This window comes from Haliotis cracherodii, unplaced genomic scaffold, assembly GCF_022045235.1.
Source record: "Haliotis cracherodii isolate W230 unplaced genomic scaffold, xgHalCrac1.p SCAF_17, whole genome shotgun sequence".
Lineage (NCBI taxonomy): Eukaryota > Metazoa > Mollusca > Gastropoda > Lepetellida > Haliotidae > Haliotis > Haliotis cracherodii.
In genome coordinates this window covers 8,067,508-8,211,686 of record NW_027266272.1, presented here as the reverse complement: position 1 = coordinate 8,211,686, position 144,179 = coordinate 8,067,508, and the positions used below count along the sequence as shown (strand labels likewise).

The 144,179-nt window shown below is 41.4% G+C and overlaps 1 protein-coding gene across 1 annotated transcript; it reads right to left on the bottom strand.

The window, feature by feature from the left end:
• Positions 1 to 37,667: 37,667 nt before the first annotated feature.
• Positions 37,668 to 121,402, bottom strand: LOC139464316 (uncharacterized). Its single transcript, XM_071245836.1, has 4 exons — positions 121,167 to 121,402; positions 42,521 to 42,682; positions 42,007 to 42,090; positions 37,668 to 37,805 (listed from the first exon to the last, which is right to left on the bottom strand). Exons 1-4 carry the CDS (start codon positions 121,252 to 121,254, stop codon positions 37,777 to 37,779), a joined length of 363 nt encoding a protein of 120 aa, XP_071101937.1. The 5' UTR covers positions 121,255 to 121,402; the 3' UTR covers positions 37,668 to 37,776.
• Positions 121,403 to 144,179: the final 22,777 nt, after the last annotated feature.

Sequence of the window (144,179 nt, the reverse complement as noted above, 5' to 3'; positions counted from 1 at the left end):
GTACGATTCCGACGATGTCACAAACATTGTGTTTATGAATCACTATACGTTAGTGATGACACCTGGTATTCGCGAAAATGTCCCATTCTTGACGGTAGGCCTGTTTGGAGCCTTGGCTAGATTGTTTGTCTTCCTGCAGTAGGAAACGTCTTCATTATTTTAGTACCGTAAACTTCCACATATAAGACAACTGCTATCTTAGTATTTAATAGTGTATTCCTGTAACTGCTTACTATTGTCAGGGTCCTACATGAACCGATGCAGATTAAGTCGCAGAGATCGCCGTAAACATATCTTCCCAGAGGTCAAATGTCATAGAATATGATATATTACATGCACGCTTTTCATACATTTCATAACTTTTCGTGGAGAAAAAGATGCGTTTCCCTGTATCTGCAATCGGTTCCTAAAATAAGGACTGCCATGTATATTATCGTCTATACAGCTGCGCCACTTGATAGACGCATGTCATCGTATCCCTATTGCGTAGGTCGATGCTCCGTATGTCAATCACCTGATTGTCTGGTCCTATTTACAGACTGTCGTTTTATAGCTGGAATATTGATGAGTGTGGCGTTAAACAACAAACATCGCTACGATGACAATTTACGTTTATTCAGTCAATCAGTCGTTTGGAGTTTAACGATCGCTTAAGATTAAATCTATTTCGCTGTGATTGATGTGATTGGTGAGCTACGATTAAAACGCTATTCCGGACACAGAAGCGGATGTTACACCAGTATCTGGTCTGTGGTAGTATATAGTTCTTTCATAAACAGTAGCCACTTTTTCTGTGTCAAAACCGTATTCGGTCAATAATCAGTCGTAAGTGGAGGATCACAGGATGTTATTTCTTATGCGCACATAAAATCACTATATATCTGCCAGTGCCTCCGCGGATTTTTAAACACAAGTCAAGCATCAGTCACATGCGTCAACGCGCAAACGAGTAAGTGAGTATGGTTTTACGCCGCTTTTAGCAATATTCCAGCAATATCACGGCGGGGGACACCAGAAATGGCGCGCGAACGAAATGTAAGCGCGATTACAAATATATTCTTTGGCACTTTCTATAAAAACTGTGAAATTTTATCATTTCGATTTTTAGTCTCTTGAAGAATGAAAGACTTTTTTCTATATTATTTATTACCAAATGTTAAGATATTTTCATGAATGAAATGAATTCTACAAATGTATTCGCAAGCCATTATTATACAAAGTAATACTACGTTTAAAACGAACACGCTTATAACGGACAGGCGGATATAACGAACTTATGTTTGGGTCCCGGCCATTTGCTGTATATTTGATGCACATATGCTTATAACGAACTACGGTTATAACGAAATAATTTTAGTGGACCCTTTGAGTTCGTTATAACCGTAGTTTGCCGTAATTAGCAAAGTAACATCTGTGATACCAAATAAAAAACAAGTAAAATATACAACCGACAGAGTTTCGCCGCTAATAAGAATGTGTCGTTTGTTTGCTACTTTTTGTGACATAAGTTACGAAAACACTGTTTAAACAAAGGCGAGAAAACCTCTTCCAAATTCAATAAACATCTCTTCCAAAAAGTCGATTGTACAATTCCGACTATATCATGAGCATGTGTTTATGAATCACATCACATAACGATGATATGATGATGCGATGACACCCGTCACAAACACATGCAAAGGCAAGTTCACCTGAAAAAAACCCCACAGGAACATATCATACAAGTCAAAATAGGGAAATGTCATTGATGCTTCAAATTTGGACATTTCTTCCACATATCTACCGTAAAATATTTTGAAAGGTTTTGAAACTGAGGTCTTGCATGTTTTAAACTTTATGTTAAGTGCCTTTTTACATAAAATGTGAGTTAGTGAGTGAGTTGGGATTAACGCCGCTTTTAACAGTATTCCAGTTATATCGCGGCGTGTCAGCTTAATGTGGGAGGAAAGCCCGAAGTGATGCAGGTCTCAGACGTTTACCACTTCGGTGAAACCCACGAGCACGGGTATGGTGCTGACAAACCTAGAAACATAATCGGGACGAACCGGTATTCGAACCCACAATTATAGGTTTCTGGCGTGCCCAAGGGACGCAACTGTGCACAGCGAATCGTGGCGCCTTAGATGACTGGGCCACCCGTGTCCCTACATATAAGGAATGCTATTTGTAATATTAAGTATATGCGAATAAACAACAATTGTATTTTCTTTCATAACAGGTACAATATATGGTAAAATAATATGACAGAGTTATACATACTTTGAAACGTTGTGATCCTAATAATAAAGAAGTTGACATTGTAGGCTACCACTTGTGAGGATGTCACTTTAGTTCTTTTATGAGAGCTTCATTTAAGTTCTCTACTTTCTTTGGTATGTCCTGGTTAAACATCCGGACATGCACGTGGATGTAAGCAGCATATGACATGAACTTGTGTAGGGTGTAAAGGGCCCATAAAATTTGTAAGTATTAACAAAATATATAAGGAACAACATGTATATCATAACTAGCAATGCTATAACAAATGTAAATGGTGTAAAAGGGTATATTGCATGTTGAAAAGGTTGAAGTGTATATCACAAATGTTTCGTTTAAAATCCGGAAAGTAATGTTGGTAATAACATGTAGTTACTACCTTAGTTACAAGTTGTAATATTTCACATTTGTTTTTATTATAGCTTGTACCTGTCAACAATAGGCTTTACAATTTAAGGGCCAGTAAACGAATTTGAAGGAAAGACATAATACAAAATATCAGCCACAATGTTTCAAGACTGAATCAAAAATGTATTCATCAACCTATGCTGAAGTTATAAGATAAACCATTCAAGACAGTGTACTGAATTATGTCAATGGTCAAAGTATATCACCTACGGGCATCCATACATTCTCTTCCTTATCTGTATCACTTCTAAATGCCATTCAAAAACTAGGTACAAGATATCTTGTCTTCCTTATTTGAAATTGCAAATACAATGAAGGTTGCTGATGTCAGTATTTAGACAAGGACCTGCTGGACTGTATCGCAGACAAAAAGCAGTTATTGGGCAATGTGGATCCACTTTAATATTTTGGGGGGTTTGGAGATTTTCTAGACTTTCTAAAAGTAACATTTCTTGTTTCGAGAATCAATGGTGCACATTCTTGTTTCGAGAATCCATGGTGCACATTCTTGTTTCGAGAATCCATGGTGCACATTCTTGTGTCGACAATCCGTATAGCACATTCTTGTGTCGACAATCCATATAGCACATTCTTGTTTCGACAATCCATATAGCACATTCTTGTGTCAACAATCCATATAGCACATTCTTGTTTCGACAATACATATAGCACATTCTTGTGTCGACAATCCATGTAGCACATTCTTGTTTCGACAATCCATATAGCACATTCTTGTTTCGACAATCCATATAGCACATTCTTGTTTCGACAATCCATATAGCACATTCTTGTGTCAACAATCCATATAGCACATTCTTGTTTCGACAATCCATATAGCACATTCTTGTGTCTACAAAATGATGGTTTTGTGAGTAAAGATGGAACTTGAATGTTACTTGCTCGAAAAAAACCTTGTTATCTTCGAATGATATTCGGAAACAAAGATTTGATATCAGGAGACACGTTAATGTAATAAGTGAGTGAATATAGTTTTATCAGCAATATCATGACTTCACATGTGAGGAATCGAACCCGGGTCTTAATCGTGACGAGCGAACGCTTCAACCACAAGGCTACCCCGCCGCCCCTTTAATGTGAATAAACGTTTAACATTGTGTACTTTCATAAAACTATATCACATATAACAATCACGACAGTATTCTGAGATTAAACTTTTATTATCTCAGCGAGTGAATGAGTGAGTTCGGTTTAACTTTGAACAGTGTTCCATTGATATGACTTCGTGTCAACTTAGTGTTTGAGGAAATCTCGAAGTGATGAAAGTCTAATATGTTTACCACTTTGGTGAAACCCTCGAGCACGTACATGTATGGTGCTGACAAACCTAGAAACATAATCGGCGAAGCGGGATTCGAACCCACGATCATTGGTAGCAAGGGACGCAACTCTGCGAGGCACAAATGCATTAGGTGGTCAGGTTGTTCGGCGACTTGGTTGAGCTGGTGTCACCGTACCTTGACGGCGTGGACATTGGTTTATCTGGTGGTCAAGATTTGAAAAAAAAAATGCCTGGCAAAAGAGAGTGTTTTTTTTTATCAAAACGTTACGAGGCTAAACACTGTCGCCGAAACACTGCAAACTTCAGGTCCAAAACACAACTATGATATTCGTATCAAGAACAAGAGCAACCCGTGAAGATCCGGGGTAGAATAGCTCTTCAGCAACCCATGCTAGCCGTAAAAAGGTGACTATGCTTGTCGTAAGAGGCTACTAACGGGATCGGGTGGTCAGGCTTGCTGACTTGGTTGATGTATGTTTCCCAATTGCGTGGTTCGATGCTTATGATACCAATCACTGGATTGTTTGGTCCAGACACGATTATTTACAGATTATCTATCTATGGTCATAAAGCTGGAATATTGTTGAGTGCAGTGTTACACAACATACAAGAGAGAGAGTGTAAGCAGATAGCCAGAGAGTATAATTGTCTCAATCTTCACCTCTCTGACAGCAAGGATCTAAAAAAACCAATGCTTTTAATAAATGTGTAATTGAATATGCATTTACACGTTTATATATATTGTAAATGGCGATATATTTCTTTACTCTTAACTTGTCATACAAAATGTACAATAGAATACTGCGCTCGTTCTTTAGGTTTAACCTATTTCAAATTAGAGAGGGGCGGTCGGGTAGCCTAGTGGTTAAAGCCTTCGCTCGTCAGACCCAGGTTTGATTCCCGACGTGGGTACAATGTGTGAAGCCAATTTCTGGTGTCCCCCGTCGTGATGTTGCTGGAATATTGCTAAAAGCGGCGTAAAATTAAACTCACTCGCACTCAAGTTAGAGAACTTGGAACCAAACCATTGATGCCCAATTGATGTTTGACGCTACAATTGATTGGTTCAACTGATCGTGGGTTTGAATCCCGGGTTATTTCCAATTGATAACTTTGTTAATCAAACCAATATTTGTTGGTATCTGTGGTAAATTACTACAACCTACGCCAAGTTCCTGACACATTAAACCGTGATATAAGTACTGCTTCAATAAAACCTACTTCACTTACCTACTCACGACACATACAATAAATCCGATCTTCCATTCTCATTTAAATGAGATCTTTCACGATTACCTCTCGTCAAGATCCGAAGACACACCTATAAAAGTCACGTACGTCACATTAACCATGATCATGAGCCACATGTGATCGCCCAATCATAATGAAGGAGGCCTGGGTCTTTAGCCAATCAGATATCAGCTTTCTCAAACTCTTCGGACTGATGTATCTACCGCATCTTTTTGGAAATTGACTCTTTAAAATTATCATAAAACTTCTCTAATAAAAGCCGAGTCAATTTTACCATTTCGACTGAGCCGTAAACAATTTGACGCATCAGTGACAGAAATATGCCCGATGCAATTCCATATTTTGACTTGTACCATATTGCCCGTTTTTTTCAGGTGAAAATGTGACTTGCCTTTGCATGTATTTGTGATGGGCGCCACCGGCATGGCAGGATACGCTCACCCTTTCGAGAACACCAGGCATCATTACTATTTGATAGTGATTCATGAACACATGCTCATGATATAATCGGAATATCGTACACTCTACTATGATCTATGCAGATTTCTTTTGAATATGGAAAGGGTTTTGTCGCTTTATTTATGATTCTTAATGAAATAGTGGTGGCACATGGTGTTCATCTGCTCTGCCGATGTCAACGATCACAACCAGAGCAAATGAACACTCAATGCCGTTTGGTGAGGTGAGGTGAGGTGAGGTGAGGTGAAATTGGGTTTAACGTCGCGTCCAAGATTATTGCACTTATATAGCGACGTGCATGCACGTGTGTGTTTGTGTGGCTGCTTGTACTAGTCCGGACTGATGCCGATTTATAGTGCTAGCCCACTGAGACTCAACTCTAAAAAGTACTAGAATTTAAACTTCATTAAGAAACTATTTTCCTCTATATAACATTTATTACAGATCAAATGTTACATTTTTCGTTTTAATGGAACTCATGGCCCTGTACACGTGGATTCATTGACTTAACGGCATGAACCGTTTCTATCTAATTGTAAAAAATAATATGTCATATGGGTTAGCACGGAACATAATAGGAGGCATAAAATTAGATAAACTGAACCATTCCGGATATTTCCAACAGCAGCGGCGCATGGTATCGCCAGACTCTCAGTCATCTCCTCAGCAGTGTAAAAACATTTAGCCTTTCTGATCGCATTGAACGTTTCCTTCAGTGAAGATGCGACGTAAAGACGCCATTGTATGGCCGCCCGGTAGCGTCGCCCCATTATCCGTACGTGGCTGTAATGGCCGACCTATTAACTCTGCGTTTAATGCACCTCGGAATTATTAGTACCCATTTTTCATCAAGTTATAATGTAGTTGTTGATGGTGTTATTGTTGAGGCTGCAGTAGTTGACGGTGTCGTGAGTGCAGAAGTTGTGTGTAGTTGATGGTGAGGTGTGCACGATGTTGTGTTTAGTTGACGGTGAGGTGTACACGATGTTGTGTGTAGTTGACGCTGAGGTGTACACGATGTTGTGTGTAGTTGATGGTGAGGTGTTCGCGATGTTGTGTGTAGTTGACGGTGAGGTGTACACGATGATGTGTGTAGTTGATGGTGAGGTGTACACGATGTTGTGTGTAGTTGATGGTGAGGTGTACACGATGTTGTGTGTAGTTGATGGTGAGGTGTGCATGATGTTGTGTGTCGTTGACGGTGAGGTGTACAGGATGTTGTGTGTAGTTGATGGTGAGGTGTACACGATGTTGTGTAGTTGACGGTGAGATGTACACGATGTTGTTTGTAGTTGACGGTGAGGTGTACACGATGACGTGTGTAGATGACGCGTGTGTGTGTGTGCGCGCGCCCGTGCGTGTAGGGCCGGGACTTGTTGACCATCAGCACTGACGAGAGGAATTCCGACGACGAGGGATGTGACAACTCCTCTTATGTCGTCCTTCACTGTTCCGTTGTGTAGTACGTGAGAAATAATGGTTATGCATTCTGGAGTGGGGAATATCCATTCTAGTGTTAGGAATACGTACAGTTACACATTGTAGGGCGGGGAATACAAGTTATCCATTGTCGAGTGGAAATACAGGTTGTCCATTGTAGGATAGGGAGCGTAGGCCATCGGAATAATCTCAGGACTAAGCCACAAGATTAACCTTCTATTTGAGAGTGAAGGGGAAGTCTGTTGCAGGCAGTTTGTGAGGGAGCCAGCAACAGTTCAACGTGTCACGGCCTGGTAATGTCGACACCTTCAGGTAGTGTGACAGATGACTCTCGTTACTGTTTTACGACCATGGCACACATTATTCGTTTGCCCAAAATAAACCAGTCATAAAGGAATTGATGATAAATGTATCAAATATCGGAGTGTTATTCCACATCGTATCTGCAACGTCCTCGTTATACGATTAAGCCTTCTCAAATAATGCAATGATGGTCTTTATTTAGTCTTCATGAACTTGATGATCGCGCACGTATTCTCCACCCCAAGTGTGAAATCTTGTTTGTTTGTTTGTTTGTTTGGTTCTTAACACAGTACTTAGCAATATTCAAGCTATATGATGGCGGTTTCTACAGAATCGAATCTGGACCAGGGATTGACATCTTGAGCATCGATCTAAACAATTGGGATACAATGACATGACATGACATGACCACCGGATCCCGCCAGGCTCCTCTACAGCAAGCATGGGTTGTTGAGGGCCAGTTGTAACCTGGGTTTCCATGGTATCTTGCAGTGAGTGAAAGAGTTGTGTTTACGCCGGGTATAGCATTATTCAAGCCACATACCGACGGGGAACACAGAGAAGAAAGATGGGGATTCGAATCCAGGCATTCCATGATGGCGAGCCGACGCTTGAACCTCAAATGATGAACCTCGGTGATCGAATGACAAAGGACACGATGACGGCCAACAGGAATACTGTCAAACTGATCGTCGAGTGAACCAGATGCGCCATGTACACAGTTTCCGATCTCATGGTGACATCTCCATAAGTTTACATCCCCAATTACCAGCTGGTTACTGACAAGAAAATGGGTGTCATACCGTGTTCAGACGGGGGGCGATGTATCTCGCCGGATAGCGTATCCTGTCTCACGTGATTAGCAGCAGTCAGAATCGCGGGAGATCGGAATATGGACTATATATTATGCTTCAGACTCGTCAACAACTCATTAAACCAAAGTGAATCTGGATACTGAGATCTGATCCATTGATAGAATTGTCAACGTTTTAGAATATCGACATATCTTATATATTGCCTGATGTATCAACACTATATCCACGGCAAAAATAGATCAAATGAGTGGAATGGAAGCGTACGAAGTTGGCTGACAAGAACACCACATTCAGGTTGTTTGAACTGGAGTCCGATCTTGTTCGCGACAATCGAACGCATAACCGCTGAGCCACCCGGATGAAAGAACTCGTCTTGCACTCCGACCAATTTGGAACCTTAATAGGAATATTTTCTTTGAATGATCGACCTTTGCGAGACCGTCCATATCATAAGTACCGCCATGGAACCAGCAATGGTTATTCCAAGTATTTCTGCTTGCAAGTTTCTCCAAGAACAATGTAACGACCTCCCTCGGTATATATCTGAAATATTGCCCTCACTCGCCCTGATCTCATTCTCAACCAGAGCAGCTGCATTCTTGCCAAATTGATGCATATTTTTGTCTTTATTATTGTAAAGAAGCAAAATCCGTTTTTGATATCATTAAATGAATGACAGTCTTTAAAATTAATTATAGATCGTCACGCACTTCTGTAAAATATTTCCAATATCATATTATCACAAGTTCTAAAAAACAGCATGTTATGTAAATTATTCATTAGATTTGCAAAACACAAAGAAATGTCCCTGTGGCTTACCTCATGGAGCTGATTCATTATTACCTCTGAGCATATGCCGAAGAAGTGAAGACAGTGCTTTGCTCTTGAAATATGGATAACAGTGATAATTTTGAATGTATGAAACGTAAGGATTTCGTCAAAAATATTGCTTTGAATAGAATTTACTTTAACCTTTGGTCCTGCTGCTGGTGAAGTTCGCGCCCACGCACAGTTTAAACAAGGCTGATTTAAATAATAAGAAGAGTTAGCAGCCTGAGATTGACGAGGGCGACAAAGCGACAATGTTCCTTTCATTATCAAAACTTACCATCCATAGCAGTATGAACGTTACCAACTTGATTGATTGCCATGTGTAGACGTACAACATTATGTAAACGGTTCATGTGGCACCTATGTTTCGTTGTCCTAGTAAGTTGACAATATGTGAAAACCGTGGAATTGTTCTAACACGTTGTACATTAAGCAACGTTGAGGATACAGCCATTATTGCAGAGTTGGCCATGATCTGTAAAACTTTCTTTGGCTTTTCTTCTGTTTCTTCTGGGTGAAGTTTTTCGTGTGGAATTAACTTAACACGCCAACTCGCCTGCACTCTCACCTAGAGACACTGCATAAGTCCCCAAGCACCCAACTGTATTCAATTTGCAAAAGTCCTAGCACCAAACAGCTTCCACATTGCATACGTCAAAGCACCCAACACTATTCAGCTTGCAAAGTCTAAGGAACCAACAGCTTCCATAAAGCATTAGTCTGAACAAGATCCCTATTGCATACATCTTAGTACCAAACGGTATCCGTAATGAATATCTTAGCAATGAACAGTACATGGCTAAATCGTAACATCCAACAGTGGCCCTATTACATATGATTAACACCTAACAGTGACCCTATTACATTAGATTAACATCTAACAGTGGCCCTATTACATAAGATTAACACTTAACAGTGACCCTATTACATAAGGGGTGGGGGTGTGTGTGGGGGGTGGGGGTGTGTGTGTGGGGGGTGGGTGGGTGGGTTTCAGTTTGTGAAGGATGGTTGTCAAATTATCACCAACCGCTCAGATCGGTCTCTGTTTTCGCCGACCATCTCTTCTGCCTCTCTTTGAGTGTTTTGTGTCAGTGAAGTTCAAATTTCTGATGTGACGCAACAAGTCAATTGTTTCCAACAGTTCTTGTAAGTGTATTAATAATACACCTCCCAACCAGGGCATTCAGCTGTTTTAGTGAGTGAGTGAGTATGGTTTTAGGCCGCTTTTAGCCGTATTCCAGCAATATCACGTCAGGGGACATCGGAAATGGGCTTCGCATATTGTACACATGTGGGGAATCGAACCCGGGTTTTCGGCGTGGCCAGCGAAAGCTTTAACCACTAGGCTACCCCTACCCTTCAGCTGTTTTAACTGTGATACAGTGAATTCTATGTAATCGGACACTGCTGAAACCGTTTTGTCGGAATGTCGGATTACACAGAGTCTACTACATATTGCTCGCTCTGGCACAGTTCACAGTGGAGACAAAGTCCCTCACTAACTGCTTGATGTTTAATTTGGCAAGAGTCACTGTCTCCTTCTGTTCCTTAATCCTGATGAAACATTCTGAAGAAATGAACATGTAGCTTGACTCTACAACGCAGGCCTCCATTACAGGACTTGTCGCTTGTCCGGGGCGAGAAGTACTTTACGACCCGCCGATTAGTGTTCTACCCTGTAAGGAGCTTTCCTATTCCATGGAGCGACTACATCGGGGATTAGCGCAATAATGGGGTGATTCAGAATTTATATTGATATTGACAACGTCAGTCAGCGAGATTATGAATAATGTCTGAAATAAGCCTGGTGTTGTCGTCTGCCTGCTGCACGTGTAGTGGTTGAGCCTGCGTCAAGCGAATCCTTTATGGCGAGATTTGTCGAGAATTTGCGGGATTTGCATCAGACGATCTCCACACTGCTTTTCTATCGGCCACCGGTTGGTTGTGTGATGTAATGTGGCCAGTTTCCGACTGAGCCGTGCAGATCTAGCTTACTGCTCCTGTTTTCGTTCAGCAAATACGTAACTCGGGGATAACTCTTTATACAACTAATCAACGTCTTCCACCCTGACTGCAAAAACATTCAGATGATATCGTCACATATGACATAATATCTTTTTTCTTATTAAAAATGTTAGGTTGAAATTATTTAACAAACTACGTCAATCAAATGTACAATTTATTTACGTTAGAGAACGAATAACATATATATATGATTGACCTTGAACCAATTTTCTAAAGTTTTCTTAATGAACAGAATTATATGTATAAGACCTCGACACAGAAAATATCCAGTCTCGGTTATCCGACAAGATAGGTTCCATTGGCCGTAAAGGGGTTAAAAATGATATGAATGGATCACTGAAAATCAATGATGACACCAGGTGTTCGCGATTGCAAGATCTTATATCAAGCCAACACCATGTTTGAGGTTACTGACGTCGACCTTTCAGATAACATTAACAGACACGACTTTTCATGTACATAAGTAGGTGTGTCGATCTGTTTGGTTGTAGAGGCCGCGGGTCAGAATAGGTCCCCAGGAATTGGTTAAATAGGTAGGGTAGGACTTGTTTGCACGTCATCGTATCCCAATTGTTTTGATCGATGCTCATGCGTCAATTGACTGTCCGGTCAATATTCGATTATTTACAGACCGCCGTCATTTAGCTGGAATACTTGGCGTAAAACAACAAACATACAAAGAAATAAAACATTACAATCGAACAAACATCCATTTATTTGGAGACAATTATTTTATTATTTTGGAGTGGAAAACTTAGTGTTAGTTTCTTGCGTACTCCTGACAGCGCCATGAGAAACACAACCTACTACTTAATATGACCTAATATTCCCGATATAAATCATTTGATGACACAATAATAACAATTATCACTATTTTTGTGTTGTGAAATATACGATAGCTACGCGATAAATCACAAAGAGCAATGCAGAACGACGTATGGGGTTATTTCACTATAAAACATTGCGCTATAATGACGTCATTTCTGGAGATTCGAACATGCGCTCGAAACTTGATGACGTCGTACGCATTTCTTAGAAGGGAGTGTCTAGTGAGTTGTTCCCCATAGATGTAGCTAGGCTACGCAGATAAATGCGATGGCCGAACGATCGTATCGAAAAGAAGGAGACATATGACATTCGGTCTTGGGAGAAGAGGTACAGGTATTTGACGTCAGGATTGTGAGAATATGCTGGAAACACCCACCTGTGCATTAAATGGACCTGTCCGACATTGCCGAGGTTGGATTCTATTGAGGGAGTTATCATTAAAATACGGGTAAATATGTTTAAGTCTTAAAGAGGCTGTACATAATGTTGATATCTCATATATAGCTTTAAAAATATTTACCCGTTTTTTAATAATGATGACTCCCTGTGTGATGACATCACAGTTTTCCCATATCGTGTTGTGACTGAGTGACTGAATTGGGTTTAACGCCGCTTTTAACATTATTACAGTCATATAATGTAACATTAATAATACATTAAAAAGTATCAACATTACCTTTTTTTTATCTTATCGCCACTCACGAAAGGAACTGTCGGGTAGCCTAGTGGTTAAAGCGTTCGCTCGTCACGCCGAAGACCCGGGTTCAATTCCCGACATGGGTACAATGTGTGAAGCCCATTTCTTGTGTCCCCCGCCGTGATATTGCTGGAGTATTGCTAGAAGCGGCATAAACTCATACTCACTCACTCACGAAAGATTGACACAAATGCACTTGAAAGGATAAATATGACGTTAACACAAGGAAACAGAAATATACTGCTGGGCAAAAGAAAGTATACACTTGAAAATTTGATTTCCCCCCAAAATAGAAACGTTATTAAAACCGAAACAGTCACCGAAACACTGTCCAAATCACAAATACCATACCCGTATCATATACATCACCATCGAATAATAATTTCTTGTCTGTTCTCATCAGACATTATATTAGTGAATGACTTCTTTTGCCCGGGAGTGTAGTTCATAAGTATCCTACGGATGTTTACAAATCTCATGTCAGGATTCATGTTCCAGTCTCACTCGGGGAATACAGAACATGAATGGCTCACACACTCATTAATATAGACTCTCTGTTATTTTTGTTATTATTGCACTTATCACCTTATTTTTGGGCGGTCGGGTAGCCTAGTGGTTAAAGCGTTCGCTCGTCACGTCGAAGACCTGGGTTCGAATGCCGACATGGGTACAATGTGTTCAGCCAATTTCTGGTGTTCCCCGACGTGGTATTGTTGGAATATTGCTAAAAGCGGCGTAAAACCATACTCACTCACTCACTATTACCTTATTTGTTATGGGTTTGAGGAAATTACAAGGGGGAATGGGCCATAGACATGAGTAATCGTTGGAGAGATGAAACCAAACTTTAAAAAGAAACTTTTACTTTGTCTCACATATAAATGATATGCGTACATACGAAATACATAAATAATTATGAAAATATTTTTTAAAACATTTCTAACTGTATATTATTACACTAAACATGATTATGTTATTCGGCAACAATCATAACAGGGAGCCAGTCAATCACACATCGGCGGTTTCGAGTGGGAAGTGACTGGTTCTTCTGTTTCACTGTTCAGGCCAGCCGACCTCATCCAAGCGAACGACTCTGCAGAGTTGCTGATCTTCTCAACACACTGCACATGAACTCGATGCAGTGGTCGTTCAGATAGCTTCCCTTGAAAAACTGAGTGTGGGCCGATTTGATAACTAAAGGCATTTCGCTTGGTTGACACTCGTTTCTGTAAAGTCCAGCAGTACAGAACCATCAACAAAATCAACACTGACATTGAGATTATGTCCCATACCTTGGCTCGTTTAAGAAAACTGTGGAACGCCTTGTTTTCATCATGAGTCGTGACATGCTTCACAAGAGAATCATCAGACAAAAAAACCCAATTCTATCACGAAGAGCCTCCACGTTAATGAAACCACGCCCTCCCATTATGATTGGTAAATATAAGCGATTGAGGGAAGAGCGAGGGTGGACAGATCTATTGTCTGACATGATACGTCGTTTGATGGTGTCAATACCCTGAATTTCTTGTTTTGTCCAATCGGGTAAAGCATAAGTTTTTATGGCTTTAACTTTATTGCGAGCGTTCAGCTCTGAACTCCAGATTTTCTTAAGTCTACATTTGTACTCTGCCCGAAGTTTTTCCTTGACATTGAGTTTGTCCCTAACCTGCATTCCCAAGTACCTATAGGCCTGATGATGATGATGATGATGATGATGATGTACAGATTAAAATAAAAAATGCAGCAAAGAGGATTGGGGTGATCCTGGCACTGTCAGGCTTGTTAGGTTCATCATCAGCTCAGGGGCCTTGGCCCCTCTACACGCAGCCCAGACAGCGAATGGGACTTCTCCAAGGAAGCGCTGCCTAGTCAAACACACCCATAACCTTTCGGAGAATGTGAAGACTCCCCAACACTGCAACCTTCTGCATTACCCAGATTGTCAGAACGGCTGTATTTCTGGTAGCAAATCCGGGTACTCTCCCAATGTCAGTTAACAGATTGGGAGGTCCCAAACCTAAGGCACCGAGAACAATGGGGAGTCGGACAATTTGGTACTTGGGATGCAAGCGTGACATTTCAAAAGCGAGGTCCGCATATTTGTCATGTTTTCCCCCTATCTTGTCAATCACGTTAGTGTCAAACGGGACAGAGAATTCAGTGATATAAATGATTTCATTGGATTTATCAAAAAGGACAAGGTCAGGTTTGTTGGCATGGATACGTCTGAGGCTGTAAATGGGCCTATTCCAAAGAATTTTGTATTTATCATTTTCCCTCTACATATTGTTATTGTTATTATTATAATTGTCATTATTATCACACTCAATTTGATCGGGTTGTGAAGTACGTCAGTCAGGTTTTGTGTCTGTCTGTGTGTCGATACGTTTATTACGTCATAACACTCTTAACATCTGGCAGGCTGTACAGCCAGACTAATTATGTGACTTTGGAGTTCGTCTCAGATTATTCAATTAAATCGGTTCTTGCTTCATATTAGAAATAAAAACACATCAAAGGAATGTCAGTAACATTGTCTATTTCCACTGACGTGTTACTGCAATCTTAGCCAAATCAGTGTGTGTCATCTGTGTTTCTGAAGATTACAGTAAAATCTTCGACTCATTAGGAGGACGAGGCGAGATACTTTGCCATTTGAATATTCATTGTACCTTTAGAGGCAATCACGATAACTAGCAGGTAAAAGGACCTTATTGCAGTATATTCCCGTGTTTCAATCCATTCCTACTTCGAATATGATGTGGAAATGTATACGTACTTTTAAACTCCGATAGAGGAATTAGGTTTACGATACTGATTGTATCACGTTTATTTCAATTATCATATTCGAATATGGGTTCCTTGATTGAAAGAAAATTGTTCTCCGTTACTGTAATGCAGTTATGCAGTAATGCAATCACCACCTGTTATCATGTTCTACGAGGTTCATTAATAGCGTGATAAATGGATTTGTTACTATATAGCTTGTCACACAATATAATCAAATATTACCCGTTCTTTTTATGGATCGAGTGTAAGAACTTTTCGATATTTCCACATGTACATTTTAGTCATCTTGAAGCCGATTCGTTCGCTGAGAAAAACATCGTTTCACTGAAAAGAAACTATACCCCTCAGTTGAATTTATCACATCGTTTAAATAGGGGCGGTCGGGTAGCCTAGTGGTTAAAGCGTTCGCTCGTCACGCCGAAGACCCAGGTTCGATCCTCGACATGGGTACAATGTGTGATGCCCATTTCTGGCGTAAAACCATACTCACTCACTCATCTTTTAAATATAATTTGATTGAAAAAAAATGAGTATAAAATAAATCATCTTTCTTTTGTGTATTTTATACATCTCATCTTTTAAAATTAATACATGTCCTGTTTTCAGCACAAATTTACAATATTTCAAGCACGGTGGGGGTCATGTGGTTGACAATGTATTTTTTACCCATTGAACCACTATATTTTAAAAATTATTTTACCCCTCATTTTGTGCTCATTCATATCATTCACGCCACTCCTGCATGTCATATACGTTCTATCACCTCACACAAAGGAGAATCACAATAACAAACAAAAGTATGAGTTCGACCAAGAAACCATAAATACACATCCATATTTATTAGGGTTTAACGTCGCGTCCAAGATTATTGAGGTAAGACTATTGCGATGTGCATGCAAACGTGTGTATGGCTGCGTGTACTAGTCTGGTCTATTGCCGAGTTATAGTGCTAGCTCACTGAGATACCATGCCGCAGTTTAACATGAATAGCCCACTCAAACACAGTATACTGACCCCCTAGCCGACAAGTCCTTGTTTTAGCCCCTGAATGCCGAGCACCAGCCAGGGTAACAACAAGTACCATCTTTTAACGTTCTTTTGGTATGAAGCGGCCGGGGATCGAATCCCAGACCTTCCGCTATCCGGGTGGATGCTCTACCACTAGACCGCAGAGGCGGTCTATATTTGTATAATATATTTAGTTTATGAAAGCTTCTCTACATGCGCTAGTTTGATTATAGTATACATGTGTCACTCAAGTGTATGGGTGAGCTACTGTACCTCCGATTCACTGTGTAAATTATGAACGTTTAGTTTACTAACTCAATTCTAAACTTATGTACAACTTGTGGAGGAAGTGGTTTTTTTTCATTTTGTCACAAACAATACAAGCTCCAAATTATGACTGTGAAATAGTTCTAATAATGCTATTTCTGATGATTTAAAAACGTCTGCGGTGTAAGATTTCAATATGTTTAGAAATGAATTGGTGATGTTAACTGTAAATGTTATCTAATAATATACTGAAGTATGTCTGGCAAGCATCTATTAGTCCCAGAATGGATATAGTTAGACCACTTGGGCGAAAGTCCGAGTGATATAAAATTCTAATAATTCGGGGTCTAACCTTCATCTAATAGACAACAGATGATGCCTTGGAATATTTTATTTCGATTCTACCATTGCGAGTATTGTCTTATAATTACTCTGTTAGACTTTAAATGTTAAGACTACCACATGTTAGTCGGTAATACCCGTCTTGTTATCAAATACATCAAGTTGAAAAACAAATTATATTCAATACATCAGTCAACAAAGGATTTATTTATTCAATTGTGACATAAACAACAAATTAACGATTCAGAAAACACGCAAATATGCAAAGGTTGAGAGCGGTAATGTTTACAGTGTGTCACGACGTGATCTTGTCCTTTACATCGAATTTAGAAGCATGGTTCCCGTACCAGCGAGCAGTATCCCAGGGCAGCAATTCGAGACCTTGATCGTCATGGGGGAGGTAGTGTCAGGGTGTGGGACGGTATCATAGATGACAAGCGAACTGTTTTTGGTTATTTTAAGCTGACCAGCGATGTGTTGACAGAACGCTGCGTCCCATAGTTGTTCCCTTCGCCAGAATTATCGGCAGCAATGGAACTACAAGATGACAACGCCGACCACATCTGGCCCAGATTGTCACCGATTATCCCTGACGAAAAGGCATACGGACATTGGAATTGCCAGAAATGTCCCCTGACACGCCCCCTACAGAGCATCTGTGGCATGTTCTCGGAAGGAGTGAGTGAGTGAGTATGGTTTTACGCCGCTTTTAGCAATATTCAAGCACTATCACGGCGGGGGACACCAGAAATGGGCTTCGCACATCGAACTTCGGCGTGACGAGCGAACGCTTTAACCCCTTGGCTACCCGACCCCCCTCGGAAGGAGAGTGTACGCCAGAGACCCAGCACCCGCTGTACGTGGCCCAGCTTTTAAGGCTCTTCGGGTGCCTCTTCATGGTGGGCTGTTACCAAGGGCCGCCATACTCGGACTCATCAACAGTATACCGTCAAGGTGTCGTGCATGTGTCTCCCAACAAGATGGACACACCTGATATTGTTCTATACGCCCGAAAATACTTTATTACACCTTCATGATCACTTTATTTCATCAGTTCCTTTTTTTTATGTCGGCATCACCCTTTACATCTTCTCAATCACATCATCTAACAAAAATCCTTGATGATATAAAAGGTCAAGGTCATATTGAATCCATGACCATATTTACAATGATTCATTCTGAAATGGCTAGAAGCGAGCTCAAAGGCGCCGCTCATCATCCAATAGACGTTTTTTTAGCGGTTCACAGTGTACAGGGTCATTATCGATACATAATGTCTTTCACTGATCACATCAAGTATCAAAGTTCTGTAATCTTCTACAAGGAGAGTGTCGTGGATTTAATGCCAGTGACACACGTAGCACTTGTCAACAGAGGCCGGCTACGGTTCAATATTCCGCGTCTCAACTATTATCAGTAACGCAGTGTTTCTGGCAGTGTCCAAGGTGTATGACACTCCTTGTTCGTGCCTACATGTGCTGCGTAATTTTACTATTTAAGGGGGGTGGGGGGCACGGGTGGCTCAGTCGTCTAAGGTGCCACGATTCGCTGTGCAGAGTTACGTCCCTTGGGCATGCCAGAAACCTATGATTGTGGGTTCGAATCCCGGTTCGCCCCAATTATTTTTCTAGGTTTGTCAGCACCATACCCGTGCTCGTGGGTTTCACCGAAGTGGTAAAGGTCTGAGACCTGCATCACTTCGGGCTTTCCTCCCACATTAAGCTGACACGCCGCGATATAACTGGAATACTGTTAAAAGCGGCGTTAAACCCAACTCCTTCACTCACTACTATTTAAGGCAGCCACATTACATTCCACTTTTTATTTCAGTATTATCAGTGCAATAGGTCATCAGGAACCGATGCTTGTCGTTAGAGGCGACTAACAGGATCGGGTGGTCAGGCTTGCTGACTTGGTTGATGCATGTCATCGTATCCCAATTGATGTCAATCACTGAATAGTCTTGTCCAGACTCGAATATTTACAGACTGTCGTCATATAGCTGGAATATAGGTATTATTTTTCGACCATCTACATTTGAATTTTAGTCCCAAACATTTGTAAACCAGCTAATAAAAAACAAATAGAGGATATTTCATTTGTCAATATTTCACTCGACATATTGAATATCCTATTTATTATATACTTTTTGTGTAGGTGTCTACCGGAAAAATAATTATTTCATTATAAATGTAAAACCTTGAAACGTAAATTTTCCCTACCTAACACACACCTTTGTATTCGCGGCTTAAAAAGTAGTTTCATGTTAAGTAAAAATGACGTCTACAGTTTGTGTAAGTGCCAGACACTTATGATAAAGGGAGACAATTTAAGGGGAGGTAAGTCTTGTATGAAAATAGTTCCGTCAAAGTGTTATGTTCCCAGCAGTGAAATATCAAATTTATGTTCATTGCAATGAAAATATCACTTTTCTCAACTTCAGAAAACTCAGTCTTTCACACTGAAGAATATAAAAAAGGCGTTATCACCACATGTTTTCTCTACTGATGCCCCAAAGGACTCGACCATCGTTTGTACTGCCTGGGCATTGGACTTCTTAATGTCATGTATATTCAAGCTTCATGATACCTCGTAGAATATACAGCTATTCCCTCAGCTTTAAGATGGGTAAAATGAATATGTCATGAAGGCTCAGATAACTGACTCCGTGGCAGCAGTTAAAACAATTTATTCAGGACCAATAAACCAGTCGGGTCTTGTGCGTGAAATAGTAAAGCTGGACACATGTTGGAATTCGAGTGTACTACGCGTGCTATTGCGGGGATCCAGCTCTGGGCTGCTCGGAAATGAAAATAAAAGAAAGCCTCTTTTCATAGGGATAAAGAATCCCTGTTTAAGTACAGTCGATTGTACGATTCTTGCAGACCAATTTATATAGTCCTGCTCATATATTCCCAAAGTATCAAACACCCACCCAAGTGATTTATTTGACTGTGGGAAGCTAAGGCATCTGGCAAACGCATGTTATTCAGCTGTTCCTGAAATCCATTTGTAAAATTCGTTGACGTAAGCAACGCTAGGAAGTTATATTTTACTCGATTTCGCCTAAGATACCGTAGGCACAATACTCCGAGAAGTATCATCGGTAAAGATATCTCTCATGTATGCACTCACTACAATGCAGCTCTTCCTCAGACAATAAAACACTATTTATAAGAATGACAAGCCATACTAACAGTATTAAGTGCAGTTTATGCGAGAGCAAGACACACTTTCACTTGTTAACCCTAAGACCCGGGTTCGATTCCCCACCTGGGTACAATGTGTGAAGCCTATTCCTGCGGTCCCCAGCCTGATATTGCCCACTGAGATGTGATGCCGCTGTTAAACATGAATACCTCACTCACACAGGGTGAACGGACTCAGAACCGACCGCCACACACACACATACACACCACACACAGATACACATACATACACTAGTACACACACAGACACGCGGACACAGACATACAGACACACACACGCATACACAGACACACACACACACAGACAGACACACACACATACACACCACACACAGATACACATACATACACAAGTACACACACAGACACGCGAACACAGACAGACACACACACACACGCATACACAGAGACAGACACACACACATACACACCACACACAGATACACATACATACACAAGTACACACACAGACACGCGGACACAGACAGACAGACACACACACGCATACACAGACACACACAGAGACAGACACACACACGCATACACAGACACACACAGAGACAGACACACACACATACACACCACACACAGATACACATACATACACAAGTACACACACAGACACGCGGACACAGACATACAGACACACACGCATACACAGACACACACACAGAGACAGACACACACACATACACACCACACACAGATACACAAACATACACAAGTACACACACAGACACGCGGACACAGACATACAGACACACACACGCATACACAGACACACATACACACACAGAGACAGACACACATACACACCACACACAGATACACATACATACACAAGTACACACACAGACACGCGGACACAGACATACAGACACACACACGCATACACAGACACACATGTACACACAGACACACACACACACACACCACACACAGATACACAAACATACACAAGTACACACACAGACACGCGAACACAGACAGACACACACACACACACGCATACACAGACACACACAGAGACAGACACACACACATACACACCACACACAGATACACATACATACACAAGTACACACACAGACACGCGGACACAGACATACAGACACACACACGCATACACAGACACACACACATACACAGACACACACACATACACATACATACACAAGTACACACACAGACACGCGGACACAGACAGACAGACACACACACGCATACACAGACACACACAGAGACAGACACACACACATACACACCACACACAGATACACAAACATACACAAGTACACACACAGACACGCGGACACAGACATACAGACACACACACGCATACACACCACACACACATACACATACATACACAAGTACACACACAGACACGCGGACACAGACATACAGACACACACACGCATACACAGACACACACAGAGACAGACACACACACATACACACCACACACACATACACATACATACACAAGTACACACACAGACACGCGGACACAGACATACAGACACACACACGCATACACAGACACACACAGAGACAGACACACACACATACACAGACACACACAGAGACAGACACACACACATACACACCACACACAGATACACAAACATACACAAGTACACACACAGACACGCGGACACAGACATACAGACAGACACACGCATACACAGACACACATGTACACACAGACAGACACACACACATACACACCACACACAGATACACATACATACACAAGTACACACACAGACACGCGGACACAGACATACAGACAGACACACGCATACACAGACACACACACACACACACCACACACAGATACACATACATACACAAGTACACACACAGACACGCGGACACAGACATACAGACACACACACGCATACACAGACACACACACACACAGACACACACACATACACACCACACACAGATACACAAACATACACAAGTACACACACAGACGCGCGAACACAGAAAGACACACACACACACGCATACACAGACACACACACACACACAGACACACACACATACACACCACACACAGATACACAAACATATACAGGTACACACACAGACACGCGGACACAGACATACAAACACACACACGCATACACAGACACACACAGAGACAGACACACACACATACACACCACACACAGATACACAAACATACACAAGTACACACACAGACACGCGGACACAGACATACAGACACACACACGCATACACAGACACACACAGAGACAGACACACACACATACACACCACACACAGATACACAAACATACACAAGTACACACACAGACACGCGGACACAGACATACAGACACACACACGCATACACAGACACACACAGAGACAGACACACACACATACACACCACACACAGATACACAAACATACACAAGTACACACACAGACACGCGGACACAGACATACAGACACACACACGCATACACAGACACACACAGAGACAGACACACACACATACACACCACACACAGATACACAAACATACACAAGTACACACACAGACACGCGGACACAGACATACAAACACACACACATATACACAGACACACACACACACACACACCACACACAGATACACAAACATACACAAGTACACACACAGACACGCGGACACAAACAGACAGACAGACACACGCATACACAGACACACATGTACACACAGACACACACACACATACACACCACACACAGATACACATACATACACAAGTACACACACAGACACGCGGACACAGACATACAGACACACACACATATACACAGACACACACCACACACAGATACACAAACATACACAAGTACACACACAGACACGTGGACACAGACAGACAGACAGACACACACACGCATACACAGACACACACAGAGACAGACACACACACGCATACACAGACACACACAGAAACAGACACACACACGCATACACAGACACACACACATACACACCTGCCGTGTATAGACCGCCGTCATATACCTGGATTACTGCCAAGTGCGACGTTAAACAACAAAGAAAGAAAGCGAAAAACATAAAATAGGGTAACAAAAATGTTTCAGAAACCTGCCCTGCCCAGTCTAAACTTGTTTTCAGATAACCATACAAATATAAGAATGTGACGTGAGGAATCAGCACATTGTACAATAACGCACGACCAGAACTTCAACTAAATTACCGATTAGCAGTCCTCACTGAATTTAGTGATGGCATTAACAAAATGAGACAAAAGCTCGCACGCACACAAACGCACACACATACGAGCATACACTGACACATACAAACACACACATACACACCATTACCTCACACATATGCAATTACCCATAGACACATACATACACATACACACACCACACACACGTAGACACACACAGATACACAAATACACACACACACAAAATACATACATACATACATACATACATACATACATACATACATACATACATACATACATACATACATACATACATACATACATACATACATACATACATACATACATACATACATACATACATACCACAGACACACACACATACACACACAACAGACACACACACCACACACACATGTGCGCACGAGAGACTCAAAGATGTAGTGCAGAGAATTCAGTGGCTGCGAGCTAATTTTCTCAATGGGGTGACAAAACTATTTCAGAAAATTCCCCTGTCCAGTCTGAACTGGTTATACAGACAATACTACAAATAATTTATAAGGAAGTATTATGAAGAATCAGCTCATTCACGACCACAAACTTTTACTAAATTACCGATTAAAGTACTGTCGGAAATACCTAAAAACTGCTTTTTGCCTGTTGAAAAAGGATATCATTTTTCACAGATTGTTGTTATTGAAATATCGAGTAGCCACCGATCGACCTACCTGTGGTTTGAAGTATTACAATGATGGCAGTCTGAAACGGACTATAGAAATATGCGCACGTGACTCCGTTATAATGATAATTATGCAGTTTTCATAAAACATCTAATCCACACACAAAACTCATTTTGAGAAAACTTTAGTTGTGCATCTTCTAATATGACAAAATGAAGCTGCGTTTGTTTTGTTAACATTGCTCCCATGATGCTCATTACATTACACTTGCATAGCCATAACCATAGTACACGATATTGAGCCTGTATTGGGAAATGCATACAAGTTCTTTACACTTTAGAGAGGAAGAGGGAAAACATTTATTAATTTAGATGGGGTGAATTACCGAACTGCCTAAACTATATGGTATTCAATTCATTCCATCAAGTCTACGGTATGAAAAATAAAACAAAACAGGTATAGGGGTGGTCTCAAAAACAAAACTGGGACGTAAAAGGATATTAGTCAGCTTTGATACAGGGTGATTAGGCGTATAGTGTACAAGCTTTATGAGCAGAAGGTAACCCTGACTTATTGTAGAATTTGGGAGGAATTAAAGATACTTTGAATGTTATTTGCACTAACTATTGCCCTCCAAGAGATGGGATTTCGATACGGCGATGACCGAGCACTTTTCAGGGGAAAATATTCCATCCTGTCTATGAGGTCACATCATCTTCGAACCATTCATAACTATCACAGTCAGGGCTTCCATATAATTTTCCTTGATGAATCATTTCACTGACTACATGTGGCTATCGGCAGATAGACAAATAGCACCCACAGACCATCAGGTAAAGGTAATTGTGTCATTGTTTTGCACGCTGCAACCCATGATATGGGGCTTATTGATGGATGTGTACTAGTATTCGAGGCCAAAAGAAAACTGGTGATTTTCATAAGGAAATTATAGGAGGTGATGTGTTCATAGACTGGTTGGAACTTCAGCTATTGCCCATTTTAAACAACGTCAGGGTCATTGTCATAGATACCGCCAGTTAATATAACGTCCGGGAATCAGATACTGTCGCCCAAACCATGAGTAGTCTGAAGGCGACCATACAGGAATATATGACATTGTCGACTACAGACCATATGAAACGAAAGTTCAACGCATGGAGAATATTCTACTGAATAAGAACCCTGTAAAGTACAGGACATATGTGCTGGTGGCACAACACGGTTACTTTGTCTTACGTACGCCAGTCTGACATTGTGAGCTCAACCCTGGTGTGCCCATCTTGGCTAAGTGTAAAGGGTTCGTGGCAAGACATAACCAACATTCAAAAGTACAGATTCATATACGTCATCAGCGGAGATAAAATGCTACCTAAAAAGTCATCTGTTGAACAACAAATACTTCTGGATTCCAATACCGCAACCTTCCAATACTCATCCCGTTTCACAGCTCTTAACTATTGCAGCATGTTTCCAAGCAAATGTAATGCAGTACATATCCTTAATTGCTACCTCATCAACGCACATGTCAATGAAGTACAATAACAGCAATATTTTGAGACCGCCCCCAACTCAACATTTGCACCTTTGAAAATGCACGGGACGGTGTGAGGTCATCACGTCGGGACAGGTGTTAGGTAGTTAATTACCTCAGGTTATAGACAACTTCATACATGCATAACAACACACAAATATTTTCTTAGTTGATTATCTTTTTAGCTGTAAAGGCACATTTTAAGGATAATCACAGTCTCAGTTAGGACAGACTGGATTGGGCAATTTGCGTTATTTACTTACTTACTTACTTTGGAGATTTAACGTGCGCTTTCCGACTGATGCGTATTTCACACAAGGTGCGTTATTTTGATACATGTTCTTTTTATAGTCCTATGACTCGTGTTTATTAAATGAAGACAGAAAAGCAGTTTTCTAGCATTTCCGACAGTACTTTAGCAGTTCAGTAGGAGACATCAGCACATATTTTGCAATGGCATGGCGAAACGTTTCTGAAGACAATAGCTGGGACATTTTTACATTTGTTTTCAAGGAGAAGTGCTGAAAATAATTTCTGTGATCTGAGCTATTATAGCATGTTTCGACAACAGCTTTTAGATCAGCTCCAGATAAGAACATTACTGATCTTGTTTTGAAAAGAAATGAAAGCCATATTAAATTCCAATGTGTTTATACCAGTTTATAGCCAAAGAAAACTGTGATATAGGCTTGATACAAATAACACGTGAATAGTTTTGTTTTCTAGTTCAGAAACATCTATTTTTATTGTCAAAACGTCAGATTACCTCTAAGTCGTCATACATGTACTTGATATACTGTTTGACATGTAGCATTGACTGTCTTGTCCAACTGGTAAAGCACTTTACGTGAACAATAAAAAGACATTATTGCTCTGTCAGCATCTGTAAAAAAGCGACAAAAATAACTTTCCATATAATTACAGGAAATATCTACTAAAACTCCAATTTTATGGCAAGGAATAGTCATTAGGTAAACGTGACCTTTAACTGATTTCCTTAATGTAGATTTCAAACAGAAAATTATAGATTTTTTTATCATTTGAAACAAGAATTATTTTTATTATTAAAAAAGGGACATCACGTTTCTGTGTTATTTAATATAAAACGTCAACGCCAGAGAATAAATAACAATCCTCGATCATCCACCGAATGAGATTCAATTGTGCGTAAAAGGGAAAATAACTGTGAAAAGTTGAAGAATGGATCACTGAAAATCAGCAATGACACCGTGTGTTCGTGGGAAGGGTAAGTCCTGCACGCGCAATCAACACAATTTGCACAAAAAAGTAAGCGTTACGTTGCCCCACCCCGTACCCCCCATAGCAGTACTCCAAACATAAGGTAAAAGCGACCCACATAAGATAAAAGCGACAACCATAAGATAAAAAGCGACAAACATAAGATAAAAGCGACAAACATAAGATAAAAGCGACAAACATAAGGTAAAAGCAACAAACATAAGATAAAAGCGACAAACATAAGATAAAAGCGACAAACATAAGGTAAAAGCGACAAACATAAGGTAAAAGCAACAAACATAAGATAAAAGCGACAAACGTAAGGTAAAAGCGACAAACATAAGGTAAAGCGACAAACATAAGGTAAAAGCGACCAACATAAGATAAAAGCGACAACCATAAGGTAAAAACGACAAACATAAGGTAAAAGCCACAAATATAAGGTAAAAGCGACAAACCCATTTCCATAATCATAAGACATTCTGTACGCAGCCGAAAGGTGATGACACCAGAAGTTCGGTGAAAGGTTAGGACATCCTGCTCCGCCGATGGCACCCGTCACAAACACATGTAAAAGCAAGCCAATTGTGGACATGAAAAAGCAACAACAGGGGACCATAATTCATTTTTGTCACTGGTGCTTCAAAGGTCAACCACATGTATACCATCAAAGCTTTACTCAGGCCTTGAATGTTGTAACCCTGATCAAACAACGTTTGAGCAAGAGTCGTATGGCGCTCTTTAAAAGTCTTTACAAGAGCATGCTTAGTTGTACCTCAAAAGTTATTAAATGTGGACATCTAAGACTAGAGCTGCTGGAATATTGCTCGACATAAAGGGGAGTTGAATATTGGAAGTTGAAGTCATCCCTCTTTCAGTCTTGTGGAGGTTTGACAATCTTTATGCATTAAACGTACCAGGTGTTTCAGATGCAACTATACCCAAACCTCTTTACACAATGTCATGTATTGACGCAGTCTGTAGAACACAATAAACTTGGTGTCATTATTTCATTCATTAACATTATCCATTCATTGGAATGATGTCAACGTGAAAGGGGACACCGGTGGCTCAGGCTAATGTGCCGTAATTCGCCGTGTAGAAACCAGAAACCTATGATCGTGGTTTCGAATGCTGGTTCGCCCCGATTATGTTTCTAGGATTCAGCACCATACCTGTGCTCGTGGGTTTCACCAAAGTTAGAGACTGAGTCCTGCACCACTTCGGGTTTTACTCCCACATTACACTGACACGCCGTAATATAAATGGAATAATGTTCAAAGCTGCGTTAAACCCAACTCACTCAAAACAAAACATGTATTTGTGAATGTAGTTCTCCTACTTGTCCCTTTACATTGGAGAAAATAGTACCAAACTTATTATAGAATCACTTTAGTTAAAAAGAACATTCTAAACGAAGCAAAAGAAGCAACAGGATCATTTAAACTGAGGGGCAAAAGAAAGTATACCGAGTTTGTTTTTTAATGTAATTGAAAACAGAAAGAACTGTTGTTAAATTTGATTGTGTCTAGTTAACCATCAGTCATTCAAGAAACAATTTGTAAAAGGTAATCTGTGGCTGGGCAATTTTGTGTAAGAATAGATTGGTTCAATGAAAACTTGAGTAAGAAACGAATTTGCAACCACATGACAATACGGTTGAAATGTTGTAAATTTGTGCCGAAAATTTGTTTTCAAAGATAAGTTGTCTAAGATACTTATCTGCAGTTTGTGTATTATGCGAAGTGGTTATTTTATCTTGCTAAAAGCATTAATGAAATTATATCTTTTTAAAAACCAAGTAGAAATATTCTTTGAGTGCGGACTAAGCGACATTGCAGTTAATTCGTTTGGATATTATATTGCTTAAGTTTTAATATTAATATTTCCAATTGGAAATGATAAATTCATGTGAGGGTATAGTTCCTTTGGCTCCTCAGTTTATTTCCCCTTCAGAGGTGAAAGGTAAACAGGTTATTTTCTGCAGTATAATTTCGAATAATCAAATTTTTATTGTGTTCATTGAAATTCCTGCATTCCGATGAACTGAATTGGTCAAGTGTTATTGCATTCATTTCCCAATGAATGCTTAACATTAAGCCACGCCCACGGAAGCGGACTACTTTTATTACTACGGAACGTGGAGGAATCAAATATTACAGTCGAGGGAATTCCCTTTCTGTCCACTTGTATCGTCATGCACAGGATATAGAGCGAAATTCATGCATGTTCGTTGTCCAAACCCCTTTTTGAGACCGAAGGCCGAGAAGGAATGAAACAGCAAACATGCAGGCTCGCTCGCCTGTTTTTGTCCTTTCATATTTGTTCCACACATTTCATGTCTTCGGGCTTCATATATGACCAAGATTTGTCCAACTTTGTCTTCCCTTCTCAGTGAACTAATGTGTGAATCTAGCCGTTACTGACCATGTCATTTGAAAACAGCCGCCTTCTCCCGGACATGTTTGTTCCGGCTCGTTACAGCCCGACTGTTGCTTGTTCTCGCCCCTTGATTGACAGATCCTATGAACTTTGTTTTGATCCTACTCTTCGTTGATTGGCTACTGACTTTGTGGGCGTGTCAAGTTATGTGCATAATTAAACAATCGCCTGATTCATGTCACCCCATAATATGTATTCCTACACCCAGAATGTTTATCAATCTCTTAATTTGAGTCTGCTTTTTGTCTGCATTTTTAACACTGTTGATGGTAAACTACTATAGATAACACATGTTCTCATTGTCGAATTTAATTATAAGGATTTACTGTGTATTTGTTTCGGTTCATTGCGGTATGAATCGAAAACCGATGTGCAAACTTTTTTTAAGAATCCGCTAGACCGTTTCATACAGTTTGCACATCGGTTATTAGATTCGTACCTCAATGAACCGATACAAATTAACAGTCAAACCTTATATGATTAATTATACGCTGGCACTGAAACATGATACAATTATGATTGTTATTAAGAATCGGACTTATTGTCGGTACGGGTACGTTCTTGTTTGTTACAGTGATGGACGAGTTCATTTCTCTTATTGCATTAATGGGCTTTACGCATCGTGCGCGTGTGGGATTCGAACGCGGTGATCAGTCAATGCTTTAACCACGGCTTCTCCATCGCCACTTCATCAGCGTCCTCGCCGTGTTTGCCCGTGTTTGCCTGTAGCAGGGCTAATCGCATCATCAGCTTCCCACATCGTAGTCGTGCTGGCAGCCTGGCCCCAACACTGAAGCAGGAGACTGGGGCTGTCAAGTATACCAGACATGGTACCAGGCCATGCTTCGGGAAGCACGATTTTAGATTAGTGGTCCAATTTTTTATGAACACAACGTGAGCATAATTTTCTTAAAGAAACCAGAAAAGTGTTTTGTTTATTATGATATCAGTATTTATTACGTTTTCTTTTAAAATTAAAGACGTATTTTTAAAGATAGATTCTAGATGTATCAAGGTAGTACATGTCTTGATGTTTGTCAACAGGACCAAGATAACAGTCCTTCAAGGACATTGATTTGCACCGATAATGATCAACACATTAAGTTACGTAAATGTAATATTTTTACCTTTAAACCGTGTAAAAACTGTTAGTTCCTTTTTGCAAGAAACGGGATTATAAACCTACGCTAAACACTACAGTTTTCGTAAATACAGCTGTCAAACATTTCCTGCCGTTCAATGACTACATGAACAAGAAACTACTTTTAGACACGAAAACATGAATTTACTTAGCACAGCTTCAAAACCAACACATGTTCGATTTCTTTCTAACTCAATTCGGACTCTCATTTTGATTGAATGAAGAAAAAGGTTTCCTGTCGCTGTGTCAACCCTTGAGTTCTTGACCAATCAGAGGCCTCCTTACGTTTGAACTCGAAGCAAAACGCTTTCCCGATCAAACATGGGATCTGAGGACCGGGGGACTGTGCGTGCAGTTGAAACTTGTCCAAGTAAACCAGGTACAGAGGAGGGAGGACACGTGTCTTGAGGCCCTTGATCTCTGCATCCTCATCGCTTTGAAAAATCGACGTAACGAAAATTTATTTGAAACAGATTTCGATCGGTCTCTGTGAATAGAACGTGAGCTATATTTGTATTTTGATAACGTACACTGACCATGTTGACGCTGATGGATACATGTGAAATATACGATTCTGCACGCAATCATGTCGTCTATTCTGTGAACATGTGTGATGATCCCATGTGTGAGTGTTAAGGTCGTCGGGTCACTCCTTCTGCCACCATGTGTGAAACCACGTGTCCCAATGTTTCCACGTGTGCTTGATCAAATGTATACTTGGACAATGTATGAGTACTTTGTTTGAGAAGTGCTTGCATTGATTGTCGAGTCACTTTAAGTACAGTGGGGAGCAAAAGAAAATATACCTCTCAGATGATTTTATCAGATATTTTTATTTTTAATGGGAAACATGAACTGTGCTGGCGTTTAGTCAACAATCCAATAATATTTCTACATGGTTTTGTTTGTTAAATATATTTTGACTTAAAACTAAATAAGGGGCGGTGTGGTAGCCTAGTGGTTAAAGCGTTCGCTCGTCACGCCGAAGACCCGGGTTCGATTCCCGACATGGGTACAATGTGTGAAGCCCATTTCTGGTGTCCCCCGCCGTGATATTGCTGGAATATTGCTACAAACGGCGTAAAACCATACTCACTCACTCACTCACTAAAACTAAATAAAATCAAATCGCGTAACACACAACTGCTGATGGGTATGTTATCGTTGAAAATAAATCAACTTGCTCTTTTCGGCACAAATGTGCAACATTGTAACCACGGTTGAGGTCATGCGGTTGCAAATTCTTAAATTTCTTACCCCAGGGACCCCTTCCGTGTTCTAGTGGTAGGTCGTGGGTTCGATCTCCGGTCGCATCATACCAAAAGACATTAAAATATGGTACTTGTTGTTACCCTGCCTGGCGCTATGCGTAAAGGGACTAAAACAAGGATTGGTCGGCTCGGAGTCATTATACTGTGTCTGAGTGAGGTATTCATTTTAAACTGCAGCATGGTATCACAGTGGGCTAGCACTATAAAATCGCCATCAGTCTGAACTAGTACAAGCAGCCACATACACACACGCATGCACGTCGCTATATAAGTGCAATAATCTTGGACGCGCCGTTAAACCCCATTTCACCTCAGCTCACCTTACCCCAGGCTTCTGTCAACTCGGTATACATGTACTTTCCTTTGCATCTCGGTTTACTTTCAGTATCTAATCATAAAGTCACACCGGTAAACCAATCCAGGAACACATAGATTGGCAATAGCGTATACCTGTGTCGTTATTCTTTAAAATTTCATTTCCAGAATAGTGCCCTCAAGTCTAAAACCTATTCACACTGTACAATGTATATAGACTTAATCATAAACATCTACTTTTATTGGTTCTCCTTAAAGTCAAATCTGTGGTAATCAGTTGATGCAACCTGACATTAAGCGGACGCATCTGTCTCAGAGAAAAATTGATTGAAATCTCTTACATTTTTCTTGACATATAATGATTACACTAAATGCTTGCTCTCGTCGTTATTTTCCCTTAGGTCATTAAGATGATTGAAATACGAATTCAACTACAGTAAACAACTGTTATAACAACTCCAAGGGACCAGTAATTTAAGTTCGTTATTTTAGCCGCTATAGGAATATTTTAGCCGCTAGTTACGCCGCTTTTAGCAATATTATTATGAATATTCCAGCAATATCATGACGGGGAACAGAAATGGGCTTCACACATTGTAACCATGTGGGGAATCCAATCCAGGTCCTCGGCGTGACAAGCGAACACTTTAACCACTAGGCTACTCCACCGCACCTTATTACTTCATGGTTCCCCTAACCCCACCAATATTGAAACAATGTATCAAATTTGAGTGAGTTTGGTTTAACCTCACTTTTAATAGTATTCCAGTTATATCACGGCGTGTCAGCTTAATATGGGAGAAAAGTCCGAAGTGATGTAGGTCTCAGACGTTTGTCACTTGTGAAACCCACGAGAACGGGTATGGGACGCAACTCTGCACAGCGCATTGTGGCGCCTGAGACGATTGGGCCACCCGTGCCCCCTCCACAGGATGAGTGTGTTGAATCTAACGCCGCTTTTAACATTATTCCAGTTATATCGCGGCGTGTCAGCTTAATGTGGGAGGAAAGCCCGAAGTGATGCAGGTCTCAGACGTTTGCCACTTGTGAAACGCCTGACACGATTGGACCACCCGTGCCCCCTCCACAGGATTCCTGAGTTGGATCTAACGCCGCTTTTAACATTATTCCAGTTATATCGCGGCGTGTCAGCTAAATGTGTGAGGAAAGCCCGAAGTGATGCAGGTCTCAGACGTTTACCACTTCGGTGAAACCCACGAGCACGGGTATGGTGCTGACAAACCTAGAAACATAATCGGGGCGAACCGGGATTCGAACTCACAATCATAGGTTTCTGGCATGCCCAAGGGACGCAACTCTGCACAGCGAATCGCGGCGCCTTAGACGACTGGGCCACCCGTGCCCCCTCCAAAGGATGACCTGAGTCTAGTGGCACCAGGCATGTTGAGATGCTGCTGCATATATATTCGGTCACATCAAGGTAACATCATGGAATGTTTAGTGTAATGATTGCTATATTATTGGATGTTTATGACAGGATGTCTTTAGATATGATGTTTACATAATTGTTTAGTTAATTGTTGATTGATCATGTGATGTTTATGTAACGGGTTGTTTCTCATTTTATGTTCATGTAATTGGTTGTTAATCATTGGATGTTTATGACAGGATATCTTTAGATATGATATCTACGTAATTGTTTAGTTGATTGTTGATTTATCATATGATCTTTATGTAACGGGTTGTTTCTCATTTTATGTTTATGTATTTCTGGGTTATCATTGATTTGTTTATGTAATTGCTGCTTTGTCATTGGATGTTTATTCAATTCTTGATTTATCATTTGATGTTTATGTAATTGCTATATTATCAAGGATTAATATTGTTTATGTAATTGGTGATTCATCGTTTGATGCTTGTGTAATATCAACATATATCATTGGATGCATATGTAATTGTTGCATTACTATGTGATTTATATGTAATTGGTTGTTTAGCATGTATCGTTTACGCGATTGATGGATTATCATGTGGTGTTTATATAACTGGTTGTTTATCATTTGCTGCTTATGTTATTGGTGGTTCATGACTGGATTTTGATGCTTTTGGTGGTTCAATAATGGTCCAACGGCCAAATTACCCACCTGAGCTAGAAATGCAAGAGACTAGTGAAACCGCCGCATCTGTTTCATGTTCAGATGTATGCATAAAGAGTGACACAAACAGGAGGAATGACTTCAACCTTCCAATATTCAACTTTCCCTTTATGTCGATCAATATTCCAGGAGCCCTAGCCTTTGGTGCCTACAATTGACAACTTTTGAGGTACAATCGATCATGCTCTCTCTACCAATATTTCAAAGGGAGTCGCTTGACTCTTCCTCAAAAGTAGTTTCATCAAATAACAACATTAAAGGCCTCACTAAAGCTTTCAGTGACCAAAGATTATGTCTAATGCAATTCTCAATATTGACTTGTTCCATATATTCCCGTGTCTTTTTCAAGTGAGCAATTGCCTTGCCTTTGCATGTGTTTGTGACAGGTGTCATCCATTGAGCCGGATACGCTCACCTTTTCGCGAATACCTGGTATCATCACTATTTGGTATTGATACATAAACACTTGATCATTGATATATAAGCTGGTTTATTAATGGATGTTTGTATGATTGGTTATATGTTGATATATTAACTGGTCATAAATGGATGTTTATATGATTGGTTATATGTTGATATATAAGCTGGTTCACAAATGGATGTTTATATGATTGGTTATATGTTGATATATAAGCTGGTTCACAAATGGATGTCTATATGATTGGTTATATGTTGATATTGTAAGTGGTTCATTAATGCATGTTTATGTGATTGGTTATATATTGATACATTATCTGGTTCATTAATGGATGTTTATATGATTGGTTATATGTTGATATATTAACTGGTTCATTAATGGATGTTTGTATGATTGGTTATATGTTGATATATTAACTGGTTCACAAATGGATGTTTATATGATTGGTTATATGTTGATATATTAATTGGTTCATTAATGGATGTTTATATGATTGGTTATATGTTGAAATATAAGCTGGTTCATTAATGGATGTTTACACGATTGGTTATATGTTGATATATGAGCTCGTTTATTAATGGATATCGATGTTTGTATAATTTATTATATGTTAATATATTAGCTGGTTTATTAATGGATATTTATATGATTTGTTATATGTTCATATGTTAGTTGGTTAATTAATGGTTGTTTATATGATCGGTTATATGATCGGTTATATGATGATATATCAACTGGTATATTGATGGATGTTTATATGATTTGTGATATGTTGATACATTAGCTGGTTAATTAATGGTTGTTTATATGATCGGTGGTATACCATTTGATATTTATGTGATTGGTAATCTAGAATTGTGTGTGTATGTGATTGGTGGTCTATCATTTCATGTTTATGTGACTGAGCTACGGTTATTGTTACGGGTTGATTCCAAAGTTGAAACTCGAAGGTTAACCCCCAAATCAAACACAGAATAAATTGTTCAATCAGTAATAACCACACAATGTCAATAAATATTTAACAAATTAAAATCGAAACACACGAGCCTATCATAACAATAATAAAATGCAACATAAAGGATCAAATATGTGGCAGCAGCAACATATAATATGTTCTATTGCATAAGTCTCACAAATGTCCAGAACTTGTCAATGGTTTCAGTCGTTCTTCGTTCTTGAATCCAGGGAATAGTGAAGGAAGCAGGCAGTTTCCACTTCGGTATTTTTAGCGAGGTATTCCGCCCGCGCTGAGGAGGTAAATAAGGGAACTGCGCGCCCTCGTCTTCCTCTTATGTAGGTACAGCCAGCCGTCTAGAAACTGTACCACGAGAAGGTGTTTGAGTGGGGTAGTCAGTACCGGAAGTGAATCATCAACTGTAAACAAACTCCTCACAGCGAAACTCTCTATACCAGGAGGGTAACGAAGGTGTCAAGCACTGTGACGGAGCTTGGACTGGAAACAACTTAAAGAGTCCAATCCGTACACACGCGTTGCAGTGGACCACTTGTAAAGAGAATTTACCAGCGTTCTTATATTTGCTGCCACAAACAAACATACTTACAATATAAACTGCCACAAAACAGTATTTCTGCGTTGAAAAATGGCACCTTTCCAGCCGTCATTTTTCTTACCATAGTTTTACGTGAGCATATTCTCCAGTAGCATTGTCGTTCCTGACAATGTGTATAGCATGCCAAAGAAACTCAAAAAATAACTTCTCTGTTTATTGTTCATTCATTTGCTTGGGGGTATGCCTTTGTTTCTGTATTGTGAGTGTGTGAGTGAGCGAGGTATTAGCGCTACTGTGAGTAATATCTTAGTTACATCACGGCATGTAAGCTTAATATGGGAGGAAACACAAAATGTTGTCAGCATGGAATTTTACAGTTGGCGCCATACCAGTGGCGCAACCAGGAATAAAGACAATGAGACGTGTCTGTTGTGTATTGGAGGAGGACTGACATTTCGGTGACATCCAACAGAACTGTTTGGATTCGAACAACCGATCAGCAGATCCTGGCACAACTAAGGGACATAACCATTAAATGTTGAGATACAGTATGACTGATTCCCCGCACATCAAAGGGTGACGACACGTTCTTAATACATCCAAGATATATATACTCTCCGTTCCTCACCCAAGGCTGTACTGGTGCCCAAGTAATCAATGGCGCCACAATTCGCGGTGCATTTTTGTCGCAAGTGATTGTGGGTTCGAATCTCGGTTCGTTTTAATTGTCTTTCTGGAAATGTCGGCACCATACCCGAGCTTGACGATTTCACAAAACTAATAAACGTGAGAAGACCTGCATCACTTCGGGTTATCCTGCATCACGGTCAAGTAGCCTAGTGGTTAGCGTTCGATCGTCACGCCGAAGACCTGGGTTCGATTCCCGACATGGGTACAATGTGTGAAGCCCATTTCTGGTGTCCCCCGCCGTGATATTGCTGGAATATTGCTCACTCACTCACTCACTCACTCACTCACTCCATCACCCAGCAGACACGCAGTTTCAGTGAAATGCTGTTGAAGGCTTTGTTAAACCCAACTCTCATTCACTCACATACCACACTCACTCCTTATCTGCGTGTAGACGAGGTTAACCCAACATTGTGTCTGGATTTGCCCAACGGATTTGGCCATTGGCCAACATCAACATACATTTGGTGCGAAGCCGAATTTACAATGAACATAATAATATCAGTCTCAGTGTGTTGAGTTGTCTACCCTTGTCGCCTGCAGCACGTCGGTATGTAATTTCACCTGTTATAACGGTACACTCATTACTTCTCAAGGACACCAAATCAAACTGAAAGAAGCACCATGGTCAAGTGGTGCGAGTGAGTGAGTGATTTGGTAAAGTAGAAACGACCTGATGCATATCCCCAAGGCACACTCGGCTCCTCCTAACTAGAAATCAATTCCACACAAGCATCCTCATCCCCGCCTTCTGACACTAATCAGCCCCCTATTTGGACGGAGCTTTTTTCAGAAGTTCAGTTACATTTTTTGTATTACCGGTGTTACAAAAGTGCGAGTTTCAAGTGAAAAAAGAAGATTTTTTTAAAACTTTTATTTACTTCTAATTACACAGCATCGTTCAACATTCGTCGCCATTTTCTTCCTCTCGTTCAGCCATAGTTATCGGCCTTGGCGCGTGGGTCACCATGGCGACGTCAGCGTCCGATTCCCGCGTTGCCGAACACTGGATAAGAAACTGTCATAAGATAAACTGAATTTTAAAGAGAAAAAAGAAACACAAATACATAAAGGGAGGCATTTCTGATAAAAGAAAGTATACACCCTTGTTTGGTGGTGGCTATTGCTGCAATATTTGTAAAAGTGGAGCACTCACTCGCTCTTTAAAACGGAAAAAAGGTCCTTTTTTAAACCACAGGATCTGCATCTTTTAAAAAAATAATTGAAAGCGTTATAAAAGCTATATGACCATGGATGAGAACTACAAAGTAGACATAATTTATGGATAACAACTTCTTTAACACTTGTTATCCATAAATTGTGTCTACTTTGTCATCCGTCAATTTCTAAGTAATGCCTATCAAACCATTTATCCGGACGAGAACAAATCTGGACATTTTACAACACTACATGTATAGGTAGGTGAGTGAGTGAGTATGGTTTTACGCCGCTTTTAACTATATTCCAGCAATATCACGGCAGAATGTACCCATGTCAGGAATCGAACCTGGGTCTTCGGCGTGACGAGCGAACGCTTTAACCACTAGGCTACCCGACCGCCTCTGTATAGGCGGGGCTTATGTTTTGAAAAAATTGTTTGTAGAGTTTTAAAGAAGAGTTTTCGTCATATTTGACCCATGCTGATTTTTTTGGATGTAGGTAAAGATAATCCAACAACGGTAAATATATATATTAGGCGGCAGACTTGCTCATAGTCACATTTTCCACTGATTTAGCCTTTCTCACCTGTAGTGTATCTTTCAAGTTTAAGAAAGAAATGGCTAGTTGTCATCAATTTGAACACGTCTGATAATTTCAAAATCATATTTAAAGTTTTCTTGACCCTTAAAATTTGATATTTCCTGTGGTCCAAAAGGGACCTACAATGTAGCTTTAATTACATACTGACCAGAGGGTTCAACTGTAGCACTGTGTTTTGTGAGTTATTGTACCAGTAGTTACATCTGTAGTACTGATGACTTTCAGGCTGCCGGTCAGTTGGTCATACATCTCGTCAATCGTCAAGCATACATTGTGTATATCTTTGTTCATTTTTACTTGGGGGCACGGGTGGCGCAGTAGACTAAGGCGCCGCGATTCGCTGTGCAGAGTTGCATCCCTTGGCCACACCAGAAACCTATAATTGTGGGTTCGAAACCCGTTTCGTCCCGATTATGTTTCTAGGTTTGTCGGCACCACACCCGTTGGTTTCACCTACGTGGTAAACGTCTGAGACCTGCATCACTTCGGGCTTTCCTCCAACATTAAGCTGACACGTCGTGATATAACTGGAATACTGTTAAAAGCGGCGTTAAACTCACTCACTCACTCATTTTTACCTGTTGTTTTATTTACCTTTGCGTTTTGATATTTGTTCATGTATGCAACGATAGGATATATACGTGTACAATAAGATAAATTTAATTCAATTTCCCGTAAACGTTTTAAACACTGGCAGTCTCAAGTGTTGTACAGTCGTACCAGCCCCAGCAAGAGGCTAGCTGATTGCGTTGAAGTTATTAAAACACAGGCTTACCCTGTATCCTGTATCACTGTATCTTCCGAGAGATTTTTAAATGACAACTGAAATTATGTTTTCAATCAGAACTACGTTTCACATTTCGTTAATCATTATCTGGTTCAATCCCTGAAAAGATTTCCCTCCAGAATCCAATTAGAAGAATCGGTGAGATATTGACAAATGAATAAGTTGTGATGGAAAGTACGTGTTCCTAAAACACCTGTGACATTTATGATGAGATTTTAATGGCAAATATATACTTATGGCAGGATATGTCAACAAAGTTAGGCCAAGAAACGCGAAATGTTTCTCAGAGCGTCAGTTTAAAACCTGCGCGTCAGTAATTGTTATTGTCAATGAAGCATTCTCTGTTATCCGTTAAATAAAACGCTTGGCAACTGACATTATAGTAAAGGGTTAATGGTGTGCTCAGTTGCGTTTGTTGGTTTTATTATTTGGAAAAAATATAAAGTGTTCTCCCCGCATTAAACTCATGTCACACCTGAATAATATGTGCCTGAGAAACATTTACTTACGCAGCTTGACAGGTGGTTGTGGGTACTTCTACATTACCTGAATGTTCTATCAAATAACGGTTTTATTAATCAAATTACCAGTTTGAATAATTGGATTGATATAAGACGGAATTCCAGTGGGAAATCAAGAGACAGATGCTCGACATTGTCATAATTTAGCCTTCAAACAATATTTTTAAATTTATTTTTCAGAAATGTTTCAGTGGAGCTTAAAGATCTGGAAATATGAATAATGTCCATAGACGCGCCTATGCTGTGCAAGACGATCTTACATATGAATTTGTATATTTCTTTTAATATCCTCCATAATAATTATTCATTATCCTTGACATGAAAATGTCCATTTTTTTAACTACATGTTCTGGCCGGTACAGGTGTGTCAGTGATGATGCAGTTGATGATGCGGCTGATGGTGCAGCAGCCGTGTTTGCTACATCACAAGACAGTGGATGAAAGTACCTCTGATTTTTCTCTGCATTTTTAGAAAAGCGGTTTCATAAGAATGTCTCTCCTTTTGACAATGAAGATTTTTTACTAAAATACGTGTGAAATATTAACAGATCTTGTTTGCGATAGACAATAAAAAGATGAACCTGTAGTTTGACTGTAAAATATATGTGCCAAATTTAAACTATCGGCAGTCCACCGAATCATCTCTTTATGAACGATTGTTTGTGAATATAAAATGTCAATGCCAGAAGATATCCAGTCTCAATCATCCGGCAAAACAGATTCATTGGGCTTAAGGCAAAAAGAGGTTAAAATGATCTTAATGGATCACTGAAACATAACACCGGGTGTTCCCACGTCTTATGTCTGTTTAATCAGTTTCATCTTTTATTATCAGAAAGAAGTTTCCACACGGCACAACGGTCGATTTAAAATTCAAACTGAATTTTTAGAAACTATGGTTTGCTTAGTGATGTCACAATTCTATTGTTGGTAGAGTGAACAAGGAGTGAGAAAGTGTGTTTATTTATCATAAATCCAAGGGATTCTCCGTAACCCATGCTCATAACACAGTCGTAATCGTGCATTGCTTTTGGTAGCGATTTCCTATCATTATGGAAACAGTTTTTTGTCGCTTTCATTTATTTTATTTTCTGGGCTACTATGCATTTTTCATGATTAGATCATTCGAATACACTGGAAAAAAGAAAAACGGCAATTGCAGAAGAGAAGTTCGAAAGTGATATTTATAGCCCTAATTCCCGTATACCTGTCTCTTTACAGACCTCATTACAGCATACCCGTCTCGTTACAGCACAAAGTACCGTTATTTCCAATTTGGAAGTCCAAAGTTCTGTCAAATCTAACGTAAAGCGTTAGTTTTTATGCTTTCTTTGTGTGTGAAACAACTGACGTTATGTACAGTTGAAATAACGGTAGTAGTCGTAGTGAGTGAGTTGGTTTAACGCCGCTTACATCAGCATTCCAGTTATATTACGACATTATAGGAGTAGTAGTGTAGTGAGTGAGTGAGTGAGTTGGTTTAACGCCGCTTACATCAGCATTCCAGTTACATTACGACATTATAGGAGTAGTAGTGTAGTGAGTGAGTGAGTTGGTTTAACGCCGCATACATCAGCATTCCAGTTACATTACGACATTATAAGAGTAGTAGTGAGTGAGTGAGTGAGTTGGTTTAACGCCGCTTACATAAGCATTCCAGTTATATTACGACATTATAGGAGTACTAGTGTAGTGAGTGAGTGAGTTGGTTTAACGCCGCTTACATCAGCATTCCAGTTATATTACGACATTATAGGAGTAGTAGTCTAGTGAGTGAGTGAGTTGGTTTAACGCCGCTTACATCAGCATTCCAGTTATATTACGACATTATAGGAGTAGTAGTCTAGTGAGTGAGTGAGTGAATGGCTTCAACGCCGCCTTGTACCGTATTCCAGTCATATCACGGCGTGTCAGCTGACGTGTTGCAGTCCGACGTGTTGCAGGTCTCAGACATTTACCAATTTGGTGAAACTCACGAGTACGGGTATGGAGCTGTATGAAAACTAGAAACATAATCGGAGCGAACTTGGATTCGGAAATACATTCATAGGTTTGTGGCGTTCCAAAGGGATGCCACTCTGCGCGACAGTAGTAGGAATTGAGTGCGAAACGTTGAACTGACGAATAAGAAGGGTTACCTCGCTTGAATAATCTATTCCTTCTGCTAGCTTGTGACGTTTCCAAGTCTTCAGGGGCATATATTAAGTTGTCGTCTTCTGAACCTACGAAAAGAAACAACAGGATATGCTGATTGTTGTGTGGGACATTCCCAAGGGACACAACTCGTGACAGCGGCTTGCGGCACAATACATGAATAGACCCCTTCTTCCCTTATAATAGGTCAGAAAGAGATACAAATACAACGAGTGCGTCCCGGACGTTTTCAGACCATCTACCAAACATTGGAGACATAAACTAAAGAAAAAACAACCGATTTATTTCAAACAGCTCGAAGCCTTAACGGAAAAATACTATTCATAGAATATATGTATATATATCTGTTTTTTGCTTTACAAGATAATCATTGGCACATATTTTGCGGCCAGAAAGAACTTCATCGTTCAACTTGTTGGAAATTACAAAAGAATGAAAATAAAAAATGACCATCACAACATGTGATACGTTTAAACATAACATTAAAACGGTTCTTACTTTTGATACACACGGGTTTATCTTCTAGGAGTAGGAACTGACTTTCAAATTGAACTTGGCAAAATATGTTGAGTTCCCTGTTTGGGATATCAGACGGGATGACATAGGCACAGCGCTGGCTGCCGACGTACAGCCACTCCCTCGGACACGGCGACTCCAACTCTGCAACACACAAACCAATGACGTCATAGTTAATTACATAACCCGTGACGTCAGAGTTAGTTACGAAATCAATGACGTCAGAGTTGACAAGAAATCCGTGACGTCATAGCTGGTCAAGAAACCCGTGGCGTAAAAGTTGTCATGAACCCGTGATGCCTCAGAGGTCAATGTAATGTTTTCCGATGACTAGGTGTATCATAATTTTTGAACGCATATAGGTTTTGATGGCGACTGTGCAAACCCGAAACACATTATGACCATCAGAGACGTCGAATGCCTTGTGTCATGTTAAAGACGCCAACAAACTGCATAGATGCAGTACCAGTATTCTCAGACAAAGATAGAGTAAGAATTTTCAAAGCGTAAAATAATATTCAATCATTCAAACAGATAAATTCAAATGGGAAATGTGCCCATGTGTGTATCGAACCTGGTTCGCTGGTATGGCAAATGAACGCTCTTACCACGAGGTGAACACAGCGTCCCAAATTTATAAACAAAACCCCCAGAAACAAACAAATATAGTTACGTATTATAGATAAAGACAACATATGTCTGGCTCTGTCAGAGCCGTTGAGTTCGAGCCTGGGTTCCGATGCGTTGTCAGTAAACGCTGTGGACTCTTCTTCAGTTACCATTTCTGGTAACCACGTACACGGGTATGGTTCTGACAAGCCAAGAATCATCACACAAACCCAAGGGTATAGAATCCCAGCACAACACACTGCGTCGCTGGAACGAATGAGCCAACCCTTGTCCTTTATTTTTACGAAATGAACATTGGATCTGTACCCTGATTGACATGCAACTTGTACGTTTACACGAAGTCAGTGTTGATAAGTAGAATCCCGCCTCTTTGTAAAGCGATGGGTGTCAACAGACAAGACATGCTTGCCTTTTTGTGTGCACCTGGTGTCATCACTGATTTTCGAAGGTCCCCTTATATGTTTCGGCGCATAATCTAGACTGGTTAGTCGCTTGCATTGACATACATCTATATTTATGTGTTTTTCAGGTTGGCAAAGTCAAAACAAGATAATTTGGCCAAGAAGTTTAACTTAAGCTTCAGGTATATCGATGATTTGATATCGTTCAATAACAATCAAATACCCAATTCCCTTTGATGTACCCACCCGAACTAGAAATAAAGACCAGTGAAGCCGCCTCATCTGTTTCATGTTTAGATCTGTGCATAAAGATTCAGAGCGACAAACACTCTTAACAAGACTGTGTGAAAAGAGGGATGACTTCAACTTTCCAAGGTTTTTCAATTGAAAATTGAATTTGACCAAGAAATTACAATGTTACAAGGCTGAAAACGGTCGCCGAAACACCACTTAAGGTCCAAAAGACAACTTTGTTACCGTATCAAATACATCACCATAGAAAAACCATTTCTTTTTGTTTCATTTTAGCCACCATCAAACATGGGTGTATACTTTCTTTTCCCATGCAGCTTATTTCAGTGAGTGAATGGATTTAACGCCGCTTTTAACAGTATTTCAGTTATATAGCGGCGTGTCAACTTAATGTGGGAGGAAAGCCCGAAGTGATGCAGGTCTCAGACGTTTACCACTTCAGTGCAATCCACGAGCACGGGTATGGTGCTGACAAACCTAGAAACATAATCGGGGTGAACCGGGATTCGAACCCACATTCATAGGTTTCTGGCGTGCACAGCGAATCGCGGCGCCTTAGACGACTGGGCCACCCGTATCCCCGCAGCTTATTTCAAGTAAACAGAACGTGACCATTACATAAAGGTATTTTTCAGTGATAGGGTTATGCATACATTTGCTTTAGATATCACTGAGTGGTATACACCAAATGCATTTCTCTCACACGTGAATTACTACAAGTTAAACCTTTTTGGTCTGAACCTTGAATGAATTTATAACTACAGAAACGGATATATGTTTGTTTGTTTGCTGTTTAACATTTAATATTCCCGCTGTGTGGCAGTGGTCTGTAAATAATCGGATCTGGACCAGACAATCCAGTGACTGACATTATGAGCATCGATCTAAATGCATCAACAAAGTCAGCAAGCCTGACCACTCGATCCCGTTAGTCGTCTACTACAAGCATAGTTTGCCAAAGACCTATTCTAACCCGGATCTTCACAGTGTACAACGGATATGAGATAACGCTTTAAAGGTTAAGGTGGTCGACGAGCTCATTCTAAGAGCTGCACAAACCCGAAATGAGGCTAAAATTATAGTTTTGTTTTTGACTTTATTGTTTTTTTCTTCACCTTAACTGGTAGTTCAAACAGTGGTGCCGTCTGCAGAAAGTGATTTCTGTTATTACGTGTCACTCTCAATCTTCTAACCTCTAGCTATCGATCGGTGTCCAACGACAGGATTCTAATAAAGCATTGACAATGATTATAATTCCCATCTTAAGATTACCAGAACGGATATGTTGAACACACTGATTATGTTCTATGTATATCCCATACACTAACGAACCATATACTATTAAAGCAAAACCTTCCAGTAACACGTCTTCACTGAGTTCAACAAACATCCTATACAAGGAGGAAACACGAAACACTAGCAAGCATTTTCTTTCATCATATTAATTAATCTATTTTCAACGATGGTTTGATTACTAGCTCAAATATTGAATGAAACCTATTAGTTTCATATTTGTCTCAAAAGATTGGAGTTAACGTGAGCGAAGGTAGGGGAAACCTAAACAGGGTATTATGGTATTTAAAATTGTTTTATTTTCCCTAAGTTTGGTTAAAATCTTTCTGTTGAACCTGCTGCACTTGACAATATGGGTTGAATAGAACACAGTGTTCTACACACCGGAGGGTGTCAGGTATCACGGTGTCAGGTGTCACTGTGAGGTGTGGTGAAATTGGTTTTAACGCCGCGTCCAAGATTATTGCACTTATATAGCGACGTACATGCGCGTGTACAGTATACTGCCTCCGAGCCGACAGTCCATGTTTTAACCCCTTAATGCCGCGCGCCAGACAGGGTAACAACAAGTACCATCTTTTAACGTCTTTTGGTATGATGCGGCCGGGAACCGAAACCCGGATCCTCCGCTCTCCCGGGGGACGCTCTTCCACTAGAACAAGGAAGCGGTCCAAGGTGTCGCGGGCTTTAATACGACACAGCCGCATAGGCATGACACTTCTTGGAGATTCATTGTTTTAACCTCGCAGTCTCAACGATACAAATTGCATATTGGCTAGCATAATTGGTTGCATTAAATCGATTGATGTTTTTCAAATTTAGAGTTTCCATAAATAGACTGGGTTATAACTTGATTTCGCGTTGAGTTAATTTTTATGGTTTCCCTCTTGTAAATACAAGCGACAATATTTTTTCTATAAGAAGAAATCCATGGCGATACCAACTGGAGTCATCTTGATGAATATACTACCATCTGTACCGAAATATCGTATTCAGAACATAAAAAAGAAGTCTATTGTCCTCATTGCTAATACAACAAATGCCACACAAACACAATCAAAGATATTGTTCTGAGCCTTTAAAGATAGAAGTGTCTGTCATACCTCCATGTCAGAATGATGAAATCTGATTGGTCCACGTGATCTTGATAAAAAACTGTGTATCCCGAGAATAAATTTCTAACAGGCAGAATAAATTCCTTATACCCCGATTCAAAGCAACGCCGCACGCTTTTTCACGTGACATAGCGCAAGCTAACCTCAGCTCAATCAAACACCTCATTTCATGTCGGTAAGATAAATTCGTTGTAGGGGTACATGGGGTTTTAAGAGTCGTTCGTTAGGTTTTATACCACTCGCCTCCGGTATACAACCATACGCGACACCATTAAACCCAATATACCCCTCGAATTCCTACTACAACCTATTTAACTCTTCATCAAACCATAGCCATAAGTCTTTTGACTTTGGCCTTTTTACTGTGTTGGCAAATCTGACTTTACCTCATGTTTGTATGTTCGTTTGTTTGTTTGTTTGTTTGTTTGTTTGTTGTTTAACGCCGCACTCGGCAATATTCCAAGTATATGACGGCGGTCTGTAAATAATCGAGTCTGTACCTGACAATCCAGTGATGGACATCATGAGCATCGAATGGGATTATACGATGACATGCATCAACCCAGTGAGCGAGCCTGACCACCTTTCCCGTTAGTCGCCTCTTACGACAAGCATAGTCGCCTTTTAAAGCAAGCATGGGTTGTTGAAGACCTATTCTATCCCGGATCTTCACGGGTCTCTCGAGCAACGTCTGACTCTCCAAGTGTTGCATTCGTCGTCAACATTGCCTATTGATTTGTTCACAGATAGAAAACTTCAGTATCTCATAAGTGTTTTAAAGGATGTATTTTTTTCACAATCACGTCGGAAAAACACAAAGACACCAACACTGATTCATGCAATAAGAACAAACGGCTGTGTTGCTATCCTGGAGTTAGGAGGGGGGAGGAGGCTCGGCGGAAATGAAATATGGGCCCTCAGCTTGTAGATGTCAAAGAGGACTAGGTTCAACATAATATAAAAGAACGACATCTTACGACAAGCATAGTCGCCTTTTACGGCAAGCATGAGTTGCTGAAGACCTATTCTAACCCGGATCTCCACGGGTAACTTTACCTCATGTAATAAGCGGTTTAATGACCTTGAACATTTAGTGGCAGTTTAAATATAATTGGCAAACGGTATAGACATTTAACGCCCCTATTAGAGCGAGAAAGGTTCTAACATAATAATAAGTACCCATGACTCTATTTAGTGATAACTGCACAAAGAAGAGCTCTGACACGTGAGTCTGGTTTGCCTGTTTGAAGAACTTCTTCAACTCTGCCATAAAGAAGAGAGTTCTTGAATGCATCGGAGTCGATCTGATGCCCCGGGAGCCGCTACTCTCTCTCGACATCTATTCTGATTACATTAATGCTACATGACGGTATTACAGCGGATTTAAAGATTTCATTCTGTGCAAAAAATTAGTTCTGTAGCCCCCATTTCTTAAAACCATTATATTCTCTCCGCTACACAGTAAATGATTTTTTCAGTCGATAAGGTTCCATGTGACGTTGTTAATAGTACATGTTATTGAAAATGGGTTTGAGAAAAGTGAGAGAAATATTTTGGGTTTACGCCAGACAGTATTTTTAACATGATAGCTGAAAGTGATGGTTGTAGTAAACGATGGAAATATACTGAATAAAAAAAGTTAGGGATCAGGAATATTTGTGGGGATAGTTATTTTTAGAGAAGACTGAGCACACCATTTCCGGAAAAATAATCCCTAAAATGTTCCTGATCCCTAACGTTTTTGTTCAGTATATTCGAAAATGTTCTAGGAGACTTCTAAACTGCATGGATTAGTGGAGGCATCCTTCTTGCAGTCTCGACCTTTGGTAGGGAGTCACAAATGGCAAAGACTTTTCTTCCGGTATACAAGTTGAAACTGGCATTCAGAATAAGGAGATATGTATTCCAGGGAAAATGGAATTAAGAATAGAACGCGTATGTGTAGCAATCATCTTCCCGAGGCAAGAGAGTTAACTGACTATAAAAGTCCAGTTTCCACCGTTTTGTGTGAAGTTTTGTGTGAAGCAAACGCAAGTAATACGAGAGGTGGAATCTGATTGGTCCATAGGAGAGGCTTAGAAGGGACATAACTGGTAATGGCCACTGGTAGCGCTACGATCGAGACAAGTAATTCCAGCCTACTTCGGCAAGGGTGGAAACTGGACTTTTATAGTCAGTTAACTCTCTTGCCTCAGGAAGATGGCGTAGCAATGTGGCGAGGGAAGAACGGCCAACGATGGCAGGAAGCTAACAATGCGTGCTGGACATACTGTCTGTCGTTGTACCATCCACTGGGGTTTTAGACTTACAGGCAGCTTCCCCCATGTCTGGAGACTGTGTGTTCGACTCTTACAGACAGGGAAACTGATTGCCTTAAAGGGTAATTATTTCTGATAATGCATTAATTCATGACTTATTCACAGACGCATTCTGTCTAATCCTGACAGATCCCCCCTCGGTTGATGCATTTGTCGCGACATATGTCACAAGGTGTAAATGATCGCTTTGATCCCTCTGTCCTTACCGTACTGTATTTCGCGTACTGCATGCAAGTAAATGAAACACCCCGAGAGAGAGAGAGAGAGAGAGAGAGAGAGAGAGAGAGAGCGAGAGAGAGAGAGAGCGAGAGAGAGAGAGCGAGAGAGAGAGATAGATAGAGAGAGAGAGCGAGAGAGAGAGAGCGAGAGATAGATAGATAGAGAGAGAGAGAGAGAGAGAGAGAGAGAGAGAGAGAGAGAGAGAGAGAGAGAGAGAGAGAGAGTACATATTTATATAATACCCCATCTCCCTTCAGTGGAGTTTACATCTATATGATGACCCCCACCACTCTCCATACATGTATGGAACGTACATACCCATACACAACACTGCTTAGATGGACTATTGCTGAGTGAGGTGTTAACAATAAACAAACAACCCTTATGAATAACCTCCCCAAACATATGCACTCACGCACGCGCGCGCGTACATTCCAATGAACAAAGACGGGGTAGGATTGCACGAGTCACCGAGTCTGACCACAAAATTAATTAAGTCGCCCCTTTGACAAATATAGGTCACTGTGAACGGATTCTAACCGAAATCTCTCCGGGGGATATCAGAAAGAAATATTCATGAGCTTGACCTCATTAAGATGCCACAGATAACAAACAAGATATCCGCCCTATCGATCAGTAAGTCGGAGACGGTACCTATTGACAAAATAAACCTGTCAATTCACTCCAATAAATACCCAAAAGCCCTAAAACACAATGGAGACGCTATCCTACATTCACAATGCCATGTACATCGGTAATACGCTCATTGTTAATAACAATCAATGTTTTCCCATTCTACATTCAAAACGGCATGGGAGCACTGGTGGCCCAGTCGTCTAAAGGCGCTGTGCAGAGTTGCGTCCCTTGGGCATGACAGAGACCTATGAATGTGGGTTCGAATCCCAGTTCGCCCCGATTATGTTTCTAGGTTTGTCAGCACCATACCCGTGCTCGTGGGTTTCACCGATGTGGTAAACGTCTGAGACCTGCATCATTTCGGGCTTTCCTCACACATTAAACTGACACGCCGTGATAGAACTTGAATAGTTTTAAAGGTGGCGTTAAACCCAACTTACTCACTCAAAAACCATGTACATCTATGATAAGATCGCTGTTAATAACCGTCAATGGATTCCCATTCGACACACGTTCCACCTACCTGCACCACAGCTTGTACTGTGCTAATGGATATATTCAGATCAGCCGCTTCTCACAAATGGGGGAATTCTTCCCCACGAGAAATAACTCACGTTGCCAACTGCTAGGATGTCGTATTAAGAAGCAATCTGGTGACAAATCAGTCCATTCTCTGCCGGTAAAACTTTGATGTCGTTCTTTTAGATTATGTTGAACCTAGTCCTCTTTGACATCTACAAGCTGAGGGCCCATTTTTCATTTCCGCCTAGCCTCCTCCCCCCTCCCAACTCCAGGATAGCAACACAGCCGTTTGTTCTTATTGCATGAATCAGTGTTGGTGTCTTTGTGTTTTTCAGACGTGATTGTGAAAAAATACATCCTTTAAAACACTAATGTGATACTGAAGTTTTCTTTCTGTGAACAAATCAATAGGCCATGTTGACGACGAATGCAACACTTGGAGAGTCAGACGTTGCTCGAGAGACCCGTGAAGATCCGGGATAGAATAGGTCTTCAGCAACCCATGCTTGCTTTAAAAGGCGACCGTTCTTGTCGTAAAAGGCGACTAACGGGATCGGGTGGTCAGGCTCGCTGACTGGGTTGATGCATGTCATCGTATCCCAATAACGTGGATCGATGCTCATGATGTCCATCAGTGGATTGTATGGTCCAGACTCGATTATTTACAGACCGCCGTCATATAGCTGGAATATTGCTGAGTGCGGCGTTAAACAACCAACCAACCAACCAATGTTGTCCGAGAACCAACGATAGTGATTATCTTTTTATCTGAACCAACGTGAAAATATGCGATAGGATACTTAGGTTCGGTATTTAACCCCGATGCAATAAGTACGAGGTACGATGGTTGATCACTCCCTTGTGAATAAATGTTGAAAATACACCGGCAAACAATTTGGGATATTATCTCGAGTGGGGGATTGTTAATTGCGGGTCATTGTCATTCAATAAATTTGACAAAGAAACCAGTGCCTGCTTGGTTGGTAAAGAAACATTTAACTTCATAGTTGTTAAAGACATACGTGACGTCATAGTTGATACAGACCCCCTAGTTAGTAAAGACATACGGGACGTCATATTTGGTAACGAAGTACGTGACGTCATAGTTGATAAAGACTCCCTGACACCCTAGTTGGAAAAGAAATACGTGACGTCATATTTGGTAAGTTCGTGAAAAAGTTAGCGTACCCTGCCCCACCAGTGAATCCGTCACAAACACATGCAAAGGCAAGTCTATTGCTATATACAGTACGAAATAGGGAATTGCATCATTCATCATATTTGTCACTGATTCTTGGAAATGTCTTCATCATGTCTCCATAAAACCATTTGAAAGTTTTGATGAGGCATTGAATGTTGCAACCTTGATCAAACAATATTTGAGCAAGAGTCGTATGACGCTCGTTAAAATCTTCGGAGAAAGAGCATACACGATTGTATCTAGACAGATAATATAGAATATGGTAGTTTATAGTCGATGAAGAAACCCGTGACGTCATAGTTGAAAAGAACCCCTTGACGTCATAATTGGCTAAGAAACCCATGAAGTAATAGCTGGTTAAGAATCTCTTGACATGGATGTGAGAAAATCAATTGTTTGACAGTGATAAATCGAAACAAGAGACGTATTAATCTTTGAACGTCAGACATTACCTACTGGAGAGGAGACCGTTTAGTTCCAATACTTATCGCCATTGCTATATACACGCACCCCGTGTTATTTCCATGTAAGTAGTCTATATACAGGTAGCTGTAACTTCTCAAACTCCAGTAAGTCGGATAGATCACAGTTCAAACAAAGCCTCGTGAAGTCCTCTAGCACCTAAGAAGACAGCGCTAGGAACAACTAACGAATGGCTAAAATGGAATCCTATTTGTCTTTGACTGATTTTTTTAAAACACATATGTGTTATTCTAATTGGAATTCAGTTTTCTAAGTGAGTGTAATTCTAGTTATTGATTTGATGTCAGCGAAATGTATCATTTTAGAAACACAGGCCTTCATTTAAATATTTTAATGTAATAGCTTCCATACAAGGTGACAATTTTATTAAACTGTTTTACTAATTTCAACCTAAATGATTATATAAGCAAAAACAAATAATATATATTTATTCATATACGTGTTTTTTTTATATTAACAATAGCCTCATTGCTCTTCATCCTCATTTCGTATGTTGTCATGTAATACACGAGGTGAGGTGAATGGGGTTTACTCGTGTATTATCAGACCGCCTCTAGGGGTCTAGTGGGTCTAGTGTCTGCCTGGAGACCGGAAGGTCGCTGGTTCGATCCCCAAGCGCGTTATACCGAAAGACGTTAAAATATGGTACTTGTTGTTACCCTTCCTGCCACACAGCATTAAGGGTGTAAAACGAAGACTGGTCGGCTCGGAGTCAGTATACTGTGTCTGGGTGGGTATCCATATTAAACTGCGGCATGGTATCTCAGTAGGCTAGTACCACAAAACCGGCATTAGTCCAGACTACTAGACTAACATCTAGTCTCTGAAATGAACATATCGTACATAAAAACAGTTGTTCAGTTATCTTAATAAAAATATAATAAAAGGGAGCCCAGTGACTCTCTTCATTTCCTGATACTGCAGTGATCTAGACTTGCCAAACATTATAGACTTGCATGGGCTGTATTTCATATATATTTGTATCAGGGTCTGTAAGACAGACTATCCAGACTGCACGTCCTTTTTAACGCGACGTTAACCCCAATTCACCTCACCTCGAGTATTATTATACATTTTCATATATGGTACGGTATAGTCCCATCTATTCCAGTAGAAACTGTAATAGGATGCCATATACAACTATATAGAGCCATGTACTGCATATACCATCCATCACATGCTGGCATACACTTCCATATACAACCATATACTGCCATATTATCATTTTCTGCTATGGGCTGCGTCTTGGTACCATGCGCTACCACGTGCTGTCATATGTTGACATGTGGTGCCTTGTGTTTCAGCTAAAACATCCACTTGACTCTGTCCCTAGAGAGAAACACGTACACACACTCACCATTAATCACTTAACAAAGAAAGATAGAGATCTGTATTAAAACTGACAGCTTTAGGAAGCGATAAGCACAATACTCAGTTTTCTTCATCGTTGTTGTGAGGCACTTAGAGGTCTGACGTTTTAAAATAACGCACACAATGACGGTGACACGATGGTAGAGTGAGTGAGTGAGTGTTGACGTTTTAAAAATAACGCTCACAATGACGTTGACACAATGGTAGAGTGAGTGAGTGAGTGTTGACGTTTTAAAAATAACGCTCACAATGACGTTGACACAATGGTAGAGTGAGGGAGTGAGTGTTGACGTTTTAAAAATAACGCACACAATGACGTTGACACGATGGTAGAGTGAGAGAGTGAGTGTTGACTTTTTAAAAATAACGCACACAATGACGTTGACACAATGGTAGAGTGAGTGAGCGAGTGTGTCGAATGGGAATTCATTGACGGTTATTAACAGTGATTTTATCATAGATGTACATGTTTTTTGAGTGAGTGAGTGAGTCGGGTTTAACAGTATTAGAGTTATATCACCGAGTGTCAGCTTAATGCGGGAGGAATGCTCAAAGTGATGTAGGTCTTACACGTAATCCACATCGGTGAAACCCAAGAGCACAGGTATGGTACTGACCAACGTAGAAACATAATCGGGGCGAACCGGGATTCGGGGGTGCCCAAGGGAGGCAACTCTGCACAGCGAATCGCGGCGCCTTAGACGACTGGGCCACCCGTTGCCCCTCTGAATTCAGAATAAGTCGACCTGGAATGTATCAGTGCCCTTACTCATTTACTGTTTTTTTTATAATAGGTATCAGGCACTAGTCTTGGCAATCGGTTTGAAACTACGACATTGAATTACACCCTTTGAAAAAGAATAGATGTTCATTAATTTTCGGTTTCAGATTAACAGTATATCGTTGCGAGGGGGTTGCAATGCATATACTAACACTTGCACTCTTTAGTAAAATAAACGTATCCTAGCTTAATTCTTGTGAATGTGCTTTTGTCATTTGTGTTTAAAGGATACGTATAATTTTAAAAGTAACTATAATGTTATTGTTAACCTCTTTATGGTGAGTCTGAAAAATGAATCTAAAGGGTATGAATATTTATTTTTTACCTGAGTGAATACGGTTTTATGCCGTTTTTAGCAATATTCCAGCAATATAACGCACATCAGAAATAGGCTTCACACATGATACCCAGTTGGGGAATCGAAATCGGAACTTCGACGTGACGAGCGAAGGCTTTAAGCTATAGGCTACCCCACCGCCCCTATATTTTAGAACAGTGGTCGTGAATTGTGAGCTCTCCATCTACTCCCACGTCAACATCTACTGCTTCTGCAGCTACTGCTGTATACTTCTACTCCCCAATGTCCTGATCACAAACATGAAAACTTCTACTAAATAAAGCGACAAAACCCTTTCCACATCCAATAGAAATCTCTGCATAAAGCAGAGTCGATTGTACAATCCCGACTATATCATAAGCATGTGTTTAAGAATCACTATCAAATAGTGATGATACCATGTGTTCGGGAAAAGGTAAGCGTATCCTGCCCCACCGGTGACACCCGTCACAAATATATGCAATATATGGGAACATATGATTAAATCATGAATTAAACCACTAACTAAACAACAGTTTTAAAGGAACCAAATGAAATTAATAATTTCACCTCATTTGATCCTAACATTCTAGCATGAGAAAATTCAAAAACTATTTTCTTAAGGGTATGCCACCTGACTGAATCCTGGCTCATATTGTCTTCAGTCACCAACCATGAGGTCATGAGAGGCAGTGGTGTGACCTTTCTAAGCCACGTGACAGTGTCATCAAACCTATCATTCAAGTTTGACCCACGAGATGAAATGCAAAGTAATTATTCTCCAGCTGCTCGCTTGTGTGTTGGTAGATCATTTATCTTTGTCTTCACGAACCCAATACATCTACAGGGCGTGTCTGTTTCTGAATATCCGTGTAGCTGTAGCCATATACATATTGTTGCTGTCCAGCCCTGGGCGATTTGCTCGTGTCTGACTCACTAATACACATCGACGCCTATTGTAGACGAGTCATCTTGACTCTAATTAGTTCATTGTTTTAAATGACGTAGTCTTAATTGTTCAGACAGTGTTCGTATCGGAGTATCCACGTATCTCTTCATAGTCTCAATACCAGATGCTACACATTCACAAATAAAAGCCACAAAAAGCTTTCCGTAAGAATATGAAAAAGCAGTTGAACGATTTCGTCTATGACATAAGCGTGTGTTTATGAATCACTATCAAATAATGATGAGGGGCGGTGGGGTAGTCTAGTGGTTCAAGCGTTGGCTCGTCACGCCGACCCGGGTTCAATTCCACATATGGATACAATTATGTGTTAAGCTCATTTTCCGGTGTCCCCCGCTAAATATTGCTAAAAGCGGCCTAAAAACTCACTCACTCACTCACTCACTCACTCACATAATGATGATACCAAGTGACTGTGTCCTACCCCAACGGTGGCACCCGTCAAAAACACATGCAATGGTAATTCACATGTTCACTGGAAACAACACCGGAAAATATAGTACAAGTCAAAATAAGGAGTTGCATCGGACATAATGATTTTATCACTGATGTGTCAAATTTGGAAATGTCCTTCAAATGTCTGCCATATAACATTCTGAGAGTTTTATTAAGTCTTTGAATGTTGTACCCTTGATCACACAACTTTGAGCAAGAGTTGTATGACTGTTTGGAATCCTCGGAGAAAGAGCAGGCTTGATTGTACCTCAACACCAACGGCTGAAGCTGCTGTATTATTGCTCGCCATCAAGGGAAAGTTGACCATTTGAATGTTGAAACCATCCCTCTTGTCATACAATCTTATGGACAGTTTCTTGTCAATCTTTATACACAGATCTAAATATGAAACAGATGAGGTTGTTCCTCTGGTAACTTATAATTCTGGCTCATGTGGCTAAAGCAATGGTTTGAAATTGGCTTTTGAACCGTTGTAGAACGATATCAGATCATGATATACCCGAGGCTCAAGTTAAATGTCTTGGACAAATTGGGTTTTTTGATTTTGCCAATCGATGGAGAAATTGCGAGCCGTGTGCATAAAGACACAGATTGGCAAAGAGAGGAGCAAAATTACTGGTGCCCATGATGACGATTACTTCTTGTCCTCTTGTCCTATCCCATCTTCCCGAGACCATGGAGTTCACTGACTTAATAGTCCTGTTTCCACCCTTGCCGAACAAGGCTGGAATTCCTGGGCTCGATCGTAGCGCCACCAGTGGCTTTTACGAGATATGTCCCTTCTATGCCTCTCCAATGGACCAATCAGATTCCAACTCTCGTATTACTTGCATTTGCTTCAAACAAAATGGCGGCGCACACTCAAGACGATCTGATCGATAATCAAGATCTATATTGTGATAAAACGAGTCTTACATCGTGATGTGCATCAAATCACGTGAGCACCTTGATTAAAACATGAAGAGATTTAGAAAATATTTTTGCACATGCTTTGCAAATCCTCCAATCGATCGAAATCTGCATGACGATTTCGTTGCGCAATTTTGATTGGACTATGCAGAGACTCGTTAGTCCAGCCAAAATGTAACTCCATAATACCAGCCTAGTTCGGCAAGGGTGGAAACTGGACTCCCAGTTAACTCCCTTGCCTCAGGAAGGTGGTCCTATCCCCACATTTGACATATTTATTATCTACGTGGAAGTCCAGTACTTTACATATTGTTTTCCCCATTAAACTTTAGATGGCATTTGCTTTCATCTTTGACAAGTTGTTCTGAACATTGAAAATAGAGATGTGCCTTTGTCCATGGCTACCACCTTTAGTGAAAGATGCCTCCTAGATCAAGAGAATAAAGTTTTCCCTTGAATTTGTACAAATGTGAAAAATCAAATGTGTTCTCAATAATGGAACTTGGTTCTTTTCTGAGAATGCAATATTCAAGCACATCCTTTGAGTTCTTTACACAGTTCAACAAAATATTACAAAATAGACCATACATATATAAACTTCTATATTATACTGTACTAGCGGTGAAAACCTGTGATTATATAACCAACAGGTTAGTGGCAGTATAATGAGTCTTGCCAGTCGACAAGTAGTCTTCCAAAGGCGGTGTTTGTTTCTGAACAATACACTTTGATCTGGAATAAGGCTTTTTTTCAGTTAGCTTATATAAATATAAATACATTGATACCCTTCGGTAGGATGAGCATTTATATAAAGTTTTAAATTCTCTTCTTTGGCATATCAGTGATTACATGCTTACATCGGAACAATTTCATAGGTTTCTGATTATGAGGCTAATAAAAGACCCATTCAGTTGTTTGATAAGGGTATCATAGTTCTGTCTTAAAAGTGTACACCCATGTTTGATGGTGGCTAAAAATAAAACAAACATGAAAAGGTTATTGTACGGTGATGTATTTGATACGGGTATTATAGGTGTGTTTTTTAACCTTACGTTTGCAGTGTTTCGGGGACTTATAAACGTTTTAATAACGTTTGTAATGTTTTTTGGTCACATCCAATTGCACCTTTCTTTTGACTGACACTTTTTTCTGTTGCCTTGAGTTAAATGCCATATGTATCATATTGACTGCCTATATGCTGAACTTTCGTAAGTGTTCTTTCTTTTACTTGTGTTCTGCCTTATTTTTCTAGTGTTGGAATCGACATTTCCGAATGGAGATAGTAATGAACCCACGAATCCTTCATTTTGTATGGGCGGTCAAAGTACGCTCAAGATAAACCTGACGCGACCTTCTGCGGAGAAATTGTCAGATCTTCACGCAGTGAGGAATCATACCGGGTAAAAAATCTGATTTTAATGTTTTATATCGAATATAAATATGGAAGTGAGTTACCACGGCTACTCAGTCGCAACTTCACATTAGTTATGTTTAGTATCGCTGAAACTGAAAATGAACAATATTTTCCAATATCTGCATTCGAAGATAGTGTAAACAAACAGCAACAATATGTCAAAGAACGTGTACATATACCACCCCAAAAAAGTTGAGGACCGCCCGATTCTTTCATATTACTATATTTAATCTGTCACGACCTATAAAGATATGGGGGGAGGTCGGGTAGCCTAGTGGTTAAAGCGTTCGCTCGTCACGCTGAAGACCCGGGTTCGATTCCCGACATGGGTACAATGTGTGAAGCCCATTTCTGGTGTCCCCCGCCGTGATATTGCTGGAATATTGCTAAAAGCGGCGTAAAACCATACTCACTCACTCACTATAAAAATATGAAAGAATCGGATGGTCCTTAAATTCTTTTCAGTTGTACATATACTTTCAGCAATGTGAGAGGTAATTACATTCGTCAGCAATAAAAGCTTTCGACCATGAAAAACAATAGTTACTGTTTATACCATTCATTTAAATCCACGGTTGCACGTGTAGGATGGATCATTGATTTTTGAGTTGAGTAATTATATCTCAATTAAAGACCCATCCCCCGGTAGTTCTATCTCTATCAATAATGGCCAATTGACAGCTTGGCATATAGACATTCGGTAGAATTCCAATATAATGTACGAGAGTTCGTGACATTCTTCTGTGTCTGTGGATGATCATCCGATACAGTAATGGCAGTACCATGCCATTAGAGAAAATTAAAGTGAATTCCTCGTACTCATTGATGTGATATCGCCTAAATACAGTTAATTGCTTATTTGATTAAGAGTGAAAATGAAGTATAGCTAGTTTATTGTAATTCAAAAAAGTACGTGTATTGGCCTAGGGTTGACTTGTGGGAGGCATGCTTCGCATTGAATTTATCAATTTGCGGTCGTTAAAGTTCAGTTCATTTCGTCATGGATTTATTTGGAAATTACTTGATTCTTATTCTGTACCGATTCAAATGACCTTCGGATTAAACATTATTTGATTGACTCATCACTGAGGATGCTTATATTTATTGAACAGTACCTCCTTTTCCGTGATTGCCTGTGGGTATTTTAAAACAATGTGTACAGAAATGGGTTAAAAATGCGGTTACCACAATATTCAAAGTATGAGGGAAATCTATTTTGGTCGGACATCACGATAGAAATGGACGAAGAGAGTGTTTTTCAAGTTTTAGGGGCAAAAGAAAGCTTACATTTTGGACGAGTTTTGTACATTCGACTGTGACGTCACAATATATGATGGGGCGTCATAAAAGTGATGCATGTAAAGAACTAACCATTCAAATACTATGTCCATTTTCTGGTTTCAACGTCATATTTGTATCCGAACTACCTGTTCTATATACATTCAGAGACAGTCATATATGCGAGAAAGGTAGAATGATGTGAAAAGCTACATTTGAGCACATACAGGGAGATACTTTGTTATCATCGATGTTTCCTATATTCAGTCAACAAACTTAAAACATTAGATTTACCTCATGCCACTTCACTCAATAACTGCAAGAAAAATTGGCAATCAAGGTGGCTGTACACCAAACCAAAACAGTGGTTGGCAAGTTGATTGTTCGATACACCCAAACACTGATTGTCAAGGAGGTTTTACACTTCCCCAAAACAGTGGTAGTCAGGGTAATTCTACACTACACCCAAACAGTGGTAGTCAGGGTAATTCTACACTACACCTAAACATTGGTTGTCAGGGTAATTCTACACTACACCAAAACATTAGTAGTCAGGGTGATTGTACACTACATCCAAACAGTGATTGTCAAGAAAGTTTTACACTTACCCAAACAGTGGTAGTCAGGGTAATTCTACACTACACCCAAACAGATGTTGTCAAGGAGGTTTTACACTTCACCCAAACAGTGGTAGTCAGGGTAATCCTACACTACACCCAGACAGATGTTGTCAAGGAGGTTTTACGCTTCACCACAAACAGTGGTAGTCAGGGTAATCCTACACTACACCAAAAAAATGAAAGAGTCTTTGTTTTCTTGTTTGTTGTTTAACGCCGTCACATTGCAAAATATGATTGGCATCATGTGCATCCACTTACGCAATTGGGATCAATGACATGCTTCAAACATGTCAGCGAGCCTGAACACCCGATTCCGTTAGTCGCTTCTTATGACAAGCATAGCCGCCTCGTACGACAAGTATGGGTTGCTGAAGACCTATTCCAACCCGGATCTTCACTGGTCAGTCACATTGGTAGTTTAATTGTGATTTTACACTACACGTACATCATGTCATTCAAGGTGACTGTACATTACATTCATGCAGTGGTTGTCAAGGTGATAGTACACTACACCCAAACAGTGGTTGTCAAGGTAATTCTACACTACACCCAAACAGTTGTAGTCAAGGTGATGGTACACACCACCTACACAGTGGTTGTCAAGGTTATTCTACACTACGCCCAAACAGTTGTAGTCAAGGTGATGGTACACAAGACCAAAACAGTTGTAGTCAAAGTGATGGTACACTCCACCTACACAGTGGTTGTCAAGGTTATTCTACACTACACCCAAACAATGGTAGTCAAGGTGATGGTGCACTCCACCTACACAGTGGTTGTCAAGGTTATTCTACACTACACCCAAACAGTGGTTGTCAAGGTGATGGTACACTCCACCTACACACTGGTTGTCAAGGTTATTCTACACTACACCCAAACAGTGGTTGTCAAGGTAATGGTACACTCCACCTACACAGTGGTTGTCAAGATGATTCTACACTACACCCAAACAGTTGTAGTCAAGGTGATGGTACACTCCACCTACACAGTGGTTGTCGAGGTGATTCTACACTACACCAAAACAGTGGTTGTCAAGGTAATGGTACACTCCACCTACACAGTGGTTGTCAAGATGATTCTACACTACACCCAAACAGTTGTAGTCAAGGTGATGGTACACTCCACCTACACAGTGGTTGTCAAGATGATTCTACACTACACCCAAACAATGGTAGTCAAGGCGATTGTACACAAGACCAAAACAGTGGATTCCTTGTTATTTCTGAGAAAAAAAGTAAGACGTTTTTCTTACTTAAAGACAATAGCTTCCTAAATATAATCGAAATAAGCTCCGATTCCAATTTCAAATTTATAGGATATGTCTACATAATCCATTTGATGTCAACAAGTTGAACGAAGGATATAAACCTATTTGTTTATGGATGAAAGTTTCACATCTTAAAGTAATTTAGGATTTACAATCCTTGCAATGTTGAAAATGTCTTCGTCATAACCTGCAGGCATGGTGATAGATGAGCCATCCGAAACATATGAACAAATACATTATAAAACGTCACAATCGGGAAATATATAAGTCTAGGGTATATACTATAGAGGTATAGCGTACTATGGTGTTGTGTTTTTGAGGTTTCTACCTACAACTCTTCCGCCAAGAAATGTTACTGCTTGATATATTTTACCAATTTTTCATATAAACATATTGTCGTTAGTCAGTACGATAGTCCTAGAACATTTTGAAGAAATGAAGTCTAATGAAGCATTGTATCTACGCAGTGACACGTCTAATCAATTATTGTATCTCTACGCAGTGACACGTCTAATGAAGCATTGTATCTCTACGCAGTGACATGTCTAATCAAGCAATATATCTACGCAGTGACACGTCTAATCAAGCATTTTTAGCTCTACGCAGTGACATGTCTAATCAAGCAATGTATCTCTACGCAGTGACATGTCTAATCAAGCAATGTATCTCTACGCAGTGACACGGCTAATCAAGCATTGTAGCTCTACGCAGTGACATGTCTAATCAAGCAATGTATCTCTACGCAGTGACACGTCTAATCAAGCATTGTTTCCCTGCGGAGGATCATTGTATCTTTACAGAGTGACAGATATGATCAAACATTGTATCTTTACACAATGACAGATATGATCAAACATTGTATCTTTACACAGTGACAGATATGATCAAACATTGTATCTTTACACAGTGACAGATATGATCAAACATTGTATCTTTACACGGTTACAGACATTATGAAACATTGTATCCCTACAAACTGTAAAAACTAATCAAATATAGTGTCACTATGCACTGATAAGCCTGGACTGTTGGACAGACCTTGAAACAGAACCATCCAAATGATCCAATCTATAAAAGTATAGAATTCCCAGTTTCTGGAGATTCTATCATATTTAAAAGGAAAATCTCTTCCTTGATATACGACGTATATTCAATTCACAGACTACTTTTCAGGAATCTAAAAATTCCCGGTATTCCCTGGCTTCCGTTTTCACATTGAATCTATCAAGCCATGACAAGATCTTAAATATAAATAAAATAAGAATTAATAAATGTTTGACTGAGAATTGCAGCTGTGCTTGGTTTTACCCAAATAGTTGGACAACTGCCCTCGTACATGTATACTGGTGCACCTCGTGACTTTAAGATTTATGTGTACATGTATACTGGTGCACCTCGTGACTTTAAGATTTATGTGTACATGTATACTGGTGCACCTCGTGACTTTAAGATTTATGTGTACATGTATGCTGGTGCACCTCGTGACTTTAAGATTTATGTGTACATGTATACTGGTACACCTCGTGACTTTAAGATTTATGTGTACATGTATACTGGTGCACCTCGTGACTTTAAGATTCATGTATACATGTATACTGGTGCACCTCGTGACTTTAAGATTTATGTATACATGTATACTGGTGCACCTCGTGACTTTAAGATTTATGTGTACATGTATACTGGTGCACCTCGTGACTTTAAGATTTATGTGTACATGTATACTGGTGCACTTCGTGACTTTAAGATTTATGTGTACATGTATACTGGTGCACCTCGTGACTTTAAGATTTATGTGTACATGTATACTGGTGCACCTCGTGACTTTAAGATTTATGTGTACATGTATACTTGTGCACCTCGTGACTTTAAGATTTATGTGTACATGTATACTGGTGCACCTCGTGACTTTAAGATTTATGTATACATGTATACTGGTGCACCTCGTGACTTTAAGATTTATGTGTACATGTATACTGATGCACCTCGTGACTTTAAGATTTATGTGTACATGTATACTGGTGCACCTCGTGACTTTAAGATTTATGTATACATGTATACTGGTGCACCTCGTGACTTTAAGATTTATGTATACATGTATACTGGTGCACCTCGTGACTTTAAGATTTATGTATACATGTATACTGGTACACCTCGTGACTTTAAGATTTATGTATACATGTATACTGGTACACCTCGTGACTTTAAGATTTATGTGTACATGTATACTGGTGCACTTCGTGACTTTAAGATTTATGTATACATGTATATCTGTATGTTCAGCAAGTTAAAATCAACAGTGGGTATCCGCCACCACTTTCATATTTGAATTAAATGTCTATTTATATTTTTCATTTCAGCCATTGCTATGGATTGCCAACTACATGTAAATCAATTCGCACATAGTTAATTAAAGTGTAGCTTTTTTAATAATGTGTCGATGTTTGTTTAGCAATATTTCCCGTGAAAAAGAAGATAATACCCCGAGGCGTTGAAGTTTAATTAAGTGCAGAGTATTACATATAGGAAGATCGCCATTCTAATGAAACAAAAGATGTTTTAGCGATACCAAAATAAGAATATAGTCCAGATTCACACTGTGTTGGATTATTGTGCCGTTTTTGTCAATTAAATAAGATTTTGAACTAACGATATTAACAGAATAGCTTCTGGCCATTATACGAATGGATTTTTACAATGTTTAAAATGTCACGAAATTTGTAACTAGAGTAACTAGACAAAGAGTCACATTTAGAATTTCCTTTCCTATTTAAAGTTAAAGCAGTCGTTGAAGTCCCCGATTCAATGAATCGGTGTTTTTGCTGGAAACCATTTAGAAGGCAAAGGATCGTTGCAATAAAACTCCGTGCTACTCATTAAACTAAATTACGTAGATCAGGGATTTCCTTTACGTCTTAAGCCTTATCTTGATACAATTAATCTCTTAAATACATTGCGCAGACTCCGTTACTAAAATACACAGCATTAAAACAAGGTCACAGCGGCTTGGCTGCGCACCACAGGTGCCAAACATGGCGCATATCAATATATTCTGTATGGAGGTGTTATCATTGGGAGCAATGGTACAAGACTACAGCGACTTGGCTGCGCACCATAGGTGCCAAACATGGCGCATATCAATATATACTGTATGGAGGTGTTATCATTGGGGGCAATGGTACAAGGCCACAGCAGCTTGGCTTCGCACCACAGGTGCCAAACATGGCGCATGTCAATGTATTCTGTATGGAGGTGTCACCATTGGGGGCAAAGGTACAAGGCCACTGCAGCTTGGCTGCGCACCACAGGTGCCAAAAATGGCGCATGTCAATATATTCCGTATGGAGGTGGTATCATTGGAGGCAATGGTAGCCACTTGAAAGTCGTGTTATGTGAAGGTAGAAAAGTACAGTATCCTGTAGAGATTTGTATTTTCACCATGTGCCAGTCCCCCAATAACCCGGTCAGTGATTCCGTGCGCCCTTATCTAAATGACAAATCAAATTGAACTGCTCCGTTTAGGGAGATGGTATCCACTGTTTTCAGTACCAAGCAATTCCACGAATCAGATAATTAATCTATGTGATAAGTATTGAGCGACAACGAAGTATTGTATAACAACACATGACCTGTCACGTGACGTCTGCCGACAAATTCAAATTCCGGTAACGCAGCCCAAAACAAGACATTAAAAGCGTGCAGAGGAACGCTGACATCTCGTCTCCAACGCACCGTCCACGCAAACGAAACGGCATCACAGCGGACATGATAGGACAGAGTAGTCCAGACAATTGTATCAGAGCAGAAAGACCATCAAATTCAGCCAGATCATCGGGTTTGTCCTTCTCTGATCAGCCGTTTAAATGGAAGCGGTTCTTTCGAAATCAGGACAAGAAAATGTCGGCTGCAATCGCTTACTGTTTGTTTGATTGAGTGTTTATTGTTTAACGCCGCAGTCAGGAATATTCAATCTATAAGATGGCGGTCTGTAAATCGAGTAATCGATTCTGGACCAGACAATCCAGTGATTGACATCATGAGCATCGATCCACGCAGTTGGGATACGATGACATGCATCGACCAAGTCAGCGAGCCAGACCACCCAATTCCGTAATCGCCTCTTACGACAAGCATAGTTGAATTGTAAGGCAAGCATGGGTTGCTGAAGACCTATTCTATCCCGAATCTTCATGGGCATAATCGCTTACTGATAAAGATTCAACCTTTTCCGAGTAATGACATACATATCAAGATAGATAGACGAGACACAGATACACACGTGGATTCAACAGATTGACACGTGGATTCAACAGATTGAAACGTGGATTCAACAGACCGACACGTCTTATGAGTCCATAAGAGATACCAACAGATACACACGAGATACCAACAGATTCACACGAGATACCAACAGATCCACACGAGATACCAACAGATTTACACGAGATTCCAACAAATGCACACGAGATGCCAACAGATTCACACGAGATACCAACAGATACACACGAGATACCAACAGATACACACGAGATGCCAACGGATACACACGAGATGCCAACAGATACACACGAGATACCAACAGATACACACGAGATGCCAACAGATACAAACGAGATGCCAACAGATACACACGAGATACCAACAGATTCACACGAGATACCAACAGATAAACACGAGATGCCAACAGATTCACACGCGATACCAAGAGACTCACACGAGATGCAAAACGCGATACCAACAGATACACACGAGATGCCAACAGATTCACACGAGATACCAACAGATTCACACGAGATACCAACAGATTCACACGAGATTCCAACAAATGCACACGAGATGCAAACAGATTCACACGAGATACCAACAGATTCACACGAGATGCCAACAGAAACACACAAAATCCCAACAAATGCACACGAGATACCAACAGATGAACACGAGATACCAACAGAAACACACAAGATCCCAACAAATGCACACGAGATACCAACAGATACACACGAGATATCAACACGCGATGCCAACAGATACACACGAGATACCAAACGCGATACCAACAGATACACACAAGATCCCAACAAATGCACACGAGATACCAACAGATACACACGAGATATCAACATGCGATGCCAACAGATACACACGAGATACCAACAAATGCACACGAGATACCAACAGATACACACGAGATATCAACACGCGATGCCAACAGATACACACGAGATACTAACAAATGCACACGAGATACCAACAGATACACACGAGATATCAACACGCGATGCCAACAGATACACACGAGATACCAACAAATACACACGCGATACCAACAGATACACACGAGATACTAACAAATGCACACGCGATACCAACAGATACACACGAGATATCAACACCCGATGCCAACAGATACACACGAGATACCAACAAATGCACACGAGATACCAACAGATATACACGAGATATCAACACGCGATACCAACAGATACACACGAGATACCAACAAATGCACACGCGATACTAACAGATACACACGAGATATCAACACGAGATGCCAACAGATACACACGAGATACCAACAAATGCACGCGAGATACCAACAGATACACACGAGATATCAACACGCGATGCCAACAGATACATACGAGATACCAACAAATGCACACGCGATACCAACAGATACACACGAGATATCAACACGCGATACCAACAGATACACACGAGATACCAACAAATGCACACGAGATACCAACAGATACACACGAGATATCAACACGCGATGCCAACAGATACACACGAGATACCAACAAATGCACACGCGATACCAACAGATACACACGAGATATCAACACGCGATACCAACAGATACACACGAGATACCAACAAATGCACACGCGATACCAACAGATACACACGAGATATCAACACGCGATACCAACAGATACACACGAGATACCAACAAATGCACACGCGATACCAACAGATACACACGAGATACCATGAGATCGACACGTGCATTCAACAGATCGACAAGTGGATTCCTGAGATAGACACGTGGATTAACCTCGACACGAGCTATACCACACGTTGTACATGCGTGTCAAGTCAATTACCCACGAGGCAGAAGTGCAACGCAACGTAATACTCCCCAGATACTGAAGCCTGACATTCTGTTTCCATCATTAAGTTTCTTGGTGCCTTTTAATTACTGGCAGTGGACAACACGTGCTTTTACCCTGACGGTTTATGTGTACTGAAAATATCTAAAGCGGCGCCTGCACGCGATTCAATATACATGTATATTATCTATAGTGCTGTGTTTAACATTCGCTCCGGGGTATCTCATACATAGTACATTTAATTGAACACGCTGAGTGGAATGGATTAAGGAATGTCATGTTTAATATCCGAACAAGCCATTCCTTGTTGTTCTTTAAGTCTCGGGGGACTCCGGTGAAAATAAGTATACTGTTTATCGTGAACGTGGCAAAAGGCAAAAGCGTGTCAGAACACACGACAGAAGCAACAACCAGGTGATGTAAGGAGTGAGTGAGTGAGTGAGTGAGTGAGTGAGTGAGTTGGGGCTTACGTCCGCTTTAGCAATGTTAAAGAAGCCATGGCATTGGACACCAAATTTGGCTTTTTGACCCATGTGAACCCGGCGTTATGGACAACGCTATATCCAGTGATAATCCCACCCACACCCACATCCCACCCCTATCCACCACCACCCCACACACCTACACACTCACATCCTACCACCCCACCCCAGATCTTAGGCGTGACAGACAACACTATATCCAGTGACCATCCACCACCCCACCCCCCCTTCACCCCACCCCTACCCCCCGTGCCCCACCCCACCCCAGCCACACACACACACCTGCACACTCACAACCACCCACCCCACCCCAGATCTTAGGCGTGACAGACAACACTATATCCAGTGACCATCAATCACCCCCCCCCCCCTTCATCCCCCCTATTCACCCCACGCCCCCCCCCCTCCCCCACCCTACCCAAGCCACACACACACCTACACACTCACAGCCACCCACCCCACCCCAGATCTTAGGCGTGACAGACAACGCTTTATCACGAATCCCACACTCACCCGCACACACTCCAATATACGCCCACACACAGAGAGAAGTAGGTCCAAAATTAATCACACTGGTTATTTTTGTTTCTTGACTATGTTTTTGTAACAATTGTTGGTTAACACTCCGTGCGAGTGAGGACGTTCGTACAAACGGGTTTTGTAGACGTTTACACACGCGCATAAACGGTCATTATCATGTGGCCGACCTCCTGGGCAGAGATCCTGTCCGACACCTGCAGCTCTGCAGGTCGAGTTTCCTTTAACAAATTCACACCTTCCTCCGACAGGGGCTCCGTGGCAAACTCTATCTCATTTATTCCTGAAACCTGATTTCTTATCCAGCAATTGCGTCCTACAATTTTTCAGTTACATCAAGGGAGACAACAACAGACATTAGCGTCCATTAACACAGCATCTGAAACAAACACCGACCTATTCTATCAAGCTGTCAGCAGCTCCGATGTACCTTCCCTTAAGAAATTAAGTTCTTCATTGCCCTATCACCATCTTTCTTTCATTATGTTGAAATAAGTCCCAAATGACATGATCGGATACAGTTCTGTAATACATTTCTAGCGAGACAGATGTATTCATGATGGCTACAGTACATCATCCTGTCGCAGATGGGAGTTGGATTTGGCGTTACAATGTAATCAAACTATATGGAAGCTAGCGGAACTGATCTGTTACCGCGATGCCCGTAGCCTCGCGCGATCCGTACACCATCCTGGGATTAATACAGAGGGACTCAATGCTGAGATGTGATCTTCAGGCATCAGGGCAGTAGGGGGTCTATGAAGGCTGGGGAGGGGGTCAGGGTTTTACATAGATACATGTCTGTCTGGGGGATATGATATGATGGCACAGAGCATGTGAAATAACCCCGCGTGCACCGCGGGTATTCGGGGGAGTTATTAATCATGTTGATCAATAATGTCTAAAAGTCGCTTCTCAGAGAAACCATGTGTTTCAAGTCATGGAAGATCTTGTGCAACGTACCATTTTCGCGAACACCTGGTGTCATCAGTGTTTTTAGTGACACGTTCACGTAATGTTCACCGCTATTTTTCCTTTGGTGAACGGAATCTGTTTCGGCGGATAATCGAGACTGGTTATTCTCTGGCGTTGAAGTTTTATTTTTACATGGCATGGCCACCGTCATGTTTACACATATTGTATACCAGGTAATGATGGCAATTTATACATATGTGTTATTGTCTCTGTCATGATTAGTAGGAGCCGCAATTCTCAGTTACGTCTCTTAAACGTACCAGTGACCTTTATCATCTCATCCTACAATATCTCCTAAGGGGTCACGGTGGCCCAATCGTCTAAGGCATCGCAATTCGCTGTGCAGAGTTGCGTCCCTTGGGCACGCCAGAAACCTAAGACCTACATCATTTGGGCTTTCCTCCACATTAAGCTGACACGCCGTGATATAATTGGAATATTGTTTTAAGCGGCGTTAAACCAAACTCACTCACACAATATCCCCTACAGAAGCCAGTTTTGAAAGAATTTATTCACTCAAGACAAACAAAACACCAGCATATTGACAGTCGCCGCTTTTACACACACACACACACAGCCCCGCCCTTCCCCACCCCCAGACACACACACGCGCGCGCATCCCGCGTGGGGCTTCATTCAGCTTCATCGCCACCAGGGGCTGCTTCCTACAGGATTAACGCTCATCTGTGATGTTGAGTGAGTTCTAATTGTGCTTGTCAAGCACAAAGATCACGCGACAGTCAGTACAAACGTGACTCGAAAAAACAAATTCAGATGATAAAAGTATTAATTAAAGGTCAAACGATAACCGTGTGGGTGTCTTTTTGTATAGCATCAGACTTAAACGCTATTATAACCCATTACAACGCATTAGCACACATTACATCCGGGCAATAAAGCCAAAGATAATCTCTATATGGCGTGGTATAATTTCTAAAGACGAAGACGACAGACCTTGACATTCAAGGAACCATAGTTTCTCTGTTCTCTGGCGTTGACGTTTGATATGTCTCTATCTACATGCAATTGACCATCTGTATACCCACTGACTGTCTCCCACACGCCTATCTATCTATCTATCTATCTATCTATCTATCTATCTATCTATCTATCTATCTATCTATCTATCTATCTATCTATCTGACCTGGTCTATCTAAAATTAATTAGATTGAAAATAAATTTTAACTTGATGTGAAAATGCGATATTAGTTTGAAAATTTAATTTTAAATTGATTTTAAAATTTAAATTTAATTTGATTGGGGAATTCAAATTTAATTTGAAAGGATCTCTGCAGAGAGGTGAGAAACACACAAACCAGTAGAATGATGCACCTGTCCTAAATACAAATGTTGTTATTTTTAATATAATTCCTCTCCGTTAGATATTGCATCATATAGAGTGTGTGTAAAAATACATGTACACTAATGAATTGATCATATGCACATGTACAATAAAGAATTCATCATATGCACATGTAAAATATAGGATTGATCACATGCACATGTAAAATATAGAATTGATCACATGCACATGTAAAATATAGAATTGATCATATGCACATGTACAATAAAGAATTGATCATATGCACATGTACAATAAAGAATTGATCATATGCACATGTACACTATAGAATTGATCATATGTACTTGTTAAGTAAAGAATTGAATGTGGTCGATCGTATGTCCTGTCTATCCTTCCAAATGTATAATACGGATTAATATGTCAGGAAGTTGCATCGTAATCCGATTGTCTTTAGTAATCCCCAAATCGAGCCATGAACACGAAGCGGACTTGTTTCTCTTAGTTTACTCCGTATTACCAAAAGGTCGACGTGCTGTGCATAAACCTCTGTCTGGAGAGTGGATGGTCGGTGCCGGGTCATACCAAGAGATGTGAAGATTGTACTTGTTGTTACCCTGCCTGGCGCCCGGCATTAAGGGAAAAAACAAGAACATGTCAGTTGGGAGGCAGTATAATGTGTCCGTTTGGGGTATTCATGCTAAACTGGTATCTCAGTGATGATCTATCTATGAACTTCTCAGATCTCAAAATATTTATATCTATCCAGCCGTTGATCTATCGATCTATCAAACAGTGATGTTTGATGCCCAAGCTACACCTCCATTCAAATTCCATTCATTCACCTGATGAAAGAGTAAGCATATACTCCGAAATGTCGTGTTCCTCATAATAAAGAAGTTGACATCTATATATTCTCTTCCTAACACCACGAAAGCCTGTTAATAAACGAGGCATTGTTAAGTGAACTAGTGGTTGATAGCATGAGTCCCCATGACACACAGACACAAACTTTGGTAACACCCCATCCAAAATGAAGTCAACTGTCTCGGGGCTACATATTGATGCTGTGCAGTGTGTCGACACATGCCCCCCCCCCACCCCCCCCACCCCCCCCCCCCCCCCCCCCCCCCCCCCCACCCCCAGACTGTACATGTTAGATGCCCAGATGAACAGCCTTAAGGATGGAACGTGGAACTGGTGAAAGTCGTATGTTTCTAACACACATCGTTTATATGCAGTTGATATACTAAGGTCGTTACCATTTGATTTTAAAGGGTTGCGAGGGGGGATTTTGGTTTGAGATCAGACAGGACATGCCTAGAACCGGACGACCCCTAGTGAAAACAAAACTGGAAGACGGTCAGATACGGCTCATTAACCTGCGAAACAGATTCGTAACGGCAACAACAGCGTTGGGAAATCCCATTAGCCAACGTGCAGTACTACGACGACTTCGTGTTGCTGGAATCCGAGCGTATCGTCCATTCCGAGGAATGGTACTGACTGCCCAACACCGACGCCTGAGACTGCGATGGGCGAGGCAGGTTCGACACTGGCAAGTGAGAAATTGGCGTCGAGTGCTGTTTACTGATGAAAGTCGGTTTCGCTTGTTTCGAAATGACGGCAGAGAACGCGTTTATCGACCCAGCGGGGAACGTTTGGCTCCGGTGTGTATTTGAAAGGTCCATCCATTCGGCGGGGGAGGCGTCATGGTCGGTATTTGTGGAGATCAGAAGACTGATTTGGTGATTATACAGGGAAACCTGAACGCTGTGCAGTACAGAGACCAAGTGTTGCAGCCAGTTGTGCTTCCGTTATTACAAAACCAACAGCAGGTGTTTCAACACGACAATGCCTGGCCCCATACTGCAAGACTGACTCGGAACTTTCTAAACCAGCAGAACGTTGACGTTTTGCCCTGGCCTGCCCACTCACCCGATATGAATCCTATTGAACATCTGTGGGAGCATCTTCACAGACAGATTAGAGCACGCCATCAGCCTCTCGTCAACAGACAAGAATTGCAGCAGGCTCTGAGAGACGAGTGGCAACGGATTCCAGTCCACGTCATCAGAAGACTGACGTCATCGATGAGGCGGCGTATCACAGCATGCATTGAGGCAGCTGGAGGTCATACACGCTATTGAGTGAGTGAGTTAAAGTTAAACGTCACATCGGCAATATTTCAGCCATATCGTGACGAAACAAAATTTGACATTAACAATATATACACGCTATTGGAGGCTACTGTGTCGACAATGAACTTGTAGTGTGCCTAACAATTTTTTGGTGACATTTCAGACAACTTTTGAAAATGAAATTTCTTACCCCACCATTGTTTAACTTGAGCTTACATTACCTGTTCATTCAAACTGTGGTTGATCAATCATTTGTTACCCCTCCCTAGATTATATTATAATTGACAACAAAACCTCTTCTTGTTTTGTTTTTATCGATCATGGAACTCGACCTATACTTTCTTTTGCCGCACACATTATTTCCTGTTGCGAGTGTTTTTGTAATGGCATTAGCTATAGGCGTGAAATAAAGAAGAAATTAGTTGTTTTTCGTAAATGTTATTTCCTGACTTTCCATATTAGTCCAGTACAAAGTTAACAACGTAGCACATCCAGTATTCGGAAGGTCTGACACTTGGTCATGCTTGGGTCATATCTTAGTACCTGAGGAACACAATCTGGCGGCCATCTTGGATTTCTAAAATTACCAAACAGTCATAGGTCATAGGTGGTCCTAACCGATATAATATAACGAATAATAATCAATGTAATACACAAACATATTTTCTTACTGACTTGATTCCAAAACGATAACCAATAAGCACAGGCCCCTGATGAAAACAACTGATGACACATTTATATTGTACAACAGGCCTGAAAATTTGCCTGAGACATTAAATTAACAGAATGTGAAGTCAAACATTCCGAATACTTGGTGTGCTACGTTAATCAAATTCAATACCACCATCATCTGTTTGAATGCCTGTATTACCTAGAGCAGCATCACAAGGGTTGAGTGTAGCGGTCAAGGAGAACATACTATTAACTGTCGGTGGGTGGATGTGAGTGAGTGAGTGAGTATGGTTTTACGCCGCTTTTGGCAATATTCCAGCAATATCACGGCGGGGGACACCAGAAATGGGCTTCACACATTGTACCCATGTCGGGAATCGAACCCGGGTCTTTGGCGTGACGAGCTAATGCTTTAACCACTAGGCTACCCGACCGCCCCTTGTGTGGATGTGTAGACATCGCCGAGCCCTATAGGGTCGAGGTGATTTTTATTCATTAAACTGTTATAGTTGATATATATTTTCTATATAATTATGTGTAATGACCCGTTAGTTGCGTCAGTTAGACTTGTTGAAATAAAAGCGACAACACCCTTTCCATATTCCTGAGAATACTCAGAAAGCAGAGTCGGTTGTTCGGTTCCGACTACATCACGAGCATGTGTTTATGAATCACTATCAACCATTGATGACATAAGGTGTTTGCGAAAAGGGGAGTGTATCCTGCCCAAACGGTGGCACCCGTCACAAACACATGCGAAGGCCAGTCATCGTGCACCAGCAAAAAGGGGAGCGCAATTGATGCCAGAGGGGATGCCTACTTCTTGCCTAAATACCTTACCCCAAATTTAACATTGATTTTATCAATGAGGAAGACCAGCATTTCACATATTGTTTTTACAGCAAACTTCAGATGGCATTTTCTATTTGACAAATTGAACGTTCAGAATGGCCGATGCATGCCTGGCTCAGTTTCCACTCCAAGAGTGAGTGAGTTGGGTTTGACCCCGCTGTTAACATTATTCCGGTTGTATCATGGTATGTGGTGAACCCACGAGCACGGGTATGAAGCTGATAAACCTAGAAACACAATCGGGGCAAACCAGATATGGAAACCCACAATCATAGGTTTCTGGCGTGCCAAAGGGACGCAACTTTGCACAGCGAATCGCGGCGCCTTAGACGACTGGGCCACAAGTGCCGCCTCCGAGGACAATAACTTGATATCGTCAGAATGGTTTCATCTTGTTTTTTTCATGGGATCGTAAAGGAGTATTTTGTCTCGTGGAAGGTCAGGCCTATACTTACTTATGGATGCAGGTTAGCAACAAACTCCACCATGCACATATCAAAGACAAACCTAGGGAAGAATACAAATTTGATTGTGCACGTTTGCACACATTTATTTCTCTGATGATCCTCTTGTGAAGTATGTCAAGACTCATGATGAAAACAAGGCATTCCACAGTTTTCTTCAACGAGCCAAGGACGTGGGACATAAGCCTAATAATACTACTACTTGCCTGTGCTACCTGTGCTTTAGTATAGGGCAGGGCCGAAGCCCTAGAAACTCAGATGTCAAGACATTGATAAGGATATAAATACCTCTGTAATTATTTTTATTTAAAAATTATTTATTACTAAAACTGTATTAAATGTTGAATTTCGTTGTTTTGCCATTGTATGATAACGACGCTGATGACAGTGTTTATAGAAATATGACAGAAGGCAAAAGTAAATTATCGTGTCGGATAATACTTATAACATCCAACAGTTCTTATGTGTATCAGTCTTTACATGTCAACATTTTACATTGGACCATGTACCACATTGCGACGTGTGCTCGGAGTCTTAATCCCGTCAGCAGACAGTGAAGCATTATAGGTAATCAGTATTACTCATTATGAGGACATTACCTCGTTGTACGGCGTCTCTCGGGACCAGTAATCTGGCGGGAGATGTAACGAAATTTGAAAAAAATGTGATGGATGGGATTTTAACGCAACCACGGATTCTCCAAAGTGTTTGAACGGTGATGGGGACTGTAAGGAATTGATGTAGGAGACAAATAGTTCATGCATTTTTCTTAACGAGCCGTATAGGAGTGTGAGATACACTTTATTGAATTGTTGAGAATGAAATTTAAGATTGAGTGCTGAATGTTGTTTTATACCGCATTCAGTAGTATTCTATCTATCATCACAGCGAGCGGTGAATAATATCAAGTAGGGACCCGACAACAAGTGGTTGATAAGAATACAATGTAATTTCAAGAACGTCACATGGAAAGTGATGACGTCATCAGTTGGGTGACGTCACAGCACTTACGAATTCGATCTTCAAACCAAAACCAAATCTAAAATTTCGATAATTTTTTTTATAAATAACATTAAGGTAATTCTACATCTTGAACTGTGAACGTAACTCAGTAACACGTACCTCATGGGGTTACCAAGTGCATGCGGCTGAACTGTTCTTTTGAGATACGGTTAAAGTAGCTATTCCCTCTCAAGCTGACGGAATAAATTTAAGGCGACGTTGAACAAATTTAAATTTATAATTTTTGAAAGAAATTTTAGGTTGTTTATTTATGACGAATAATAAACAAGAAACATGTATTTATTTGTGAGCGGGACACAGGATGCCCAGTCGTCTAAGGCGCCGCTGTACAGAATTACGCTGTTCGAATTTCGGTTTTAACCGATTATGTTTTCTAGGTGTGTCAGCACCATACCCGTGCACCTGGGTTTCACCAAAGTGGTAAACGTCTAAGACCTGAATCACTTCGCCGACGGGCTTTTCTCCCACATTAAGCGGGCATGCGGTGTTATAACTTGGATACTATTCATAGCGGCGCTAAAACTAACTCACTCACTTACCCCTTCACAGAACGTCACCATGGAAACGTATAATCCTTGTACGTATAAACTCACAAATGCGTTACGAGTATGATAAAGACATTAAATTTATATAATATAAAACATGTTTGCATTATGCTGACATTAGAAACGATATGAATTATCATATTGTAAAACAAAATACATTTTAATATTTTAACTACACTTCCCTTTTAATAAGGGAAGACTTTTCCTAGGAAAACGTGTTATTTATACATGTATTTTGTTCTATCAAACATATTTTAAAATGCTGTTTTAAATATCTTTTTCAAGAAAATGTAACTTGCAAACGTATTCCAAAACAAATACTACTGCTAGCTAACTGCGCAGTAGACCCCAGTGATAGGCACTGACTGGGTGTGTTGCATCTAAAATATAGTCCACAAGATCCTGGCTATAGTTTGTCTTCAACAAGCTATGCTTGTCGGAAGAGGCGACTATAACTATGCTTGTCGGAAGAGGCGTCTATAACTATGCTTGTAAGAGGCGACTATAGTTATGCTTGTAAGAGGCGACTATAGTTATGCTTGTCGTAAGAGGCGACTATAGCTATGCTTGTCGGAAGAGGCGACTATAGTTGTGCTTGTCGTAAGAGGCGACTATAGTTGTGCTTGTCGTAAGAGGCGACTATAGCTATGCTTGTCGTAAGAGGCGACTATAGCTATGCTTGTCGTAAGAGGCGACTATAGCTATGCTTGTCGGAAGAGGCGACTATAGCTATGCTTGTCGTAAGAGGCGACTATAGTTATGCTTGTCGTAAGAGGCGACTATAGCTATGCTTGTCGTAAGAGGCGACTATAGCTATGCTTGTCGTAAGAGGCGTCTATAGCTATACTTGTCGTAAGATGCGACTATAGCTATGCTTGTCGTAAGAGGCGACTATAGTTGTGCTTGTCGCAAGAGGCGACTATAGCTATGCTTGTCGGAAGAGGCGACTATGCTTGTCGCAAGAGGCGACTAACGACATCAGGTTGTCAGGTTTAGTTGATCCATGTCATCGTATCCCAACTGAGTAGATTGATGCTCATAATGTCAATCAATGGCTGGTCCAGACTCGATTATTTACACATCGACGCCATATAGCAAGAATATTACCGAGTGCGGAGTTTCACAACAAGCAGACAAATAGTCCACAACATTGATGGGCGCTATTGGGTTCGCTGCATTGTGTTCAGAGAGGAACAGTTACATTATAGATAAATGTTCACGAACGCAGGTGTACTTAATATCTGGAACGTACAACAGTATCTCTCTGATATGAAAATATTTCATGAATACAAATGCAAATTGAAGCTATTTTCAGTTTATTTAAACATTTAAAAACGCCCCACAGAATACATTTACCAATCATTGTGTTGCCAATAATATCAAATGGCACTTTAACAAAATAAACTCTGCTTCCAGAATGGTTCTAGGCACGGCATCAGGCTGACGGAATTACATTTCCCTGTAATTAATGGTGTCACCAAATATTGACTTTCACTCAAGTTCTGCGTCAATTCTTGGTACGTGTTTGAGTTTCAGTAGTCGTGACATGATGTCCAAAGCGGTATATTGTCATTAAGCATAAATTGTCTAAAAAACACGAAGTGTAAACGTGATACCCCCAGTTGAGTAATGCACCCCCCACGTGAGTCCATTGTGGGCTATAATCCAGTACAAACTTGGCATGTTATTGCTTCATAGGATTTATTGTAAACTGAGTCTTGAATCAATGAACTTAAATGGCCAGCATGGTCCAGTGGACCATTGAGGTTTTAATGTTCAAAACGTTTCTCGATCATTGTCTCTGGGGAGTGGAGTCATGCAAACTAACAGTAAGTTCGTATGTGCACTGTATCTCGAAGCACGTGCTACACGTGTTAATAGGATATACAGAAATATGAAATGAGGTTAATGCGGAATGAGCCTGACAACTGGCAAAATCGGCAAATGACTTGTATAACTAATGGAAAGGAACTATTGTGAACGTGTAGGTAGTGGGTAACCGGAACGAAGCACTTCATATAAAGGACGGATTAGGGAGCCAAGGGTCGGGTTGAGGCGGGTGTATAAGGTCGATTACAACACGCTGAGGTACTGGTGGTCTGATTTGTGGTAAAGAGGAGTGCTGATTGACGCATGGGGATAGTGCAGCTGATATGGTTTGATGGGAGGATTCTATTGGCATGGGACATTGACTTTAAAATTGGATTTCAAATTGGGGGGGGGGGGGGGAGGAGTGGCGAGTGCTGGGGTGTGTGATGGGGTCAAATCGTTGGGGCGAGGGTGTGTGTGCGTGAGGGGTGGGAGGAGGAGGGAGGGTGTGGTGCGTCGAACCACCACCCATTTCTGTCAATGATTACTGCTCTCGGCTTGTAGAAGGTATAATTATCCAACCTCTGTTGTAAGTATCATGACGCCTAGCGTTCACATGGCATGTGAAATACAAACACTTTTTTTCGTTTGCAATCTGTGTGAATGGAATGCGATCATTCTTTACGAACACCTCGTGTCATCACTGAAAGTACATCTCTATACATGGTATCAGGTTTTTCACAAACTTATGCTTAATTCTACAGGTACTTTTTCCGAACCTGTAAACATATATTCACCCCAAACACTTACCAATACTTTAGTATGCAAATATTGTTTGTGGCAGTTCCGTCGGTGGATAATCACGATTTCTCAAGCGTTGTCGTTTCATATTCAAGCAGAAATCACACATCTCTGTCACAATGCCATCGACCCGTGAAGATGCGGTATAGAATAGGTCTTCAGCAACCCATGCTTTTCGTAAGAGGCTCGCTGACTTGGTTGATGCATGTCATCGTATGCCAATTGCGTAGATCGATGCTCATGATCTTAATCGGTGGATTGTCTGGTCCAGATTCGATTATTTACAGACCTCCATCACAAAGCTGGAATACTGCTCAGTGCAGCCTTAAACAACAAAGGAAAGAAAAACTATACCATCACCACCCATCACCGACTCTGCTCTAAAACATATGACACTTCATAACCGAAGGTTAAACAAACTCACCATTTTTATCGATGTCTAGAGAGGAGCTTCATTGATTGGTGTTGGATGGTACTTGTGCTGTATGTTTGATATGTGTTTGATATTCTACAGAACAGAGATACACACGGCGATCCTATTCAAATGGACGTTCGTTCATTTTCCTCAAGAAGATCTTAGACGTACAAAAATCTATTTCTACCAGAAAAAGTCTATCGAACCCCACCAGAGCATCTTTTGATATAAAACACGATTATAGTGGATACATTCGGATTATTGTAGGAATATAGCATCTTTTATCGATTATTGAAGACATAAACTACCGGGCAAGGGAAAGCATACTCTAGAAAACTGTATTTGATCCAACAATTACAAACTAGGCTGGAAACAGTCGCCGAAAGACAACTACGGTACCCGTATCATACACATCACCATCGAAAAACCATTTACAAACTAGGCTGGAAACAGTCGCCGAAACAGTCGCCAAAACACAACTACGGTACCCGTATCATACACATCACCATCGAAAAGCCATTTAGTTAACCGTCAAACACGGGTGTATTCTTTCTTTTCATTTCAGCTTATTTGATCTAAATCAGACTAGAGTAAGATTTAATATGTTATGAGATTTTTCTTAAATTTAAAAATCAAGTTGTGAGGCCATTTTAAAGTTCATAGGATACATCGTGTAGCAAGACAGTGTTGACATGCGCCTTCAATTTTGAATACAACTGAAACCTTCGTGTCACCAATATTGTAGGTCTTAAACAATGAACAATGAAATAAGTTATACGTATGGTCACAGTGACGTCACAAATGAAAACGTACAACACTAATCAGTTTCCCCACAGCGAAAGCATTTCTGGTTGGACGTTTATTTGGTAAAAAAATAAAGAAAGAAAGAAAGAAAGAAAGAAGAAGAAGAAGAAGTTATCTTATTTAAAAGTATATGTAATCCAAATAGAGCCCAGAAGACATGCCTATCTAAACTTGCCAAATAGTTATAGACATGCTGAGATTCATATTTCATTTATTCTGTAGCTCGTGGGAGACAGCATATCTCCTACTGAAGCTAGTTTAGGATTATCCGAATCTCTTTACTGTAGAAAGAAAATTAGCGTACAACGCCTACCTGTGCCGCGATCTGAGTCAAACTGAAGTGAATAAGATGCCCCATAGGTTCATCTAAGAACACAACCCCAAGCATACAGCTATAAAAAACAACAACATCGGATGCCAATCGTTCATGAAAGCATGCCACAAATGACTTCTGGCTGAAATAGCTATCACTATGTATGATATACAAACCTATGAAAGAATTATTGAACAGGATGGCTCCCAATAAGGCCGGAGACAGTAAAATTGCCATGATAAGAAATTATTATTTCTTTAGTATCACCATTCCTCGGTGGTTTAATGGAACGCTCTGTCATAGCTTGTGATTGGTGGTCTCATCTTTTCCGAAGCAAATACTGATTTCATTGCTCCTGGCCATCCGGTCCATATGTATTTCAATTTCATGACATTTCCCTGCCGGTGTCCTGGGGAGCCGACATTCCGGTAACTGACGGCGCGGGGAGAGTTGCACTGTATACATCTACCTGCTCAGCAAACTGTTAAACGCTTATTATCTGTGAGTGAGTGAGTGAGTGAGTGAGTGAGTGAGTGAGTGAGTGAGTGAGTGAGTGAGCGAGCGAGCGGATGGGTGGGTGGGTGAGTGTGTGTGAGTGTGTGTGAGTGAGTGAGTGAGTGAGTGAGTGAGTGAGTGAGTGAGTGAGTGAGTGAGTGAGTGAGTGAGCGAGCGAGCGAGCGAGCGGACGGGTGGGTGGGTGGGTGAGTGAGTTGTGAGTGGGTGGGTGGGTGAGTGAGTGAGTGAGTGAGTGAGTGAGTGAGTGGGTGAGTGAGTGAGTTTTACAACTCTACACGGCGAGTTGTGGCGCCTTAGACAGACATTTTTCAGCTCCCGAAGATTTGGCAGTATACAAATTACATACATGCATATTAGGATGCCGTTGTCAAATGCCTCAATCTCATTAAAATCAGATGTGTTACTCTGATACGATAAATCAAAAGGAGGTCGCGTCAGGTGATCTTTCGAATCAGCCAGTCAGCATTGAGGTTTCTGAAGGTACAAGAGAATCAATCATTCATTCCAGCATATTCTGGTTACTGCAGCGCTAAAACGAAGTAAAACGGCCACTTCTGAATAGAAATAACACTGGTCGTGACACATAGAATACTGTGGATATTTTATATACCCTGTCGTTTCTGAGCACCATGGCATCTACACCCAAAATGGCGTACCATCGCAAGGACTATTTGTGTTCTGCCTTACTTTAAGAGTGAGTGAGTGAGTGAGTGAGTGAGTGAGTGAGAGTGAGTGAGTGAGTGAGCGAGACACACGCACACGAGCACAAACAAACGCGCGCGCGCACATAACATACATCATCATCTATACGGTCTTGGGAGATCACTCTTCGTCTAGTTTCCTCAGTCTAATATAGCGGTGGGGTAGTCCTGTGGTTAAAGCGTTCGCACCCCACGCGGAAGGCCCGGGTTCAATGCCTCACAGTTTTACTATGGATGAAGCCCAAAATTGTTGTACTGCGCTATTATATGGTTGAAATAGTGCTTAAAGAATAGGACAAGAACCAACGGCTTCACCAAACTTGGTGCGAACAACAATACAAACATAAAACTCCATGTCAGTGACAAAACAGTCGACTGTATACACTATAGAAATCCTATTTACTTACTTCAAACTTGATGAAGCAGGCGTGCTACTTAAATAATCTGCTGTATTTCATTTTCAGGTGATGCCGAGCGGCGCCACGTCTAAGCCTCAGACCACTGGAACACTCAAGCGGGCAACACTGAATTCCTATCGGTAGTGGCCCCGTAGGGACATAACTTGACATTGATAAGTGAATCCCTTCAGTCATTCGGCCACCTGCACGCTTCCCACATCCACATCGCTTCTCTTCACAGCGGCTGACAAATGGGCCTTTCACAAGAATCTGAACACTCACTGATCAGTACCTGTCTCGACCATACAGTATACTACAATATGTATAATATGTTGTACATTACACTGGTATTCCCTGCTTGTTGAGAGTATACTATGTATAACATGTTGTACATTACACTGGTCTTTCCTGTTCGTGGAGTGTATAATATGTTGTACATTACACTGGTCTTTCCTTTTCGTGGAGTGTATAATATGTTGTACATTACACTGGTCTTTCCTGTTCGTGGAGTGTATAATATGTTGTACATTACACTGGTATTCCCTGTTTGGTGATTGAGTATGTATAATATGTTGTACATTACACTGGTATTCCCTGCTAGTTGAGAGTATACCATGTATAATATGTTGTACATTACACTGGTATTCCCTGTTTTTGGCGAGAATAATATGTATAATATGTTGTACATTACACTGACATTCCCTGTTTTTGGCGAGTATAATATGTATAATATGTTGTACATTGTACTGGTATTCCCTGTTTTTGGCGATTATAATATGTATAATATGTTGTACATTACACAGGTATTCCCTGCTTGTTGAGTTGGATAAAGGTCACTGGAGTTCCATTTCTGTTTATACAACTTGTGCGCGTCAAATTAATTCTGGACCAAATTTCGGACGTCAAAGTCGTTTACCACGAGAACGGGTGGAGTGTTTACGTACCATGGATCATAATCGGAACAAATGTTGGATTCGAACACAGACAATGGGGGCCACTTGCGACACACAGAGTTTCGTATATTAATTTGTTGTTACAGAGTATGAGTGAGTGAGTGAGTGAGTGAGTTTGGTTTTACGCCGCTTATAGCAATGTTACAGCAATTTCATATCGGGGGACACCAGGAATGGGCTTCACATATTGTGCCCATGTGGGGAACCGAACCCGTGTCTTCGGCATGACGCGCGAACGCTCTAACCACTAGGCTACCCGACCGCCCTTGTTACAGTATTGAAATGGGAGCGACAAAATCTTTTCCAAAATCATAAAAAATCTCTTCTAAAAGCAGTGTCCATTGTACGACACCGACCATATCATGCGCATGTGTTCAATAATTGTGTGATGATATCAGATGTACGAAAACAGGTGAGTGCACCTGTCCCACCAGTAGCACTGTCACAAACACATACAAAGGCAAGTCAACAGTTAACCTGAAAATACACGAAACATGGCACAGTCCTTATGTGAATGTCGGTGGTCGCGGACTGCATGTAGATAGTTGTCATCAAGCTGCTGTTGGCTGTTATGTTTGAACAGCATGGGGAGACAATTCATTTGTGAAATGTCGAAAACTACCTTCACACAACTGATTGAACGCCTGAACGTATATATGTCTCAATTACAGTGTGGGAAATATGATAAAATCATGGCGATATAATTTGAACAACATGAGCATAAAATATGTCGTTCAAACGAATTATGAATCAATGCTACGCTATGCATGGCCCATCGACAGGATGTACGTACGCTTTTCATTGAGACGGAGTTTGCTTGCAAAACATTAACCGCAATCTGATGCCACAGTCTCCGCACCGCGACATCAGTGGTCAATGCACATTGTTAAGGCTGTAAATGAGGACCGGTGCCAGAAAGCAAGAAGTGGGTCGTTGACCCAGGTGCCATTGTAATTGTATATTCAGATGTAAATCCCTCTTAAGCGTTAACTGTAAATAGTTCCGTAAATTATACTTATCACAACGATGGCGAAATGCTTCCGACAAAGAAAATAGTCCAGTCTGAGATACATTCAGATGCCTTATATGTGTATGTCACATGCAGTAAATCCAGGCAAAATTCACAAAACCTTGGTTCATGAAGTATTATATGAAGAGATTGCTAATACCAGGTGATGACTATGTATTGTCTGTGCGGTAGTGGCCTCTGGAAGTCTCTTGGTAATGAAACACTGCCTTTGTGGTCTTGGTCTGCCGGAGAGCGAAGCTCTGCATCTCAGTAGGCTAGCACTGTAAAACCGGCGTCTGTCTGGACTAGTACAAGCAGAGAGACAGACGGTGAAACACACACGCACACGCACACGCACACGCACACGCACGCACAGACACACACACACACGTACATGCACACACACGCACGCACGCACACGAACGTACATGCACATTCACACGCGAACACGCACGCACAAGCACACATAGACACACATACACGCACATAGCATACATCATCTTAACGGTCTTGGGAGATAGCTCTTAGTCTAGTTTCCTTCTCCTAATATGGCAGTGGGGTAGTCTTGTGGTTATAGCGTTCGCCCGCCACGCGGAAGACCCGGTTTCAATTCCTTATATTTTTATGATGGATGAAGCCCAAATTTGGTGTTCTGCGACATGATATGGTTGAAATAGTACTAAAAGAATAGGACGAGAACCAACGGCTGAACGAAACGAACAAAATACAATATGAAACATAAAACTCCCTGTCAACCCCATGACAGTGATCCAAACAATCAATTGTCAATATAGAAATCCGATCTATTTATTTAATACTTGATGAATACGTGCTTCTTGAAATGAATAATCTGCTGTTTGTCCTGAAGACGAGGCCGCCTCCGTGGTCTAGTGGAAGAACGTCTGTCCGGAGAGCGGAAGGTCGTGGGTTCGATCCCCGGCCCCGTCATACCAAAAGACATGGTACTTGTTGCTATCCTGTCTGGCGCTAGGCATTAAGGGGCTAAACAAGGACTGGTCGACTCGGAGTCAGTGTAATGTGGACGGATCCTAAAAGGGAAATCGTGAGTTCGATCCCCGGCCAGTTCATACAGAAAAACGTTAAAGATGGTACCTGTTGTTACCCTGTCTGGCGCTTGGCTTAAGGGGCTAAAACAAGGACTGGTCGACTCAGATTCAGTAAAATGTGGAGGAATCCTCAACGGGGATCCTCAAACCAATGACAAATCTCCATGCTGGCGACTTAGGCATTGAGAAAAGTTAAGGTGAGGTGAGGTGAAATCGGGTTTAACGTCGCGACCAGGATTATTGCACTTATATAGCGACGTGCATGTACGTGTGTGTGTTTGTGTGGCTGCTTGTACTAGTCCGGACTGATGCCGATTTATAGTGCTAGCACACTGAGATACCATGCCGCAGTTTAACACGAATACCCCACACAGTATACTGACTCCGAGCCGACCAGTCCTTGTTTTAGCCTCTTCATGCCGAGGGCCAGACAGGGTAACAACAAGTACCATCTTTTAACGTCTTTTGGTATGACGCGGCTGGGGATCGAACCCCGGACCTTCCGCTCTCCGGGCGGACGCTCTACCACGAGACCACGGAGGCGGTCTGAATATGAAACAAGACAAAAAGTGAGCAGGGCTCACTTTTACCACCGACTTCGATTCCAACTTATTTCTAAGTTAAAAACATGAAAAAGCGATCTTTTCTCAGAAAACCCACTAATCAATATCAAACTTTGCACTGCACCACTCCTATTGGTATAAAAATTGGGAAAGAATCCATGAAGTAGATTTAAAGTTACAGGTCGCACAAATGTTGAAGTTAAAATGTGTTTAAAGTTCACAACATGAAAAACATCATATATTTTTCAGAAACTAGACATATCAATATTACACTTTGCATTGCATCTCTGCCATTAGCATTGGAACTGTTTCCTAAATTTTCAAGTTATAGGTCGCACAAATGTTTCAAATGAAAAAAGGTGTATTTTTCCAGAAAATCCAAATATTGAAAACAAACTTCGCGCTGAACCTCTCCTTTAGGTATCGAAAGTGTCATCAAGTTTGAAAAGCATATATTTGGTAGTTTTCAAGTTTTAGGTCGCACAGACAAAAATGTCCTCGGAGGGACGGACGGAATTCCTTGGTATAACTATATACCCCGCCCTTTAGGTCGGGGGTATAAAAAATGTGAAACCCTCTATTAAAATTGTCAGCCGCAAAGAACGCGTGCTATTAATGACTGAAGTTTACCCATTTAATTTGAAGCCGATTCGTTAATAATAAATGGCTTTCGGTGATATATGTTAGCATATCCTGCCCTGATCTGAAGAGATTAACTAAATCGGGGAGAGAAACTCGATCAAAGTTTTTCTTACAGATTACCTCAAGTGACGATGACGTCATCCATAACTTTTGAAGATGAGATGTGACTGGTGACTTTAAAGTTGAAATATAATAGCTGCCATGATCAGCATCAACCGCCACTGGCAGCGAGTACTTAGCACCATATACTCCAGCATGAGTGAGTGAGTGAGTGTTGGGTTTAATGCCACTTTTAGCAGTATTCCAGTAATGTTACGCCGGGGGACACGAGACATAGGCCTAACATATAATACCCATATTGGGAATCGAACCCGGAATCGAAACCAGCGATGACTTAAACCCCTGGGCTCCCCCGCCGCCCCCTTAGCATGACCGGTGTTTTTTTTCACCCTGCAATCACGGGACAGATAAATAGATAGACATGGACAGGCAGACAGACACAGATATATTACGTTCTCGTTTTTATCCGACTTTACTTCCTGGTTTGTGACTAAAATACGACTATGATGACGAATAGGACCTGACGTTTGTAATAACGCCGTGTGCACATGGTGTACAGGAATCGCCATGTGTTTTGCCTGACTCCATGACTCCAAGTCAGCAGCCTAACAAAACAAGCCAAGATTCTTATTTTCTTAAAGTCCTTTTTTTACACGAAAAAAACAAATTTAATGTAGACGGATCCATTACCCAATCGAAATACGTTGGACTAAATCACTTTTTTAGATTTCTTTTACAAGCACAAGTAGTTGAAGCCCATAAACTGTGTCCAAAGCCAGACTCGATAGGTATACTACTTGCTGAAGGATTAAAGGTGTAAGAGCTTTCGACCTTAATCAAATCAATCTTTCCTCGTTCATTCCACAAGAAGACTCAGGACTGACGCGACAGTTAGTTTAAAATCATGTTAACCAGAATTACATCCACTGGTGGACAATGTGTTAATTTGGTAATAAAATTAAGTTTTATTTGCTGTTAATTTTAATGACAAACGGACAATCGTCAACATTCTAATCGTAGACATACGCCTAGGGAACAAGGCCTCGAAGCCACATTTGTTCAAACGAACAAATATTGTTACAGTGGAAGTAAAGAAATTAACCGACGTGTCATTTGGTGCAATTGACATTGCCTTGTGGATGTCAAAGTTGGAACGTGTTCAACGGGGAACCCTGTCCTCGGGACGATTGCAGATGAGGATCCTCAACTCTTTCAATCCTGCCTATCCCCTGTCCAGTGATTGATATCGTGGAAAGCGATTCACGCAGTCAGAGTTCGATGACACATAATCAACCAAGTCCCCGAGCCTGATCACCTGATCATCAGGTTGCCTCTTGCAACCAGCATAAATGAGTGAGCGAGTGAGTGAGTGTGGTTTTTCACCGCTTTTAGCAATATTCGAGCAATATCACGGCGTTGGACACCATAAATGGGCTTCGCACACATTCGAACACGGGGAACCCGGCGTGACGAGCGAATGCTTTAACCACTAGGCTACCCTCTTCTCCGTGAGAAGCATAAGCGGATGGGTACCAATTCAAAGTCGGCATCCCCATGTTTGTTTGTTTGTTTAACGCCGCAATCAGCAATATTCCAGCCATATGACGGCGGTCTGTAGATAATGGAGTCTGGACCAGACAATCCACTGATTGATATCATGAGCCTCAATCCACGCAATTGGGATGCGATGACATGCATCAACCAAGTCAGCGAGCCTGACCACCTGATCCCGTCAGTCGCTTCTTACGACAAGCAAAGTCGACTTTTACGGCAAGCATGGGTTCCTGAAGACCTATTCTACCCCGGATCTTCACGGGTCATGTGTAATGGTAGTACACCATGCCAACACGTTCGTGTCAGATACAGACGATGTCACGGTACACGTACTGTCATCATAAACAGATCTGAAGCAATTTCACAAACTCGTACTCGTGTAACACATTTGTTGAAAAAAAGAGGCGACTCAACTCAACGACTCCATTTTTTGCCCATTTCATCACGGATCGACTTCAAGCTACTCTCTCTTGCCTACCGATGATATAACAATAAAGCTCCAACCTGTTTCTCAGAGTTATAACCTCCTTATCAAACAACGCGTTCACGACGACCCAGAGACAAAATACTCATCTCAACAACACAAACTTTAACGACTTAAGAAAAAGGATCCTTGCAGCCGCTTCATTGTTGAATAATCTATCACTTGAAATAAAACAATCCCCAAACTTATCTTTTAAGAGACAGTTAAAAACTTTCATTTTTAGACCATTAACTGTTACAATGTGAATGTGGGCGTTATATAAGTGTACATGTTATCATTATTAACCGTTCAGAGTCTCAAACGTTGACAAACCGCCTCCGTGGTCAAGTGGTAGAGCGTCCGCCCGGGGAGCGGAAGGTCCGGGGTTCGACCCCCGGCCCCGTCATACCAAAATACATTAAAAGATGGTACATGTTATTTTCCTGTCTGGCGCTTGGCTTTAAGGGGCTAACACAGGGACTGGCCGACTCGAAGTCAGTGTAATGTGGACGGATCCTCGACGGGGATCCTCAAACCAATGACAAATTTTAACAAATCTCAATAGTGGCCACTTAGGCATTGAGAAAAGTTTAGGAACCAAGAACCTGGTATACCTGGTAACTAAATAAATTATACAAATATAGACCGCCTCCGTGGTCTAGTGGTAGAACCTCCGCCCGGAAAGCGGAAGGTCCGGGGTTCGATCCCCGTCCGGGTCATACCAAAAGACGTTAAAAGATAGTGCTAGTTGTTTCCCTGTCTGGCGCTCGGCATTAAGGGGCTAAAACAAGGACTGGTCGGCTCGGAGTCAGTATACTGTGTCTGAGTGGGGTATTCATGTTAAACTGCGGCACGGTGTCTAAGGGAGCTAGCACTATAAATCGGCATCAGTTCGGACTAGTACAAGCAGCCACGTGCACCATGTCGCTATATAAGTGCAATAACCTTGGACGCGACGTTAAACCCCATTTCCTCAACTCAGTCAAACATTGACATGGCGGTGGGGTAGCCAAGTGGTATAAGCGTTGGTTCGATTCCCCACGTCGCTACAATACTTGACTCTCATTCTTGGTGAGTCACTCACTCACTCACTCACTCACGACGTGTATCTGTTTACTTAATAATGTACATGTAATATGATTCACTCTATCTGTCTCTAGTCTTTTGATCGCTGTAGGGTTGAAGTAATGCCGATACGACGTTAAATTTTAATTCCTCCTGTCTTTGGCGCCTTGAGGTAGCCGAGTGGTTAGAGCGTTCGCTCGTCACGCCGAAGGCCCGGGTTCGATTCCCAACATGAGTACAATGTGTGACACATTTCTGGTGTACCCCGCTGTGATACGGCTGGAATATTGAGAAAAACGTAAAATCACACTCACTCACTCTTCTCTTTACTTATTTCATTCCATTTCAAAAATCAAGTCGCTTTAGTTGTCCAGTTAAATGGCGGTGTATAAGGCTGTCCTTGACTACGATTGTGAAACAACGTCAATGGGATGACAGGCGAGGATCACATTCCGCGCTACATGTAAACTGGAATGGTTAAGGGAGGTTACTCAGTGCAGTGGTTGCGTCGTACCACTAGAAAGACATCCCGAGATTCACTGTTGACTGGCGACTTCTTTCCGCGACAATTATCTGATAATGTGGAGGATATGTCGACAAGCAGCCAATTCCAGTGAAAAACACTTTCAGATAATTAACAATCTGTTGACTCAAAAAAATAAAAACACCCTTAAACTCCTTACAGCGCTCATTACTGGGTGTGTTTACCCTGTTCAATAGTTCTCCTTTAAACTAAAGACGTACCTAATCAATGTATTGGTGTGGGGAGTTCAGCGGTATTTGTGCTCATCTCGTGTATCACCGTTCGTGACACAGACTATGAACATGTTTTAGGGAAGCTGTTTCTTTATGTTTTTATGTCAACTTGTTAGCCCTGTCAATCAATCACTATGTTTATTCATGGGCCTACAGAACACGTTATTCAGTAATGAGTGTGTATACAATAAAGTAACATAAACTGCGGGCCAAAACAAAGAAGCTTGTGTTTTAATTGAACATTGGAGAACTGTTGTTAGATTTGATTATGTCTATATAACCATCACTCGTTCCTGCAACAGTTTGTAAAAAGTAATCTGTGGCTGGACAATTTTGTGTAAAAATAAGACGGTTCAATGAAGACTAGGGAGGAAATGAATTTGATACCACACCCCTACCATGTATGAACTGTTGTAAATTTGTGCTGAAAAATGAAAATTATTGACGTGCAAACCTGAGATGTTTAATATACCCATCAGCAGTTGTGTATCATGCGAATTCTTTTTTTTAATGTTCAAAAGTTTTAGATCAAATTGTGTTAAAAAAAAAGAAGAAGCCGGGTAGAGGTTTAAGTGCTGACTAATCGCCAATTCAGTTCATCTTTTTATATGTAATATCGCTAAGTTATGTAACAAATGTATTTGGGATAACACTTCCTTAGTAAAGTACAGATTCTCGTACTTTTTGGGGGGGTTGAGTCCCGTCCGGGATTCGAACTCACGCTTGCCAGAGTGGGGCACTTAATCGCCAGCACACAAAGTCAGCGATCTAACCCACTCAGCCACTGAGGCTTCCACGAAAATTAAAGTCCGACAACTGGTAAGTCTAGATCACGTACTTTGAGTACCCAGCTGACAAGTGTAGATTGACACGGCTCCCATTGCCGAAAGCTATGAATATACAAGGCCATTTAGAAAGTGGTCAAATGTAACAAATGTTATATTTGGGATAACACTTTCTTAGTAAAGTACAGGTTCTCGTACTTAGGATAAAAATATTGATAACATTCTCTGAGAGGTTTTGCTTCCTTTTATGCTCAGTTCATGTTGAACTTCTTAGGTTACTAGCATGCAATATGTACAGTAACATGGTTTTAGTTGTTACTAAATTGTCACTTGACATTAATAAAACACAATTTACTATACTCGGCATCTTCCTGAGGCAAGGGTGTTAACTAACTACAAAATTCCAGTTTCCACCCTTGCCGAACTATACTGGAATGTCGTGGCTATTCCGTATTACGAGTTATGCCCCTTCTATGTCCCTCCTATTGACAAATCAGATTCCACCTCTCATATCACTTGCATTTGCCACAAACAAAGTGGCAGCGCCCAGTCAAATCGATCTGATCGATAATCAAGATATATGTTGTAATAAAACGGGCCTAACCTCGCAAAGTGCATCAAATGATTTGAGCACCTTGGTTAAGAAAAGATTTGTAAAACATCTGTCGACGCCCTGTTGACGGTACACATGCTTTGCCAATCCTGCAGTCGATCGAAATCTGCACGTTGAAATCCACGTTGTTTACGAAGAGGATGTCTAGTTGGTTGCGCTATTTTAATTAGACTCGTTAGTCCAGCCTAAATGTAACCCCTGAATTCCAACCTGGTTCAGCAAGGGTGGAAACTGGACTTTTACAGTCATTTAACTCCCTTGCCTCGTGAAGATGCATACTGGGATAACGAGAACAATATTTATGAATGAACTGATTTCTGAATTCAACATACAACGGACATATTACTTAGAAATGATATTCATCAGCCCTGTTAATCACTCCTGACAACAATTCTCACATCGCATGTTTCCGCGGTAAAAAAAAACCGCATCTCGAAGGTCGTTCTTAAAGAGGGTCGATGCGCGATATTTGATAAGCTGGAAGAGGATTCCATTGTATCAAGAATGTAGGAAATGCCTAATTGAATTGTGTTAGTGAGTGAGTTGTCATTTTTTACCCAGGGGGGTCATACATTGGAATGAAGACGTAAGTGACACACGGATTCGGAGTGAAACCAGGCGTCTGGTGCTAAACGTCTCTGGATTACAGTAGTGGAGCATTTGGAAATCAGAACCAAAGACCAGCGATCTTGACAGCCAAGGTGACACACCACGTCCTCTTAATATAGAACGTCAACAGCCGGGAAAACATCCTCGATTATCCGCCGAAGCAAATTCTATTAAACGTAAAAGGAACAATATCGGTGAAAATTATATGAATGGATGTTTAGTCAGAAGTATGCCACTTTTGTTCAAAACAAATAAGTGGTTCAGCATAGCTGAACCGCTTGGTCGCAAGGGACACTGTACTGTTTTATATACGCCCACCCCCCCCCCCCCCACCCCCCCCCCCCCACCCCCCCCGAAAACACGGCACCACTCAAAAAGAATAATGACAAGTGTTAATCGTGCCATTCAAGAGCGAGCCGATACGTCTTTGGAAGGAGGCTTGAGGAATCCCGTTCCATTCCCGCACCAAACAGGCTTCCAGCTCCTGAAGTGTATGTGGATGCCTTGCAGCCTGAAGACGTCTCCCAATGTCGTTCCAGATATGATCAACCTGCGCCATGTCCGGTGACAAAGACGACCAGGGCATCACAGGAATGCTATTCAGAGGAAGGCCATCGAGGCCCCTGTTGTATGAGGACGACCGTTGTTCTGCTGAATGACCTGGAGTTGAGGTTGACCCGGGAAGAGAGGTCTGAGGTGATTACGAAGAACATCATCCCTGTACACGACAGCAGTCACATGCTGAGGGAACACGTGTTGGTGGATCCTGAGATGATGATAGAAGCCTCCCCACACCATGATGCTTCCTCCTCCGCACCGGTCGGCCTCTAAGACACAGCAGTTCATTAAGTCGTCTCCACATTCGGATGCGGCAATCGGCGTGAGGTTGAACCTTGATAGGTCTGAGGTGCTGTTGGGACCCACTGCAGACGGTGTTGGTAGTGACATTGAGTCAGTATGGTGCTGACGTAAGGACGTCGACATCTGATGCCCGCCGCTCTTAGACGAAGACGAACTGTGTCGGCTGACATGGGACGACGTGGACCTTGAATGGTTGCAGCTATCTGTGTTGCTTGTCGCTGTCGGTCACGCAGATGTGTCACCCGGATGTAACGGTCCTGCGCTTAAGTAGTGACCCTCGGCCGTCCAGAATGAGGCCGGTCTTGGACACAGCCTGTCTGTTGATGCCTTGCGACCAGCCTGGTGATGGTAGAAACATGACATCCAAAGTACCTTGCCACTACAGTTGACGTTTATCCGGCCTGTAGCATCCCAATGGTAACGCTTTTCTGGAGTTCAGTTATTCGAACCATGTTTCCTGGCCTTTTTCAAAGTCGAGTGTGAAATGCTTGGTGTTTATTAAATGGTGGCTAATAAAGGATGGACAAGTGGGAAAATGCACGCATTTTTGCATGTGATTTGCGCTGCACGTGCAATAAACGTGAACCGAGACGAAACGACTGCGTACCTGCAACGTCCTCAAAATGAATTATATAAAAAGAGAACAGTGTTTCTTCGATTTCTTTTTACAAATTACTATTTTGTGCATTTCACAAACAAAAGACTTGACTTTCGTTTCTTTTGCGGTTGAGTATATATGAGACATTGGGTTCCAGCAGCTTGGCAGCCCAAACAACATCGTTTAAATGAAACCTGCCACAGAACGCTTGTCTTTTCAGAATTCACATTGTTTACCATTGAAGCTGATAAAGTTTACCCTAAACACACAGAAACGATGTCTCAGTTCCACACACGGCACCAATTACAAAATCTCGTCCTCCACCTGAAATGGGAACATGACGTTTGAGTGCAGGTGTCTAGGTATCAACTAAGTGCTCGACGTTGGAGCACAGCCCCTTTAATATCTAGGTATCAGCTGGGTGCTTGACGTGGGAGCACAATCCCTTTAACGTCTAGGTGTCAACCGGGTGCCTGACGTTGAAGCACAATCCCTTTAACGTCTAGGTGTCAACTGGATGCTTGACGTTGGAGCACAATCCCTTTAATGTCTAGGTGTCAACTGGGTGCTTGACGTTGGAGCACAATCCCTTTAATGTCTAGGTGTCAACTGGGTGCTTGACGTTGGAACACAATCCCTTTAATGTCTAGGTGTCAACTGGGTGCTTGACGTTGGAGCACAATCCCTTTAATTTCTAGGTGTCAACTTGGTGCTTGACGATGGAGCACACCCCCTTTAATGTCTAGGTGTCAACTGGGTGCTTGACGTTGGAGCACACCCCCTTTAATGTCTAGGTGTCAACTGGGTGCTTGACGTTGAAGCACGATCCCTTTAATGTTTAGATGTCAACTGGGTGCCTGACGTTGAAGCACACACCCTTTAATGTCTAGGTGTCAACTGGGTGCTTGACGTTGAAGCACAGCCCCTTTAACGTCTAGGTGTCAACTGGGTGCTTGACGTTGGAGCACATACCCTTTAACGTCTAGGTGTCAACTGGGTGCTTGACGTTGGAGCACACCCCCTTTAATGTCTAGGTGTCAACTGGGTGCTTGACGTTGGAGCACACACCCTTTAATGTCTAGGTGTCAACTAGGTGCTTGACGTTGGAGCACATACCCTTCAATGTCTAGGTGTCAACTGGGTGCTTGACGTTGGAGCACACCCCCTTTAATGTCTAGGTGTCAACTGGGTGCTTGACGTTGAAGCACAATCCCTTTAATGTCTAGATGTAAACTGGGTGCCTGACGTTGAAGCACACACCCTTAAATGTCTAGGTGTCAAATGGGTGCTTGACGTTGAAGCACAGCCCCTTTAACGTCTAGGTGTCAACTGGGTGCTTGACGTTGAAGCACAGGCCCATTAACGTTTAGGTATCAATTGGGTGTTTGACGTTGAAGCACAGCCCCTTTAAAGTTTAGGTATCAATTGGGTGCTTGACGTTGGAATACGTCCCTTTGAATGTCAAAGTACAGAAAGCTGGGTACCCGAACAGACAGTGGGCCAATTTAAAATCCTAACGCCTTGCGATACAAACTGGTATACACTGTACACACCGAGGTCACCAGAACGCGGCAATAACATGTACAGTATTCAAAAACTTCGTCTACATGTAAAAATATTTCGCGACAGTGACGAGGCGTTGCTCTGATGAATTTTAGAAATTATTTTAGGTGTATTTGATAACGATACTGTATTATTAAATGTAAAGCGTACATACATGTACTTCATAAAAAAAATCTACAAGCACCATTCTCCTGGTCGTCAGAAAATGTTCACCTCTGTAACTTAACGCTAGAAGCAATTCACGATTTTATAAGGCTTTTAATGACTACAGAAGGCAAGGCAACTGTCAGCAGCTGCGTTAATAGCATCATTAAAATTCTCGTAAAAATTTTGCTGAATCAATATGACTCTGACCTATTGCAGGAACTACTGTAAGACTGCAGGGTTAATTATTAAATTACATTGTTTTCTGGTAGGTTTCTGTGTCACGCAGGGCCGACATTTACAAATTAAGATAAGGCGTGACAGTGGATTCTCTGGTTTCAGATAGGACTTCAAATTTATGAGACGAATCTTGACATCAACAAAGCAAGCCCTTTCTTCAAGCTCTTCGCGCTAGTAACGAATTCTCGTAGCCCTTACTTATTATTTGTCTTCGCGAATAGTAAATATTAGGCTGTTCAAGTGTTAAGATCCATCATCAAAACACTTTCCATATTCATTCATAAATCTCTGGTAAAAGAGTCGATTTTTATCATTCCGACTATATCATTGTCAAATACTAATGATACCAGGTGTTCGCTAAAAGGTATGCGTATCCTGCCCATCAGGACACACCCGTCACAAACACATGCAAAGGCTAAACATTTGTTCACCCGAAGAAACACGGGAACAAATGGTACAAGTCAAAGTAGGGAATTGCATCGGACTCATTTTTGCGCTGACGCGTTAAATTAGGAAATGACCCCTACATGTCTACAATAAAACTTTTTAAAAGCTAAAATTGGGGGTATGTTGTAACCTTAATCAAAGACCTTTGAGCAGGAGTTGTGTGACGATCTTTGAAATATTCGTAGAAAGAGCGATTGTGCTTCAAAAGTAATGAAATGTAGACACTTAAGGCTGGAGCTGCTGGAATATTACTGGACAAAAGGTGAAATGCTGGACTTCCTCATGTATAACATCTGTGTACAATTTGGGGAAAAGACATATTTTGGCAATCAGTAACTGGCTCCCCATCTTGATGTTCCGGTTCCTTATGCATATGGCTCGGTCTGGCAAAGTCAAATCAAAGTGATTAGGTCCAAAAGGTTAACTTAGCTTCAGGTATATTGATGTCGATGTCGGTCAGTAACGGTCAAATTGCAAATTGCCCTTCCACCGGACCGGACCCTAAAAGAGACCAGTCAGACCGCTTCATCTGTTTCGTATTTAGACCTATGCATATGGTTGGTTGGTTGGTTGGTTGGTTTGTTGTTTAACGCCGCACTCAGCTATATTCCAGCTATATGACGGCGATCTGTAAATAATCGAGTCTGGACCAGACAATCCAGTGATTAATATCATGAGCATCTATCCACGCAATTGGGATCGATGGCATGCATCAACCAAGTCGACCACCCGATCCCGTTAGTCGCCTTTTACGACAAGCATAGTCACCTTTTACGGCAAGCATGAATTGGTGAAAACCTTTTCTAACCCGGATCTTCACGGGTCACCACGTTTAGTGACAAATACCCCATGGATCAAGGAATTAAGTTATTTTCCTAAAGTTTGTCATGTGGGATAGTGGTGTATAAAGCTGAAAACTCAAATGTTTTACAGAACTTAAGTTGGTTCTTTTCTGAAATTGCAAAAAGTCAAACAAATCCGTTGAGATTTTGAGAATTCACGTGGTATTAATTTAACTTGTCTCAAATTCTTTCTGTGAATATAAAGAAAGTCCTTCATTGATTGTATTAAGGATTAGGGTTAATCTTAAAAGTAATGGTTCAAAGCGATCTGCGGTTTTAAATGTCCAGCGCTAAGAAGATTTTAAAAGTAAAGCATTTATTTGTTTGAATAGCAGCCGCGGCCCATTTGTTCGAAATAGCTGTGTTACATGTTGGAGTTCTTCCTAAATATTTCTTAACAAGGTTGTCATGAAGGAAACAATTCTAACTGTTCAATCTTAGAAATATGCGAAGCTGATAAAGTCATATGGATTCCGAGTCAGTTCATGTTTCCAGTGTTTGTTTGTTTGTTGTTTTACGCCGCACTCAGCAATATTCCAGCCATATGACGACGGTCAGTAATAATCGAGTCTGGACCAGACAATCCTGTGATTGACATCATGAGCATCGATCCACACAATTGGGATACGATGAAATGCATCAACCAAGTCAGCGAATCTGACCACCCGATCCCGTTAGTCGCCTTTTCACGGTAAACATGCGGTGCTGAAGACCTATTCTACCCCGATCTTCACGGGTCTTGTAGTTTAATTAGTGAGTGAGTGAGTTGGGTTTAACGCCGCTTTTAACATTATTCCAGTTATATCACGGCGTGTCAGCTTAATGTGGGAGGAAAGCCCGAAGTGATGCAGGTCTCATACGTTTACCACTTCGGTGAAACCCACGAGCACGGGTATGGTGCTGACAAACCTAGAAACATAATCGGGGTGAACCGGGATTCGAACCCACAATCATAGGTTTCTGGCGTGTCCAGGGGACGCAACTCTGCACAGCGAATCGCGGCGCCTTAGACGACTGGGCCACCCGTGCCCCCCTCTTGTAGTTTAAAAACACACACATGTTACCGCCAGTTTCTTACTATAAACCAAAGCATAAATTATTTTTAAGTAATAACTTTGTTATAACTTTTCGTAAAGATCATGACCGATTTGAAAAAAGAAATATAAAAAAACCTCAATGAAAAAGGGCAAAGTTATCATTAACGTGTGAGATTTAAGCAAAAAAGGGGACAAAATTGCAAATGATATTATGACAGCGCAGCGGTAGATTACTGGTTTCCAATTTCAGGTTTGCAACGTGATTAAAGTTTAAAACTAGTCAGCATGATGATACCACCTCAAATTTCATACTGAGTACACAATCTAGCGATCTATTTCCTTTGTAGAATCCTTGTCAAAATAAAGTTTTCCCAGTATTTTCTGGAACAAATGATTTATTTCTAACTATACGAGGGTTGATTCCTAGCCTCACAGAAGGAATTGTGTAATAGAAAATATATTTTCTTGTTGTTATATGATATCCAAAATGTAAATCCACAAAAACTTGAGTCATTGTTTCGCTGAGACAAGTCAGTTAAATAAGCAAGGGTCTGTGACCTTTTGAAGAAAGTATTTGCTCGTTGGGTTCCATAGCTTCTGATATCTGATTCAAAACTCAAAAGGCACACGTCTCTAACCTTAAAGCTGATCCAAAAAGGTGCATGCAAAGATTAAACAACAATCAACACAGTGGAAACATTTGACACCACCACAACCAAAGAAGGCAAAGGCTGACCCATCAGTCGGAAAGGTTATGGCCTCGGTGTTCTGGGATGTCCATGGTGTTATCATGGTGAACTCTCTTAATAAACGGGGCATATTATGCTGCACCTTTGAGGCACTCACGGGGTGCAATTAAGACTATGAGACGTGGAAAGCTTAGAAAATGTGTGCTGTTCCATGAGGATCATGCGCTAGTGGACAAATCAGTATTGCTATGGCTACAATACACGAATGTGGTTTTAAACTCCTTCAGCACCACTTTATTTTCCTAATCCGAGTTAGCTGCCTTGAATCAAACTTGCTGGGACTGCCAAATGGTTCGAGAGCACTCCCTCTTTAAATGTACGTATATATCCACACTGCTATCGCCTATGTTTAACATGTACGATAAATGTGTATACTATTAAGACCATTCTTTAATTTCTAAACCTGTCGGGCGATAAATTATAACCACCCACATGCATAAACTGCTCTAGAAACTTGAGGTACCTACACCACTAACTGCTTGGACCATGCCGAGAAACCACGTCATTACGTCAAAACTGAGCAATAGTTGGCCGCCTGCCGAACCCGTTGGCTACCAAGATGTCCAAACGTGCGTAGTTGGCCAGAACGTGAAACACGTACGTACTAGTCCACCAGCACGCGATACCCGTGCGAAGTGGGCCACCAGCACGTGAAACCCGTGCGAAGTAGGCCGCCAGGACGTGAACACGCGCGACCTTTGCATTGACTACTCCACATCGGGAGACGAAAATACATCTCGCGGTTGGCACGTGCACTCCAGGATTATATTGAGCTTGCAGACATTGTATCTCACAAGCGAAGATATAAATGCTATTGTTGTGCTGGCTTAGTGACCGTGTAAAACTTCTCAACAAATCACCAAGCTGCTTACAATAAGAACGTTGCCTTGGTTTCTGGACCTGGTTTCAAGTATCTTAAAAGACGGCGGTCTGCAGAGACCTTGGAGAAAGTCAGGTTGATATTTAACTCGACCTAATCCCTGTGCATAAAATATACATGAAAATCCAAAATGGGGGGATTTTAGCCGTATACACAATAAAACATTATGAGAGGTCATATTCATAAAACTTTGGTCGTGACGAGTATTATGTTCTGGAAGACCTCACGTGATGGTCATGTTCACTCACGGCTTGTTGACCTTCACCTTGATGATAACAGTGTAACAAGCAGCCTCATTGCTATTGCTCATGTTTAGTTTGTGTGGATGCGTTCCCCTTTTAGGGAAAAAAAGAAGAAAGCGCTCCCCTTGTTTTTACAATGATCTGGTGGTCTTTGTTTCGGTGTTCTTGTCCCCCGGCGTTGCTTGTAGTGTCTCATGCTGTACGCCCTGGGGTAGAGAAGTGCTTAAAGCGTTCCTCTCTACGTGTGAAGCCCATTTCTGGCGTCCCCCGTCGGGACATTGCTGGAATGTTGCGGCGTAAAACCATATTCATTCACCCACCCTCAGTTATTCAGCAATTTACTCGTTCTTGTGGGTTTCATCAAAGTGGTCAGTGACAAGACCTGCATCACGTGGGGCTTTCATCCCACATTGAGCTGACACGCCGTGATATAATTGAAATACAGTAAAGTACGGTTATAACGAACTCAAAAGGACTACTAATTTTAGTTCGTTATAACCGTAGTTCGTTATAAGCATATATAGAGCATAACTACAGCAAATAGTCGGGACCAAAAAAGTAAGTTCGTTATATCCGTCATATCGTTATAAGCGTCTTCGTTATAACCGTAGTTTACTGTACTGTACAAAACGAGGTTAAACCCAACTCACTCACTCACTCTCAGGCTATGTCAATTAACATGGTCCAGATTCAAGTATATATTCAGTCACTGTGACGTAAATGTTTAGCTGTTTACACCGACGTAAAACAACATTCACTCACCACTACACCTTGAGTACGACTTCAAGTACGGTATTCAAGCCCCTAGCCCTGTGTGTACATTAAGAATGAGTTTCAAGGGGCACCATTTGAATTGACCGCGGGGCCCCTTTATGACCCAAACACCCATTAGCACCCAGTTCCCAGTTTCACAAAGCGATCTTAGCACTACGACTGCCGTAAGCCTATGTTAAAGCATGGGAGATACGATCATCTTAGCGCTGCTGTAACTTTGTGGAACAGTGTCCTGATCTTTATTCCTTATTATTATTATAAATGATCTTAGCAATATGATTGTCGTATGTCTATCGTCTTAGCCCAAAGCGTGAGTGAGTATAGTCTTACGCGGTGTTTAGCAATATTCCAGCAATATCACGGCGGAGGACACCTGTGGGCTTCACACAGTGTTCCCATGTGGGGAATCGAACCCGAGTTTTCGGCGTGACGAGCTGACGCTTTAACCACTAGGCTACCCCACCGCCCCTTTCTGGTGAACAGAAATTATGACTATTAATTGATAGGACAGTTGTTACCTTTCGAGCTTCATTTTGGATTTATCCTTTAAGACTATCGTTGTTAAAGGGGCCGATCCCTTAGACTTTGTTCTTCCTTAAATCCTCAGAAAGGTAGCCTCGAATATAAACCATGTTTTTATGCCTACATTTCTTTAATCTGTTCCCGAACAAAAGGGGCCACCACAGTATAGTAAGTGATCGCTTCCTAAGCATACATTGAGGTAAGTATAATGTTTGAAAGTAAGTTAAGAACACCTTATACCCGGAAGAAGACCCGGGTTAGAATAGGTCTTCACCAACCCATGCTTGCCGTAAAAGGCGACTATGCTTGTCATAAGAGGCGACTAACGCGATCGGGTGGTCAGGCTCGCTTACTTGGTTGATGCACGTTTTCGTATCCAAATTGCGTGGATCGATGCTCGTGATATCAATCACTGGACTGTCTTGTCCAGACTCGATTATTTACAGACCGTCGACATATACCTTGAATATTGCTGAGTGCGGCGTTTAACAACAACAACAACAAAACAAACAAACAAGAACACCTTAAGGTATGATTATGTATACTAAGCAAATAATGAATATTTTGTGATATTTTTATAGGTAATCCTCAGGACACAACTTCATAACTATATTCCCCCAAATATTTCTGATACCTAACTCTTTTGTTGGTATATCTTTGGCAATCCTAACAACAAATAGCATTGCCTATATGTAATTGATAGCTGACTAAATTGTCTGAGGTATGAAAGTCTTTGGGCTGAGAGGGGGCACGGGTGGCCCAGTCGTCTAAGGCGTCGCGATTCACTGTGCAGAGTTGCGTCCCTTGGGTACGCCAGAAACCTATGATTGTGGGTTCGAATCCCGTTTCGCCCCGATTATGTTTCTAGGTTTGTCAGCACCATACCCGTGCTTGTGGGTTTCACCAAAGTGGTAAACGTCTGAGACCTGCATCACTTCGGGCTTTCCTCCCACATTAAGCTGACACGCCGTGATATAACTGGAATAATGTTAAAAGCGTCGTTAAAACCCAACTCATTCACTCACTTTGGGCTGAGAAGGCTTTGTGTAACAGGGCCAGGAGCTTATACGATCAGGGACCCTCCATTGGAATCTGTCTAAATCAAGCCAGGCGTAAGAGAGATGGGATTTCATTGACTGATTGGTCATGATTGACCACAATGCGCCTATTGTGACACTAATTCTTCAACAACAACGCACTTCATGCCTCATTTACTCCAGAAGGATCGATGTCAGCTGGCACCTTCAGTTCTTTCTTGGTTGGTTGGTTTGTTGTTTAACGCCGCACTCAGAAATATTCCAGCTATATGACGGCGGTCTGTAAATAATCGAGTCTGGACCAGACAATCAAGTGATTGATATCATGAGCATCGATCCACGCAATTAGGATCGATGACATGCATCAACCAAGTCTGCGAGCCTGACCACCCGATCCCGTTAGTCACCTTTTACAGCAAGCATGGGTTGCTGAAGACCTATTCTACCCCGGAATTTTCATGGTTCCCAGTTCCTTCTGAGCTCATTGTATGTATTTCTTTGAAAGTTATGTAAGTGAATGTTGTTTAACGCCGCAGTCAGTAATATTCTTTTGATACCCCGACGGTCTGCAAATAATTGAGTTTCGGCCAGACAAACAGCGGTTGGATTTTTTTACATAATTGTTTCCCAGGCGTTAGAGCTAAAATGCTGGAATTCCCGAAAAAAAATCTACTGTTGAAAAATTTGTTCGAGTACATTTACGTCTTGGGGCAGTAAGGGGACAAAATGATTCTGTCTTTAATAATCGATCTTAGGCACTTACAATCAACTTTACAATCAACTTTGCACCCATCGTTACAGCCAACTGTACAAACACCAAACTTTTGTGTTATTTCGCTTGTACAAGCCGGTCAGTTTAGTGCGGTTGTAAAGCGGCTTTGAGTTAAGATCGTGATTTCTGTGGAGTTAAGATGTTTTGAACAAGTGGGCCTTGGTAAAGTACAAGGTGAACCCCTGCAAACCAGCTAACGAATAATCCCGAACGATGTCCCATAGTATATTGGGATACCTTAGCATATTTCTGCTGATGTAGAGCTGACAAATTATTCAATGATTCAACAGAAGAGTTAGAGAGTGAGTTGTGTTTTACGCCGGTTTGGTACAATTCCAACCAAATCAAGGCGTTGGACATCGCAATTCGGCTTGGCAAATCGTATACATTTCTGGATTTGGAACCGGGTTTCGGTGTGCCATGGCTTCCCCTTCTGTCAACCACCAGGCTTGGCCTACCACCTTTAGCCGACCAGTGAAGTTAAAACCGGTCTTTCAGCAATCCATGCTTGGCGAAAGAGGCGACTAACGAGATCGGGTGGCCAGCCTCGCTGATTTGCATGTCATCGTATCCCAATTGCGTGGATCGATGCTCATATCAGTGGATGGTCTGGTCCAGACTCGATTATTGCTGGAATATTGCTGAGTGCGGCGTTAAACAACAAACAAACAAACCTGTTGTCATCTTGCACGAGGTCAATAGCGCTGTCGCACACTGCCAGCACGAACTGCACGAACAACACGTGTTATAGTATTTAAAGTGGTATGGAGTTTCGAGATGCACGCACTGCAGCTGCTACATATAACCGCTCGCGGTCACCTGACTTCCGATCCTCACCCGACTGTAATCACGTTATCAAAACTAATGTTTATCACTACCAAAATGGATATTTCTTGAAAATTGCAATTTGCAAATTTAGTCATTACTGTAAGTAATATTCCTTGTCGCCGGAATGGCTTGTTTTCACGATATTAGTATCAGCACACATACAGCTATCTTCGTTAATTAATCATTCTAATTGCAGTGACGAGGACGATACACGTCTCACTGAAACCATCGTTGATACACATGACCTTGCCCTTGCCTTTGACCTTGACGGGTCACGCATTGTTCATATTCCTCATATTTATACATGACTACAATGAAGTTCGGAAATCTTTTGAAGTCAATTTATAAAGACCGATCGCTTTTATTCTTATACTCCTTGCAACGAGGGCTAAAAGTGCTTGGAGTTCTTATAACGCACTCAAGGCGTAGAGGTCACTCGAACGCGGTAATGCTTTCTCTACGTGCACGTGTGTGTTTAACAAGCAATTGATTTTTTTAAAAAGTTGTCTTTGAAGCCATCCATCAAACGTGCAAAGCTTTTTCACATTGTTTGTGGAAACTAGGTCCCTAGATGGAGGGTTTGTAAAGTCATCGTCATGTTTTACGTTGCCTAATTTGAGCCAAATTACATATAAAATGCACTACACCTGTGCTTGTGGGACGCTGGATATGTCCAAAGGGTAAGCATGCCGCAGCACACATGATTGAAATAAACGGGGGAGGATGAGGTTGTTTTGGAATAAAGTGGCAGAGCAGATCTGTAAAGTCGTTTAGCAGTGTGTGCTTACGAATCGATTTAGTTAATGGGGATGTGGAGTTGGTTAATCCTTTTCTTCTTTCTCACGTTTCTAGATGCTGTCCTACGCGCCCGTTCATTGGTTCATATCAGAGCCATATTGTCTAACACGCACGTTCATTGGTTCATATCAGAGCCATGTTGTCTAACACGCGCGTTCAATGGTTCATATCAGAACCATGTTGACTAACACGCCCGTTCATTGGTCCTTATGAGAACCATGATGTATAAGACCGCCTCCATGGTCTAGTGGTAGAGCGGAAGGTCCGGGGTTCGATCCCCGGCCGCGTCATACCAAAAGACGTGAAAAGATGGTACTTGTTGTTACCATGTCTGGCGCTCGGCATTAAGGGGTTAAAACAAGGACTGGTCGGCTCGCGCGTTCAATAGTTCATATCAGAGCCATGTTGTCTCACACGCCCGTTCATTGGTCCCTATGAGAACCATGATGTATAACACGCACGTTCATTGGTTCATATCAAAACCATGATGTATAACACGCCTGTTCATTGGTTCATATCAGAGCCATGTAGTCTAATACGCACGTTCATTGGTCCTTATGAGAACCATGTTGTATAACACGCACGTTCATTGGTTCATATCAGAGCCATGTTGTCTAACACGCGCGTCCATAGGTTCATATCAGAACTATGCTGTCTAACACGCGCGTTCATAGGTTCATATCAGAACTATGCTGTCTAACACGCAGGTTCATTGGTCCATGTCGGCATCACACTGCCCCAGCGATAGACAGGGACATATTGGTGATAATACTCCACACGTTCAAAAATACTTCATACTGGCAACAGCCAAATACCACCTTCCCTGCTCATCTCACCCCACGTCCACCCTCTCTTGCTAACTTGGACTTGAACCTGACGTCGCCCTGACAACCGCTAGGTCACTTTCAGTCTCTCCCAAACACCGTATGCTTGTTAACGTTGAAGCATGGAGTCTATGAAAGGTCAATATGGTCTTGTCTCCAAGACAATAGAAAATAAATGGAAGGAAAGTCTAGAATGATTTGGCAAGTCTAGATGTCCTAAGCTCCAGTGTCCGTCTGAATATGCAGGGCTCACATGCTCACTGGCTTGTGGTAGAGGCATGTGTACAGAAATAATGGTTCACATCAACAAGATTACCGAAATTCCAGCAAATAAGAGCTTAGCAGATTTAGTTACTCCGTGAAATTAAACCTTATTCAGGGCTCCATTTGGATTATACTTTTTATTGTGTTGATATAATACTATTATGCATTTCTAAATAACATACTTTCATTTCTGGGACCAAAGTTTAGTCTTTACCAATATGTAAAGTGGTATAATTGTGGCATCGTCTTCATCGCGTCGAGTGACTTCATCCCGCTGAGTCAGCTTGCCGCTGGACCCGTAAAGATCCGGGTTAGAATTCACCTTCAGCAACCCAATCTTGTCGTAAGAGGCGGCTAACGTGATCGGGTGATCAGGCTCGCTGACCTGGCTGATGCATGTTATCGTATTCAAATAATGTAGATAGATGCTCATGATGTCAATCAATGTCTTTTCTGATCCAGACTCGATTATTTACAGACCGCCGTTATATAGCTGGACTAATGCTGAATGCGGCGTTAAACAAAAAAAACTAATAAAAAAACCAACAAAAAACAAACTTGTGCTGCCCAATTATTACACGAAACAAGTTCACAGAAAAAGGGACCCCGAAACTTGTATACGAACGGAATACGGTCTCGAAATGTGCCATAATTGGTCGTTTCATCCTACTTGGAAATAACAACGTGGTAACAATGCTACGTCACACGCTGTGGCGTTATTAAGGAGACAGTGTCGACCGCAACGTCGTTAACCACAGCTAAGTAACAATACGGCGACTGCCCGACTGTACGTTTTCACCCAACATTAAGCATAGATGCCATAACCATGATCCGGCATATTTTGTCATATTTGTAGTGCGTGAAGATGAGTGGCAGTTTATTGTGAACCGTCTGGCCCGATACCCGAGCGCCGCCTAGCGGCTGTAACGGTTCAGAAGTCGACATTTTATGCCGATAATCTGATTATACCAGTTGCCCAGTCGTCAAAGGCACCGCAATACGTTGTGCAGGGTTACGTCCCTTGGGCACGCCAGAAACCTGATTGTGGTTCGAATCCCGGTTCGCCCCGATTATATATCTAGGTCTGTCAGCACCATACTCGTGCACGTTGGTTTCACCAAAGTGATGATAGTCTGAGACCTGCATCTCTACGGTCTTTGCTTCCACAGTAAGCTGACACGCCATGATTTAACCGGAATACTGTTAAAAGCGGCGTTAAACCCAACTCACTCACTCACTCACTGATTGTCCATTGTTTTCAGAAATAAACCAGTCAATGCCATTAAGCTTATCACAAGCTTAACTTTATATTGATTGAAAAAACTTCAACTAGAATATCGACCCGTGGTAGAATAGAACTTCAGCATCCCCTGCTTGCCGTAAAAGGCGACTATGCTTGTCGTAAGAGGCGACTAACGGGATCGGGTGGTTGATGCATGTCTTTGTATCCCAATTGCGTGGATTGATGCGCATGATATCAATCACTGGAATATCTTGTCCAGAGTCGATTATTTACAGACGGCCGTCATGTAGCTGCACTATCGCTGAGTGTGGTGTTCCACAACAAACAAACAAACAAACAAGCTAGAATATAGGAAAGTTCCATTTTCTGTTTTTACGCCAATGCTGGTAATACAGCGTCATGCCATCGTTTCTTACACGTACACCCCCTCACACTCACACAGTCACATACACACACACGCGAACACGCACACGCACACTCACATACATATACAATCACTCACTCACACAGTCACATACACACACACAGTCACACACACACACACGCACACACACACTCACATACATATACAATCACTCACACAGTCACATACACACTCACAGTCACACACACACACACGCACACTCACACACACACTCACATGCATATACAATCACTCACATACACACACACACACTCACACAGTCACATACACACACACAGTCACACACACACACGCACACACACACTCACATACATATACAATCACTCACACAGTCACATACACACTCACAGTCACACACACACACACGCACACTCACACACACACTCACATACATATACAATCACTCACATACACACACTCACAGTCACATACACACACCCTCGCACACTCACACGCACACTCACACATACAATCACTCACATACACACACTCACACAGTCACATACACACACCCTCGCACACACACACACTCACACAGTCACATACACACACACGCACACTCACACGCACACTCACATACACTAATTCACATGCACACACTCACACTCACAAACTCAAACTCACACAAACACTCACATACACATACACTCACTCACATACACACACTCACACACACACATTCACATACACACACTCACACACACTCTCACACACGCACATACACGCACATACACATACACACACGCGCGCTCGCTCTCTCTCTCTCTCTCACACAAACACACATACACACACACACACACACTAGGGCGGCTGTAGCCTAGTGGTTAAAGTGTTCGCTCCTCACGCCGAAGACTCGGGTTCGATTCCCCACATGGGTACAATGAGTGAAGCCCATTCCTGGTTGCCCCCGCCTTGAGATTACTGAAATATTCCTTAAACGGCGCAAAACCATACTCACACACTCATACACCCACACATTCAATGTAAATTACCAAGTCCCTTGTGCAAGGACGCCCATCAAACTCAATCCTCAAACCCCAAATATATTAAAAAATCCGTTCTCTCACCAACTATGTACCGTCTTGAATCTAATTATCGACTCCTATGGTTATCCGTACGATTGTAGATACACAGAGCACAGTTACAACACAGTCCTTCTTAGCCAAGCTAAAAAAATACGAAAGCACATAAATTTACTTATCACGTGACCAAGAGCCTGAGCCCCAGTTACGCGAAGAAAACCGCCCTTTAATTGTAGCCCCCGGCGAATATAACAATCACTTCCTTTCTGACTAACACCAAGTTTGTTATCTTTTTTCTCCACTTTCATGTCAAGCTAATGGCGGCCATAAGCTGCTCGTTTCAAATGCCAATACCTGTTGTTATCGCCATGTTTGTAGTCGATAACTCAGCGCTAGGAGGCGAACCCTCACGAATGCAAGAACACGTTTAAGAACACTTTTTGGTGACATCAATTGTGTTTTTATCACTTACTGTTCAGTTCTTGCAGTGGGTCGATAGTTAGCATAAACCAGCTGTGAAGACAAATAATTCATTTTTATTGACTGGTACGAAGGTGCTTTGTCGATTCTAACTCCGCTGTCGGTCATGGACAAATACAATAACACATGCCCAATGATTGGTGTGAATCCCTAAGATTTAAATTTCCATTATGGCGTCTGACGTTCTCCGACCCGCGACAGTTTATTTCATCGTTTGTTTCAGGAGCAAATTTAGTTTCGCTCTAAAATGAACATATAACGGACTAAAGTTTCCGACATTTGACGGCAAATGTATTAAAAGTCTAACATGATCCTAAAAATTCAATTGTTTTGAACCCTATATACTTTCAAATTATTCCCGGGGGACCTTGTGGCCATATTTCAAATTTAAAGCTTAAAAACGATATGCGTGGCCTGTAGTGTCACAGTACAGAGCGGTTGTACGGAATAAATGAGTTGAGTTAGAAACAGTCGAGCTGGATCAAGGATCAGAACGCAAGAAACTGGCTTCACATATTATACTCATATGGGAAATCGCCCCAATGTTCTTTATACTCGCGCAGTCGAGATGCCAACATGAGAGATCATGGGTTTTGTTCACACATTTTTATATCTTACATATTACCTACACAAACAGCTTTAGTCCTGTTCGAGAGGATAGGTTATATAAATGTCAAGGACAGGCCTAAAATTTGAAAGATTGCTATCTACCGTGTTCGACGTAATAAGCGCCCATGGCGCTCTCAAAATTAGAAAGAGGGGGCCCTTATTTGAATATTACTTTGGTGGAAAAAAAAACAGAGTTGAAAGATAAATTTCGTGGTTTATGCTGACAGTTTACTGTTCATATACGACAGATACATTTTTCCAGAATTTAATTGTCCAATAATTAAGGGTGCATATGATACACGAATAAATAAGTCTTGTGTACATTGATCAATCGGAAGGGGGGCGGGGTGCTAATTGGGATTATTCACTGGGCGCTTATTAGAGCGGGGCGCTTATAACGTCGAAAACGGGATTATTATTATACGGTATATGTCTATATCTATAACAACAAACGAACTACGGACTATATGACCCGACTTAATGAATTTTGTTATATATCCGAGACTTGGGCGGGGGACTTACAGCATTCATTCACGGGGGACATAAACTCCGTACTTTCGCGTCTCGGTGCTCGTCTTGGCTACTCATTGACATTTTCAGAGACAAAATGAAGGTAAGACACATGAACTGCCAACCTTCTGAGAATCTTCACTGATGGCACCCTGATGTTCAGATGACGTAATGTAATCAACTTGTGACGTCATAAGCAATGTTTGACATCATATCGTATTTTTTCTCAAACTGAAGTACTGTGACGTAATGTGGTTTCAACTGACCGCTCATCATTAAGAATAGCTAAAATGCTCATGTGCAAATATCGGAAGGTTAATACACACGATCATTGTACCCTTATGGATAATATATAATGATGTTTCACGCACGCGTCAATCATTGACTATTCGTGAGAGCAATATATATAATAATTATTGTTATTCATATATTAAGAATTGTGCCAGTCCATTGGTTAACCATGCCACGTGACGAAACAATACAAATCATGTGACTGACAATGAACTCGAATATTGACTCGTCACATGATCAGTATTGACCTGTCACGTGATGAATATTGACTCGTCCCCTAGAAAACAAGATGGCGTCTGGTACAAACATTTCCCGGTTCTCAGCTAAGTTACTGAATTTAAAGTAAATCTTGGTATAACAAAAATTTGGGATTGAGATATTACAGATAATTGTCAAAAAGTATTAATACGCAAGAAAAAATACGAAAGATTCCGGGATCCCTATTTGAATTTCAGCCAATCAGATTCCAGCACACATTTCCATTCGTTTTACAATTGTTGATATAACCAATCGGGACACAGATATGGGGGAGAGTATTTTCAGCATTGACACGACGTATGATACTTCCTGGACCAAGCTGATTAGCCAGTTCCAATGTTTGCTAAGAAGCCTATACCAACGTGGCGTCATATGAACTCATTGTTGTAAACATTTATTCACTACGTCATATATTAATTTTAAGTGATTTGTTAACCAAGCAATTTATTTTGCGTTAATGTTTACAAAGACCCAAAACAAATTAGGCCGGCAGCGGACTACTTTTTCCTGATTGGCTGATGATAGGTTGTGCCAGACTTGCAGTGCGTTATTGCGGTGAACAATATTAATTATTTTTGTCTGCTGTCTTTTGTCTTAATGATTAAAAAAGTCTTATTTATTTATTTATCAGAACTGACTTCAATATGTTTTGTTTATTTTTATGGAGGTTAAAGGGTAAATATCGGTGTGCACATTTTCCTTCTAAAACAAAAAAATAATTATGTGACATCGTTACAGAAACAAACTGCCAATAATATGCCAATCAAACAGTTCAACGGACTGTCCGTCCAGCGGGTGCACAGGGTGTGTCTCCTGTACACTAGGGGTAGTGACAACACTGTAAAGACCTGTAAACATTGTTGTCCCTTGGCTGACTTACAACCTGGTGACTTCGGGACTCTCCTTGAGCACCTGGCGCTTGCTAGCCTCGCTCTTTGGACTGCTTGTCCACTGGCGTGTGGATATATTGCATGAACTCCCTGTCAGTTGCTGTCCTGTCTTTATTTGGTTAAAAATTGTATACACTTTAATGACGAAATTAAACGGAAATAATATGAACTGATATAGAAGGTTGCGATATGATATTCACGTGCACGGAACTAGTGAGTGAGTGAGTAAGGTTTTACGCCGCTTTTAGCAATATTCAGCAATATCACGGCTGGGAACACCAGAAATGGGCTTCACACATTGTACCCATGTCGGGATTCGAACCCGGGTCTTCAGCGTGACGAGCGAACGCTTTAACCACTAGGCTACCCGACCGCCCCGCACGGAACTAGAGTCGACCCGAATGATTTCTTGAGCTGATCATCATGATAACGGGACTCAGATACAGAAAACACACTGTTTTCTGTATTTTCTCAGAAAATGACTATGGGTAGCATATGTATGTATATTTAGAATAACCTACTCGCAACTCGGAATCACGATGTGTCGGCCCCTGTGATATGATGTTTTCTCACCTTGACGTTAGACTTTAAATAAAATTTAATTTAATTAAATAATGTTCTTGGGACATATAATCGGTAGTTACACGTGGCTCACCGGTTGTAATTGGACACAGAAGCAATTAAAAAACTGCATGGTAAAAGAAACTATACACGCATGTTTGATGGTGGCCAAAAATGAAAAAAACAAGAAATGGTTATTCGATGGGGATGTTTTTTGATGCGGCAGCATAGTCCTGTTTTGGACTTTGTGTTTGTGGTGTTCCGGCGATTATATTCTGCCAAGGAAGCTTTTGATGAATTTCGTAATTATTCGGTCAAATCCATTTTTAAGGGTATACCATTTCAGCTCCCATTTATATAAAGATAAGCTTGATACACACACGCGTCAATGTAAAAACTAACAAACGAACACAATATGGTTGATAGTAATCGATGTCAAGATTGATTGTTTTAAACTTAATGTCAAATATTACACAGAATAAATTCGCATGTTGTCTACTTGTAATGAAATCCCTTTTACACTTGAAATGTCAAGCATTACTGTAAATACAACCAACCTCGACATGAACAGGAGATAGCAGGTGATAAAGTGTCCGATTGCTTCATCATTGACATACAAAGATAGCATCAGGTTGCAGTGATGTCATGCTTTCAGTGGGCCTTTGACTTCCGACACAAATAAACTGCTGTGATGAGATGTTATCTAATCTCAATGTGTGGAACTGGTGGTAGATACTCGATTCGTTAAAATCAGGTGCGTCACATGTGCGTCACTGTATCTTGATGTGTAAATCTGTCAAGCTGTTGCATCTTGGGTATGAATATGTTGCATGTCGGTTATTACCCTGTTGCATGTTGGGTATTGTTCTGTTGCATATCGGGTATTGTACTGTTGCATGTTGGGTATTCTTCTGTTGCATGTTGGGTATTCTACTGATGCATTTGGGGTATTCTACTGTTGCATGTTGGGTATTCTACTGTTGCATGTTGGGTATTTTTCTGATGTATGTCGGGTATTCTACTGATGCATGTCGGGTATTCTACTGTTGCATGTTGGGTATTCTACTGTTGCATGTTGGGTATTTTACTGATGTATGTCGGGTATTCTACTGATGCATGTCGGGTATTCTACTGATGCATGTCGGGTATTCTACTGATACATGTCTGGTATTCTACTGATGCATGTCGGGTATTCAACTGATGCATGTCGGGTATTCTACTGTTGCATGTTGGGTATTTTACTGATGTATGTCGGGTATTCTACTGATGCATGTCGGGTATTCTGTTGATGCATGTCGGGTATTCTACCGATACATGTCGGGTATTCTACTGATACATGTCGGGTATTCTACTGATACATGTTGTGTATTCTACTGATGTATGTTGGGTATTCTACTGATACATGTCGGGTATTCTACTGATACATGTTGTGTATTCTACTGATGCATGTCGGGTATTCAACTGATGCATGTCGGGTATTCTACTGATGCATGTCGGGTATTCTACTGTTGCTTGCAGCCATCAATCTATTTCCACAGTTCAGACATCCCATGAATATCAGTACATGTGTCGTATTGGTTGAAGCGTTTGAGGAGCAGACAAGAAAGTTGGTCTTGAACAACTTGAATCAAACCTACAATGGCAGCTAATTATAAACTTGACAGATTAACCACATACACACGCATGAGCAGAATTCCAGCAACAAATTCACCTACAGAGACACTCTATTCACTAAACGCGAATGGAAAAAATCCACATAAAAGTGGGGCTTTGTTTCGAATTTGGTAAAATCTATACAAAAGTAGGTAAACTATCCATACAATGAGCACCATATGAAGTAGATTTAGGCAATAGATTTGTTGCTGACCCGTGCACTCCGGTATAATTCCGGTCACAGGAACATCTCCCTTCTGGGATAATGGGGGTCGTTTTTGTGCCTACTGGTATATTTAACTGAAACACTGAAAATACACGCTGAGGGATGTTCCTGTTATCTCATGAAGCACCAAACTAGTTGATAATAACATCATTATGTAAAGAAATTGCAAGAAATGAATAGGAAACCTGCATGTTGAGTGAGTTGTTTTTTGTCGCCGCTTTATCAATATCCAGCAAAATCTAGCAATATCACAGAAATGGGCTTCACACATTGTATCCACATGGAGAATCGAACCCTTGTTTGGGCAGTTTGGTTAAGACTACATGACTAGTGCCAATATCTAACACTGCAGTTATGTAACAACAACTGGGGCCGCCTCTGTGGTCTAGTGGTAGAGAGTCCGCCGGGAGAGCGGAAGATACGGGGTTCGATACCCCAAAAGACGTTACTTGTTGTTACCCTGTCTGGCGCTTGGCATTAAGGGGCTAAAACAATAACTGGTCGGCTCGGAGTCAGTATACTGTGTGGGGTATTCGTGGTAAACTGCGGCATAGTATCATCAGTCCGGACTAGTACAAGCAGCCACACACACACACGTCGCTATATAAGTGCAATAATCTTGGACGCGACGTCAAACCCCATTTCACCTCACCGCACAACTACCTGACATCGCCAGGGTGCGGTGATAGTAGTCCCTCATATCCGACCTTGCTTCTTTTTAAATATAACAAATTAACAGAAATATAATCTGTTCCCGTAAATGCAGTAAAACATAACCTTCTCCTAAACACTCCCAACCACTCCCGCATATGTTATGAAACAGATACTACAATATAATTTGTTCATCGCGCGCAACCAGAATGCAAGACGGTGGCTTCCTTGCTTGAAACATTCCATCGACTGTCCCCCAACGCTATAAGTAATTAGCGACAAGCTTCTCCCACCAGAGACGAGTTAAAGTCGCAATCAGCGATCGCTGAGAACGGTGACTAACACCGTTCGTGCCACCACATAACACAGCGGTACACAGACCGGTGTTAGCGTCAAGGGTCCTGTCAATTAATTGCTGATATTAACACGGTGAGACATAATACCGATGATATTAAATAGGTTTACGACAATGTCAGTTGACACTATGAAGGTTGACAGCAACACACAATGATATTGACAGGAAGACACAAATTCCTGGTGCGTTGACAAGGTTTATGGGAATTCCCAATGATATTGAGAAGTTTACACCAATAATATTGACAAGGATAACAAGGATTCCCAGTGATGTCGACAATGTTTACGAGAATTCCCAATGATGTCGACAAAGTTTACGAGAATTCCCAGAGACATTGGTAAGTTTACATCCATGCCCGAGGATATTCGCAAAGATTACCAGAATTCCCAAAGACATCGACAATGTTTACGAGAATTCCCTGTGACATTGATAAATTTACGATAATTTCCAGTGACACTGATAGGTTTACATCATTGCCCAATGATATTGACTAGGTTTACGACACCGACAATACTTTTAGGTTGTAGACACTGTCCGGTGATATTGACTTGGTTTACGACACCGACAATACTATTAGGTTGTAGACACTGTCCGGTGATATTGACTTGGTTTACGACAATGTGCGGTGAATGTCTAGCATGTGCGTGATAATGAGATCATTAAGGACAACCCCATGGCAAGTGCTAGTGAACGGAGACAGACCTGACATCACTGCTTGTGCCCTACTCCCGGGTTATGCGTTTCAGGATTTAACAGGTACTTGTCACGGCAAGGAAACTTTCGTACAATGTTATACAATAGCTTTCGGTTTTATTATGTACAGTATTATCTAAATGTGTTTTTGTACTCACCGGTATCTTTCAAAACGTTTAATGGTAGACATGAGGATTTCCAAATTTGACGCATCAGTTACAAAAGTGACGTCCGATGCAGGTACCATCTCCTGTTTTTAAGGTGAGTGAGTGAGAAGTGTTTTACACCGCTTTGGGCAATATTCCAGCAATATCACGGCAGGGGACACCAGAAATGGGCCACATATGTGTGTAATCGAACCCGGGTCTTCGGCGTGACGAGCGAACGCTTTAACCACTAGACTACCCCACTACCCCTTTCAGGTGAACAATTGACTTGCCTTTGCATGTGTTTGTGTCGGGTGCCACCAATGGTCCGAACACCCGGTAAGATTACTATTTGATTGTGGTTCATGGACGTATGCTCAGGATATCGTCGGAATTTTGCTCAAAGCGGCGTAAAACCATACTCACAAATTCATATACTCAGCGACTTTTGATAGGAATTTAAAAGTTGGAAGAACATGAATACATGGCACGTTTTGTATGGATAACAACTTCTTATGACTATGGAAAGGGTTTTGCAGGTTTTATTCCGTCTTGGCCTGTCTTCTACCCAGATGTTATCTTTGTCTCTTGGCAAAACCCCGTGCAATACGTGTTGTCGTCTTAGGTAGACGTCTTAAAGGTACGTCTCTTTGGACGATCACTATGAAACGATAGGCTTAAGATAACAGTAATAGACAACCTTCTCTCTCTATGTCACTTAGCCATCACCCCGTGTCGGGTGCCGGGTTAGACTCGTTTTTACCAATGTTTACCACTTGGCTACCCTATAGTCAACCATTGAGATTTTGTATTCCACAAGTTTGTGACAAGGGTACGGGTTTGTGGTATTACTTCTGTCAGTCGTTTGGTGTTTCAGTCAAACTTCCAATGATTTAAGATAAGATGAAGAGAGAGTCAAATAACCATCATTAGTCAATCGCCTGAATCATATATGTATGTGCAGAGTATCGCCATTCCTCTTGAGGACAGCCATGGGGATTCGGGTTAGACTTGACCCCAAGCAGCTATGCTGGCTGTAAGAGGCTGCAAAAATGGATCGGGTGGTCAGACTCGATGACTTGCTTGATTGTGTGTCACCGACGGCGTGGATCGTTGCTTGCAATATCAATTACTGGATTGTCTGGTCAATTAATCGATTAGGTACTTGACCAGTGCTGAACAAACAACAAACAAACAAAATACTCAATTATCTTTCCTCTCTCCGTTACTTTCTCCCTTCTCTAAACATCTCTATATGTTTTAAAACATGACTCGGATATGTCGAACCACGAATAAGTCGAACTATTTCTCTTGTCCCAAGGGATTCGAGATAACGGGGTCCAGCTGTATAAGCCTTAGCCGAGTGAAATAAAGGTTTGTATGCTCATGTTATCAACCACTGGTTTGCTTTATTCAGACTCTTGTTTACAAGACGCTATGATACACTGCAACATTAACGACTGCGGATTATGAAAGAACTCCTCACTTACAGCCTCCATCTCGGGGCCTTTACATTTGTGGCGACCATTTCGTGCGTGATTATGTAAAACACTTTACATAAACATGTTTGTAGTTTCACAAACAGTCAGCAGCACCATTAAGGATAAAGAATAAGACACGTTAATGTGTTTCTGACATTAAGGGGACGCAGCACCTCGGTACACCTATCACGACATCGTCTACGATGTCCCGATGCGGTGTCTGCACATCCATACCCCGTAGCGTCCGATCAGCTGATCCCCGGGGAGAAGAGGCGCGTTATTCGTGTTGTTGCCTCACACAGATTGGATTGATTCAAGGAAAAGTGACACGAAATATAACGGTTATCTACAATGGAGGCGGCAAATCTACCCAATTAACTCGTTTGAGATCAATTTAAGATCCCATTATAGCATACGGTAGGTCTGATGGAAAATGTCAAGTATTACATCTATCATAGCAAGCATGTAATCGTCACTTAATGCACCGTTGTTTGCACTATACAGGGAGAAACAGAAAAGAATATTTGTGAAAAACTGTCAAATGTTAAACTTCCATTTTCATTCAAAATACAGTTACTTATCTTCACAAACAAACGTCGTTTCATGAAATATTTGCTGAAGTTATGCATACCAAACTAGGTAACACTTTCTATATCTTTGTACGAACTACCATCCATGTCTATCTAAAAGCAACGCAAACATGCATTAAGGTTCAACACATATTATTTTATCCCCTATTTTTATTTAAATAGATACCAACTGTCCCTCTAAAAATGGAAAACGTATCCAGAGTAACAAACAACATCCAAGGGGGAGGGGGTAAAACGTGTATTTCTCCTTCCCTTCCGACTCATTTTCAAACAATCGTGTATGGTATTTTTTGCTCGGATTTTAAGTAAACGATAAGGGCAGATAACTCGGAGACGTGTACTTGTATGATTGTAACCCTTCATTTTGAAAGAAATTGTTTGAATTTGTCTCATTTCTATTTTTCTAAAACCCAAATACGACAAAGAATTCCTGAAATATTTTTTTTCTTTATTAATTCTGAAATAGGAATAAGTATTCCTTTATTCCGATATACTAAAGGTCCTCAACAGTTTTTTTTTAAAAAAAACCCATCTTTATAACGGATAGGTTTGTTGTTAGGATGTATCTTGTGACTGTGTGCTCATGTTGAGATATTGTATCTTAAATGAGTTTGTTCGTCGGCACTGATCGGCAAGTCCCGATGTTGACGAGTTGACGAGGAATAATGGCACCATAACACTGTAAGAACCTTGGATCAAACTGACACTTTACATCTAGAGCTGCACAGATGCACGTTTGTGTTGAATTGTTTAAGAATTGTAAAATTTGTTATGACAAGTAATATACAATGCCGCGAAATAAGGATAATTACGTAAAACCATTGTTCACATTGAAATCTGGCAGAATAGAAACATGTGAGTACAGTGTCAATAATTTACTGGGCGACTACACTCCCCGGGGAGTCCAGCTTTATACGTTCAGCGGCAATGTCTACTCGTATATTTAGGAAGGAGTTAACGTGGGATCGATTTGATTTTTCACTGAAAAAAAACAAGGTGTGGGACATTTACTGGGTACCTGGATTCGACCTCCTGCCTGACACCTGCATCAACTAGTCCATATAGGATATCATCTTAACCCGTGATATCTTAGCCTGATTCATTTGTACATGTGCCCTCTAACCTGGTTTCATCTTGACCATTCCCCTCCTTACACGTTTCCTCTAATCCCGCCTAATCCAGACCCATTTCGTCTAAACTCAAACTTTTTCCATCTTACATCGACCCATCTGAATTTGATTCATATCTAAACCTGTTCCACCTAAACCGGTCTCACCTGAACCCGCCGCCATCTTAACCCGCTCCATCTGAACCTGATTCATATAAACCCGCCCCATCTGAACCTGATTCATATAAACCCACCCCATCTTAACCCGCCCCATCTGAACCTGATTCATATAAACCCACCCCATCTTAACCCGCTCCATCTGAACCTGATTCATATAAACCCGTCCCATCTTAACCCGCCCCATCTGAACCTGATTCATATAAACCCATCCCATCTTAACCCGTCCCATCTGAACCTGATTCATATAAACCCATCCCATCTTAACCCGCTCCATCTGAACCTGATTCATATAAACCCACCCCATCTTAACCCGCCCCATCTGAACCTGATTCATATAAACCCACCCCATCTTAACCCGTCCCATCTGAACCTGATTCATATAAACCCACCCCATCTTAACCCGCTCCATCTGAACCTGATTCATATAAACCCACCCCATCTTAACCCGCCCCATCTGAACCTGATTCATATAAACCCACCCCATCTTAACCCGTCCCATCTGAACCTGATTCATATAAACCCATCCATCTTAACCCGCTCCATCTGAACCTGATTCATATAAACCCACCCCATCTTAACCCGCCAATCATAACCCACCCATCTGAACCTGATTCATATAAACCCACCCCATCTTAACCCGCCCATCTGAACCTGATTCATATAAACCCGTCCCATCTAAACCCGTCCATCTGAGCCTGATTCATATAAACCCACCCCATCTTAACCCGCTCCATCTGAACCTGATTCATATAAACCCACCCCATCTTAAACCGTCCCATCTGAACCTGATTCATATAAACCCGTCCCATCTGAACCTGATTCACATAAACCCACCCCATCTTAACCCGCTCCATCTGAACCTGATTCATATAGACCCGTCCCATCTGAACCTGATTCATATAAACCCGCCCCATCTTAACCCGCTCCATCTGAACCTGATTCAGATAAACCCGTCCCATCTAAACCAGTCTCAACGAAAACGTCCCCTCTCATCCCGGGTTTCAGCAGACTCCTCCAATATAGACACATTCCTTTTTAAATCGACGCTAAAAAGACATTTCGCCCGTAAACCCGGTTCATCAAAATGTGTTTCATTTAGGACCGTTTCTCCCAATTCCGACTCATAACACAACCTGAGAGGTTTCATCTGAGAGGCCCCTGACAGAGACGCTATACATCTCGTACTCACAAGGAGGCCGAGTGAGTGAGTGAGTGAGTGAGGTGGGTTTAACGCCGCTTTGAACAATGTGCCAGTCACATTAGGTCGTGTCAGTTTGATCCGAGAGTTTGATCCGTCTTAAGAAGCCTTGTTATACCCACAAGCACTGGTACGGTGCTGACAAACCTAGAAACATTATCCTGGCTATTCTGAGATTTGAACCAACAATCACAGGTTTCTGGCACGCCTAAGGGACACAACTCTGCACAGCGAGTTGCGACCGAGGTCGAGCCTGCATGTGGCTGCTGAATGCTAAAGACGCTGACTGAATGTGCACTCGGAACAAAGACGTCCATGTCTACGTGTAGGAGCATCCCCTGACAGTCATAAAAAAAACTTGATTGATAAGCCCGTCATTACAAATTGACATCAGATCACACCTGGGCTGTTAGTTATTGGTATCTAGCCATGGTTATCGGTCATAACTTGTCGCACCAAGCCTTTAGAGGTGAAATGCAATTTTATAGTATCCTAGAATGCACACTTTATAATAACTGGAATAATAAAAAAATTAATAATTTTACGAGGCATTCATTGTCACGTTTTCACTTCTAACATTTAGTCGCCGAAAGTTTTATTTTCATTATCGTTCAATTAAACATTAATTTCTTTTAAATAATGTAAAAACTCACAACCTTAATTAACTTTTATTTCTACTGAAAACTTAAACATTGCTATTACAGAACACAAAAAGCATAAATATATTGAATTCACAAAAAATCAAGCTTATCACAGATTAGTTCTTATGATACGGGAAAGGAATTGTGATTAACAGTGCAGATAAATGTCTATTCGCATTTTTGTAAGTTATATTATTTCAAACTTCTTACTAGAATCGATCTGACGGATTTATTCCGGTTCTGATCACGCAGAGTCTAATTATATTAATATTGTAAAAAAGTAACTTGACGCTAAAGTAGGACGCATGGCTAAAAGATCACATCAATCCTGAAACAATATTAACTGTACCTTCACACGTAGTTGCAAAGATAAATTTATTAGCATCATTGCCTGTCAACCGAAGCTACTTCTAAAGTAATTAAAGGCAACTCACACAAGATATAAAGCATTTAACCATTTAACCACGTAAAGAAAATGTTAAACTTTCAACCCAACAAATCAAAGAGCTACATTTTTTATTTAATAAAATAATTAATCCAACTTACCTAATGACGTCAGAGACTTTGCGAGTACTCCTCCAAACATTAGCAAGAGACACACACAGACGAGTTGGGAGTCCCGTGCAAATTCCATTGTCTCCTTGCTGTATGTCGTGGAGCCAGCAGGCGATATGGCGAGTAAGCGGACGACTGCCCCTCGCTATCTAGTTAAATACTGTACTTCGCCAGCGCGCCTCTGTAGGCTTATCGTCACTAGGTAACGTGCAGTACCACGCCCCCATTCGCACCGACGCTCGAGCATGCAGTGAACGTGCACTTACCTTGTGAAGAGGAGGTGGGTGTCGGGAGGGAGAGGGAGGGAGGAGGGGGGAGGGTGGGAGGGAGTTCCGGTCATGTTTGACACACCTTTGACAATGTGATCGTTTCTTACAAGCGATCAATTTGAAATTGTTGGGAAGCTGGCTTACTGCAACCGATTGCAGTTGGAACTGGCAGATGATTTATCGTCAATGGAAAAGTATTTAGTAGTTTCCTGAATTTCGTGAAGAAAGGATTTATGTCAAAGAGTGGATGAAAAAGGTTAATTGTGCTCCGGCTATGTACAGCATCGCCCAGATGCACCTCTCGCGGTGCATATTTGAAACAACTTTGATACTTTGATTCTAAAGTAATTAAGTTTTATTCCTCACGTTTTCGGGGGCAGTTTTTAGAGTCGGTGTTGCCAGGGTGTTTAATGGCCGCGTCGTGACTGTAGATTACTTTAACTAGTTAGCTCGAGGTGGAGATTAAATGGGTGGAGCAATGATTGCATGTAGAACAGTCAGAGAACGGCTTCCTGGTTTAACCGAATTACAGTGAAATCGCGCTAACCAGGGTCATACCGAGCCATGAGAAACTGGGAGTCGACACTGGAGACTTACAAGTACGAAGCAGAATTTATGTAGAGGTTCACCTCAACACTGCCCGAACAGTTTGTTTCATGGCAATGGGGTCCGCATTAACATAATTTCGGATCCACGAGTCATGGTTCGATTGGAACATAGGTCGAGGTTTCCTGTGCTGTTATCCAGACAAGCGTTACGTCCTGGTACAGCGCACACGACGTACTTCAGCAACTCCATAGTAAAGATTGCTCTGTCGTAATGTTAACAAATTAGTGGCTACATGAAATCATTGTTGATTGTAGAACTGATTATTGATGTGAGGGTCTCGACGAGGTAATTCTAACAGAGGCGGCGTTAACGTCTACGAGCAAAGACCCGGTTCGGTTCGATTTTCACCATGGCGGTCTCGACGAGGTAATTCTAACAGAGGCGGAGTTAACGTCTACGAGCAAAGACCCGGTTCGGTTCGATTTTCACCATGGCGGTCTCGACGAGGTAATTCTGACAGAGGTGGCGTTAACGTCTTCGAGCAAAGACCCGGTTATGTTCGATTTTCACCATGGCGATCCTGTTATCTATAGTATATACGGAAGAGAATTTATGGATGTCAACTTCTTTATCATGAGAAAACACGTTTCGAGGTACACGCTTACTCCTTCATCGGGTGAATGAATGCCATGAGGCAGAGAGCATATATATGTCCATGTAAGGACAACAAAAGTAATAGGATAACAAAAGGTGGAAACGAACAAGGGAAGCCAACAGATAATTGTCGCTGATAGGTGATTAGCAAATGATAACGGAAGCCAACACTTGACAGTAATTAGCGCTGATGGTTATGGACAACTGAAAAAGTTGTGTTTCCTCATAATAAAGAAGTTGACATCAATAAATTCTCTTCCTTATGAGTATCACATCTAAATGCCATTCAAAAACCTGATCGCATAGTTACGCAACAGGATGCCGTTGTACAAAACAACCTTTGCGCTACGACTGTCGTACGTCTATGTTAAGGTGGGCAGTCGGGTAGCCGAGTAGTTAAAGCGTTCGCTCGTCACGTCGAAGACCCGGGTTCGATTCCCGACATGGGTTCAATGTGTGAAGCCCATTTTTTGATATTTCTGGATATTGCTGGAATATTGCCCAAAGCGGCGTAAAACCATACTCACTCACTCACTATGTTAAGGAATGGGGGTATGATCACCTTAGCGCTAAGTTCGCTTTGAACAGCAGCACCCTGTTGGGTATTTGTACCCGCCCATCAGTTACCTACAGGTGTCTCTGTACTTCAGTTACCGACACGTGAAGATCCGGGTTAGAATTGGTCTTCAGAAACCCATGCATGTCGAAAGAGCGGACCAACTAGATCAGGTGGTCAGTCGTATCCCAATTGTGTAGATCGATGTTCATGATGTCAATCACTAGCTTGTGTGGTATAGACTCGTTCATTTACAAACCTCCGCAATATACGCCTGGAATATTTAAGAGTGCGGCGTTAAACAACAAACAAGCAAACAAACAAACCTTCAGTTACCTTACAGACGTGTATCTATATCTTTCAGTTACCCTCCAGATGTGTATCTATATCCGTCAGTTACCCTACAGATGTGTATCTATATCCGTCAGTTACCCTACAGATGTGTATCTATATCCGTCAGTTACCCTACAGATGTGTATCTATATTCGTCAGTTACCCTACAGATGTGTATCTACATTCGTCAGTTACCCTACAGAAGTGTATCTATATCCGTCAGTTACCCTACAGATGTATATATATATCTGTCAGTTACCCTACAGATGTGTAACTATATCCGTCAGTTACCCTACAGATGTGTAACTATATCCGTCAGTTACCCTACACATGTGTATCTATATCCGTCAGTTACCTAACAAATGTGTAACTATATCCGTCTGTTACCCTACAGACGTGTATATGCAAAAATGATAGCGCAAGATCAATACAAGAAATGTAGATAGAATAACAAAGAGAAAGGAATTGTACAGATATACACAAGGGTTACTGACAGATATAGGACAATAAAGTAATTCACATTTAGTTCGTTACAAGCCTGTATACAGCATATATACAACAAATGACCGGGGCCTAAACAATAAGTTCGTTATATCGGTAAGTTCGTTATAAGCGTGTTCGTTCTAAAACGTGTTTTACTGTTCTACATGAAGCTCGTTTCCAGTCACCATGGCGCGTATATGCCCCCTGTCTATAGATCTAGCTAAATGTATTTATTTACATCGTCACGCTGAAGTTTTCTGGGTTCGATTCCTTACGTGGGGGCAACATGCCAAGTCCACTTGTGTCCCCAGCCGTGATGTTGCTTGGATATGGTTAGACGTGGCTTAAATCTCAACTCACACAATCATTATTGACGCTTTTAACGCCCTCTTTGCAGCCAACGGTCGCTCTGATAAACTCAAGCTGATGACAGACCTGCCAGCTTGGTTCGCTCTATAGACTGATCCCTTTATCTTGTCACGTGTTTCCAGCTACCTCAGTTGAAGTTACAACCACCTGATCATCACAAGGACACAAAGTTGAAACCTCATCTGGTGAAGTGAGCAGGAATGGTAGGATGGTTTCATTCACACTGCACCCATGAAATCAATATTCCTGTATCGCTTGAGTGCCCACCAAAACGTGTCCAGAGCAGCTTCTCCTCTCCATCGAGGACATATGGGCGGAGTTTTGTCATCGTAAGATGTTTTTATCTATGAATCTCACTCGGGTACAAACGAGGAATATGTTCGTGCTTCGAAGTTCATTGAAAGCGGTTATGAAAGTCGTGAAGACATTGGTATTAAACGGTGCTAATTACATTGAGACGTCAGTAATATGTGTCGTCACACCTTCGAAGTCCTGTAGTGTGTCAGTGCTAGGTCAAGGGGACTATTTAACTGATCCCAGCTCAGAAAATAATGTCTTTATTGACTGCTTCTTCAAATCCGTTAGCCAAATGTCTCTTCTTTGTTTGACATACTATCTCGTGATTCAATCCAATTCAGATAAGATTTATACCTTTCATTGGGCCCTGAAAGCAGATTTGATTGCTCTCTGAACGGAATTCCTGTAATCAAGAATGCATTCCCTCTTTAAGTAAAGATTAAAAATAGCAACCGCGTTGGTCAGAACATTGGTCATTACCTTTACGGATCTTGCCTGAGTTTCACTCGAGCTATGATTGTCTGGGTCAAGTTTCTAACTCATGGACACAGAGGAGTCATTTGTACAAAGCACCGTAGGAAGGATTATATATACATATATATATGTTTAGAGAGAGAGAGAGAGAGGGGGGGGGGGGGATTTTTAAGGTGCTTATGTGCTTATGTGATTGTGTATGTACATGCGTCCCTTGACACACACATATATATATATATATATATAGAGAGAGAGAGAGAGAGAGGGGGGGGGGGGGGGGGGGAAGAGAGAGAGAGAACCCCGGTTCTCCCTGATATCAGTACCATAGTGGTAAACGTCAGCTGACTCACTGTGATATAACTTAAATGATGTTTGTTCAAAGCGGCGATAAAGCCAACTCACTCCCTCACTTCAATGAAACAGACCACGGATTATAATCAGGGCGACATGAATGCCTTAGACTACAGCGCCAGCCGTGTCCTAATACTGAATCCGAAGCAATCAGTAAATCTCGATGAGAGGTGTGGTGAGGTGAAATGGGGTTTAACGTCGCGGTCAAGATTATTGCACTTATACAGCGACGTGCATTCACGCGTGTGCGTGCGCGCGTGGGTGTATGTGTGTGTGGCTGCTTGTACTAGTTCGGACTTATGTCGATAGTATAGTGCTATGAGATACCATTGGCGGATAGCCTATGATTTGTTAGAGTTCTGTCCACAGCAGGAGCCCTCCAAAATATATATTCATCTACGCATATATATCTGAATACCCATCATGTCCCCCACCCTACCACCTACCCCCCATCCACCATCCCCCCTCTCATGATCCAACGCCCCCGCCACACACACTGACAGGTACACACACACACACACGCGCATACACACACACACACACACACACACACACACACACACACACACACACACACACACACACACACACACACACACACACACACCACTGACAAGGACACAACGCATGAAGAACTGTTGTGCGACATCGCAGCCTCCCACAAACCGTTGAAATAAAAATCAAATTCAGTGACTCCCTGAGCCGAGTTTAACATGCGATCATAAAGCTAGCGTAAATCCCAAATTTAAAAGTGATGCTTTGCTGTGGTCAAAAGGCAGTCCCAGCATATCTTATTGAAGTCATTATATGGCCACTTTGTTTCTTAGTAAAATCACATTATATCACTTATACACCCTGTTGATCCTTACCCTATTGAAAAGGATACACTGTATCCGTTTGAAACAAGAACGCTTGTGTCACATTGTAATGCCATTGGTGTATGAGTATTCATCATTTGATTTGAATTATTATCGCCTCCCTAAGCAAGGCGTATGTACAAATGAATATTGGCTAATTCGCTATCTTGTGTCATCATTATTGTAAGAGTGCGCTGTTCTAGAAATGTCAAGGTTCCTGTGCCATTTCTTGCGTTCATTTGACTGTCTGCTTGGATTTACTCGAATTACACAAACAGAACTACAACAAAACGTTCTTGAGACCTCTTGGACGACATCACATACAACCATTGACAAGGCCACAGAGAATTAAGGACTGTTAGACGACATGGCAGACAATCATTGACAATGTCACAGAAAATTAAGGACTGTTGGACGACATGGCAGACAATCATTGACAATGTCACAGAGAATTAAGGACTGTTGGATGACATCGCCGACAACCATTGACAAGGCCACAATGCATTAAGAACAGTTGGGCGACATCGCCGACAACCATTGACAATGTCACAGTGAATTAAGAACTGTTGGGCGACATCGCAGACAACCATTGACAAGGCCATAATGCATTAAGAACAGTTGGACGACATCACAGACAACCATTGACAAGGCCCCAACGCATTAAGAACTGTTGTACGACATCGCCGACAACCATTGACAATGTCACAGAGAATTAAGAACTGTTGGACGACATCGCCAACAACCATTGACAATGTCACAGTGAATTTAGAACTGTTGGACGACATCGCCGACAACCATTGACAATGTCACAGTGAACTAAGAACAGTTGGGCGACATCGCAGACAACCATTGACAATGTCACAGTGAATTTAGAACTGTTGGGCGACATCGCCGACAACCATTGACAAGGCCACAATGCATTAAGAACAGTTGGGCGACATCGCAGACAACCATTGACAAGGTCACAGAGAATTAAGAACTGTTGGACGACATCGCAGACAACCATTGACAAGGCCACAACGCTTTGAGATCTGTTGGGCGACACCCACTAGCAGTTGAATAACACATATTGTATTCAGTGAGTGAGTGAGTGAGTGAGTTAATATTTAAAGTCGCATCGGTAATATTTCAGCCATATCGTGACTTGAACAAGTTATGCATTTATATTATATATATAAAAAACTGTCATCGTAGGACAGCACAACAACCAGCAATATATCACAGATTATAGTTGTAAAACTAGTTTTAGAACAATAAAATGATCAGATTATAACAAACGACACATTATAAAAACGCGATGTATATCCCTAGCTACCAAAGTTAGGCCACCATACCAGGGGGACTTACGGTACTTCTGCTACCTACATGGTACCCCAGCAGGAGTTACGCCACCCCCCTGGCCACTGACGAGGATCAGAAAGATTAGCCAAACAGTTAAAATCAACAAAATTACAACGATTAAAATCACAAAGAAATGAAAAAATACTTTCAATGATACCGGACTTACGTACCCTCTCAGGGGGACAATTGTTTTTCTACACTTCAACCCCATGTGGAGCTACAGCCACTAACAATCTCAGTTATGAATTCATTCTACCAAATTAAAAATCCCATACTTTATGCTGTATATATTATAATCAAATTTTATTTATTAATTCTATTTCTTTTATAAAACCGATGATTAAATGAGTACTTATTTGACTAAAAAGATCCTTGATGGATGTAATTTTGAAATACTTATCCCTTGTGATGGAAAGATCAATACAGTCAAGCAGGACATGCTTGACTATGATTCTTTCATCACAATGGATTCAGAATGGAGGATCCTCACCTTTCAATAAATATTCGTGGGTGTATCTGCTGTGGCCAATACGACATCGTCGTATAATGACCTCTTCAAATCTGGACTGACAGCCCCAGTAGGGGTAACCGAGAGTTGGTTTAATTTAATTTAATTTATTGATACCTACTTGGTTACCACACTTCATTTGCACATATTGTATTTGGAGATTCCCAACTGCCCTATTGAAATATCCCTGGAATAGCCCCGAAATAGCCCTGGAATAGCCCTGGAAAAGCCCTGGAATAGCCCTGGAATAGCACTGGAATAGCCCTGGAATAGCCCTGGAATAGCCCTGGAATAGCCTTGGAATAGCCCTGGAATAGCCCCGAAATAGCCCTGGAATAGCCCTGAAATAGCACTGGAATAGCCCTGAAATAGCACTGAAATAGCCCCGAAATAGCCCTGGAATAGCCCTGGAATAGCCCTGGAATAGCCCTGGAATAGCCCTGAGATAGCACTGAAATAGCACTGGAATAGCCCTGAAATAGCCCTGGAATAGCCCTGGAATAGCCCTGGAATAGCCCTGGAATAGCCCTGAGATAGCACTGAAATAGCACTGGAATAGCCCTGAAATAGCCCTGAAATAGCCCTGGAATAGCCCTGAGATAGCCCTGAAATAGCACTGGAATAGCCCTGAAATAGCCCTGAAAAAGCCCTGAAATAGCCCTGGGCCACGTTCCATAAAGCCCCCTTGGAGCTGTTGGACCATATCGCGTACAACCATTCATATTGCCCAACAGTTCTTAATGCGTTATGACCGTCAATGGTTGCCTGCGATGTCGCCAAACAGAATTTAACAGTATTCTGACTGAGCAGCGTGAATGCCACAGGTACTCTGACATTTCTGTAACTGCGCACTATTACTATAATGACGATACTAGAAATAGAAATAGCCAATATCCATTCGTACATACGCATAATTTGAGAAGGTGGGGATAATTTCAAATTAATAGTTTGCTTATAACATCAGTGACAATACATTTGAGAGACATGTGATCCTCCTAATCTATCCTTCTGTTGATATGACAATAATATTGGTGTACAATCCCGCGCCAGTCACACCCAACCCACGCTTCCTCTCACCGAGTATCGAGTAACCCCCCCCCCCCACACACACACACACACACACCGGCCCCAGGGGTCGTGCTGAAGGAGGAGGAGGTGTTATGGTGTGGGGTGGAATTTGTGGTTAGGAGACAACATCGTGAACGGAAATTTGATCACCCATACAGCCCGAGTCGTACAGAACTTCCTTGCCAACAACGCCCACGTGTTGCCGTGGTCTGCACGCTCCCAAGGCATGTCCCCCAAAGAGCACCTCTCGGGTGTCATGGATCGTCGTGTGCGACAGCCAACCTGAGAAGAAGTGATCCAGGCCCTCCAAGAAGAATGGCGTTACGTCATCAGACGACTGACTTTTCTGTGCACCGGAGAGTGTTTGCTTGTCTTGGGGTGGTCACGTGCACACACGCTATTAGTGTGACGTGTTAATGAACTTGAGCAATTTTAGATGTGTTTGCTCTTTGTCCATTACGTTAAAAGATTGTTTTCACTATACCACCTCAATAGGGAGTGACTGAGTTGGGTTTAACGCCGCTTTTAACAGTATCCCAGTTATATCACGGCGTGTCAGCTTAAGGTGGGAGGAAAGCCCGAAGTGATGCAGGTCTCAGACGTTTACTACTTCGGGGAAACCCACGAGCACGGGTATGGTGCTGACAAACCTAGAACCGGGATTCGAACCTACAGTCATAGGTTTCTGGCGTACTCAAGGGACGCAAGTCTGCACAGCGAATCGCGGCGCCTTAGACGACTGTGTCACCAGTGTTATGTCATCCTACAATGGGCATTTTAAAATAACGTGAAACTCATCTTCAAACATATTCAAATTACAAAGATTGCAGATTCAGTTTTCTTTCGTGATGTTTTGTCCGCGTCCAATTTTGTCTGTAGCCCTGCCCGCCTGTTGGTAATAGTGCCAGATACTGTTTGCTTCAAAGTCAATTTAAGTCACGTGACACAGCACAAGTTAACCTCAGCTCAACATATATTTTCTATCAGATTTCAATTTACTATAATTATTTTACAATGTCAAATTGAAACATGTCGTCAAGATAAATTCGTTGTACCCGATCACTCGGGGTACATGTGGTTTTATGCTTTCCTCGTTTGATTTTAAACCCCTCTCACCCGGCTCGTGGTACACTCGAGGTATAAAACCTATTGCGGGACGCATGAAACAACATCCACCCCGAGTGGTACTGCTACCACTTATAGTATTCTCCTCGGGATCAGTCTCCACCTTATTTGATCCACCTGGGCAAGAGGTTTTCATCACACTACTTATCGTCGAATGAGTCGCAAAAAGTCGATCGGGTGGTCAGACACTGTGAATGGACTCATTGTTGCTCTGGTTTGCCTGGTCCAGACTAAAGATCCGGGGTAGAATAGGTCTTCAGCAACCCATGCTTGCCGTAAAAGGCGACTATGCATGTCGTAAAAGGCGACTAACGGGATCAGGTGGTCAGGCTTGCTGATACATGTCATCGATCCCAATTGCACGGATCGTTGCTCATGATGTCAATCACTGGATTGTCTGGTCCAGACTCGATTATTTACAGACCGCCGTCATATAGCTGGAATATTGCTGATTGCAGCGTTAAACAACAAACCAACCAACAAACAACCTCACCCAGACACGATTATTAACTTTTACAGCTTGCGATGATATGCATGAATATTGCTAAAAGAAGGCGTCGAAGCAAGTCGTCATTAACGCTCTAAATATCCCAGGATCCAAAGTCGACATTTCCTTTCGCGCACTACCGCTATGTACCTTGCTTGGCATCCACATGAATCCATGTGTCCTGATTCATACAGTGACGAGGCACAATAGCAATACTGTAGTAATACATTGCTTAAGATAAGGTCTTAAATTATTTCTATCCTTGGTTGAGGTGCTTCACTTCTCTGCTGATGAGGGGGCACGGGTGGCCCAGTCGTCTAAGGCGCCGCAATTCGCTGTGCAGAGTTGCGCGCCTTGGACACGCCAGAAACCTATGACTGTAGGTTCGAATCCCGGTTCGGCCCTATTATTTGTGTGTGTGTGTGTGTGTGTGTGTGTGTGTGTGTGTGTGTGTGTGTGTGTGTGTGTGTGTGTGTGTGTGTGTGTGTGTGAGAGAGAGAGAGAGAGTTTGTGTGTATGTCTGTGTGTAAGTGTGTGTGTATGTTTCAGTGTATGTGATTGTGTAAGTGTGGCAGTGTGTGTGGGTGCGTTCGTAACAGGACACGCTCTTCCTGGATCACAACGTTTCTCGTTAGTTAAGTCTGGGATGTATAATATGTTTTGTTGAAGGGTATGAAAGCAGAAAGCATTAACATGTACTTCTTAACATTTGGCCATTTGGCCCTCCATGTGTCTGTCTCTGTAGATATAAAACGCAAAGAACTCTTAGTGGATCGAATATCGGCCCATGTGATGGTTGTATGCACACACATGTTCATGCGAACGCCCGCAGACGCACTCGCAAACACACACATAATACACACACATACATAATACACACATACAAACACGACCCGTGAAGATCCGGGGTAGAAAAGGTCTTCAGCAACGCATGTTTGCTTTAAAAGGCGACTATAGTTGTCGTAAGAGGCGACTAACGGGATCGGGTGGTCAGGCTCGCTGACTTGGTTGATGCATGCCATCGTAACCCAATTGCGTGGATCGATGCTCATGATGTAAATCACTGGATTGTCTGGTCCAGGCTCGATTATTTACAGACCGCCGTCATCTAACAGGAATATTGCTGAGTGCGGCGTTAAACAACAAACAAACATACATACAAACACACACAAACACGCACACCAATACCTACACAATAGATGGTCATTGCTCTCAGTAATGCTCCCAATGGTGTCAACTTTTATAGGTTGCTTGATTTCTGTAGACAGAAGTCGTACAATAATTGTAGTCTCAGTCCATTCCGTGTGCATTAGGAAGAGTTCCTTGTTAAAAAAATAAATCAACCATATATACGCTTTGAAATGAACTTTCTATTTGCAGTAAAAGACATCAAAAGGTTTTCATAAAGAGGTAAGGTATTTCTCTTTCTCCAACGGTAAAGAAATCAACCAATCGGCTTCGCGGAAACATAATGGTCAGATACTTTTTCATGATGTTTTCTTCTTGAACGTTTTCATAATGACCCGCAAACGTCTCTTCATTACGACACGTACCAGTTTCCTTGACGACCTTCAAAAAGCCCCATTCCCCGAGTCTTTCAAACCCTCTCCCCGTCGATACAACAAAACAAACACGTGTGATCTAATAGGGGCTGCAAGTTTAAACAGCGAGAGTGGCGGCGAGACTTGGGCTAGCTCATCACAGGATTAACTGAAACCTCTGTCTTTGAAGTCCATGACAAATATGTTGCATTAACGGCTGAGTCTGAAGACATACACTCATAAAGTGTCATTGCTCCTGACCTAATGCCCGTACACTTGGGTGTTTATAAATATACATACGGACTACCTCGTCGGAACGATTATGCATCCCAGGAGACATTGTTCCATCAAGTACACGTAACCTCGAACCTGTTTCTACAACTGTTTTCAATCACCATGGTCACCATATATGTCTTCAGTCACCATACCTGGTCACCTACATGCCTGTCGTCCATTCATGGTCACATATACACCCGTCAATCATACATGTCACCATACCGCTCGTCATCCACCTCCATATATGGTCACCAACACGCCAGTCATCCATACATGGTCACATATACACCCGTCAATCATACATGTCACCATGCCGCTCGTCATCCACCTCCATATATGGTCACCAACATGCCCGTCATCCATACATGGTCACCAACACGCCAGTCATCCATACATGGTCACCAACATGTCCGTCATCCATACATGGTCACCAACATGCCCGTCATCCATACATGGTCACCAACATACCCGTCATCCATATATGGTCACCAATATGCCCGTCATCCATACATGGTCACCAACATGCCAGTCATCCATACATGTTCAACAATACGCCCGTCATCCACACATGGTCACCAACACGCCAGTCATCCATACATGTTCAACAATACGATCATCATCCATACATGGTCACCAATATGCCCGTCATCCATACAAGGTCACCAACACGCCAGTCATCCATACATGTTCAACAATACGCCCGTCATCCACACATGGTCACCAACACGCCAGTCATCAATACATGTTCAACAATACGACCATCATCCATATAGGTCACCAATCCGTCCGTCATCCATACATATGAATAAAACATGTTGTAGTTTTTAGAAAAGGTGGTATTGTTGCAAAACATGAAAAGTGGTTTCTTGGTTCGTCTGCCTTGAGTGTAGTCACTTACTATAAATATTTAGGTCTTATGTTCTCCTCTAGATTGTCATGGTCTATGGTATGTAAGCAATTGAAAGCCATTATACCTCTTTATAATTTATTCTGGAAAAATAGTCATGTATCTTTTTTTCACAGCATGTACTATTTTTTAAGGTAAAATTATGCCTATACTTTTGTATGGTTCTGAAATATGGGGTGCTAAGCGTTAAGTTCACACTTCATATTTCAAATGTTTTCTAGGTGTTGGTAAGTTTGCCTCAAACAAGGCAATCCTTGGTGAAACAAGCCGTTGTAATATTTTTGTAGCCAGCCAGTTAAGGGTTATTAAGTTTTGGATTAAGTTACTAAGAATTATGCCTGATAGATACCCATATCAGTGTCACAAAATGTTAAAGGTACTTGATGATAAGTGAAAAAATAATTGGGTTTCAGATGAAAGAAATCTATTATTTGTTCGTGGCTTTTCATATGTATGGATTTCTCAAGATGTGGGAGATCCACAGTTATTTTTATATTCATTTAAGCAAAGACTGAAGGACATATTTTATCAACAGTGGCACCAAAGTATTTCTGAATCACTTTATCTTAGCAATTACGGCAAAGTAAAATCATTGTTACAAGCTGAAAGATATTTAACTTGTTTAAATGATAAAAGAGCTTATTGTAAACTTAGAATTTCATTGCATAATTTTAATCAAATATATGTCGCAATATGTGTCATATTGTGAACTCTATTTTTACAAACTCTTCATCCGGAGAAGTAGAGGATGAATACCATGTCTTATTTGTATGTGAAACGTATTTCCATTTAAGGCCTAAATTTTCCCTCATATTGCAAGGTATTTTGGAAGACTGTCAGTTTATGATAAATCTGCTAAACTCTGAAAATCCTGATATGATCCATGCTGTGTCTTTGTAATGAGGAATGTGTAACTTGATTTAAAATCTCACCATGTACATCACGTGACAAATGTTAATATCCAATAAGCATTGTACTATGGGCCTTGATGCCTAAATTGCTAAATAAACTGTCTTTCTGTCATCCATACATGGTCACCGATACGCCCGTCATCCATACGTGGTCACCAATGCCACCTTCATCGATACATGGTCACCGATACGCCCGTCATCCATACATGGTCACAATGCCACCGTCATCGATACATGGTCACCGATACGCCCGTCATCCATATGTGGTCACCAATGCCACCGTCATCGATACATGGTCACCACCACGCCCGTCATCCATACATGGTCACCAACACGCCCGTCATCCATACATGTTCAACAATGCCTCCGCCACCCATACCTGGTCACCAACACGCCAGTCATCCATACATGGTCACCAATGCCACCGTCATCCATACATGTTCACCAACACGCCCGTCATCCATACATGGTCACCGATACGCTTGTCATCCATACATGGTCACCGATACGCTTGTCATCCATACATGGTCACCGATACGCCCGTCATCCATACATGGTCACCGATACTCTTGTCATCCATCCATCAAAATGATGTGTTTGTTTGTTGTTTAACGCCGTACTTGACAATATTCCAGCTATATGACGGCTGTCTGTAATAATCGAGACTGGACCAGACAATCCAGTGATTGATAGCATGAGCATCGATCCAAGCAATTGGGATACTTTTACATGCCAAGTCAGAAAGTCCACCCGATCGCGTTACGAAAAGCATGGTTGCCTTTTAAGGCAAGCATGGGTTGCTGAAGACCTATTCTAACCCGAATTTTTACGGTTCATCCATGGCGAATGCATTAGCCGGTCTACATCATACGACGTAGCAATACTATTAACGTGAGCTTGTTCAATGTACTTTTGTATATCACTAGGAAAACAGTAGTAACGTAGTAACGTTCCAAGTGACGCATTTAGAAATGTCAAGATGATTGATATTTATTAATTAGTCTCAATGACAGATGTTGTCAAGACTTATAAGTGTCGTATGTGTTAAATAATCGTCTTGTATATTCATAAATATTTAAGAACAAAGTAAAACTTGAGTGATTTTGGAAGTTAATTGTCAATTTCTGTCACATTATTCCGTGTTTGATCGATTGCAGCGATGCCAAAGTCATGCAGAAGACTGTGATTTGAGCGTCTTTATTCTTGAAATCCACGTGTTATCACTGTCTGCTACAGCTTCTTAAATGCCACTCAAAGATATTGTCTCTTTGTTCGCGATAACAAAGGGTTACATGGCAGGCTAACAAAAACAGGATTTGCCGAACACTAGGAGTTCAGACACGTGGAGCACATTTCCACAGCTTTTCACACCAGTGACCAAAATGGTGTATCTTTGGATGTATTTGTAACGGGCGCTAGCGGTGGGGCAGGATGGGCACCGGGTGTCGTCATTATTTTGCTTACAATTTTAAGAACAATTCTTTTTTTCACTTGTGCCATGTGATTTTCCGGCAAACAATTGACTTGTCTTCTTTGGATGTATTTGTAACGGGTGCTAGCGGTGGGATAGGATGGGCACATCTTTCCGAGAACACCGGGTGTCGTCATTATTTTACATACAATATTTAGAACATATGGTCTATTGCGTGTAGCGACGTTTCGAAGAAGATTCTTAGCCGTTATCAAGCTCGAGTGACTGGAGCCAAGTGAAGAGGTGTTCGGCTTCAGGCAATAGTGAGTGAGTGAGTGAGTGAGTGAGTATGGTTTTACGCCGCTTTTAGCAATATTCCAGCAATATCACGGCGGGGGACACCAGAAATACGCTTCACACATTGTACCCATGTCGGGAATCGAACCCGGGTCTTCGGCGTGACGAGCGAACGCTTTAACCACTAGGCTACACGACCGCCCCACCAGGCAATAAATACTGATTGTTTTATACACATTGTGTGAATTGCGGGTTCTACCGGTAGGGCAGGACATTCATACACTGTCCGCGAACACCTGGTGTAACAACTGATTTTCACTGCTCCATTCATATAATTTTCACAGCATTTTTTGCCTGCACGCCAAATGGAATATATTTTGGCAGATAATCTAGACTGGTTATTCTTCATCATCATTATGTTTTTATCGTCCACTTCTGGACTGGAACTCCAATTTTATGGACGGGGGCAGGTGGGTTTACTCTACAAAGTTGTATGTTGTCTTATGTACCCGGGGACACGGGTTGCGCCGCGATTCGTTGTGCACAGATGCGTCCCTTGGGCACGCCAGAAACCTATGATTGTGGGTTCGAATCCCGGTTCGCCCCATTTGTTTCTAGGTTTTTCAGCACCATACCCATGCTCGTGAGTTTCACCGAAGTGGTAAACGTCCGAGACCTGGATCACTTCGGGCTTTCCTCCCACATTAAGCTGACACGCCGTGATTTAACTGGAATACTGTTAAAAACGTCGTTAAACCCATCTCACCCACCAACCCTATGATGGTTATGGGAGTTAGCGCTGAAATAGAAACCCCGCTTCAGGAAGCGACGATAGGTGATACAAGGTATGGAGGTCGTGCTGCTTGGTACAACTCCATGATTTATTTCCCTCACAGATCGCTGTTTTCTTTACACCTGTATCGCGTGTGCTCGCTCGGGGGGTAAAAATAATATTAACTATGATCTTTGTATTATCGTGGGTCGGCTGGTTCATAATAAAGACCAAAAAGCTCTAATTTTCTTCTCTCCTTGAACACAACAGACAACGTAACTCACTTTCAATGAGTATACCTCCTGGACAGAATTGCAATGCTGTCTATAATAGAATGTCTTCTTTTTTGTCACACAAGATGTTCTTCAAATCAGCCAAGCAGTACCTTAACTGTTCCTCAACAACACAATTAATCAAATAAAAATTATGGACTGTTAACCACCAACCACAAAGTTACATTACCTGATGAAGGAGTAAGCATGTACTCCGAAACGTTTTGTTCCTCATAATAAAAAAGTTCATAAATCCATAAATTCTCTTCCTTAGGTGTATCACAACTAAATACCTTTCAAAGACGAGTAACATACATACATAAACAAAACGATAGCATACTGTATATACATATATAAAAATATAGTATTTTATGGGTATTATTTGATGAGAGAAAGACGGTATTTTCATTTTTACTCTTGAGAATTGACATGTTATATTTTTCGTTTCGCGTGGTTTCGTTTTCCTTCCTTCTATTTTATACTGTGAGGTAGAATATTGTAAATCGTTCTCTCAGTCTTAAAATGGAAACATTCCTCTTTTAATCCAAATCTGTAAGCATGTGTATTGTAAGGGTCAACCAGTTTGTCTTCTGGTGGTGCACGGAGTTTTTCCTGAAAAGACAAGACTCCGGAATAGGTAGTGGATCAAATGTCACAATAACTCCCTCGACACGCGCTTTAAAAGCGGATGATGAGATGATTTAAAATGGCGGCTGTTCTAATTTCAATACAAGTATTCGTGCGCGCTAACAATCGTCGTACATAGTTATTGTTCGGTATGCATGCTTTAAGGATCGATCAATCAATGTTTATTCATAATAACGATGAGACCAAAGGCCTGTAGCACATTATGTGGGGCGTGTTACACATTCATACACTTTCTTCATTTGAAAGCATGTTAAACGAACATAGATACGTTTCTGATAGTTTCTGTACAATCACATGTCATTAATTTACAAATTTGTTAACAGTTGGATTGTGGTAGAACTAGTGATGAGGATATGTTGCTCTGAAATCATTATGCATTGGACATACACATTAAGAGTGATACAATTTCTACAAAGTGTGTGATTTATTAAATTAAATTCAAATCTGCCTGTTTCAATAAATAGATCATGTGAGCTACAGCGAACTCGAGAAAAAACTGTGCTAAGGTCACATAAATTTACATTTAAAAGATAAGATACTGGTATTATAGCAGTCTCAAATGTAGTGTAGAAATTTGCTTTGCTAGAACTGGACAAGGAGCCATGCCGTTTGTGGGTGTACAAATTTTAAGGTCTTTGCCAAACGGCCTAAAGAATGATTTGGCATATCTACATTCGAAAACATGTTTTTAACTTTTGATGATATATTTTCTCATGGCTGTTGCAGGGAAGCTTCATGTTACAGCATTTCATATCATTCCAGCAAGTTAGGCGAGGAATGGTGAAATGGGGTTTAACGTCACGTCCAAGATTATTGCACTTATATAACGACATGCATGCATGTGTGTGTGTCGGGTAGTCCGGACTAATACGATTTTAAAGTGCTACCCACTGACTCCGAGCCAACCAGTCCTTGTTTTAGCCCCTCAATGCCGAGCACCAGGCAGGATAACAACAAGTACCATCTTTGAACGTCTTCGAACCCCGGACCTTCCGCTCTCCGTGCAGACGCTCGACCACTAGGCCACGGAGACGGTCCCAGCAAGTTATGAATTCTGTCGTCTTCTGTTTGGAGGTAGAATAATTTTGAAAGGATAAGGTACCAGTGTTACCAATAGGGTATACGCGGATCCAAAAGATACAAGGGGTCCAGGGAAGTGCATCCCTCTTTGAGTGAGTGAGTCCATCTATACGCCGTGTTTAGCAAGATTCCTGCTATATCACGGCGGAGGGCACAAGTAATTGTTCATACATTAAACCCAAGTGGTGAATCGAAACCGGGTGTTAGGGTGATAAGCGAACACTTAACCACTAGGCTACCCCACCCCCTTCTTTGTTTTTACCATACCTAACAATTATACATGTTGCCGTATGTGCAAACGTATGAGACTATAATTAAATCATTTGTTTTTTGGTATCTACCAAATATAACACAAATACAAAACGCAAACTGTCTCGGGAATTTTATGCACTAGCATGTTGTATATTAAATGCCAGCTCCTAAAGAAAGATAGATCGCCACGCTTGCGGAGATACGACAGGTTCGCGAACGTCTTCTGTCATGATTGAAATACCAGACAGATCCATGTATATTGCACTTTTATCTGTTATTGATTTGGACACGTGTGACTGGGTATACATGCAAGATGGTTGGGAGTGTTTGGGAGGTTATGTTTTACTGCATTTACGGGAACAGATTATATTTCTGTTAATTTGTTATATTTAAAAAGAAGCAAGGTCTGATATGAAGGGTTACTATCACCGCATCCTGGCGATGCCAGGTAGTTGTGCGGTGAGGTGAAATGGGGTTTAACGTCGCGTCCAAGAGTATTGCACTTTTATAGCGACGTGCATGCACGTGTGTGTGTGTGTTTGTGTGGCTGCTTGTACTAGTCCGGACTGATGCCCATTTATAGTGCTAGCTCACTGAGATACCATGCCGCAGTTTAACATGAATGCCCCACTCAGACACAGTATACTGACTCCGAGCCGACCAGTCCTTGTTTTAGCCCCTTAATGCAGAGCGCCAGACAGGGTAACAACAAGTACCATCTTTTAACGTCTTTTGGTATGACGCGGTCGGGTTTTGAACCCCGGACCTTGCGCTCTCCAGGCGGACGCTCTACCACTAGACCACGGAGGCGGTCGTATACATGCAAGAAATACACTGACGTTCACACTGAATGGTGCGGCAGGGTAGTGGTTAAAGCGTTCACTCGTCACGCCGAAGATCCGGGTTCGATTCCCCGCATGAGTTCAATATATGAAGCCCATTTCTGGTGTCCCTGTCGTGATATTGCTCGAATATTGCTTAAAGCGGCGTAAAACAATACTCACTCAAGCTGAAGTACAAAGTTCTCTAAAAACAAAAGCGAGCGACACCGAAGGCTGCAGATTGATCACACTTATAGTATCAGTGATTATACTTGGCAAGTGTATGCCCGTTTTACTCGCAAAACAAAACCTTCCCATACTCATAAGAAATCTCTCGATTGTACGATTCCGACTATATACATGTATGCTTAAAATTGTATGCTATATCACGAGCATGTGTTTATAAATCACTCAGTCTATCGAATAATAGTGTGTTCGCGAAAGGTGAGCGTATCCTGCGCCATCGGTGGCACCCGTCAAAAACACAAGCAAAGGCAAGTCAATTGTTCGCCAAAACAAACACGTGAGCATAAGGTACAAGTCAAAATAGGGAATGGCATCGGACATCATATTTTGTCACTCATGCGTCAACTTTCAAAATGTTCTCCATATGTCTACAATCAAACTTTTTGAAGTTGTGAACATTTACTGAGATTTTGAATGTAAGTACTCGTACATTTTCCACTCAAACCGAGAAAATATTTACATTATTATTTTTCGTGTTGTCCTAAAAAGAATGCCTGTCTCACAAAACACGTCCCATTCTAATTCTGGTAACCCATTTGTCCAGAAACTCGCCATGCTGTGACCAGTCTCTGTCAAAGGTATTTACGAAAAATGAACAAAGTGTTCTCATGGGTATATAAAAAGGAAGAAAAAATGTAAAAATCTTTCAAAAACTCAAATATTTAAACTATGTCGCCCATGGGCGAGAATACCTTCCTTTGCCCCAAACTCATGTTTTTTCTTTAACAAATACATCAATGTTTGACACATGATTCATCTAAATGTAACTTAATAACTAATTTGTGGGGTTATAAAAGTTTCGCCTATGTTTTGGTCAGTCCCTTTGAAGCATTAACCTATTGTGTGCAAAGTAAATTGTATCATGTGAAATATACTTTATATTATATCATTTCATTGCTTTTTAAAATGGGCATTTTGGCTTGTGTATAGTAGTAAAATGTTTAAGTGTATTTTGTGTTCCATATACGTTCCATTTAACACATTGGGCAATTAAGTGACACAAGGTGTGCGATATACAGGTACACGTGCCCGATTCGTCTTTCATTTCATAATTGCTGAATATCTCAAACTTTAACGAAATCTCGAAAACATTATTTTATCATATACGGTGTTGAACTGACCAATGGAAATTATGTTTGAAGCCGATTGAGGAAGACTTGAGTGAATATTGTAACACGAAAGCAACTTTTAAATGCATTGCAACTTTTGTCATAATAAAATTGGAACAGTCCAGAAAAAACAACAGCCTTCTTATGATAATTCCCATATTCTCATTAGCACGTTGTATCCAATTACAGTATCGGCCTTATTTATAGGTGAGTCCACAATACCTGCTCTCGTTCAATTACAATTTGCCACACCATGCGTGAATAAACAGATACATGTATTGCATATTTTCGTTAATTGTGGATATATTTTTAACACAAAGACACAAAAAGTTTATGAAAGATAAATGGGTGCCTTGATATATTCAACATGAACGAATCTTGTATTTGATAAGCGATCCTGATGTGTATCATCGTTTAATGGGTCATTCAATAAAAGTATGTTTGAAGGCAATATCAAAGGCGCCGCCCAATAGACGCAGTGTCGTTCGTTTCGCGTGAACTACCACTCCACCCTGTCAGTAAAAGTTAAGTAATCGGTACACAAATATATTTGATGCGGTGTCAGTGAAGAAAGAGTTTGAATTACGTCAACTTAGTATCTAGAAAAAAGTAAAAGAACAAATGGACCTTTAAGGCTTCCGTGTTATTCTGGTTTCGCTTCATAGTTTTTAGTAATCGGAGCTTAGAGGCAGATTTAGCCACGCGATTAAAGCGTTCATTCGTCATGTTGAAGACCCGGGTCCAATTACCTTTGTATGAAACGTTCGATTCTTTAGCTTTATATGTTCATTATGTGAAGCCAAGACTTGGCGTTCCCCGCCTGGCTGGACAATGCTACAAGCAGAATTAAACCTCACTCACTCACTCATTTAGAACACAACAGCCCGTGTTGTAAGAGGATGCACGCATTAGCTAAATGAGTTTTCGTTCATTGTTGCACGAGTGATATGTAGAAGAACAATGGCCGAGTAATCATCCTCAGCTACAAGTCTCCACCTCCAGGATATGGAGTGGTTTTCCTATTTCCCAAATTGTATAAACGTAGAAGTGTATCCGATCTCTTAACGACTGTGAACAACAGAGGGCCAACATACACAGAACAATTAGCCCAACCGGTGGAAGGGCCCCAGGCTTCCCACTACACGCTATTTAATTGCTTCTTTTTTCACCTTCCTGCTGATTTCAGAGTGGTCTTAATGCCGATTAATCGGACTTTGATGTTTTGCTGCAGGATGTGTATCTTCAATAGTAACATGAGTATGGCTGTCACTTTGTCCAAAATAATGACAGTAATATTACAGCTCCTAGGTGATGAATACACACCGTCAGTTATACTTCGGTTACAGTCATTTCAAATATTGTCCTATTTCTTAGTAGCTGTGTATCGTGTTCCCGTGCTGTTGCTAATTGGGCTGTGCACGAACTATCTTTATTTGGACATTGTGTGTTGTGTGTTGATAGTGTTGAAATGTTACACGTGGACTAGAGATTTCTTTTAATATTTCTTCTTTTAATCATTTTTTAATCATTTACACGACGATGTAAGGATCAAATACTTATCACATTATCAAAGTGACATTCATTGAGATTCTTAAGGCGTCGATGGTGGTACATACTCTTTAACAGATTGCTGACATTAAAAAGGGGTTTCTAAAGGCGTTGGTGTACAATGTAGAGCTCAAAATCGTCAACAGATTGCCGAGCAATTGGTTTCTGTACGTAGGGTGTTGAGGTACATTGTAGAGATTAAAATCTTTAACAGATTGCCGAGGTGTTTGTTTGTTGTTTAACGCCGCACTCAGTAAAATTCCAGCTATATGGCAGCGGTCTGTAAATAATTGAGTCTGGACCAGACAGTCCAGTGATTGACATCATGACCATTGGGATACGATGACATCAACCAAGTCAGCGAGCCTGACCACCCGATCGAGTTAGTCGCCTCTTACGACAAGCATGGTCGCATTTTACGGCAAGCAGGGGATGCTGAAGACCTATTCTACCCCGGATCTTCAAGTGTCGATTTCCGAGGTGACCTTGAAAGGGTTTCTAAAGGTATTGAGCGACATTGGGATAAAAACAATAACCAAATTAATTATCAAGACGTCATTAAAAGAGTTGAGGTGGCGTTGAGGTAACAGATTGTTGGTATTGTATTTAGTAGATTTCAGTGAGTGAGTGAGTGAGTGAGTATGGTTTTACGCCGCTTTTAGCAATATTTCAGCAATATCACGGCGGAGGACACCAGAAATGGGCTTCACACATTGTATCCATGTCGGGAATCGAACCCGGGTCTTCGGCGTGACGAGCGAACGCTTTAACCACTAGGCTACCCGACCGCCCCTAGTATATTTCAAGGCATAAAGCGACATGGTAGGGATCAAACCCTTGAAGTGATATTACCCTCAAAATTCAGCTTGGCTTATATCCAGGACCCCAATAAAAAACAAAACACAAATAAATATATTGATATTTGGGGATTCCTTTTTGGTTAACGACATTTTCACATTCAAAGTTTTGACATGGTATGTAATAAATGCCGGGAAAAGGTTCCAAACTGTAAGAACCCGCTGGAAATACCAAGGCGATTATTCGTCTCTATTATCGAGACTGTCGTTTCCAGTATTTTCAAGTCGCATATAAAGGTTGATTATTATCACGACTGTCTGAAACAATTAGCATGAAAGCATCAATGTGCACATCGTTTAAGTTGTCACTTCGAGAGGCAATTTGATATTGTTAT

What these genes read in the sequence shown, in the direction of transcription:
- LOC139464316 (XM_071245836.1), bottom strand. Translation starts at nt 121,254, where the DNA reads ATGGAATTTGCACGGGACTCCCAACTCGTCTGTGTGTGTCTCTTGCTA. An exon ending in TAAACCCGTGTGTATCAAAA is followed by an intron (nt 42,091 to 42,520) that starts GTAAGAACCGTT and finishes TTCTTTTCGTAG; the next exon opens with GTTCAGAAGACGACAACTTA. An exon ending in GAATAGATTATTCAAGCGAG is followed by an intron (nt 37,806 to 42,006) that starts GTAACCCTTCTT and finishes TTTCTTATCCAG; the next exon opens with TGTTCGGCAACGCGGGAATC.